This window comes from Coptis chinensis, chromosome 4 (genome assembly GCF_015680905.1).
Source record: "Coptis chinensis isolate HL-2020 chromosome 4, ASM1568090v1, whole genome shotgun sequence".
In the NCBI taxonomy this organism is placed as follows: Eukaryota; Viridiplantae; Streptophyta; class Magnoliopsida; order Ranunculales; family Ranunculaceae; genus Coptis; species Coptis chinensis.
In genome coordinates, this window is record NC_141459.1 from 2,412,428 (window position 1) to 2,534,323 (window position 121,896).

Here is a 121,896-nt window from a genome sequence, read left to right on the forward strand (position 1 = left end):
TGAAGATAGACAATATGTTATCGATCATGGTCCATCATTTTTAGCATGTAGAATTTTTGTAGTTATAAGATCTTGGTCATCAGCTGTTGAAAAATATCGAAACAAAATCAAGGCTCTACCTTTATGGGTTAAGATTGATTTATCTAAACAACTTTGGACCAAAAATGGGATTGATTTTGTATCTAGCCTCCTAGGTGAACCCATTTGCATGGATGATGCGACGGCCAAAAGAACGAGAATCAATTATGCAAGGGTATGTGTGGTGGTGGACATCAATTTTGGTTTTCCTTCTTTTGTTCCTGTTAATCTAGGTGAAGGGAACAAGGAAGATATTGGTTTGGCCTACGACTGGATACCAGAGCAGTTTGGACTTTGGAGCTTGTAAAATATTTGGGCACTTTGAAGAAAATTGTCCATTAAACAAGGACGAACCTGTGACAGAAAAAACTCATATACCACTCAAGTTCCAAAACCAACTAGAGTTCAGAAGTGCAAAGAATGTATTCCCATCGAGATGGACTCCAAAGAAGAATACTCATCAAGGTGCTAATATTGTAGCTGCGACTAACCCTCGACCATCTCATCATGTTGTAGTGAGAAATGCAAGCTCTACTCAAATCATTGAAACTCCTTCCACGGAGCCACCAACAATCGAGTTGGAGCTAGAATCTGATATACAATCTACTGACGTGGTTGGTAATGTTGTTGAAACCGAAGATATTGCTTCTGACACCCTTGGGCAAGTTGAAGTTGAATTTCCTTCTCCTTCTCCTGCCATTGAAGTTGTTGTTGGTGCCATTGTTAATGTTGATATTGGTGCTCATGGTGTCCTCAATATTGAAGACCAAGATGGTATTCTTCAACCATCTCTTGTTGAGGAACCCAGCAACTTGATAACTTCCACTATTGATCCTCCTTTCTCAAAATTAGAGGCTACCAGGGAAGAGGAGCAAAGGGAATTCACTCCGGTATTGAGCAAAAAGAATGCAAAGGCTAAGAGAGCTAGTGGGTGGAAACAGTCTCATGTTTCTCTACCAAATACTAGAGTCAAGTCTTGTAGTAGCAACAATACGACAATAATTTATTTTGCAACTCCAGTCGAGGAAATGACTACGGTAACTAAAGAACCCTCTCCGAATGCAGTCAGGGGGGCTTACTTGGTTAAATTAGTCCTACTTTAGCTATGATGAAGCAAGCATCCAAGGAAAAATGTAAAGATAAAAACCTTGATGGATACATTAAGGAGATTTGGGATGACACTCTTGGTTTAACATATGCTTGTTGTGAATGTGGGACTTTTTTCTATGATTTTGAGAATGCACAAAAACATCTAAGGAAAGATCATCCAGTCTTAAGGGACAAACTTTTATTTGGTGGTAGATAGATGTTTGTGTTGTTATTCTTATGTGCACCCTAGTGGGTTATGTTCATGAGTGTTTCATGATTGTATGGCTTATAGCCTTAATCTTTGGGATTTGTAGTTCTCTTGGGGAGGAGATGTACCCCTTTAAAGATCATACTCTTTGGGGATCTTTTTTTTTTTTCGATAACTGCCTGATTGTATTCATTCAAAGATAAAAACATTACATTCATAACAACAAGCTGAAAGCAAGAAAACACAAGGAGGTAATCAGTACAACTGGAACAAACAAGAGCACTAAAAATCCTGTCTTCTCAACATAAACTCCACCAAATCCAAGCACCCAATAGCAGTAACAAAACCACATTGGAAACCCCATCTTCTTTTCCGGACCAGCTTCAAACTTGCTCATACATCCACCGTGTTGGATCTCCCAGAGTCAAGACTCGAAAGTCTTCAAATCGCACAGTATAAAACTCCACGACAAAGGCGGCAGATTGGCAATTCCAAAAAGGAACGCCCCACCATAAGCCCAATAAATGAGCGGTGGCCTGACCAAGGTACCCAAACCAGCAATTCGGAGAGGGGGTAGATTTAGGGAGAGAGTCTCGGCTTTTGACAAACAAAATTTAAAGCCAAACCAGAATTTCAGACTCAAGAGGCTGAACCCATGGCATTGACACCGAGTGAGAGATGCTAAACCTAGAAGAACCAACTTGAACCAAACACCACTAGCAGAACACCAACAAAAACCTAGATCTGACTTATTCATGGTCTTCATACAATAACGGATCTGTAAAATTCGAAAAAGGGGCTTCAAAGACAACCCCATAACCACACCCAGATCTCCTGAAACTGAAGAGCAGGACCAGTGTCGATCTTCCAATGGGTTAGAGAAACCCCTACATACAAACAAAGAAGACGAAAAAATAGAAGTTTTTTTTCTTTTTCTTCTTCATCACTTCCAGTTGAGAGATCTAAAATAATCTACGAGGTTTGGGGTTTGGGTTGTAGAGGAGGTGAGATTTGAATGTGGGAGGCTAGGGTTTGAGAAGAGATCTAGGTTAGTACGCTTTATTTCTTCTCGCGCGGAACGAGGAGGAGAACCACTGCTTTCTCCCGCAGGAGAGGCTTATACTCTTTGGGGATCTTGTAAGCTTTAATTTATGCATTTGGTTCTATATATAGGTTGGGTCTGCCTTAACCCCATAATTTTTTTTTGGGTTAACTAGTATTACCCTCCTACTAGATGAGCCAATTAGAATTGCCCCAACTAGATGGGGAAATTATAGTCTCCCCCCGTAAGTACACAAAAAAAAATCAATTTGGGTTCACCGTGTTTTTTTTTGTGTACTTGTGGGAGACTCTAATTTCCCCATCTAATTGGAGGAAATCCTAATTGGCTTATCTAGTAGAGGAATAATACTAAAATAAAATAAATAAATAAAAATAAAAATAAAATAAAATAAAATAAAAAATAAAATAAAATAAAATTATGATATCAAAGACCATTAATACTGAGTAGTTGAGAATGCTCCCAGTGACCCACGTCAGCCCCCTTTTTTTCTCTCAGACTGACACATCAGATTTTATCTAAAAAAATGAATTCTACGCCTTTTTTTGGCGATTTCAATTGTTCGTAGCCCAAAATATATAAAAACCAAAATAGATAAGTAGATAAAAACCTCTTTCTTAAATCTTATCTCCATTCTTAAATCTTATCTCCTCTCTTCAAACTTCTCTCTTATTCTTCTCCATGCAGTAATTAGATGTGTATCAGAAAAGAGTTTAGATTCTTACCAATCCAATCCGGTTCCACCAACCCAGCAGGTGAGATTATTTTTTTATTTGGTTTGTTTTGTTCGACAGGACGATGAGGTGGATGAATCGACAACTCTTCCAGGTTTAACAATATGCTCATCGAGTTTTTATTACCTTTTGGTCTTCTCTCTTTTATTACTCTTTGGTGGCCATGTGGGTCATTCTTAAGCAGTAAGATCTGATACTTGATAAACTTTTGGCGCAGTTCAAATGGCTTTAATATTTTCGCACATGCAAAAATATCCAGATGAACCGCCTCTTTTGAATCTTAAAAGGTGGGTATTGTCTTCCTTTTGGATGTCACCATGCAAATATTTTATCAACTGGTTCATTGCCCACTTTTCTTTTTTAATCTTGAAGATAGTTGCTATATGGGATTCTACCCTCAGTTGATTAAGAAAACTACATGTTGCTTTCCCACCTCTTTCACTTGGTTTAAAACAAGGTTAATAAATTTGTTTTTATTGGAAGTGGTTGCGTTTATGATTCAATTTGTTTACTTAGTTTTCAATTTTAGAGATAAGCTGAAAATTATGCACTTGACCTTTGTGCACAGCATTCTCATGCGGTCACCAACTCCTGTTTTGTCCTGTCTTATTGATGGAATACAATATTCAGGTATTATGCACCAGCAATAATACCTGAAAATGCGATTTTCAGGTATTATATGCTCAATCTGTTCGAACAGTTCACACACATAACTTCGAATATCATCATGTCAGAACTCATTTTACTTTTACAGCACAAACAGATTTTTATTTACATACCAGAACACTGACGCAGGTTCCATGTCCCAAACCTTTGGTGGCATTTGCTCATTATCCCTATCCATCCTCCTATTGCTTGCTTGCTTGCTTCTCCTGTACCTCTTATCAAGAAAACTTAGAAAGTTAGAACAACATTTAAACCTTACTTGCTAATCAAGTAATTACACAATTACTGAATAATAAATATGCCAAGTATATTGATGTGCTAGAATTATTGGTAGACTTCACGAAAGTGCAGTTTCCCATGTTAACTTGGCACGACTTCTTAATCTCATTTTCGAAAAAAAAAAAAAAAAAAAACTTGGTTCTCAGACTTACGTGAGTCCGATGAATCGACAACTCTTCCGGGTTTGACAATATGCTCATCGAAGTTTTATTACCTTTTGGTCTTCTCTCTTTTATTACTCTTTGGTGGCCATGTGGGTCATTCTTAAGCAAGAAGATCTCGATACTTGATAAACTTTTGGCTTAGCAGTTCAAATGGCTTTAATATTTTCGCGACACGCAAAAATATCCGGATGAACCGCCTCTTTTGAATCTTAAAAGGTGGGTATTGTCTTCCTTTTGGATGTCACCATGCAAATATTTTATCAACTGGTTCATTGCCCACTTTTCTTTTTAATCTTGAAGATAGTTGCTATATGGGATTCTACCCTCGGTTGATTAAAGAAAACTACATGTTGCTTTCCCACCTCTTTCACTTGGTTTTACAACAAGGTTAATAAATTTGTTTTATTGGAAGTGGTTGCGTTTATGATTCAATTTGTTTACTTAGTTTTCAATTTTAGAGATAAGCTGAAAATTATGCACTTGACCTTTGTGCACAGCATTCTCATGCGGTCACCAACTCCTGTTTTGTCCTGTCTTATTGATGGAATACAATTTTCAGGTATTATGCACCAGCAATAATACCTGAAAATGCGATTTTCAGGTATTATATGCTCAATCTGTTCAGCAGTTCACACACATAACTTCAATATCATCATGTCGAACTCATTTTACTTTTACAAAGACAAACAGATTTTTATTTACATACCGTAACACCGACGCAGGTTCCATGTCCCAAACCTTTGGTGGCATTTGCTCATTATCCCTATCCATCCTCCTATTGCTTGCTTGCTTGCTTCTCCTGTACCTCTTATCAAGAAAACTTAGAAAGTTAGAACAACATTTAAACCTTACTTGCTAATCAAGTAATTACACAATTACTGAATAATAAATATGCCAAGTATATTGATGTGCTAGAATTATTGGTAGACTTCACGAGTGCAGTTTCCCATGTTAACTTGGCACGACTTCTTAATCTCATTTTCTGGAAAAAAAAAAAACTTGGTTCTGTACTTCTGTGAGTCTGACACTTCCAGATATAGTTTGACATAAATTGTTTATATCAGAAGCACTACTATCACCCAGAATTGGAAAGGAGTTGGTTTTTTATAGTCAAAACGCTAGAGAAGTCACGTTGAACAACGTTTTCCATTAATCTATTAGCTGCCTTCAACGTTTTCCATGTGGACGAACCATTTCTTATTTTCTTTGGTCCACTAGCTACTATGGTGCAATTCCTCCATTGCTGCTTCAAGAAAGATGAACGTGATTAAAGGCAAACAACCGGAACTATTATAGGTAAGTCTTTTTGCCATCCTTTGGTGTTTCCGTCTGTTTTGGGCAGTAGGAACAAATGACTCTCCTCAAAGAACAGCATCAAAGACAACTCCATCCGACCAAAATCAGAAACATTTTCTTAACGAATCAAAACAAAATTTTCATACTAATTCTAACCTTGGTCATTACCAAAGATTTGGTTCTGAACAAAGACCACAACTCATTTGTTTATTTGTATTCTCATGGAGGTGGTTAAGGGTTCCACCTCATTGTCTTCAATTTGTATGCCATCGGTTGAAGGTAAAAGAGACCCAATCATCTTTCTTCGACCACGAAGCCGCTTCTTTAAGTTTCTTCTTTGAATTCTCTTCCTTTGAGCTCTTGTGAGCTTCTTCGATGAGAGCGAATCACTACTACTATCCGAGCTCTTTTCTTCTAAATCTTCAAAACATCTAATTATGGAATTTATCGTGAAATGTGATCGATCATAATGTTTCGCCAAATTGTGCTAATTGTTTTATTTACTAATCTGATTGAAAAGACAATCCTTGTACGGTGACTACGTGCATTGCCCGCTAGCACTTGTCATACTTTCTTTTCTTGTCATATGATTGAAATTTACTGATTTCTTCGATCGATTAGTAGACTTTTTCTCTGCGTGTAGGACACTGCTTTCCCACCAACAGAAAGAGATCGACTTGGTCTTCGAGGCCTTCTCCCTCCTCGCATCCTAACATTTGAGCAGCAATATGATTAGCTATTATGCCCCCAAAAAAAAATGTTGAAATGTTCTATACAAGATTTGCAAGTTAGTATGTGTTTTTATTATTTTTGTAAAGACAGTTTTTTTAACCACTGCAAATCTTTCATTATCATATGTTTTTGCTTAAGTTGTAACTATACAATAGATGTAACTATGCGATAAAACTCTTTAACTGATGCATAACGAAATCTTCTTTACTACATGGTAATTTGAGAGCACCTTTGTTCTTTTTATGAAATCACAAGTGGATGCATATCGATCACGGAGAAGAATACTTCTCTCCCTAATCTGGAGAGAGTGGTATCTTTAGCTTAAATGGAGGATGTTGAACAGACTGCACGACATAAATGAGACATTGTATTACAGAGTAGGTTTGGTGGCCAAATGCTTGAATGTTTAGATTAAGATTGTCCTTTAGTTTTCAGAAACTGAAGTTTCTAATCCTTAAGTTGGCGCATCCAGGTCCTTATTGATAACATTAAAGAGTTATGTTTAGATTAAGATTGTCCTTTAGTTTTCAGAAACTGAAGTTTCTAATCCTTAAGTTGGCGCATCCAGGTCCTTATTGATAACATTACCCGCCTACAATGAAATATCTTCACTTGCCTAAGTGTGATATAGTCTCTGTAAGCCTTCAAGTTCTGATCAAGACCTACTAATTTAGTGTCCTGCCTTGATTGTAATTTAATTCCACTTTGGTTTTGAGTTGTTGGGATATTGTAGGAGGTGTGGATTAATGAAGTGTTGGGATATATATGTTTGGGTTCTGCCCTATTTTGCAAATATGAAAATTTTGTATACCACTTTCATTGATGATTCCATTTCACGGTCATCCAGAAATTGTATTGAGCACCTCTATAGTTCATTATATGTAAAATCAAATGACTGTATTGATTTGCTTGGGACTATTAATCTGTCAGAAGGTATGACTCTTTTAAATATTGTTGAAAACAATTGGAACCTAGCAATGGATCGTAGAATGTCAGCACAAAAGGACCAATAATTATACTTCATATATTTGAATTCAATTAATCATTATGCAAAACAAAATAATTTTTTGAAATAGATTCAATATCAATGAAAGTCCAAACAATATGGACAAAAAATAATCAGCGACTCAAATAACTGGAAAAAAAAGGAGTTTTAACATCAGTTGCAATAAAATCGTATAAGATTCATATAACTATATATTTTAGGATAGTATCATTATCTCCATATGTAATTAAAAATACTTCTAATTACAGTCAAATTACAAAACAAAATGGACTCTTCACCCTATAAAATATATATATACCAAACACATACGTGCTCAACATAATTTATTCCACTCCAATATATGTTTTTTTATTAAACTACTATAATTAAAAAATGCAGGTCATGGAGATTCAAACATACAACAAGAAGATCATGGAGTACAAAACAAAACACAATGTTTCACTGAAGAATGCACTTACAGAAATTCTCAAAAAAGAAAAGATTTATGAAGAACCAGTTTACAGTTCAATATTTGAGAACTATCAGTACGCAGCGGATGTCGCAATCAATGTGCCTATACTAAGAGAATACCATAAAGATCCAAATTATCCTATCATACAAACATCATTTGGAACATATCAAACCAAGAAAGTCGACTCAGAAAATGTTGCTGCAGGAAATGCCATACGCTATTTACAACAGATTTACAAGTTTGAAGTACTAGATGTGAACTACAACGAACTCATGACTAGACGTGAAGAGCTCTACGAAGCAAATATTCAAGTAGAAGAACTTCATATGCAAATTAAAGCATTGAAAAAAGAGAATGCTTATTTAAAGGGAATAAACGAATACTTGCTTATAGGCGGACCAAATATGGAAATTGACGACCTAAGAATTTCGAGTAAATATTCACAACCGATTGGAAGATCGGTGTTAGGGAAAACAATGTGGTTCTTAATATCCATGCTCTTAGTTTACGAGTGAATTTTGTTATTAACATCCTAATAATGTTTATTAATAAATTCCATCTCTTTTGATTACTCCTTTGTTTTGTTTGTAGTTTTACATACACAAGTTACACAACCAGGTTTATTAGCTGGAATAGATATATAGACAAGTGTAAGAAATGGAAAAAACCCAAAAGCCAATATAACATAACAAAATTGAAAGCAAGCAGAGAATAGCCCATTTCAAATTGAAAGTAAGAAGAGAAGAAGAAGAATAGAGTCGACTTTTATATATTAGAAGGTTACAAAGAGTCGTCACAATGAATTGTCAATGCCAGAAATAAGACCGATCTTATATGTAAATTTAATGAGTTTGCTTTTGTTGGCTCAAATTGAGATTCATCCCTGAGAATTATACCCGTAGCAAATCAAAAGCTAAGGCTATGAATGGCTACGGTCTGTCAAAACACTGCCTTGGAGCTTTGCTTCCAGTTCGAGGTAAGATTATTAATTGAATTTAAATTGTCTTTTGATTGTTATCATTCATTTTTTCATATTGTTCTCATTAGAAAGAAAAAAGTGGTATGTTGAATGTTGGTTCCCGCCCCTTGCTATTGCTATGTTGAGATTGTAATATGGTTAATTTATTTTAAAATATAGAGGCGGAATTTGTCTAGCAAACAAGGTTTTCTTAGGCGGCTAATTAGAGCTCGAGGCCTATAAAGCTTATGCCTCGAGTTTATATACCCGGAAAATACCATGAGTTACTTGCGATCTTCCACACCTAAGGCCTTTTCTTTTTCAGCCCTTATATTAACAATCCCTTCAATTACACGATGAAAGTTTGAACCCGTTTTACAGGACAATAATACTCTGTCAAAGAGACATTTGTTCTCTTTCTATGAAACCTTAAACTTTATTACTTATTAGTCGATACTCGGATGACTAAGTTTAGAGGTTATAGTTTCTTTGGTTGTTACATGGCTCTTTTCCATTAATTGCTTTGATTATTTGGGTCATTGCAATATATAATCTTTCTTCTCGTTTAGCTAGTTGTTTCTCGCCACCAGCTAAACACCTTTTGAATTGATCCAATTTACCACTAAATGGCGTTTTTGTAGTTGATGACAGTCATTGTTTCGTAATGACCATACTTAAGTTTGTGTCCGTGTGCAATCAGTAACACTTTGTTTTTTGTATGATAGGCGTAACACCAGCGCTCTAGATAACAACACCAGCGCTCTAGATACGCCTGCCCCTAGGCCCATTGCCTATTCTCAAGGTTTAACTATTGTGCCTCAATACTAGAGGCGCCTAGGCACACCCCCAGAGTCTAGCCAGCGACTTTAAATGAATGCATATAGAGTCTTGGTATATAGTCTCACTTCAAAGCCATGATCACCGGTGAGCATCATCAAACCTTTGCAGCTTTGTTAGCAGCAACAACAAAGTTCTATTTAAGTTTTGCATCATAGTTACGTATTTCATTCGACAATAAGAAAGTGGGCAAAGCCCTCAAAATAATTCCCCAGCATAAATTGTGCCCTCCAAAGTTTTGGTTCATATATAACCAAACCCAAACACGTTACCCAAGTAGTCATGCAAATTGCTGACCTAGGTTTACTCGAAGGAGTTACCAAGCAAGAAGTAAATAAACTTAACAAATATATACAGTTATTTGTACGTCTGTATAGATTTTTTTTTTATAGGAATCGTCTGTATAGATAAATGCATATGGATACTGTGATGCATGTATACATGAATCAATATAACCAGCAAACAAAATGTAGTGAGAAGGAGATAAAGAATGCCTCACAGATTCACAGTCGAAATGAATAAATAGCATAAGAAAGCACAGGATGCACTCACGAGGCGTAATTAAGTAAAGCGTAATGCAAAATTGTTAAAGAGAAACATACTTCCTCAATGCAAAACAAGGAGGCCGCGACCGATAAAAGTTGCGGGGACAACGATCCACCTGCAAATCGTAGTCCCAAAGTATGACCGGAAGGGTGAGATGCCAAAACACTAAAAACCTTGAGGTCAAGCGAGTGTAAGAGAGAGGAATTGGGATACCAATGAGCTGTTCACAGATAGTAATTCCTTCATGAAAACAAGTAAATTTGGATTCCTCTGATTGCATTGAGCCTACCATAAGCCAAAGCATAATCAAATCGTATGACTATAATGAAGTGCTTTGCTAGGCCAAGATGGATATACCAAGAGGTCTCGCTTTGAATTCTCCAAAGGTAGCATTTGAAGGCTCTGTGAAATAAATTCTATGATAGATGCAGCATGGACGATCCTTTGAGTCAAGAACAATGGTAAGTCATCTTCTTCAAGCAAATCCTTTCATTTATCCAATATCAAATTGATTATGTTCGACGTGATTTGTAGTTGAATCACATTAGAGCATTAGTTGGATGAGGCAGTGGTCAGTGTCACCGTGGTCACCACAGTAAGTTTCTGCACCAAATAATGACCTTTTGGAAAAGTAAATGAGTAATTGACATCATGTTATCGTTACATATGGAATCACAGAGCTAAACTCTAAGTAGACGTCTAGAAAAACTCTGACAGCAATGTAGTCTATAGAATTACAAGTACAATTTCTTGATGACCACTATATCATTTACTTTTGAGTGTGTGTATATTAATTATGTGCTAATATTTCAAGCTACTTGTTGGTCTGGATAAAAAGTTATACACTTTTGATTTAGGAAGTAGAAGGCCCACATTCTGTATACCTTACGAGACACCTTTTTTCTTCTTTGGCATTTAGAGATGATGGTTGGATACTATTTTTCTTTGGAACTAATAATGGCGAGTGGTATTCTATGATGTCGAGGGAAACCATAGCCTATCACTGCTCTTCGTGTTTATAGTAATTCAGAGGTAAAACTCTGACAATAATGTTATCTATGCATTAGCCATAAAAAATGTACGCATTACACGTACTAGATCAAAATTTGAGAGCTTGCAATCTCTTAAAAAAAAATAGTAAAACATAAACTCTTCAAACAAAATATGCAATGAATTATTAGCTATCAATATACATATATTATTTATTCAAGTGGACTTTAGGCTTTTGAGTCATTAGCTATTTATGTAGCAAGTCCGGCCATAGGCCGGGCCAAATGGCTAGTAACTATATATAAGTTTTAGATGGTTTCCCATTCTTCAATATGTCATACTTGATATGATTGGTTAAAGAAAAAAAAAAACATATTTTAAAACAGCTGGCGTTGACTTGCATTCAAAGTTCCACCATGATGAGAAGTGACAGCGAAGAACAAGAAAAAGAAAGTGTAGAGCACGAAAAAGACCCGAACAAGATGTTATTCAGGACTTACTCGAGGTTTTGCCAAAAAAGAGTGGGGAGTTATTCGCAAAGCTCCCATGGCACATCATGTTCCGCCACAAGTACTCAGGTATCATAGTGAGGTGTAGTACTCGTTAACCCAATCCTAATTGGCTCATGTAGTGGGGGTAATACTAGTTAACCCTATTATTATCTATGCGCTTGATTCCAATGAATAACCTAAACCTCATTACATTCCTTTTTCTTTTCCTAGTTCATTGAACATATCTACTTTCTATCGTCTGATGATTGAACTGTAAATACTATATGTGGTTGGATGTGCTGACATCCGAATCTACCTTTCGTTCAAGCAACTCACAAGTCACAACCACACCGCCCGTGTTTTGACTTTTTTGTTTGGTTTCTTCAGTAGAGTACCTGTGTCTTCACTTACTTTGGACGCCAATGTGCTCTACTTTTTATGGACGAAAGAAACGTTGTTGGGGTCGCTCCGAGTTACTCAGGGTCATTATCCTTCCCTAGAATTGTTTAGTGAAATGTTGTAATTGTGCAAGTCAATAGATTAGGAACCTATGACGATCATTTCCTTCTGTCTATTGTTTCTCTTCAAAACCTTTTCAGTTTTTATTTTCTTACAGCGATAACTCTAAGCACTCAAAATTACCATGCATTCTAATTTTTGCGCTAACACCTGATTGATTCCAGTTCCAAACTACAACACTTCCTAGTAAATGCAATGCTACACGCCTACAACTCTAAACGATATTCTTTTCTTAATTTCCAGTTAAAACCCTCTGTCATCGTTACAAAAAAAATACAATTTGATCATCTTAGGTATCATAGTTATGAAGATTGTCCAATAAGATATGTTGGCTGTAATCCGATTACTGGTGAGTCTATTACGCTTCCAAAAATTAGTCAAGTTGATTTTCTTATTATGTCTGCTCTTTTGGTTGTTTATGACGTGGCGGATCCAAAAAATTGTGGGTGTGTGCAGTTTGTTATTTGGGCACAAGAGTACTCTATCCTCGATGATTTGGTCAACAAAGGATGTCGAGTTGGCCTTTTTATTGTCTGATGGGCTGGGTTTTATCACATCGAGTGGGTTGGGTTTTGTCGCATTTGGTGGGCTTTAAAGTCAGGTGGGTTTGGGTTCTTTTGGGCCTACTTTAAACAATGTAGTACCGGGGCAAAATACCAATAATCTACTATCTATATACTAAAGCAGAGACCTCTAATAGAGGATTTTCTCTCTCCTATGTGGCACTCTAATATGAGAGTTAGTTTTTTTTTTTTTTTTTTTTTTTTTTCTTATGTGAAACTCTAATATAAAAGATAATCTTTTCTAATAGCCTACAATCCCACGTACATAGAATCTCTTTGAAGAGTTTGAGTGTATTTCTAATTCTTATATTTGGAGAGTTAGAGCGTATTACAACTTCTTACATATTTGATCAGATAAACAAAATTGCTAAAAAATAGGTGATTTATAAAAGGTAATTTCCTATTACGAATCAAATATTTTGGGTGATCTTGGACATACCCATAAAAATACTCCCGTACCCATAACTAACTCAGTTTTTGTCATACCCCAATAACTATTTCAATCCAATAATATCTTCCAAATTAATTTGAGATATTTCCAATAAGGGTCAAGAAAGAGAAAAAACAAAAAGACCGAGAGACTCGTTCAAAAAGGAAACAACAAATAAAAAAAAATTGAAAATAATACTCGGACCTTAAAGAATCTTTGTGTTACTACAACACACTACACAATAAGAGAACTTCTAATAAAGGTAAAAGAATGCCCAAAAAACAAATTGTTTTTTTTTCCTCTTTTAGAAATTGCTTCAAATTTGATTTTTTTTTTTTTTTTTTTTTTTTTTTTTTTTTTTTTTTTTTTTTTGCAATTACTTCTTCTTCATCATTGTAGAAGGGTTAAAGGAGTTTAGTAGAAATATATCAAATTGAAAATTTCTCAAGCGGAAAATAAGAAAAACAGCAAGGAGGTGCAATGAGAAAAAAAATACATTAATGGCTGATGAGTGAGAGGAGGAGAAAGACTAAATTCTACAATTTTATCTCTTTCTAATTCCTTTTGTAAAGGGAAAAAAAATTACAGAAAAAAAAAGGAAAATAAGTCACGAAGGTTCTTTGGAAGGATAAACACTTGTTTTGTTTTGTTTTTTGATATACTTAATAAAAGAAAGGGTAATTTAGGAACCTAAATGTGTCTTAAACAATTTTATTTATTTATTTCAAAGTTGGGGGTGCGGGAGTGTTTTATGGGTATGTCCAAGATCACCCAATATTTTTAGTGTTCCAATTCTTATATATTTGATCAAATAAAAAAAATTGCTAAAAATATGTGATTTGTAGAAACTAATTCCCTATTACAAATCATACAATTTTAATAAGCACCGACTTATTTCGAATATATCATTAACACTGCCACATAGTTAAAAACAATTATACAAAAAATAACATCACAAAATATATAATGGAATTTTTTTAAAAAAAAATAAAATAAAAAAAAATAACGGCAAAACGATAATGACAAATATTTTAAAAAATATATAATACTGAATGAAACTAACATTAAAAACAATTAATGGGGAACCGAAAGCTGGATGCAAATGCATCAAACTATAACCTCAAATAATATTTAACAAAAAATCGAAACCTGGATGCAAATGCAAGTATTAAATTAATCTAACCTTAAAGAATAATTAACAGAAAATCAAAACTTTGATACAAATACATCAAACTAACATAAAAAAATAATTGTCGGAAAATCGGAAACTGGATGCAAATGCATTGAGCTAACCCTCAAAGATTAAATTAATGGGAAATCGGAAACTGGATGCAACTGCATTGAACTAACCTCGAAGAAAAATTAATTATAAATTAGAAACATGATGCAAATGTGTGGAACTAATCTTAAAAATTAATTAACTGGAAATCGAAAATCGGAAACTAGATGCAAATTCAATTTTATCAAATAATAAACGAGAAATCAGAAACTAGATGAAAATACATTAAACTAATCTCACAAAATAATTAATGGGAAATTAGAAACCTGGATGTAAATGCATTGGTGACCTCAAAGAACAATTAACAGGAAATTGAAAATTAGATGCAAATGTATTGAACTAATCGAAAAGAATAATTAACGAGAAATCAGAAACTGGATGCAACTACATTGAACTGATCTCAAAAAATAAATAACGGGAATTGGAAATTGGATGCAACTACAATGAACTAACCTCAAAATATAAATAATGAAAAATCAGAAACTACATGCAAATACATTGAACTAACCTCAAAACATAGTTGGGTTATATTGTGGTAATATTTCGATAAGTATAGTTTTGCATTTAAAATGGTGTTTATCTTATCTCTTTCCGTATGATTGGGAACTCCTTGCTATTCAAGTAGCTTCAATTTATATGAACTTCACCTTATTAGGCAATCTCACAAAACTTCAATCAAACTTCTATTATTAAACAACAAAATGAAGTTGAAGGATTTTATCAAATGCGAGTTATTTTTTTTTAATGGAGAGTGAGGTTTTCATGTTATAAGAAATTTGGTTGAGTGATTAATATAATATTAATATATAATAGTTATGCATATTTACAAATATTTTTCAGAATAATTAATATAACAACACCCGTTCATAGATAATCTTTGAATATTCCACATAGTGAGTTATGCATAATTTAAATAATAATTAATGGAAAATCAGGAACTGGATAATCTTCGATGATCCCACATAGTAAATCAAGCATAATTTACTTTATATGTCATGTTTGCAAGGACACTACAGATGAATCAGTAGAAGTTGGTATTACACACCACATTGGATAATTAAAAGGAAATCAGAAACTGGATTTAAATACATAATAGAGCTCAAAGAGTAATTAACAGAAAATCGGAAATTTTATGCAAATGCAATAAACTAAACTTAAAAAGTAATTAACTAAAAATCGGAAACTGGGTGCAATTGCATTAAACTAACGTCAGATAATAACTAATGGGAAATTAGAAATTGGATGAAAATCCCTGAAAAATAATTAACAGAAAATCGAAAACGGTATGCAAATACATCAAACAAACCTCATATAATAATTAATGGAAAATCGGAAACTGGATGGAAATACATTGAACTAACCTCATAGAATAATTGGTGGAAAATCGGAAACTAAATGCAAATACATTGAAATAATCTCAAAAGAATAATTAACGGAAATCGAAACCTGGATATAATTGCATCGAACTAACCTCAAAGCATAAATAATCTAAAACTAAATGAGGATGCATTGAACTAACTTTAAAGAGTTATTAACAAGAAATCGAAAACTGAATCCAAATGCAATGAACTAATATCAAAGACTAATTAATTAAACATTGAAAAATGGATAAAACTGCATTGAACTAATCTAAATGAATAGTTAATGGGAAATTATATTATAAATTTGATGTAACTGCATTGAACTAACCTTAAAAAATAATTAACGGGAAATCGGAAACTTGATGCAAATGCATTGAACTAACTTTAAAGAAAAATTAACACAAAATCGAAAATTGGATGCAACCGCATTGAACTAACCAAAAAGAATAATTAACGGAAAACTAAAAAACTGGATGCAATGCATTAAACTAAAATCAGAGATTAATTAACGAGAAATCAGAAATTGGATGCAAATGCATTGAAATAGCCTAAAAAATAGTTAACTGGAAATCAGGAGTCGGATGTAACTGCATCACGCTGACCTCAAAGCATAAATGTCTTTTTTTAGCCTTCTCACATGAGTAATTAGGAACCAAAACGAAAGTGAGTTTATAAAACAGACTCTTATATGTATGAAAACCGTATAGAAATTGTAAACTATCGAACTAACCTAGAAAAACAATTAATGGAAATCGTAAACCTGGATGCAAATGTATTGAACTAATCTCAAAAGTAATTAATGGGAGATTGGAACACGGATGCAAATGCAATGAACTAATCTCAAATACTAATTAACTAAACATCAAAATTGGATGCAACTTTAATTGAATTAACCTTAATGAATAACTAACGGAAAATCATAAAGTGGATGCAATTGCAATTGAACTAACCTCAAATAATAATTAACGAGAATCGAAACTTGATGCAACCGCATTGAACTAACCTCAAAGAATAATTAATGAGAATTTGGAAACTAGATGCAACGTCTTACATTAAACTAACCTCAAAGAATAATTAATGAAAAATCGAAACTTGATGCAAATACATTGAACTAATAACCCTAAAACATATTTGTATTATATGTAGGGGGAATAAATGTCTCGACAAATATAGTTTTACATTTTAAGTAGTGTTTATCATAATTCTTTTATTGTGATTGGGAATGTTTTGCTATTCAAGTAGCTTCAATATTATCTTCGCCACATTGGACATTCTCACAAAACTTCAATCAAACTTCTATTGTTATACCTAACAATAAAAAGAAGCCGGTAAGTTTTATCAAGGTTTGATGCTTCCTTTTTATAGAGCTATGCATAGTGGTGTAAGAAATTTAAATGAGTAATTAATATAATTTTTATATCTCATAGCTATGCATAGTTGCTAATATTTTTTAGAATAATTTAATATAACGGCACCGTTAAGTAAAACACGTTCATATGACAAACTGTTCAAGTGGGAGTAGTGTATTATTTGAGGATATGGAAACAATCAATCTGTTTTAGTGATTTGTACACATTAGTAACGTAAAATTTGGCGGTGATGATTTACTGCTAAATCACAATAAATATAATAAAACTATTATACAAGCTAGATCGAGTTTAAGATAATTCTATTTGAAAATTACGGATTAATATCCTAAACCACAAAGTGAAGAGGCTATTTCAATTTGATCCCTTAGTTTCCAAATACTTATGCACCATAATCACTGCCCATTAACGTATTTCGGTTTATTTTTAATAAAAATATATTGTGATTCGAAAATTTGTCGCTAAATCACCATAAATCTAAAAAAAACTATTATACAAGCTAGATCGAGTTTAAGATAATTCTATTTGAAAATTACTGATTAATATCCTAAACCACAAAGTGAAAAAGTTATCTCAATTTGATCTCTTAGTTTCCAAGTACTTATGCACCATTATCACTGCTCATTAATGTATTTCGGTTTATTTTCAATAAAAATATATTCTGATTCAAAAATTTGCCGCTAAATCACCATAAATCTAAAAAAAAATATTATACAAGCTAGATCGAGTTTAAGATAATTATATTTGAAAATTATGGATTAATATCATAAACCACAAACTGAAGAGGCTATCTCAATTTGATCCCTTAGTTTCCAAGTATTTATGCACCATAATCACTGCTCATTAACTTATTTCAGTTTATTTTCAATAAAAATATATTCTTATTCAAAAATTTGTGTAAAACATTTTGTGAAAACCTTTTCAGCACACAAAATATTTAATAGATCCCGGGCGTATGCCCGGGTCCAAAATCTAGTTCTACACTAATACAGAAAATTGACACATTCATCCGACACAGTGATGTGGCGGATGATACAAATCATATATCAATATGATATATGGCATGTATCATCCTCTTACACAATGATACATGACATTTATCGCAATGACAATGATACATGACATTTATCGCAATGACATATGACTTGTAGCACGGTAATACAAGACATGTATCATCTGCCACATCACTGTGTAGGATAAATGTGTCAATTTTTTGTGTTAGTGTAGCAGCACTCGGCAAAATACTAGTACTGAATTAAAAAACGACAGAGAATTAAAAGATCTTCTTTGATATATCTATTCATGAATGTTAGTCTATAATATCATTCTCTCATTTAATTGACTTGCCTTTTTGATTTGTTCTCTTTTGGTTATTTTCAGTAAACATCAGTGATTGAGGTTCTGAGTGAGTATCCTTAGAGCATTCCCAATACAAGTCAGAGAGGAAATGGAGAGTTTTCACTTTTGTGGGCGAGAAAACACTTGCCCAATACAAAGGTGATAATGACAATGATTTGTAACTAAGTCACAACAAGGATAGTAGTTGCTACCGAGATTGTCACTGAGTTGTGAGCTTCGGACGAAACTTTTTATTCCATCTCGTGTATTTTTTTTATATTTTTTCGGACTTTTATTCAGGCTTGCGTGTTTTTTCGATTTTTTTTTCCTTTCGGTCAGGATGTTTCATTCCGTCCGCCCGTTTTTTCGATTTTTACATTCAAACGGAATCAAACATTCCGTCTGAAAGTCACATCTACATTGGGCAACCTTTTCTTGTTTTTCATTGCAAAGATAGTAAAGATGAGAAATAGTCTTACATCGAGGTGAAAAAAAGTAACTTGCATTAGAAATGCTCTTAAATCGCCTTTTTCTAACCAGGAGATAGATAGCTACGACTAAGCTTGCAGTTGCTTTGCACTTGATCTCCATGTCGGTGTTCCGTGTTTAGAGCTTATCTTTAGAGTTGCTTCCCTATAGTTAATTAATGAACAAAGCAGGGCGCATTGTATTTCCATGTCTTAAAAAGTCGGATGTATGATGCTATCGAAAATGTGTAAACTGCATATGATATGTGTTTTCTGATACATTACTCCAAGCTTTTTGAACATATATAAAAGTTTAATATATATGGTCATCGCCAGTAATGTGGCGTGTGTAAATTTGTCCGTAGAATCACATTTTGCCGTGTTGGCATGTAATGTAAGACTGGACTGGTTAAAATTAATTAACATGGGACGTGGTGAGACGTGTCGCGTTAAACGAGAAGGTAGAAGAATAGGCTGTCTTAAAACCAGGAGCAGTTGAACTTCATCACGTGATACTTGGTTGCTACTTGCCAGTAAGTAGAAGTAAAACAAAAGCACTTCACTTGTGAAAAGCAACAAAGAAACTCAAAAACAAGTTTGATTTTGTCCACAGAGAATATTGGATCTGTCAATTAACTGGTAAATCCTTCTTCCCTTTTGCAGTTAAGTTCAGTTTTTTTTAAATTATCTCCACTGTTGATACATAAATTATGTACAATTGTTACTTTAGTGGCTTTCTTGGGCTGTTTGGGTTGCAAGTGTTTATTTTCAGTCTATTTTGCTTATAGATGGTAAGATGGGACGCCTAGAATTGTTCAAAAGGCATACTTGATGAATACAGATTAAGTTATATAATGTGATAGGCCTACAAGAAGATCTGTTGGATATAAATAAAGGTGGAAATAAGAATGAAGGTTTATGCCCGTCGAACGTGAACAAAAATATACTTACCGTCATGACACCGCGTCAGAGTATAGATATGGAGGGAACCTTGACAACGTGTCGTGTGTGTCAATGTGTGGAATCTGATAGAAGGGGTGATGTGGCATTGGGATTTTTGGATATTAGCCCACCCTCTCAGGATATTTCTAGTATCGATGACGATAATGGGCTGGAAGATCAGAAATGTGCTAAAAGTGACATTGTTCGAGCTAAAAGTTATGGCAGTGAGTCTGGGGTTACTGAGTTCATAAGCCCCACTGGAGAGATATTCATTTGTAGTGTAGATTTAGAGGCCGGTTTTGATCACCATCAAGATAAGCTGATTGGTCTTGGTTGTTCTTGCAAAAGTGATCTTGCACTTGCTCATTATGCTTGTGCATTGAAGTGGTTTGTTAACTATGGGTCCACTGTGTGTGAAATTTGTGGAAGTGTAGCAGTGAATATCAGGCCTTCTGACTTTGAAAAGGTTGTGGCTTCTTTAAAAGACTATGAAACATTAATGCAAAAGACTGTAAGTGGGGAACCAACTTCGACACATGTGCGGAGAAATTCTGCTGTAGATCCTGATGCTGTTGCTGGTATTAGGAGACAAAGGCTTAGTGAGATTGCGCTGTGGTTCAATATTCATATGACCAACAATAATAACAGTCATAATAGTTCCACAACAGTTTCACAGGGAGTTATAGAACTTTCTGCCAATAACACTATGGAGGGCGCTCTTACCAATGAAAATCGTGCGACCAAGTGGGCTGTTGAAATTACTGGCATTCTAGTTGCTACTGGGCTTCTTACTGTTACTTTGGCATGGTTAATTGCTCCTCGTGTTGGAAAGGTACGCTTAGGTGTAAGTTTAATCTGTTATGGATTTTTTAAATAGGAAGCTTTTGTATTTTCATTCTAAACTATTGAGGTGGGTGTTTCTTTAGTTTCACTTGTTTATCTTCCATTTGTTCTACATCCCTCCCTCCCCCCAAAAAAAAAAAAATCTACACACACACACACACACACACACACACACACACACACACACATTTTGTTTCCTTTCGTACCATGTAAAACCAAGTATTGTGCATGGAGAATAGTGGTTTGTCCGATAAATTATTTTTTGTAAATTTACTTAACGAGTCTGCCCTCCCACTGAGAACTTCTTTTGTATCTTCCTTCCATGATATCATCTTCCTATCTGGCTAAAGTACTTTCATATTTAAAATCTTCTTTTCAGTATTAATATAAGAATAGATCTCCTTGCCGAATATCGATCACATCATGTTCAATGTGATTGAGCTTGTGCAGAACTGCGAAAGGGTATTCTATCAGTTATCAGTAGCTTATGGGTAAACTGAAATAATATGTTAACTTAATATATTGGGACAAGATCAATATACAACATTTTTTATACAACAATTTATACAATGACCTCCATCTCACTCTACAAATATAACACTTATGACTTGATTTTTTGTGGATGCTATCTTTCCACCATGGATAACATCCTGCAAAAAAATGGGCTCATTTGGAAATTTCTAAAGATGACAAAAGAGGGTTGCAAAATTTTTAATCCTGACTGTTAAATAAAATTACATTTTCAAATCAACTTTTGAAAGGGTTAGAGATTTCGAAATGAGCTCAAATTTTGTGGATGTGATTTTTATAGTGGTAAGATAATACCCACAAAATTTCAGTTTTTAGTTCAACTTAAAAAATGGTGTTGTATGAATTGTTGTATAAAAGGTGTTGTATATGGATCCCTCCCCTAATATATTTGTCAGTTTTTTTACCCTTTCCAAAGTTTCTCTTCTTGATATGTTGTATCTAACAAATTCCTCCTTTACAATGCAGAGGACTGCAAAGATGGGCCTTCGTATCCTCCTTGGAGGTGTATGTGCACTGACAGTTGTGATCTTCCTGCGCTTTGTAAGTACCTGTTAGTTGTTTGATTTTTTTTTAAGTGGTAGAATGAATATTAACCAGTAGGCTAAAGTTATTTGTTATTGTTCAACTTAGAGTTGCAATAGAGGTCATGGTTCCTTAGTAAACCGATGCGGAGGTTGAGATTTCCTCGAATTAATCTCATTCTCTCTATACCAATATGATTATCTGCATTATTTATTTGATTACAACACAATCTCATCATGGTTGTATCAGTACCTCACATGTTCATCGCTCTTTCCTTTTTGTCGATACCATATTGTAGTATCTCAAATTCTCAAGCAAAATCTTTGCCAGGAGATCTCATTGTCTTCATCAATTGGAAAATGCCGCTATATGAAAGCTTAGTTTGAGAGGGTCGTCAAAATACTTTAACTTTTTAAGAGTCTATTCTATACCAAGGTCTTTTTCCCGTGATAGATCTTACTCTTTCACTGTAAAGTTAATGGCTTAGTGCTAGGCTCTTATTAATGAAATGAAAATGCTTATTTTAAATCCTTTTGCTGTGCTTTCTCCATTTTCTTCTTCTTTTCGTGGAAATGTATGTTGGGTGCTTCATTACAGTTTCGTGATCCTTGCTTGCAAGTTATTGGTTACTGCTTCCTTTTGGTGTTGAACACTCGAACTGAACTATTTTAGGAGCAAGTGTTCTTTCTTCAGAAATCCTATGCACCAAGGTTCTTTTAACCTGCAGAGGCTTTGGACTGCAATTGCCAAGAAATTGTGAAATTGTCTATACTAAAACTTTATTTAGTCTTTCTTTGTGTTGTCAGCTTTCAATTGCATATGCTGAGTTGATGAGAGCTAAATTGATTTATTTCATTATGGATATTACAGATAGTGCTTACCAGAATCAAGTATGGACCTGCGCGTTACTGGGCAATTCTATTTGTCTTCTGGTTTCTTGTATTTGGAATATGGGCTTCACGAACTCATGGTGCACATAAAACATGAAGATATGATTCTCTTTGTATGCTTTAATCCACTAGGTATCATAACTACAAGGCATTGACGCAATTGTTAGATTTCTTCGTCTAGCTAATGAGTATTTTGCTGCAGTAATGCATATAGTGAGTATTTCATTGTACAGCGATCTTTGTGACCCATTCTGTGTTGAATTCAATGGGGTTCTTAGGCCCGTGCTTTGTTGCCAAAGGTTGGGTTTTCAAGTCCACGAGCTGGAAAATAAGAGCCTTGCAGGGCAATTATGGAATCTATTGTATAACATAAAGTGTATATACTAATGGTTTCTCTGTTATACCTTAAATTTGGTCTGTTTATAATCTGAACTTTGATATCGGAGCAAATATTGGGTACTTGGTGTGTGTCGATTGGCTCAAGAACGAAACAGTGGCGTGCAGTAGTCATTTAAACTTATATTGTTAAGGATGTTAACCTATCTGCAACTGTTATTCCTAAAATGCATGTACCTGGAAGTGCGTCACATCATTATTGCTACTACTACAGAAGTTGAAACTGACATAGCTACAAAGTGTTTCTTAGAAGAATACATAGAATCAGTAAGTGGTAGCAATTGCCAATATTTACACATCTAACGTTTGACATCTTCGTGTTTGTCAACTGGTAATGTTAAAATTGATTACAAGGAGCAACTTTAGGTATAACGCACAGGCTTCATTACTTAAGATTCAAAGGAAACGCCTCAAAACTAACTTTGCTGAACTGCTAGTCCTGTTAAGGAGACTGTAAAAGGATCTAACTCAAGGAGGTTGTGATCCTTAACACGACCATCTGATGAAAGTTTACCACCTCTACGTTCTTCTCCTCCGGACATGGTTGAAGATTCATCCATCCCAAGGGATCCTGTCAAAACTGGCGATGTATCAAGTTCCTTCACAATTATGGAATCCACTATCACCCACCCATCATAGCTATTCTCTAACCAGCAACACCTGTAAATGCAGATTCAAAACCCAACTTAAGAAACACATAGTAATATAGTAAGATATTTTTAACTCAAATAGCAAACTTGATAGAAACAGGAACTTAGGTAATCACAAACATTAACAGCATGAGAGAGAGGTTGGATGAGTGAACTGCGAGTGTAATTCATCAAGACAACGCAAGACCTGCTGCACTCTGCAGAAGCAACGTATACAAACACAAAAAGTTCCAACGGGCAGAAAAGGAAAATATTGTCACCTGTTTTTCTTTTCTATCAGTATTTATCTGTTAGCTGGTCTGATATGTAGTCAGCATTCTAGAAGCAGTACTTAGAAAAACAGAAAAATCACTCTGATTCTTATTTGAATTGAAGCCATTCAGCTAAGCTGAAAGTCATATTGCCTATTCCCTATCTATACACAAATAGATTAGATTTGAAAAAGCTCCGACAATCGAATAGTGCTGATGGTTGAATTTCAGATTCGGATGGATTGTATTCAAGCTGTCTCCAAAGACTTTATGGGGGAAAAAAAATCAAAATATGATGCAATATTCAGTGTATGACACTACTCCTTTGTCCAAAAATTTCGCATAGATGGAATCAAGGAATTTAGGGTGTTACCGCTGATTTTAGCAAGTCATAGAAGACGTTAATATCTTTGGGGTTATTTACAGTTCAAAGATGATATGACATTTTCATCACCTAAACCTTCATTGGACATAACTGACTTTCTAAATTTGATGATTTCAATTCAACCTCACATTTTCTGTTGTTCACTTTTCCGTCTACTGCAAGCAGAACCATGTTGCGACAAGAAGATGAGGATGAGTTAAAGATGCAATCAAGGCTCAATGACATTTGTCGACCACAAGTGATATCTAGGTGACCAAGAAAACCAAAACCTTCTCATCACTACATCACTACGTACTTAGCAAGGTTTGGGAATTATGTCGAAGATTTGAATTTGAGCACAAATATACATAAGAAGATGATTGAGAACGAGATAATGAACAAGAACCACTTTATCCAAATCAATTTTTTTGCACCGATTTGCATTTATACCAGGAGTCCATGACAAAAGGATATATGTATGTAACAGAGATGTTGAGTAATTGTCAGTTCTAAAATTTATGCTATCACTAATAACAGTAATACCTCTACTAAATCATCCTGATATTCAGAATTGGAGCAATCTAAGCCTCTAAGGTACCGCCAAAAGTGTGAAACATGCAACCTCGACAGCAACATACTATATGCTAATGTTGATCATATCATTCACATCACGAAACCTCAAAAATTGCCCCTAATGTGTTATGAAATAGTATATGTCTAGGTTTTCAATCAAAACAAACACAAATGATAACTTAAAATACACAATACAAACATAATAAAATCTGTGTGCATCGCAAACATAAACAAAATCACTAAAAAGAACAAAGAAGTATATAAAAACATACCAATTTACGCGAGGTAGAAGATGTCATCAGTCATGAGAAGTATATACTGCAAAATCCTTAAAGGGGCATTCCTGAAATCCAAACTAGGCAATCTCAACTCCCTAATTCTGAATTTCCCATTCTCAGAGGAACTGACATTGCAATTCAAATCTACAATCTCGACTCGACTAGAATCAACCTTCCTATAGAGATACACAGAAACAGGATAGGTAGACCCAAAATTCCCAGAAACAAAAGATGAGCCATTCTTAGTTTTGAACATAGTCCAACCCCTTCCAACCAGAACACTAGAAAACCTCTCCATACTATTAATTCTATCACCACTCACCTTAGAAAAAAGGGAAAGTGAAGAACAATCCCAAATGTTAATATTCTCATTCACACTCTCATTCTTCTTGAGTTTGCAAAAACCAAGCTTGAAAAAACCTCTAGAGAGATGAACAAAGGAAGTAAGATGAGTTAATGAAGCATTGGCAAAAGAAGGAAAAGGAAGTGGAACAAAATCATTAGACATTGACCATGTGGATGATGATGTCGATGACCATAATGATGAAGAAGTTGATGGCCATGAGAATATGATATGAGAAAGTGAGGGGTTGGGATGTAAGTTCATACCCATGTCTCTAGCTATGGTACATAGTCTATATGTATCTTTGATGACTTCATTTGTTGGAAGAAAGATAAGAAATGGGATGGTCTTTGTTTTTGTGTGAAGTTTTCTACTTTGATGGTCTGCATGTTTATGATTACGTTGATTTGTTAAGTTAATGGTGTCTCCTAAAACTAGAGAACGTACCAGTTTTAGTGAAAGCATCTCTCTTCTCTAAAACCTCTTCACTTACTTTCCCTTCCTCTCTCCTCTTACACTTTCCCTTTCATTCTCTTCTGTCCACATTATTATGTCGTTCAACTCAAGATGAGTCATGCATGGTCAAAATTCGAAATTTGGCTTTGGCAGATGAGATTTTGTGTATGTGGTGATGCACTAGGCCCCTGGTGTTCACAGTTATTTTGTGAACATTTTCGTGGGCCACAATGATTTGATCGAAGAGTCGGTGTCCCTTTAAGAAAGAGCATGTCTTCAGTGCGCGAGATGTATGGTGCGCAGGTAATGTGGGCCTTTGGATTTGGACTTTTGCGATACAATACACACGCACCCCTTGGTATGAGTAGCCCAAATTTGATAGCATACCATACAACCTGCGCACCATAGATTTAGCTTTTAAGAAATACAGCAAAATAGTCAAAAAGGTATATCAATTTATCCTGGAATTTCAATTGAGATAATATATTATCTGTCCATCCAAATTTATATCTTTTATTAATAAATATTTTTTAAATCTTTTAATTGTTTAATTATTTACAACTCAACAAATTGAGGGGCGGATGATACATGTCATGTATCATCATGGTTTATGACATGTATTACCCTTTTACACAATGATATATGACGTGTAGCACGATGATACAAAACATGTAGCATCTGCCACGTGTTGACTTTTTTGTTGTGTTGACCTTTTTTGATTTTTTTGTGATAAACACGTGTTAAATTTATCTGATGTGTAATTGTTTTTTTTTACTTATTATTTGTGTATATTTGAAATAAAAAATGAATGACACATGTGAAAATCATAGCCACGTATACTAAATTTGGACGGAATGGTAACAGGTTACCTTTATTGACGAATTTGTGATAAACACGTGTTAAATTTATCTGATGTGTAATTGTTTTTTTTACTTATTATTTGTGTATATTTGAAATAAAAAATGAATGACACATGTGAAAATCATAGCCACGTATACTAAATTTGGACAGAATGGTAACAGGTTACCTTTATTGACGAATTACTTAAGTACGTTACCTAATCGACGAAAAAAAAATATATTACCTCAATTGAAATTTCAAAATAAGTTCATATACCTTTTTGGCTATTTTTTCCCTTGGGACAAGGGTTCTTGACGATCTTTAGAACTCATTCAATCAATATTTTCTACGGAACATTACAAATCTTTTGAATCAATGAAGGAGAATGGCAAGTAGGCACACAAAATATTTTCATTGGACTTTTGCCCCTTGTAAAAGACAAGCATCGAGGCCATCAGCCCCAAGGGATTTTCTTTCTTTGATAGGTCCATTCAATTTCATTAGATCCTCAACAGTTAAATTGTAAGTGACGGAAACTAGGAAGGTGAAGGAAAGTAGGAAACTAATGGCGGTTTTGCTTTTGTCTAATTTTACGTTTGATCCAACTTTTATTAGGCTTTTATCTACCCTTCACCAGTGGTTTCTTCCCTAGCAATTAGCACTTCGAGCCCACCAAAGCTCGTGGTTTTTGTTCCTATCAAATGTCAGTGTGAAAATGTCACACACTCACACTCCAAAGATTTTGGGATTTATTTTAAAAATGGCATAAGTCGTATTCCTTAATTTACCAACAAAAGTTGTGTTCCTTAATTTTCATACGCTTAAAATATGTGATTTAGGTTCCATTTTATGTGAACAGAGTTGTACACTTATTATATTTTTCTCTATCCTGATTTCACGAACAAAACACAGCCTCAGCCTTAATAAAATCGAATGGCTGCATCATGCATGAGCTCATCTCTGCTCTCTTCCTCACCAACGTCGTTTACATTGTGGTTTTAGTTTACCTTGTGTACATTATACGAGTCACAAGTTGCTATAAGACAGAAATGTATATTCAATTATTGGTAAAAACCAAAATAACTCATTTGTTGCATATGGCGTGGAGCCATGGACGCAGAAACGTTCAAAACAATCACCATCCCTATCTGCATATCTACCCTTCATCGTGGGGGGCAGGAGAACTGTTTTCGTCGTCCACCCATCACCTCTGCTGTATCAACTCCCTTGTTCCAAACCTTACTTAAACGGGTTACCCCTTCTGCTGCTTTCATCATCTTCCCCAGCCTAAGCATTGAGCTCTTTTATGAGTACAGGTACTTCTTTTTAGCTTCAAGTTTTAGTTCCAAATCTTCACTTATTCTACCTTATATCACATTGTACTTCTGTGGAAGTAAGTCATTTCCAAGGATTAATATGTTTCATTCCCCCCTCTTTATGACAAGTTTGTTAGTAAGGCTAACTTGCTAAGTATTGATGCTATACCCTTTCATAAATGCTGCATAAATACTAACACATTGGAAGTAAATTATTTACAATGCAAGCACTTAACTGGTCTCAAATATTGCTTATTATTTTTATTTTCATCTGAGGCCAACTAAAGGAATACCGTGACTTTTTCTTTAAAAATATAGGTGCAGTGTAGTGAGATTTGAGAGACGACCCAAGTATTTGAGTATTTCTAATAATGTCAAATTAACGCATACATTATATGGTTTGCAACTAGGGCAGGGAATTGGGTCGGGTAGATCTGAATCAGATCCGACCCGATTACCGAATACATCAGGTTCAGGTTGATTTTTATATCCGTTTATGTATTCGGGTCGGATTTGGGTTCGGATTCGGATATAATTTTTGGGTTTTTTTTTTAATTTTTAGTGTTATCCGATCGGGTTAGTCGGGTTCGAATATTAAAATTCGGATATAATCGGGTTCAAATTCGGATTCGAATACTGTGAAATTATTCGGATTCAGATTCAGATATAGCCATATCCGATCTGATTCCGACCCGATCGCTGCCATATTTGCAACGTAACTCGCACTCTTAGACTATTTAGGCACGACTAATCTGTTTCTTACTGTTTTTGTTGAAGTTCTGGTTTGGACGTCAGTATCACTTCTATTATATTTCTGCATCTTTTTCATTGTTATCTTTAAGTAATTGTCAATTTCTACTAACATTGGTGAAATTGTTCTAATATATCAAGCTACAAAATACTAGAAACTCTTGACAAATATAATAGATAAAAGAGCTAGAAGAACAGAAGTGTTCAATTGCCGGTTAGATAATCATAATTCATAATCTGTATATATATATATATACAACACGATATCTCAAGGAAAACTAGGACAACAGTACAAAACTAAGGATTTAATATAGCTATCGGAAACACATAATTTATTTTATCGATTATCAAAAATGAATTACAATTATAAATCTGATTCAAGTTCAGTCGGTTTAGTTGAACAGATACACCATCCCACCCCTAATTAGAAGTAAGAACCATTGTACACAGTTCAATTGTTTAGGCTTTTAAGCAAGTTGATTTAAGAGAGTTACGTATTCTGCAGGTCACATATTATCTAACTTGTTTGTTGTATCCGTTTCACCTAGTTTAGACTGAATCACCTAACCATTAGAAAAAAGAACTCGTACAACATATAACTTGTACGTGAAGCTTGGAGGAAAAAAATGAAAAAGAAAAACCATAATGATTCAACTATATAACTGACAGAGATGGTTCAACTAGCCACTATATTTATAATATTAGTATTAGTTTTTAAAAGCAATCTATAATATAATGGCAGCCATTACAGCATCACACTTTCACACCAAGTTTAGTTTTAGTTTTTTTTTTTGTTTGGCAAGTCTATTTTAAATAAAATCAGTAACTCTTTGGTGCTAGCAGGGTTCAAGCTCTAGACTTCTAGTATTATCACCCAAAAATTCGAAAAACGATTAAAAAGAGTATCAAATTTTACACATTTTGACAGTTTGGGGACCAAACTTTTTTTCTTGACAGTTTGGGAACCAAACTGTTTGTTTTTTGCAATTTAGGAACTTCTGTCAAATTTCTCTAACAGTGTTTCTAATTTGTATTTTTTATTTTATTTTTTCGAAAAATAAAAAATATGCTGACGTGTACAACTATAACTCACACGCACACACTTCTCACGTGATAACAATATGTCTTCCCCAAAGAAGGGGAGATTTACTCTCCATAAGTTAATTACATCCTCATGGTTCTTTGTGTCACCGTTGTACTTGTGTTTGGAGATGGGAAAGATCTCAGCAATGTATTTGGAGTCGTGGTCAGTCTAGTTATGCTAATCACCACCATATTGCTGACACTGGTCATGCTCATGATTTGGAGGACCTCAATTGTGTTGGTCGCTCTTTACTTTGTCACATTTTTCCTTATTGAAGGGGTTTATGTTAGTGCGGTCTTCACCAAGATTCCAGAAGGTGGATGATTACCTTTTGCCATTTCCATCTTGCATTGGAGGCAAAGAAAGTTAAGATGGACTCAGTCTTGTCCTTGGGCAATACATCAAGAATATGAGGTCCTTGCATAAAGTCACTGTTTTCACAACCCTTTGTTACTTGTTGGTTGCTAAAGTGCCTCAACAGGAGTGGATTCTTGTCAAGAATTTGGGCCTTAAAGGGGTGTATGGCTGTGTAATTCAGTATTATTTAGCTTTCAGAGATTACTTAGCTGTCAGAGTAAACCTCCCCTTCTTTGGGGAAGACCTATTGCTATCAATAAAAAGTGTGTGCGTATGAGTTATAGTTGTATAGGTCAGCATATTTTTTATTTTTCAAAAAAAAATAAAAATAAATACAAATTAGAAACAATGATAGAGAAATTTGACAAAAGTTCCTAAATTGCAAAAAACAAACAGTCTGTCAAGAAGAAAAAAAGGTTTGGTCCCCAAACTTTCAAAAGTGTAAAGTTTGATATTCTTTTTAGTCGTTTTTCACCCAAAATTTTTACCAACTTTACTAATTTTACTAGTTGGCACCTGCAAGTTTAATTATTTTGACCAGCTAGACACGTTGTAATCGGATCCAAAAGAAATCGGATCTGATCACATACAACGTGACTATGGAAGTGGGGTTGCGACACCTTTTAAAAAAAAAGGCAGTGGGGTTACAAAACCTCAATAATCAACAAAAAAAAAAAAATCATGGGTTAGGTGAATCTGGTGATATATAATATGGACAATTCAAAATGGATCCAGCTACAACAACAAGTTTATTAATAGTAAAATCAAACAAAATTTGCTCCTTGGAAATTATTTTTTATTTTTTATTTTTTACTTGCCTTAATGATTTTTGTATTTTGGTTACAATAAAATGAATAAATGCCAATGATCACCACATATAAAACGGCTTTCGTACTTTGCTTATTAATATTAATAAATACACACGCATGCACGAGGACCAACAGAGAATCCAAATCCAAATCTCTGACGCACTAGTTAGTAACTTGTTCTCCCTCACTTCTGACTTCCAACGTTTGTGTTTTCGTGTTTTTTTATAGCCACTTTCCCTTCTCTCTATCTTGCCTGCAGATTCTTTAAGCACAACACATCATCACCCCACCATTTGTTCTCTTCTTCTCGGTATTCATTTCAACTCCTTTCTCTGTTGTCCACTGTTTTCTTTGTTTTTGCTAACTTTAAAGCTTTGTTTTGCTTCTGTAGTAGAATATCTGCTTCTGTGAGTTCTGAACAAGTTGGTAGAATGACTGTTATAATGGCTGATGAAGAGAATAAGGACAAGAAGTTTGATAGTAAGAGTGGTTCTTTATTGGTCAAGGAGTTGAGAAAGAGTTTTGGGTCGGGTGTAACCAAGAGTTATGAATGGAGAGTGGCTCAGCTAAATAGTATTTTTAAGATGATGGATGAAAATGAGTCAGAGATTGCTGAAGCTCTTGCTAAGGATCTTTCTAAGCATAGCTTCGAGACTTTCTTCTCCGAGGTTCGATTTCTTTTAACTTAATTTTGAGTAAATTAAGGGTAGTACTAGTTTTTTCTTATGAGTCTGGCTTTTATATCAATGTTGATGATGGTTGGATATTTTGGTGCATGAATGATTTGAGATATAGGCTAGAATCTAGTTTGAATTGGGTGGTTAACTGTAACATATAATTGGGATCTTTGTTTTTATTGTGAATTTTGGTGAGACTTAAAATGTGGAGTAAACGCCTTTGCAAAGACAATTTCATCCTTGGGCGACAATGGAAACTTGTATTGAAGTAAAACCCTTTATTTTTAGCTGAATGTATCCGGTGTATGCAAAACAATATAGCTATATATACGACCAAAAATTATTTGTATTAATGTGTACTACATTTTCTTTTGTTTTCTAAGAATATTCAGCTCAAAATTAATTATGATATATTTTGGTTTGTAATGCAGATTTCCTTTATAAAGACCTCATGTAAAGTTGCTCTTAAAGAACTAAAACATTGGATGAAGCCGGAAAAGGTAATGTTATATGACCATCATACAGTTTGGAACATTGTTTGAGTTAGAGAAAACGCTATGCTATAAAAGATTTTAACATTTTTGCAGGTCAAAACTTCAATTACAACGTTTCCAGCATCAGCAGAAATTGTGTCTGAACCACTAGGAGTTGTATTGGTCATTTCGACATGGAACTATCCTATCAGTATGTGGCATTCCTTGAAATCTTACTTAAGTGCACCTAAATGTATGACTGTATGTTGTAGTCTTACTTAAGTGCCTATCTCTATGTAGAAATCCTTGAATGTCTACCAATGATTATGTGCTGTTAATTGAAGTTATTTGTGCCATGCTTTTTGTTAGTAATGGTATTAATCCTTAGTTTTGTCACATGAGTGTTCATCATAACAGGGATTCATTTCCTTCACATGTTTATGAGTAATCAGCAAGTCCAAATGGATATCATACTCAATATTTAACTTTTTATCATTCCCTTTGCGTATGCTTCAGCCGTGTCTTCGAACTATAGAGGAATATGCAGTTCGCTCGTTTTGCCTCAGCTTTCTGTTTTTTTTTTTGCTTGGTAAGAGGAATAATATATGAACATTTACAAAGAGTTGCAGAAGCTGTGTGAACAGGTCATACAGTCATACCTGTTCTATTCAAAGCTAAATGGACACAAGAACATCACATAAAGTGATGGTCTAATACCAACATTACAATCAAGCAAACCTCATAGGGAGCCTCCCATCTTAGCAGCCATGGTGGCTTTCCCTCAAACACTTGACTCTCATTAGGTTGAAGAGTTGCAGCAACTTTAGCAACTAAATCAGCAGCAACACTGCTCTCCCTCCAAATGGAGGTGATTCTGACATAATGTAACTTACTTAGGCAAACTCTCCATCGAGGCTGTAAGTCCCATGGGAGTTGCCTCAGCTTTCAATTAAAAGTTCCTTTGTCTTCCTTTCTTTTGATTTTCTCCTTTACCTCTTGGACAAAGAGATATTAAACTAGTGGCTGAACCAAAATATCCTCATTCTGATCAACCCTTCTTCATTTGTTTCCCTTCTACTGCTCGAATTTGAGTTTGTAGTTTATGCTAGATATATGTATGGTTCTTGTTCATTGCTAAACTGTCTTTTCCAATTTAGAACCTATTCCTTTCATTTTTGTCATTTGGTCTGTTCTTTGAAATTTTGTTTAGATATTCTGTTATATTTTCTCTTAATTAATTCGTATGTGACCATGAAAGTTAATTTTCTAACTTCTCTTCAATTTCCTTCCAGTGTTATCTCTTGATCCAATGATTGGAGCTATTGCAGCTGGAAATGCAGTGGTTCTTAAACCATCAGAAATTGCTCCTGCATCATCTTCATTACTTGCAAGATTCATAGAAAAATACCTAGATACTTCTTCCATAAGAGTTGTTGAGGGTGCGGTTCCTGAAACAGCTGCACTGCTAGAACAGAAGTGGGACAAAATATTCTACACGGGTAATTTTGATATCCTATACCTTTTCTTGTTAGATGACTGCAACATATAATATTGACTTTCTATACCTTTAAAATTCTCTATGAATCTTAAATACTACGATATAGATTTTAGTATCAATTCCTTGTCATTTATGTATTTTAAGAGGGAAATTGTTTCTTCTGTTAACGCTTGGTAATGGAAAGTTCACTTGATACCTTTTGCTTGAGTTGACTATTTACTTAAGAAATTTTTGCAGTCGGTTAAGCTCCACTTGAATATGAGGAGTGGCTTATTGTTTGATTTTGCTTTAATCCCTCCGTATCATCCTTAAACGAACGCATATAAGATTGATCTTCAGACCTAGCAAAAATGTCTAAACTATAAGCGAAGTATCTGTAATCTTTCCATTGCTACTCTGTTTCTGGTAGGGTCATACGTTCCAGTAGACTAAATCTGGGGAGGATGATTGCATGATAAGAAAATCAGTTTTGCTTCTTAGGGTCTGGGGATTCTAGAGGGTATTGTAATAGACCATGAAATGTTGGAAGTGTATAATATTGCATCTGTTTATATTATTCATAGCATTATAGAAATAGTTTTCGGGATTTCCATACATAAGGCAGACTTGGATAAAATCAGATGGAGGTTATTTTCAAGTCTTAGAAGCTTTTTTCTCCGTCTTCCTCTCTTCTTAGAACAGCCTGTGGTCGCTCATTCGTTGATTTTGAATTTTATATCATAAATAATGGATAATCTCAATTTCTGTAGGTAATGGTCGAGTGGCGCGTATTATAATGAGTGCTGCTGCAAAGCACCTCACACCTGTAGTTCTAGAGCTCGGAGGGAAATCTCCTGTCATAGTTGACTCAAACATCGACTTAAAGGTAAAAAATCATTTCACATTTATTTTGCGTCCCATATTCACTGCAAAAGCAGGCTGACCTTATTTTTATGATGCAAAGGTTGCAAGCAGGCGTATTGCCTATGGAAAGTGGGCATGCAACAATGGGCAAGCTTGCATTGCTCCTGATTACATTATTACCAACGAAAGCTTTCGGCTCCGAAGTTGGTAAGAATTTATAGTGGAAGAGATGTACAAGCATTCTGAATAAATCATTTTTGTTTCATTCTTTCATTAGTTCTGTCATTCTATCAGGTAGATGCTTTACGAAGTAGATTGGAGGAATTCTACGGGAAAGATCCTATGGAATCAAAAGAAATATCGCGTGTTGTGAACTCCAATCACTTTGCACGCTTGACAAAGTTCTTGGATGAGGATAAGGTTTCTGATAAGATTGTCTATGGAGGCCAGCGTGATGAAAAACGCCTGTGAGTTTTCCATGACTGCATTGGCTCATGAAATCTTTGTCTTAAAAAAATAGATCAGGTTAGACTGATTATGTGTTTTGCTGCCAATGCAGAAAAATTGCTCCCACCATTTTGTTGGATGTTCCTCAAGACTCTCTAATCATGCAAGAGGAGATTTTTGGTCCATTACTTCCCATTGTCACTGTGAGAGCCCAGGCTGCTTCTGAAACCTTCATCTTTTCTCTTTTTTGTTTTCCTTCTCAAGTTTGATTATGTACAGATGAGAAAGTGTTCAATTACTTTTCGATCAATCATCTCTTCATGCAAGTATCTTGGACGCGAGGCATTTACAATAATTTCATCATTCTTCTTGGTTTGATGTAGGTCGACAACTTGGAAGAAAGCTTTGATTTGATTCTATCTAAAGATAAGCCTCTTGCAGCTTATCTTTTCACGAAAGACAAAAAACTTGAGCAGAAGTTTGTTAGCACCATCTCTTCTGGAGGGATGATCGTCAACGACACTGTCATCCATGTAATTATATTCCCATAGTAATTTAATACAAATGCATGCATATGCAATACAGGTGAAGTGTGACATTCAATACAACAATATAGGTCTTGGTGTTCACTTTGTTGGGTTTGTTCTTAGATAAGTGGGAATGTGGGTGTAGATTTTCACCATTCTAAAGTACTTACTCTAAGATGGTATCTGGGATGGCTGAGAGGGGGCATAATGTGTCCCCTGGACAGTCGCACACTTTTCCAGGAACTAATCATCCCAACTTCCTTTTTTGTTTCTTATTTGGTTGCAGCTAACGGCTCATACACTACCTTTTGGAGGAGTTGGAGAGAGTGGAGTGGGTGCGTACCATGGAAAGTTCTCATTTGATGCCTTCAGTCACAAGAAGGCAGTTATGTACCGTGGATTTGTAGGTGATGCACCAATAAGGTATCCACCATTTACTCCCCGAAAACAGAGACTTCTGACAGCCCTCCTCAACGGTGATATCTTTGGCGCAATTTTTTCTCTAATTGGATGGTCTAAAGTTTGATTGATGGGATTGGTTGTCTTGATGAATGTTTATCCTTTGTATTGAGTTTAAGTGAATTGTATATTCGTGCTTCATGATGAATAATTGATCAGCATGCACGATGAATGTATGGTAACCTTGTCCCCTCCGATTCCTTTTACTAATCGATGTGCATATTTGAGAATCGATACCATATATATTTAGCAGAAACAATGGGTGTTCACCAGAGAAAATGTGAAAGTGTCTTTAAATGTGAACCCAAAATATCGAATTCGGTTAATATTTTGGTGTACTTAAAAACTGATATATATACCGGATATATCGGAAATATCGGATATATCAATTTTTTTTGTGACCAGTCCAAACTATTTAAAATATAAAAAATATCGGTCAAAAAATATCAAAAAATATTGGAAATATCAAATATTTATATTAAAAAATGGCCAAAAAGTCAAACAATATATATTGTAAATATCACATATATCGGTTATATCGGCGATATAACATTTTATATCGGAAATTCCAATATATATCGGAAAAAAATTCAATATTCAGTGGATATATATCGGATATATTGATATCGGTGCACCAAAAAAACGATATATATATCGGTGATATATCGGATATATCAGCAATATTTTAGGCATTGGTAGTATGTTACCTGCATGTGCATGTAATAATCATTAATGATGGAAATAAACAGTTATTATTAGTGTGAAGGATTCCCTCAACTCTATAGTAATATAGTGTCTTGATGCAGTTTATTTAGTATTTTAAACAATTTATTTAGTGTTTTGCCCTCACCATGTAATAAGCATAAATGAAAAAGTTGTTCAAAGCACTATATAAACTATTCAAGATATCATGTCCGTTAACGTTTAAGAGAAAGCTTGTATAGTTGTTCTTCTAAAAGATTTCCTAAAGTCTATAGTATGCCTATGAACTATAACATAACTATGTATTAATGTATTAGTATATAAATTAGTATACTGCTATGCAGCAAAGAGGGAGGAGTGGAGAAGGGAGAGAGAGAGATTGAGTGGGCGTGGAGAGGGAGAGAGAAAAAGAGAGGGACGAAGAGAAGAAAAGAAGAAATGAGACAGAAACCAACCAAATGACTTTTTGTCCACGTCACTTGAATATGGCTAAATCTAAACCAAGAAATTGGGCTAGAGAGCCTGGTTTAAGAAAAAAAACAACTTAAAAGCCAGACCAATAATTTTTTTGAGTTTTAATACCCCTAATTTCTTTTCATCCGCATAAGTATTGTTTTATAGAAAATTATTAGAATTTGGACTTTTGACTTAAGACTAGCCCGCCACCTGTGATTTTTTGAGATAATTTCTTTATTTTTTCTCCCTTGCAAAATAACTACTTAGTAGATAAATAACTACCCTTAATTTATTTTTTGTTCTTCTTCTTTACATAACTTTTTTAAGTTTATGCAATCATCATTCTTTTAATTTTCTCTCAATTTAATATCTTCTTAAAAGCGCATGATGCTAATCTATGAGCCAAAACAATTCCTGATCATCTAATGAGCAAGGCACTATTTGGAGAGCAATGAACAAATCTCCTATAGTAGAGGCAGCAGTAGAGGCACAGATCATCTTAGATCCTAATTTTTCTTTGGGTTCACATCAGCAAGTTCGGGCTCGCTGATACAGATTTAATGGTTTGTAGGAGCGATCAAGAATCATGAATGAGAAAGAATTGTTTGAAAAACTACATTTGTGTGTGTGAGTTTATTAAATTCCTTTGCATTATCTTTTGTTTGGGCATAGAATTATACAGAGTTATAAAATGTAAATTTACTTTGACAAAGTTGTGGGAGTGTGTAATTTTTTATGGAAGGTGTAGGAGAACACCTTACTTTTACTTGGTTGATGTTCAACAGTTTCGGTTTGTGATTATCAATGGTATTAATAGTATATTTTTTTCTTTTACTTGACTGTACTTCTTCCTCAACACCTCGTATATCTGATGCTTGCCATGTCAGTTTTGATGCACATGACTCTCTCCTTATTTTATAAATTTGTAAATCCCCCATCTTAAATCTTAAAATCAATGGTTTTGAATTGTATGGATACACTTGCAGATTCTATGAAAAACGTTTACTGAATGCAACCATTTTAAAATGCAGATGCACCACGTTATAAACGTATACATTTTAAAATGCAGATGCACTATGTTATAAACTTATATATTTTAAAATGTAGATGCACCACGTTATAAACTTATACATTTTAAAATGCATACACACCACGCATTTTAAAATACAGATACAAAGTGCATTTGATTATTTATTTTGTGGGTTTTATTAACTACTATTAAATGCAATGGGTTGGTTTAGGGTTTAGATTTAGGGTCTAGTTTATAGGGGTTAGGGTTTAGTGTCTTAAGGTTTAGAGTTTAGGCTTAGAGTCTAGTTTATAGGGGTTAGGGTTTAGGGTTTAGACTTAGGGTCTAGTTTATAAAGATTTTGGGTTTAGTGTCTAGTGATTTGGGGTTTAGACTTAACGACTAGTGTCAAATGCCTCTACAAAATATTGGAGGTATAATATTTTTAGTTTTTTCATTATATGCATTTTTAAATGTAAATGTAGATGATTATAAGTAGGGATGTCCAAACGGGTACCCGACCCGGCTTAAATCCGACTTTTTGGGTTTTAAACGGGTATCGGGTTATCTGAATCCGAACCGGTTTTCAGCGGGTCGAGTTCGGAGTCGGGTATTTTGTTGAGAAATGTGACCAAACCCTATCCTAACTCTATATTTCAGGTACCCATCGGGATCGGGTTCGGGTTTCGGATAGGATAAAGCCCGGTATAAATGAAGAAAGAAGACAATAAGAAATTTTATTTGAAATATATATTTACATTTTATTCCTTCTTTGGCTATCTACCAATCTTTCAAACAAAATAAAACTTCTAATGAACTTAGAAGTAATTATCACCTATATTTGGACATAATTATTTGATATGATTTAAAAATAGATAGACTCGGAATGAACTATAGACACATGATCACGTGCAATTACTGAAAAAATTAGAAATCCCGACATAATTTTTTTCATAATCTAATATATTAAATAACTTATAATTGTAAACATAAATGAGATCATAATCCAAATATTTATCTAACTCATTCTTTTATATGAGATTAGTAGTATGCAATTGAAACCGGATTTGGGGTTTGATTTCGGTCTGGGTTCGGTTTCGGGTTTTTTAGCCCTTTTGACGGGTTTAGGGTTAAATTATCAGGTCGGGCTCGGGTCAGTCCGGGTTTAGAGAGTGTGACCAAATCCTACTCTATGTATTTCGATTTGGGTTCGGGTTCGGATTTTGTCGGGTTCGGACAGGATTCGGTGTAGGTATTTTGTTCGGGTTTCGGGCAAGATGGACATTACTAGTTATAAGTGAAATTGTTGGGTGAAATTAAAATTTTTGTTTTGCATTACATTAGGGTAGATATTCGGTTATGTGTGTTTTCAAGTGAAGATATTTTCTGTCTATTCCGGATAAAGTTGGGTAACAAATGGTAGTTCAAATGGGGTATTAAATTCTAAAAAAAATTTAAGAGGAGTCTTGTAACGGCCTAATTTAAAACATCGTGCACTCAACCATCTCGCGCACTGAGTAGTGGCAGTCAATGCAAATCCCACCACAAACAAAATAAAATATGTGGTAGTGATCAACAGGAATCTTGATGTGGGTACTGAAAAGGATATATACATACATTTTAACATATGTGGTCGACAATAAATGCCAAAACAATCATGTACAAAACGGTTTCCGTACTTTGCTTATTAATCACACGGATGACAACAGCCGAATCTAAAATCTCTGACGTACGTAACTTGTTTTCCCTGACTTCTGACATCCCAACGTTTGTTGTTTTGTTTATATAGACAGATAGATATTATATATCCACTTGGCCTGCAGATTCTTTAAGCTTTGTTTTGCTTGTGCTGTAGTAGAATATCTGCTTCTCTGAGTTTTGAACAAGTTGGTAAAATGGCTGATGAAGAGAATAAGAACAAGAAGTTTGATAGTGAGAGTGCTTCTGTATTGGTTAAGGAGTTGAGAAAGAGTTTTGGGTCGGGTGTAACAAAGAGTTATGAATGGAGAGTGGCTCAGATAAATAGTATTATTAAGATGATGGATGAAAATGAATCAGAGATTGCTGAAGCTCTTGCTAAAGATCTTTCTAAGCCTAAGTTCGAGAGTTTTGTCGCCGAGGTTCGATTTCTTTTTACATCATTTTCATTTATGATTCTAGTTTGAATTGGGTATCAGTTTACTTAATTTTGGGAGATTTGTTTACTGGTCTTGTTATTGTCAATGTTGGTGAGACTTAAAATGTAAAGTAAAACCCTTTGCAACGACAATTTCATCCTTGGCAACAATGGATTTTATGTATTAACTTGTGGTGCATTTTGTGTTTAAAATTTGAGATCTTTAGGCTTGTAGTGCAGATTTCTATGACAAAGACCTCATGTAAACTGGCTCTTAAAGAACTAAAACACTGGATGAAGCCGCAAAAGGTAATGTTATATGAACATCATTCAGTTTGGAAATTGTTTGTCTTTTGACTTATGCAGAAAACGCTATATCATGCAAGATTTTAACATTTTTGCAGGTCAAAACTGAAATTACAACTTTTCCGTCATCAGCAGAAATTGTGTCTGAACCACTAGGAGTTGTATTGGTCATCTCGACATGGAACTATCCTATCTGTATGTAGCAATCATTGAAATCTTACTTACATGCACGCCTATATGTATGACTGTATCTGACTTAAGTGCCTATCAGTATTTAGCAATCCTTGAATGTATACAAAGAATTATGTGCTACTGATTCAAGTTATTCGTGTTTTATCTTTAGTTCCTAATGGTATTGTTCCAGATTTTTGTCACTTCAGTGTTCATCATAACAGGGATTCATTTCCTTTATATGTTTATGAGTAATCAATAAGTCCAAATAGACTGTATATGGTCATATCATATTCCTTTGCTTACCCTGCAACCGTGTTCTTGAACTATCTAGGAATATTGAGTTAAGCTCATTTGCCTCAGCTTTCTACCAAAAGTTCCTTCATTTTCCTTTCTTTTGATTTTGTTCTTTACCTCTTGGAAAAAATTATTTAACTCGTGGCTAAACTATTGTATCCTAATTCTGATCAACTCTTCTTCATTTTTTTCCCTTCTATTGCGCGAATTTGAGTTTGTAGTTTTTTGCTAGATATTAAGGGTTCTTGCTCATTGCCGAACATCTTTTCTAATTTGAAACTCATTCATTTCATTTTTTTCAGGTGGTCTGGTTTTGAAGTTTTGATTAAATCCTCTGTTATATTATCTCTTAATTCCTATGTGACCATGAAATTAATTTTTAAACTTCTCTTCTGTTTCCTTCCAGTGTTATCTCTTGATCCAATCATTGGAGCTGTTGCAGCTGGGAATGCAGTGGTTCTTAAACCATCAGAAATTGCTCCCAAGGCCATCTTCATTACTTGCAAGATTCATAGAAAAATACCTAGATACTTCTTCCATAAGAGTTGTTGAGGGTGTTGTTCCTAAAACAGTTGCACTGCTAGAACAGAAGTGGGACAAAATATTCTACACAAGTTTTAATCCTATACCTTTTCTAGTTGGATAACTGCAATCTAGGATTTTGATTTTCATATATAACAATCAAAATCTACAAGGCTTTAAAATTCTCTATAAATCTTAAATACTACTTTACACAGTCTTAGTATCAATTCCTTGTTATAATTATAGTTTACTAGTTTAGAAAGGAAATTATTTCTTCTGTTGGTAAAGGAAAGTTTACGTGATACCTTTTGCTTGAGACACAGTCTTAGGATCAATTCCGTGTCATAATTATAGTTTAGAAAGGAAATTATTTCTTCTGTTGGTGAAGGAAAGTTTACTTGATACCTTTTGCTTGAGTTGACTGCCTGCTTAGAAATTTTTGAATTCGCTGTGCTTAAGCTCCACTAGGATATAAGGGGAGTGGCTATTTTTTATTTTTTATTTCTCATTCTAATTCATCCTGAAATGAACACATTTAAGATTGATCTTCAGACATGTTTTAAGATAGCTTAACTTTTAGGTGAAGTGTCAGTCATCTTTCCATTGCTACTCCATTTCTGATAGAGTCTCAAGTTTCAGTGACTTAATGTGAGGAGGACAATTGCATGAAAAGGAAATCAGTCTTTGCTTGTTAGGGTATGGGGATTCTAGAGGGTCTTGTATAGACCATGAAAGTGTATATGAGTACACATGTATTGCATCCCTTTGTATTATTCCTAACATTATAGAAATAGTTTTCGTGCTTTCCAGACATGAGGCAGACTTGGATAAAATCCATGAGATGGAGGTTATTTTCAAGTCTTAGAAGCATTTTCCCCTGTCTCTCTCTTCTTAGAACAGCCTGTGGTCACTCATTGGTTGATTTTGAATTTTATATCATAAATGATGGATAATCTCAATTTCTGTAGGTAGTGGTCGAGTGGCGCGTATTATAATGAGTGCGGCTGCGAAGCACCTCACACCTGTAGTTCTAGAGCTTGGAGGGAAATCTCCTGTTATAGTGGACTCGGGCATCGACTTAAAAGTAAAAAATCCATAATTACCTTTGTACATAATTTTCACATTTATTTTGGGTCCCATATTCACTGCTAAAGTAGGCTGACCTAGATTTTGTGATGCAAAGGTTGCAACCAGGCGTATTGCCTATGGAAAGTGGGCATGCAACAATGGGCAAGCGTGCATTGCTCCTGATTACATTGTTACCACAAAAGCTTTTGCTCCAAAGTTGGTATGAATTTCTAGTAGAAGAGATGTACAAGCATTCTGAATAAACCATTTTCGTCTTATTCTTTCATTAACACCATCGTTCTATCAGGTAGATGCTTTACGAAGTACATTGGAGGACTTCTATGGGAAAGATCCTATGGAATCAAAAGAAATATCGCGTGTTGTGAACTCCACTCACTTTGCACGCTTGACAAAGTTCTTGGATGAGGATAAGGTTTCTGATAAGATTGTCTATGGAGGCCAGCGTGATGAAAAACGCCTGTGAGTTTTCCATGACTGCATTGGCTCAAGATATATCTGTCTTAAAAAAACAGATCAGGTTAGACTAATTATGTGTTTGCTGCCAATGCAGAAAAATTGCTCCCACCATTTTGTTGGATGTTCCTCAAGACTCTCTAATCATGCAAGAGGAGATTTTTGGTCCATTACTTCCCATTGTCACTGTGAGAGCCTAGGCTGCTTCTGAAATAACCTTCATCTTTTCTCTTTTTTGTTGTCCTTCTCAAGTTTGATTATGTAAAGATGAGAAAGTGTGTAATTACTCTTCGATCAATCATCTTTTCATCAAGTATCTTGGACTTGAGAAAATGAGAGTAATCTCATCATTCTTCTGGTTTGGATGTAGGTCGACAACTTGGAAGAAAGCTTTGATTTGATTCTATCTAAAGATAAGCCTCTTGCAGCTTATCTTTTCACGAAAGACAAAAAACTTGAGCAGAAGTTTGTTAGCACCATCTCTTCAGGAGGGATGATCCTCAATGACACTGTCATCCATGTAAATATCTTTCCATTATACTATTTAGTACACATGCATGCATATGCAACACAGGGGGAGGGTGCGTGCTATTTGATACAGCAGTATAGGTGTAGGTGTTCACTTTGTTGGTTTTGTTCTCAGATAGGTGGGAATGTGACGTGTAGGTGTTCAATTTGTCGGTTTTATCATCCTAAACTACTTGCTCTAATAAGATGGTACTTGGGTATGTCTGACGCATTGGGAATGGCGAGGAGGGTAATGTCCTTTGGGAATGTGGATCACACTTTTCCAGAGACTAATCATCCTGACTTCTTTTTTATCGGTTGCAGCTTACGGCTCATACGCTACCTTTTGGAGGAGTTGGAGAGAGTGGAGTGGGTGCGTACCATGGAAAGTTCTCATTTGATGCCTTCAGTCACAAGAAGGCAGTTATGTACCGTAACTTTCTGGGAGATGCACCAATGAGGTATCCACCATTTACTCCTCGAAAACAGAGACTTCTGACAGCCCTCCTTACCGGTGATATCTTTGGCGCTATTTTGGCTCTAATTGGATGGTCTAAACTTTGATTGATTGATGGGATTGGTTGTCTTTATCCTCTGTATTATAGGCACTGAAGTGTAAACAAATTGTATTTTAATTCGTGCTTATAGATGAATAATTGATGAGCCTGCATGATGACTGTATGATATGATGAAGTTGTCCACTCGGATTCCTTTTACTAATTGGTGTGCATATTTGAGAATCATATACATTTAGTAAAAACAATTGGTGGTCACCAGAGAAAATGTTAACTATATCATCAGTGAAACTTGTGATCAAGATCCTATAACCATTTTTAAGTTTTTGCATTATCTGAAGTAAAGAAAAAAAAAATGGTTATAGAGATTCCTGATGACATAATTTTTGTTTAGTTGGGGGTGCTGTCTAAACTTGAGCTATATGTTACCCAAGGCCTAGTTTTAAAACCAGGATAGAATCCACTTGTAAAATGGTAACCAAAATCAATCATTCCCACATTACACAGTTGGTATTCTATGAACTATAACATAACTATGTATATCTATATTATATGGTGACTATTGGAAAAATTACAAGATCTGAGTATTGGCAGTCCATGCAAATGCCGCAAACAAAATAAAATCTTCAGAGAAACACAAAAAGGAAAACTAGTTTAGGAGATCAACATGAATCTTGTAGTAGACTAAGAATATCTGAACGTTGTTGATCACTTAAATCTGTTGGAAAATTGATTCTGAATTTAATTCGCATATTTCCCCTCCCCTCCGACTTGGGATTAGGCATGCCGTGGCCTTCAACTATCTTCTCATAACTGGGATGTATGATCTCATCTAACAACAAACTCATCTTCTCGCCACCTAAGAGAGGGATCATTAGAGTGCAACCTGTAAGAGCTTTGACTAACGGAATCTCTACTGCCAAAACCAAGTCATCGCCGTCTCTTTTAAACAAGCCATGTCGTTTCTCATCAATCAAAAATGTAATGTCAGCTGGGAGATATCCCGGTCTCTCATCTCCAATTCCTTCGAATGTAATCTTTGTTCCTTTCTTCCATCCTGGCTTTATTTTTATCCTTAGCATTTCCTCTTCTTGAGCAATTGTCCTGCCATGACAGAAGATTATGAACATCTTAGGAACACTGAATCAGTTCTGAAAAATTTATACCACAAAGTGTTCATCCCTAAGAATATTATGTGGCCAAGACAGTATATGTTTACTGTTTAGACTTATATAGCCATTGGATTTGAGGTTGACATGAGCAGAAGTAACATGATGGATAACGTACCCATTCTGTGTGACGACATCCCTTGTGATCTTGATCTTCTTAACACATCCATTACACAGCTCTTCAAGCGTGCAATCAAGTTTCTTTTCAATGGGCGGTGGTTTTCTTCGGACCGTTGAGTAGGAAAACATGATGGGGTTGGTGTTCCTTCTGCTCACACTTTTTGGGAGAGAGGTTGGAGTGGGCGCTGGTGAATAGGTCCTTCTACTTGCACTTTTTGGTAGAGAACTAGGCATGGAGGAAAATTGGCTAGTCGTTCTTCTGTGGTTGCTGTTAGAAGTTTTAGGTGTTGTAGGATCATCGTCGCTTGAGTCATTAGCAACACAATTGGTACTCTCTTCTTGTTTCTTCCGTTTAAGGGCCTAAAATCAACAAAAGCAAGAAAACTATTGAGTCCATCACACATACTCTTCTCCACATGCTTCTTATAGCTTCTACATAAATAAATGTAATGGAATGCAATGATTTTTATTTTTATTTTTTTAGTTCTATCTTTCGTGGAATCTCAAAGATCGTAATGAACACTGATGTCAGGAAACTTTGGAATTCTATCAGAGGTACCAGCAACACAGAAATTCAGATTTCCTGGTGCAGGGTCATAGAATGCAAGGGAGCAGTATGGCATGAGGTGCAGGAGCAAAGGCGCAAAGCCAAAGCTCGTATTTATCATGAGATAATGGGCGCCCTCACAAGCAGAATCAAACTGGACTGGGGAATGGTGAGACGTTAATATGTTATATACGCACATTACAGAATGTCTTAAGTGATTTTGGTGCAATGGTTGGTTTTAGGAGACAGGTATATCCAGCATGAATGACTCCAACCTACATTTCCAAGTGGTATGACAAAAGTACAAGTTTCGTTGATTCAAAAGCATAAAATGATCAAATCATTTAAACTCTGCATAAACATTTCATCAAGAGAATGGATCAACAAATATTTCATGCCAATCTGTATGACTATAGAAAAGATCAGTGAACATACCGCATATGCTTCATTAATGGATCTAAATTTGATTCAGCTTCTTTTTCGTCGAAGTAGGATTTTTATCAGGATGCCATCTCATGACCAAGGATTTGTAAGCCTTGCAAATGTCGCGCATGGAGGCGCTCTTAGCAACACCAAGTGCATTGTGGAAGTCAGTAGTAGGATGATCTCCCATGGACAAAATTGATCTATTTCTCTCTCAAAGGAGGGAGAATGAGAGAGGGTTGTTTCTTAGGAATGGGAGAGAGAAGAGGACAATAACATCCACCACAACTTCATCCTTTCAACGAGAGGTCATGCAAATATAATGCTTTTTATTAGGCTTAATCCGTTCATACTTAAAAGGAGATAGAATACATCCATATCCAATTTTATCCCACAGTTTTTCAAATTTTAAAATGTAATATTATCCATTTATTTGTTTGATCTTTTCTCAATCATTCGATCAATCAACTGATCTCTAGATGAATTGTTTTTTAGTGCGTGATTATCTTAGAATGATAAGTTTGTAATCTAGATTGGAGGGTGTGATTGGTGTACAACTGTACATTAGTATTTGGTATACTATGTAACAGCATTGTACAATGATATTAATCAGCTAATGAATTAATGTTGTTGTTTATGTAGGTACTTATGTACCAAGCTCAGGCCGTTATGTTTTGGGAACATTTCGGTTACAAGATTACAAAACTGACCAGATATGAAAGCAAAAATTGTCTTTAGTTCTTGGAATGTAAACTGACCAGATTACATTTCGGTTGCAATTGGCCTGCAATAAAAGGAACGTTCTATTATCCTCCTATTGCATCTTTATGGATGAATGAAAGAAAGAGATGATGATCCTATGCATATTCCAGATTCCTATATAAACATTTTGACATTTTGTATACCATGAACTAAGAGTATTTTTAGGAGTGATATCAACCTAGCATTAAACATCAAATTTCCAATAATTTGGTATTTTTTCAACTTTAGGAGAGTCACATGTTGATGAAAACACCAAAAAACACAAAACCAAACACCAAATCGGCCAATATTTGGTTCCAGGTTTGGTGTTGTATCAAATCACTCATGCAGTTTTAGAAAAACAGCGCGGTTTTGCCAACACCGCGTGGGCTTGGGCTGCTAAATGGGCTTCTATGGCACGGTTTTGCCAACACCACCTGGGCTTGAGCTTCTATTGGTGCGGTTTTGCCAACACCGCGTGCGTTTTTTCTGAAAATTAGAACTGTGGTGCATAGAACTTGAGAAATTATGAATTGTGCATAGAAGTTAAGAAATTAAGAATTGTACAATTGAAGAAATTAAAAATTGTAATCCAAAATCGAAAAAATTAAAAAAATTAAGAATTGTGCAATCTAAAATCTATGATTATGATATAATATCCAAAATGGTCCAAAACTTATCATATTACATAAAATTTATTTAGCTCTCTTCTTACGCCCCTTACCACTCGATGGCTCTCCTATCTTTATTTGGATATTCCGAAGCTGCTCCTCTAAGTTCTTAACCTGATAATCAAGATCTTCTCTATCTGCACGAAGGTTAACTACCTCAACACAAGTTCTTCATATCCCCTCGATGTTGTTGCGTGTACACTGTTGAATATCCTCATACGCTTTTCGAGTCTCGTCATACGCATGTTGAGATTGCTGATATGTCTGAGAATATGTCTCCTCTCTTTCTTGGCTATAATGATACACGACAGTCCTCATCCCATCAAACATACAAATATGGTTCTCATATCTTTCCCGAATCTCAGCCTAAAAATCCAAGAAAATATATTGTGAGTACATATTATATATATAATGAATAAGAAAAATAAAATAACTAAACTCACCGTGGTATACTGATCAATCTACGGCTCTAACTCATGGCAACAAGCACGAGGCATCTCAGGAATGGAAATGTAAGTAGCCTCTCCATCAGGTCCACACACGGCAAATATCTGAGGATTACTGGCAGACACAGGGGCTGGATAATATACATTCAGAGGTTGTGGGTTGTAAACAGGCTGTGGTGGATGAGAAATACATAGCTTACGTCTCATCCCTTCCAGGCCCACAAACTCGAAGTTGCTAGCCCGACCAACATAGGGCAACAACGGACCCATGGAGACATGATTCCACCATCTATAATCTTCGACCGTGAGCCCGCTCAATAACAAAGAAGACGCGTCCGCCAAGGACCACCACCGGCATGAACTTCATGAACTTGAGTTCTACCCCACGACTTCGCATCACTAACCTCCTCGCATGGGAGCACATAGAACTCCATAACGTCCGGTCATCTCACTACTAAAAGGGGCTTTTATGATGGCTATTTTTTTCCTATCATGACGATTTCCAGATAACCCATCATTATTTCTATCTCACCATTAATTTTATGGCTTTTGATGTCAAATGTTGACGGTTATAGGTCGGGGCGTCATAAATATATGTGACGCTTTTTTATCAATGTGTCAAGTTAGTGACTAACAATTGTATACTTACTGTTTACTTTATGAATAATGTTAATGTTGACTATTATAGGCTAGCCGTCATAAATATTTTGGAAGTTTTTTATCAATGTGTCAAGTTTGGTGTCTAATTTATGAGTTCATTTTCACAAACATCAAGTAAAAAATTGTCTAACTTTTTCCTTCCAGCATGACCGGTGTTTAATTAATTGTCTGACCATTTGGGAGCAATTAAAAACGAACCCCTTGTAACTGACTGGTTGAGTGAACCGTGAATAAGAATAATTGGATTAAGTCTCGGTCAGTAATAGTATACCCAATTCTTAATAGCCAAACTTCTTATTTTTTTTGGTAACTCAATAACCAAACTTCCCAAACACTACATCAAAACTGGGAATTTAAGATACGGGCTACACTTACAATAGGACATCTATTAACTGTCCTATACTAATCAACGGCCCAAAAACCCTTTTAGACGGCTCCATTGCCTCCAACATCTGTCGCCACAGTATCAAACCTTACAGTCACGTGCGGCAAAAACAACTCTGTGACGTGACAACACACAAACATGCTGCATAATTGGATCGTCAAAGGCGCGGCAGTTGTCAAACGCCAAGGTCTCCACTCAATAGATGATAATGATCTAATATCAATCTGAGCATGAGCCATACAGACATTATTTTTAATCTGCCCCCTGTTACGAGTCAAGTGAGGCCTTGACCAACTACCAAATAATCTAGGGAAGTCAATCATGTCTATGTTAGGACAAAGAGTTGAAAAGTACTCATAAAACCAAATCTCTAAAAGTCCCGTGAATGTCGCATCCGAGGGACTTCTACTTAGAATGTCCCAAAAGCTTTATCTAATGCCGCTATCAATGTGGCATACAACCGAACTACCCAGTCATAATCTCTCATAGCATAAATCGGATACATAAGCATAATATCCCAGTCATACTGTAGAATGACCATTGGGAAACAGAACATGCCCAATAAAAAATATCAAAAATGCCCTAACATACACAAGCACCCTCACTACCAGGTAGAACAGTCAAAGCTAACTCCGCTAAAGTATCAGGATCCAAGAGGGGTTCCATATATGCATCTTAATATGAGATAACTTAATACCGAAGAATCATAAGCATCCGCATCCAAACGAGGAAAACTCATAAGCATACTATCCATATTCTCATAATTTTTATGAAAAGGTATCGGTTGACCTATACCGATACTCAACCCAGAAATCATAGTGAAGTCTAGTGGTGTGAACCCTAACTCCGCACAAGGGAAATGAAATGTATGAGTTCTACTCCACCATCTTTCTACTAAAGCTATGACCACTGCCCAATCAACTTTCTCATAATCCACATCAACCAAAAGACCCAAAGGTGTATACAAAATACTATCTCTAATGTGTACAAACTCATCCAAACTTTTAATAATCTTCTTCCACTCTCTAACACTAAGTAAAGCCGATCTAACTTGATAGTCAATAACATGCTGATATTATGAAAAAATAATAATGTGTATAAGATAAATAATTAATTGGTTCAACTCAACTAATTAATGCATAATATTCAAAATATTTAATCAAAACTAATTAATTACCTGAGTATTAGCCACTGCACTCGACACGTGTTTTGTATCACGTGTAGAAGACAACTTCCATATCAAGTGCTTCACCGGGTGTAAATTGTCAATCGAAATCGTTCATCTGATACTCCAGTACATAGGGATGTCTATCGGTCGGTAGCGACATCCTGTTCGAGGGTTCTTCTCCCCATTGTCTTCTCCCCATTATTCTACTTCCTCGGGTTCTTCTCCCCATGCGCCAATGTCATAAAATTATGTACAATTGTTACTTTTAGTGGCTTTTTGGGCAGTTTGGGTTGCAAGTGTTTATTTTCAGTGGTTTGCTTGACATCTAGCCTATTTTGCTTATAGATGGTAAGATGGGATGCCTAGAATTGTTCAAAAGGCATACTTCATGAATACAGATTAAGTTATATAATGTGATAGGCCTACAAGAAGATCTGTTGATATAAATAAAGGTGGAAATAAGAATGAAGGCTTGCTCCGTCGAACGAACAAAAATATACTTACCGTCCAGTGACAACCGCCAGAGTATAGATATGGAGGGAACCTTGACAACTTGTCGTGTGTGTCAATGTGTGGGAATCTGATAGAAGGGTGATGTGGCATTGGGATTTTTGGATATTAGCCCACCCTCTCAGGATATTTCTAGTATCGATGACCATAATGGGTTGGAAGGTCAGAAATGTGCTAAAAGTGACATTGTCTGAGCTAAAGTTATGGCAGTGAGTCTGGGGTTACTGAGTTCATAAGCCCCACTCGGGAGAGATATTCATTTGTGGTGTGTAGATTTAGAGGCCGGTTTTGATCACCATCAAGATAAGCTTATTGGTCTTGGTTGTTCTTGCAGTAAAAGTGATCTTTACTTGCTCATTATGCTTGTGCATTGAAGTGGTTTGTTAATCCAGGTCCACTGTGTGTGAAATTTGTGGAAGTGTAGCGGTGAATATCAGGCCTTCTGACTTGAAAAGGTTAGGCTTTTAAAAAGACTATGAAACATTAATGCAAAAGACTGTAAGTGGGGAACCAACTCACACACATGTGCGGAGAAATTCTGCTGTAGATCCTGATGCTGTTGCTGGTATTAGGAGACAAAGGCTTAGTGAGATTGCGCTTTGTGGTTCAATATTCATATGACCAACAATAATAACAGTCATAATAGTTCCACAACAGTTTCACAGGGAGTTATAGAACTTTCTGCCAATAACACTATGGAGGGCCTACCAATGAAAATCGTGCTTACCAAGTGGGCTGTTGAAATTACTGGCATTCTAGTTGCTACTGGGTTTTACTGTTACTTGGCATGGTTAATTGTTCGTGGTTGGAAAGGCACGCTTTAGGTGTAAGTTTAATCTGTTATGGATTTTTAAATAGGAAGCTTTTGTATTTTTCATTCTAAACTATTGAGGTGGGGTTTTTTTAGTTTCACTTGTTTATCTTCCATTTGTTCTACATCCCTCCCTCCCTCCCTCCCCCTCCCCTCCCCTTCAAAAAAATCTACACACACACACACACATTTTGTTTCCTTTCGCACTATGTAAAACCAAGTATTGTGCATGGAGAATAGTGGTTTGTCCGATAAATTATTTTTTTGTAAATTTACTTAACCAGTCTGCCCTCCCACTGAGAACTTCTTTTGTATCTTCCTTCCATGATATCATCTTCCTATCTGGTTAAAGTACTTTTCATATTTTAAAATCTTCTTTTTCAGTATTAATATAAGAATAGATCTCCTTACCGGAATATCGATCACATCATGTTCAATGTGATTGAGCTTGTGCAGAATGCGAAAAGGGTATTCTATCAGTTATCAGTAGCTTATGGGTAAACTGAAATAATATGTTAACTTAAATATATTGGGACAAGATCAATATACAACATTTTTATACAACAATTTATACAATGACCTCCATCTCACTCTACAAATATAATACTTATGACTTGGATTTTTGTGGATGCTATCTTCCACCATGGATAACATCCCCAAAATGGGCTCATTTGGAAATTTCTAAAGATGACAAAAGAGGGTTAGAAAATTTTAATCCCGACTAAATAAAATTACATTTTCAAATCAACTTTGAAAGGGTTAGAGATTTCGAATGAGCTCCAAATTTTGTGGATGTGATTTTTTTATAGTGGTAAGATAATACCCACAAAATTTCAGTTTTTAGTTCAACTTAAAAAAAATGGTGTTTGTAGGAATTGCTGTATAAAAGGTGTTGTATACGGATCCCTCCCCTAATATATTTGTCAGTTTTTACCCTTTCCAAAGTTTCTCTTCTTGATATGTTGTATCTAACAAATTCCTTCCTTTTACAATGCAGAGGACTGCAAAAGATGGGCCTTCAGATCCTCCCTTGAGGGTATGTGCACTGACAGTTGTGATCTTCCCGCGCTTTGTAAGTACCTGTTAGTTGTTTGATTTTTTTATGGTATTTGAATATTAACCAGTAGGCTAAAAGTTATTTGTTATTGTTCAACTTAGAGTTGCACAGAGGTCATGGTTCCTTAGTAAACCGACGGAGGTTGAGATTTCCTCAATTAATCTCATTCTCTATACCAATATGATTATCTGCATTATTTATTTGATTACAACACAATCTCATCATGGTTGTATCAGTACCTCACATGTTCATCAGCTTCTTTTCCTTTTGTCGATACCATATTGTAGTATCTCAAATTCTCAAGCAAAAAATCTTTGCCAGGAGATCTCATTGTCTTCATCAATTAGAAAATGCAGCTATATGAAAGCTTAGTTTGAGAGGGTCACAAAAATACTTTAACTTTTAAGAGTCTATTCATATTACTGTCTTTTTTCCCCGCGGATAGATCTTACTCTTTCACTGTAAAGTTAATGGCTTAGTGCTAGGCTCTTATTAATGAAATGAAAATGCTTATTTTAAGTCCTTTTGCTGTGCTTTCTCCATTTTCTTCTTCTTTCGTGGAAATGTATGTTGGGTGCTTCATTACAGTTTCGATCCTTTTGCTTGCAAGTTATTGGTTACTGCTTCCTTTTTGGTGTTGAACACTGAACTGAACTATTTTAGGAGCAAGTGTTCTTTTCTTCAGAAATCCTATGCACCAAGGTTCTTTTTTAACCTGCAGAGGCTTTTGGACTGCAATTGCCAAGAAATTGTGAAATTGTCTATACTAAAACTTTATTTAGTCTTTCTTTGTGTTGTCAGCTTTCAATTGCATATGCTGAGTTGATGAGAGCTAAATTGATTTATTTCATTATGGATATTACAGATAGTGCTTACCAGAATCAAGTATGGACCTGCGCGTTACTGGGCAATTCTATTTGTCTTCTGGTTTCTTGTATTTGGAATATGGGCCACGAACTCATGGTGCACATAAAACATGAAGATATGATTCTCTTTGTATGCTTTAATCCACTAGGTATCATAACTACAAGGCATTGACGCAATTGTTAGATTTCTTCGTCTAGCTAATGAGTATTTTGCTGCAGTAATGCATATAGTGAGTATTTCATTGTACAGCGATCTTTGTGACCCATTCTGTGTTGAATTCAATGTGGTTCTTAGGCCCGTGCTTTGTTGCCAAAGGTTGGGTTTTCAAGTCCACGGGCTGGAAAATAAAACCTTGCAGGCAATTATGGAATCTATTGTATAATATAACATAAAGTGTTTATACTAATGGTTTCTCTGTTATACCTTAAATTTGGTCTGTTTATAATCTGAACTTTGATATCGGAGCAAATATTGGGTACTTGGGTGTGTCGATTGTCTCAAGAACGAAACAGTGGCGTGCAGGAGTCATTTAAACTTATATTGTTAAGGATGTTAACCTATCCGCAACTGTTATTCCTAAAATGCATGTACCTGGAAGTGCGTCACATCATTATTGCTACTACTACAGAAGTTGAAACTGACATAGCTACAAAGTGTTTCTTAGAAGAATACATAGAATGAGTAAGTGGTAGCAATTGCCAATATTTACACATCTAACGTTTGACATCTTCGTGTTTGTCAACTGGTAATGTTAAAATTGATTACAAGGGAGCAACTTTAGGTATAACGCACAGGCTTCATTACATAAGATTCAAAAGAAACGCCCCAAAACTAACTTTGCTGAACTGCTAGTCCTGTTAAAGGAGACTGTAAAAGGATCTAACTCAAGGAGGTTGTGATCCTTTATCACGACCATCTGATGAAAGTTTACCGCCTCTACGTTCTTCTCCTCCGGACATGGTTGAAGATTCATCCATCCCAAGGGATCCTGTCAAAACTGGCGATGTATCAAGTTCCTTCACAATTATGGAATCCACTATCACCCACCCATCATCAGCTAATTCTCTAACCAGCAACACCTGTAAATGCAGATTCAAAACCCAACCTAAGAAACACATAGTAATATAGTAAGATATTTTTTAACTCAAATAGCAAACTTGATAGAAACAGGAACTTCGGTAATCACAAACATTAACAGCATGAGAGAGAGGTTGGATGAGTGAACTGCGAGTGTAATTCGTCAAGACAACGCAAGACCTGCTGCACTCTGCAGAAGCAACGTATACAAACACAAAAGTTTCAACGGGCAGAAAAGGAAAATATTGTCACCTGTTTTTCTTTTCTATCAGTATTTAACTGTTCGCTGGTCTGATATGTAGTCAGCATTCTAGAAGCAGTACTTAGAAAAACAGAAAAATCACTCTGATTCTTATTTGAATTGAAGCCATTCAGCTAAGCTGAAAGTCATATTACCTATTCCTATCTATACACAAATAGATTAGATTTGAAAAAGCTCAAACAATCGAATAGTGCTGATGGTTGAATTTCAGATTCGGATGGATTTGTATTCAAGCTGTCTCCAAAGACTTTATGGGGAAAAAATCAAAATATGATGCAATATTCAGTGTATGACACTACTCCTTTGTCAAAAATTTCGCATAGATGGAATCAAGGAATTTAGGGTGTTACCGCTGATTTTAGCAAGTCAAAAGAAGGCGTTAAGTTTAATATCTTTGGGGTTATTTACAGTTCAAAGATGATATGACATTTTCATCACCTAAACCTTCATTGGACATAACTGACTTTCTAAATTTGATGATTTCAATTCAACCTCACATTTTCTGTTGTTCACTTTTCCGTCTACTGCAAGCAGAACCATGTTGCACAAGAAGATGAGGATGAGTTAAAAGATGCAATCAAGGCTCAATGACATTTTGTCGATCACAAATGATATCTAGGTGACCAAGAAAACCAAAACCTTCTCATCACTACATCACTACCTCACTTAGCAAGGTTTGGGAATTATGTGAAGATTTGAATTTGAGCATAAATATACATAAGAAGATGATTGAGAACGAGATAATGAACAAGAACCACTTTATCCAAATCAATTTTTTTTGCACCGATTTGCATTTATACCAGGAGTCCATGACAAAAGGATATATGTATGTAACAGAGATGTTGAGTAATTGTCAGTTCTAAAATTTATGCTATCACTAATCTACTAAATCATCCTGATATTCAGAATTGGAGCAATCTAAGCCTCTAAGGTACCGCCAAAAGTGTGAAACACGCAACCTTGACAACAACATACTATATGCTAATGTCGATCATATCATTCACATCACGAAACCTAAAAAATTGCCCCTAATGTGTTATGGAAATAGTATATGTCTAGGTTTTCAATCAAAACAAACACAAATGATAACTTTAAAATACACAATACAAACATAATAAAATCTGTGTGCATCGCAAACATAAACAAAATCACTAAAAGAACAAAGAAGTATATAAAAACATACCAATTTACGCGAGGTAGAAGATGTCATCAGTCATGAGAAGTATATACTGCAAAATCCTTAAAGGGGCATTCCTGAAATCCAAACTAGGCAATCTCAACTCCTAATTCTGAATTTCCCATTCTCAGAGGAACTGACATTGCAATTCAAATCTACAATCTCGACTCGACTAGAATCAACCTTCCTATAGAGATACACAGAAACAGGATAGGTAGACCCAAAATTCCCAGAAACAAAAGATGAGCCATTCTTAGTTTTGAACATAGTCCAACCCCTTCCAACCAGAACACTAGAAAACCTCTCCATACTATTAATTCTATCACCACTCACCTTAGAAAAAAAAGGAAAGTGAAGAACAATCCCAAATGTTAATATTGTCATTCACACTCTCATTCTTCTTGAGTTTGCAAAAACCAAGCTTGAAAAAACCTCTAGAGAGATGAACAAAGGAAGTGAGATGAGTTAATGAAGCATTGGCAAAAGAAGGAAAAGGAAGTGGAACAAAATCATTAGACATTGACCATGTGGATGATGATGTCGATGACCACAATGATGGCAGTGATGATGATGAAGAAGTTGATGGCCATGAGAATATGATATGAGAAAGTGAGGGGTTGGGATGTAAGTTCATACCCATGTCTCTAGCTATGGTACATAGTCTATATGTATCTTTGATGACTTCATTTGTTGGAAGAAAGATAAGAAATGGGATGGTCTTTGTTTTTGTGTGAAGTTTTCTACTTTGATGGTCTGCATGTTTATGATTATGTTGATTTGTTAAGTTAATGGTGTGTCCTAAAACTAGAGAACGTACCAGTTTTAGTGAAAGCATCTCTCTTCTCTCAAAACTCTTCACTTACTCTCTCTGCCTCTCTCCTCTTTCACTTTCCCTTTCATTCTTTTTGTCCACATTAAAAGGATGAGTCAAGCATGGTCAAAATTTGAAATTTGGCTTTGGCAGATGAGATTTTGTGTATGTGGTGGCGTGGTGATGCACTAGGCCCCTGGTGTTCACAGTTATTTTGTGAACATTTTAGTGGCCACAATGATTTTATTAGAGAGTTCGTGTCCCTTTAGGCCGAGTCCAATGGTTTTAACCTCTAAAACACTAAACCACAATAGCACAGTATATGCGGTTAGTGGGATAGCGTTGTTCCACCCAATGGTTTTTTTTTGTAGCACGCCACTCACACTGGCGTGTTTTTTTTTTTTTTTTTTTGTAACTGCTGGAGAGGAAAAAAAAATTGTAACCGCTGTTCACACTGGTGTGGCTTGGAGAGAGAAAAACAATTTTTGTAACCACCATTTACGCCCGTGTAGAATTTTTTTTTTTTGTAACCGCCATTCACAATGGCGTGTGGCTTGGAGAGAGAAAAACAAACTTTGTAACCGCTATTCACAATCGGGCGTGTGGCTCTTTTCCGCATTGGCGCCACTTTCGTTTTGGCGTCGCGAGATCATACGCTATATCGTTAAAATTGACTTTATACATAGCTGCGAGACTTATACCGAGAAGAAGCGTTGGTTAGCGATTTCACGCACCATTGGATCACAATTTACATGATATTTAGTGTTTTGCCGCACCATTGGACTTAGCCTTAAAAATTGCAGCACCTTGAAAAAGGGTTATTGACATTGTGACCAAGTATGGGTTTAAAATGGTGTACTTGAAAAAAAAACTTAGTTTGTATTTTAAATAGAACTGGAAAAAAAAAAAAAATGTAAAAACGCGTGACACAAAAAAAACGGGTTTAAAATGATAATATAATAAATAAGGAGTTTGATTTTTTATAAGAGTGGAAAAAGAATAGATACATACAATAAAAGAAAAATAATAATAAATAAAAGAAAATTTAAATACATGAAAGTATCAAATTATCGTTACTCATCCAAATACTAAAATACTAGAAGTTTTAGATTCAGCATCAAAACACTTACTCTAAATAAGATACTACTAATTACCAACCATAATCGCATAATCAAGTACTACAAATAAGTTAATAACTTTAAAATTTCCAATTATTAATAATCCAAAGCAAAATAGAAATATCTCAATAAGTCAATCTAACGCCCACTCTTTAAAAGATAAACTCTAAAACCCTTTTTTTCTTATCGTTTTTCTTTTTAAATTTAAAATAATAATAATAATAATAAAGTTTAAAATGGGAGATTTTCAAAATTTCAGGTTTTAAACGCTTTTTAAGTTTAAAACGCGTTTTTTTTAAAAACTCGGTTTTAAGTTTGGAACAAGATGCCTTGCCAATATCTCGGATTTTAAATGCTTTTTTCTGAATTTGGTGACAATGGTTCTTGACTATCTTTAGAACTCATTCAATCAATATTTTCTACGGAACATTACAAATCTTTTGAATCAATGAAGGAGAATGGCACAAAATATTTTCATTGGACTTTTGCCCCGTGTAAAAGACAAGCATCGAGGCCATCAGGCCCAAGAGATTTTCTTTCTTTGATAGGTCCATTCAATTTCATTAGATCCTCAACGGTTAAATTGTAAGTGACGGAAACTAGGAAGGTGAAGGAAAGTAGGAAACTAATGGCGGTTTTGCTTTTTGTCTAATTTTACGTTTGATCCAACTTTTATTAGGCTTTTTATCTACCCTTCACCAGTGGTTTCTTCCTAGCAATTAGCACTTCGAGCCCACCAAAGCTCGTGGTTTTGTTCCTATCAAATGTCAGTGTGAAAATGTCACACACTCACACCCAAAGATTTTTGGGATTTATTTTAAAAATGGCATAAGTCGTATTCCTTAATTTACCAACAAAAGTTGTGTTCCTTAATTTTCATACGCTTAAAATATGTGATTTAGGTTCCATTTTTGTGAACAGAGTTGTACACTTATTATATTTTTCTCTATCCTGATTTCATGCATGCATCATGAAATAAAATAAAACACAGCCTCAGCCTTAATAAAATTGAATGGCTGCATCATGCATGAGCTCATCTCTGCTCTCTTCCTCACTCTTTTCAACGTCGTTTACATTGTGGTTTTAGTTTACCTTGTGTACATTATACGAGTCACAAGTTGCTATAAGACAGAAATGTATATTCAATTATTGGTAAAAACCAAAATAACTCATTTGTTGCATATGGCGTGGAGCCATGGACGCAGAAACGTTCAAAACAATCACCATCCCTATCTGCATATCTACCCTTCATCGTGGGGGATAGGAGAACTTTTTTCGTCGTCCATCCATCACCTCTGCTGTATCAAGTATCAACTCCCTTGTTCCAAACCTTACTTAAACGGTTTACCCCTTCTGCTGTTTTCAACATCTTCCCCAGCCTAAGCATTGAGCTCTTTTATGAGTACAGGTACTTCTTTTTAGCTTCAAGTTTTAGTTCCAAATCTTCACTTATTCTACCTTATATCACATTGTACTTCTGTGGAAGTAAGTCATTTCCAAGGATTAATATGTTTCATTCCCCCCTCTTTATAACAAGTTTGTTAGTAATGCTAACTTGCTAAGTATTTGATGCTATACCCTTTCATAAATTCTAACACATTGGAAGTAAATTATTTACAATGCAAGCACTTAACTGGTCTCAAATATAGCTTATTATTTTTATTTTCATCTGAGGCCAACTAAAGGAATTACCGTGACTTTTTCTTTAAAAATATAGGTGCAGTGTAGTGAGATTTGAGAGACGACCCAAGTATTTGAGTATTTCTAATAATGTCACATGTTTGAATTAATGCATACATTATATGGTTTGCAACGTAACTCGCACTCTTGGACTATTTAGGCACGACTAATCTGTTTCTTACTGTTTTTGTTGAAGTTCTGGTTTGGACGTCAGTATCACTTCTATTATATTTCCGCATCTTTTTCATTGTTATCTTTAAGTAAGTGTCAATTTCTACTAACATTGGTAAAATTGTTCTAATATATCAAGCTACAAAATACTAGAAACTCTTGACAAATATAATAGATAAAAGAGCTAGAAGAACAGAAGTGTTCAATTGCCGGTTAGATAGTCATAATTCATAATCTGTATATATATATATATATATACAACACGATATCACAAGGAAAACTAGAACAACAGTACAAAACTCAGGATTTAATATAGCTATCGGGAACACATAATTTATTTGATCGATTATCAAAAATGAATTACAATTATAAATCTGATTCAAGTTCAGTCGGTTTAGTTGAACAGATACACCATCCCACCCCTAATTAGAAGTAAGAACCATTGTACACAGTTCAATTGTTTAGGCTTTTAAGCAAGTTGATTTAAAGAGAGTTACGTATTCTGCAGGTCACATATTATCTAGCTTGTTTGTTGTATCCGTTTCACCTAGTTTCGACTGAATCACCTAACCATTAGAAAAGAACTCGTACAACATATAACTTGTACGTGAAGCTTGGAGGAAAAAATGAAAAAGAAAAACCTTAATGATTCAACTATATAACTGACAGAGATGGTTCAACTAGCCACTATATTTATAATATTAGTATTAGTTTTTAAAAGATATAATGGCAGCCATTACAGCATCACACTTTCACACCAAGTTTAGTTTTAGTTTTTTTTTTTTTTTTTTGGCAAGTCTATTTTAAATAAAATCAGTAACCCTTTGGTACTAGCAGGGTTCAAGCCCTAGATTTCTAGTATTATCACCCAAAATTCGAAAAACGACTAAAAAGGGTATCAAATTTTACACATTTTGACAGTTTGGGGACCAATTTTTTTTTCTTGACAGTTTGGGAACCAAACTGTTTGCTTTTTGCAATTTAGGAACTTCTGTCAAATTTCTCTAACAGTGTTTCTAATTTGTATTTTTTATTTTATTTTTTCGAAAAATAAAAAATATGCTGACGTGTACAACTATAACTCACACGCACACACTTCTCACGTGATAGCAATATGTCTTCCCCAAAGAAGGGGAGGTTTACTCTCCATAAGTTAATTACATCCTCATGGTTCTCTGTGTCACCGATGTACTTGTGTTTGGAGATGGGAAAGATCTCAAAGAATGTATTTGGAGTCGTGGGTCAGTCTAGTTATGCTAATCACCACCATATTGCTACACTGGTCATGCTCATGATTTGGAGGACCTCAATTGTGTTGGTCGCTCTTTACTTTGTCACATTTTTCCTTATTGAAGGGGTTTATGTTAGTGCGGTCTTCACCAAGATTCCAGAGGGTGGATGGTTACCTTTTGCCATTTCCATCCTGCATTTATCATGTTTGGTTGGTTTTATGAGAGGCAGAGAAAGTTAGAGTATGAAATGACCCATAAAATAACTTAAGACAACATTGGTATGCTTTTGGCCAACCCAGAAATCCAAAGGGTTCCAACACTATGTTTCTTCTACAACAATATTTAAGATGGACTCAGTCTTGTCCTTGGGCATTACATCAAGAATATGAGGTCCTTGTATAAAGTCACTGTTTTCACAACCCTTCGTTACTTGTTGGTTGCTAAAGTGCCTCAACAGGAGTGGATTCTTGTCAAGAATTTGGGCCTTAAAGGGGTGTATGGCTGTGTAATTCAAGTATTATTTAGCTTTTAGAGATTACTTAGCTGTTAGAGTAAACCTCCCCTTCTTTGGGGAAGACCTATTGCTATCAATAAAAAGTGTGTGCGTATGAGTTATAGTTGTATAGGTCAAGTATATTTTTTATTTTTTAAAAAAAAAAAAAAATTAGAAACAATATTAGAGAAATTTGTGAAGTTCCTAAAAGAAAAAAAGCAAACAGTCTGTCAAGAAAAAAAAGTTTGGTCCCCAAACTGTCAAAAGTGTCAAGTTTGATATTCTTTTTAGTTGTTTTTCACCCAAAAATTTTACCAATTTTGCTAATTTTGCTAGTTGGCACATGCAAGTTTAATTATTTTGACCAGCTAGACACATTGTAATCGGATTCAAAAGAAATCAGATCTGATCACATACAACGTGACTATGGAAGTGGGGTTGCGACACCTTTTAAAAAAAAAAGGCAGTGGGGTTACAAAACCTCAATAATCAACAAAAAAAATAAAAATCATGGGTTAGGTGAATCTGGTGATATATAATATAGACAATTCAAAATGGATCCAGCTACAACAACAAGTTTATTAATAGTAAAATCAAACAAAATTTGCTCCTTGGAAATTATTTTTTATTTTTTATTTTTTACTTGCCTTAATGATTTGGTATTTTGGTTACAATAAAATGAATAAATGCCAATGATCACCACATATAAAACGGCTTTCGTACTTTGCTTATTAATATTAATAAATACACACGCATGCACGAGGACCAACAGAGAATCCAAATCCAAATCTCTGACGCACTAGTTAGTAACTTGTTCTCCCTCACTTCTGACTTCCAACGTTTGTGTTTTCGTGTTTTTATAGCCACTTTCCCTTCTCTCTATCTTGCCTGCAGATTCTTTAAGCACAACACATCATCACCCCACCATTTGTTCTCTTCTTCTCGGTATTCATTTCAACTCCTTCATCTGTTGTCCACTGTTTTCTTTGTTTTTGCTAACTTTAAAGCTTTGTTTTGCTTCTGTAGTAGAATATCTGCTTCTGTGAGTTCTGAACAAGTTGGTAGAATGACTGTTATAATGGCTGATGAAGAGAATAAGGACAAGAAGTTTGATAGTAAGAGTGGTTCTTTATTGGTCAAGGAGTTGAGAAAGAGTTTTGGGTCGGGTGTAACCAAGAGTTATGAATGGAGAGTGGCTCAGCTAAATAGTATTTTTAAGATGATGGATGAAAATGAGTCAGAGATTGCTGAAGCTCTTGCTAAAGATCTTTCTAAGCATAGCTTCGAGACTTTCTTCTCCGAGGTTCGATTTCTTTTAACTTAATTTTGAGTAAATTAAGGGTAGTACTATGTTTTTTCTTATGAGTCTGGCTTTTATATCAATGTTGATGATTGTTGGATATTTTGGTGCATGAATGATTTGAGATATAGGCTAGAATCTAGTTTGAATTGGGTGGTTAACTGTAACATATAATTGGGATCTTTGTTTTTATTGTGAATTTTGGTGAGACTTAAAATGTGGAGTAAACGCCTTTGCAAAGACAATTTCATCCTTGGGCGACAATGGAAACTTGTATTGAAGTAAAACCCTTTATTTTTAGCTGAATGTATCCGGTGTATGCAAAACAATATAGCTATATATACGACCAAAAATTATTTGTATTAATGTGTACTACATTTTCTTTTGTTTTCTAAGAATATTCGGCTCAAAATTAATTGTGATATATTTTGGTTTGTAATGCAGATTTCCTTTATAAAGACCTCATGTAAAGTTGCTCTTAAAGAACTAAAACATTGGATGAAGCCGGAAAAGGTAATGTTATATGACCATCATACAGTTTGGAACATTGTTTGAGTTAGAGAAAACGCTATGCTATAAAAGATTTTAACATTTTTGCAGGTCAAAACTTCAATTACAACGTTTCCAGCATCAGCAGAAATTGTGTCTGAACCACTAGGAGTTGTATTGGTCATTTCGACATGGAACTATCCTATCAGTATGTGGCATTCCTTGAAATCTTACTTAAGTGCACCTAAATGTATGACTGTATGTTGTAGTCTTACTTAAGTGCCTATCTCTATGTAGAAATCCTTGAATGTCTACCAATGTTTATGTGCTGTTAATTGAAGTTATTTGTGCCATGCTTTTTGTTAGTAATGGTATTAATCCTTAGTTTTGTCACATGAGTGTTCATCATAACAGGGATTCATTTCCTTCACATGTTTATGAGTAATCAGCAAGTCCAAATGGATATCATACTCAATATTTAACTTTTTATCATTCCCTTTGCGTATGCTTCAGCCGTGTCTTCGAACTATAGAGGAATATGCAGTTCGCTCGTTTTGCCTCAGCTTTCTGTTTTTTTTTTTGCTTGGTAAGAGGAATAATATATGAACATTTACAAAGAGTTGCAGAAGCTGTGTGAACAGGTCATACAGTCATACCTGTTCTATTCAAAGCTAAATGGACACAAGAACATCACATAAAGTGATAGTCTAATACCAACATTACAATCAAGCAAACCTCATAGGGAGCCTCCCATCTTAGCAGCCATGGTGGCTTTCCCTCAAACACTTGACTCTCATTAGGTTGAAGAGTTGCAGCAACTTTAGCAACTAAATCAGCAGCAACACTGCTCTCCCTCCAAATGGAGGTGATTCTGACATAATGTAACTTACTTAGGCAAACTCTCCATCGAGGCTGTAAGTCCCATGGGAGTTGCCTCAGCTTTCAATTAAAGGTTCCTTTGTCTTCCTTTCTTTTGATTTTCTCCTTTACCTCTTGGACAAAGAGATGTTAAACTAGTGGCTGAACCAAAATATCCTCATTCTGATCAACCCTTCTTCATTTGTTTCCCTTCTACTGCTCGAATTTGAGTTTGTAGTTTATGCTAGATATATGTATGGTTCTTGTTCATTGCTAAACTGTCTTTTCCAATTTAGAACCTATTCCTTTCATTTTTGTCATTTGGTCTGTTCTTTGAAATTTTGTTTAGATATTCTGTTATATTTTCTCTTAATTAATTCGTATGTGACCATGAAAGTTAATTTTCTAACTTCTCTCCAATTTCCTTCCAGTGTTATCTCTTGATCCAATGATTGGAGCTATTGCAGCTGGAAATGCAGTGGTTCTTAAACCATCAGAAATTGCTCCTGCATCATCTTCATTACTTGCAAGATTCATAGAAAAATACCTAGATACTTCTTCCATAAGAGTTGTTGAGGGTGCGGTTCCTGAAACAGCTGCACTGCTAGAACAGAAGTGGGACAAAATATTCTACACGGGTAATTTTGATATCCTATACCTTTTCTTGTTAGATGACTGCAACATATAATATTGACTTTCTATACCTTTAAAATTCTCTATGAATCTTAAATACTAACGATATAGATTTTAGTATCAATTCCTTGTCATTTATGTATTTTAAGAGGGAAATTGTTTCTTCTGTTAACGCTTGGTAATGGAAAGTTCACTTGATACCTTTTTGCTTGAGTTGACTATTTACTTAAGAAATTTTTGCAGTCGGTTAAGCTCCACTTGAATATGAGGAGTGGCTAATTGTTTGATTTTGCTTTAATCCCTCCATTATCATCCTTAAGCGAGCATATAAGATTGATCTTCAGACCTAGCAAAAATGTCTAAACTATAAGTTTAAGTATCTGTAATCTTTCCATTGCTACTCTGTTTCTGGTAGGGTCACTGCGTTCCAGTAGACTAAATATGGGAGGATGATTGCATGATAAGAAAATCAGTTTTGCTTCTTAGGGTCTGGGGATTCTAGAGGGTATTGTAATAGACCATGAAATGTTGGAAGTGTATAATATTGCATTTGTTTATATTATTCATAGCATTATAGAAATAGTTTTCGGGATTTCCATACATAAGGCAGACTTGGATAAAATCAGATGGAGGTTATTTTCAAGTCTTAGAAGCTTTTTTCTCCGTCTTCCTCTCTTCTTAGAACAGCCTGTGGTCGCTCATTCGTTGATTTTGAATTTTATATCATAAATAATGGATAATCTCAATTTCTGTAGGTAATGGTCGAGTGGCGCGTATTATAATGAGTGCTGCTGCAAAGCACCTCACACCTGTAGTTCTAGAGCTCGGAGGGAAATCTCCTGTCATAGTTGACTCAAACATCGACTTAAAGGTAAAAAATCATTTCACATTTATTTTGCGTCCCATATTCACTGCAAAAGCAGGCTGACCTTATTTTTATGATGCAAAGGTTGCAAGCAGGCGTATTGCCTATGGAAAGTGGGCATGCAACAATGGGCAAGCTTGCATTGCTCCTGATTACATTATTACCACGAAAGCTTTCGCTCCGAAGTTGGTAAGAATTTATAGTGGAAGAGATGTACAAGCATTCTGAATAAATCATTTTTGTTTCATTCTTTCATTAGTTCTGTCATTCTATCAGGTAGATGCTTTACGAAGTAGATTGGAGGAATTCTACGGGAAAGATCCTATGGAATCAAAAGAAATATCGCGTGTTGTGAACTCCAATCACTTTGCACGCTTGACAAAGTTCTTGGATGAGGATAAGGTTTCTGATAAGATTGTCTATGGAGGCCAGCGTGATGAAAAACGCCTGTGAGTTTTCCATGACTGCATTGGCTCATGAAATCTTTGTCTTAAAAAAATAGATCAGGTTAGACTGATTATGTGTTTTGCTGCCAATGCAGAAAAATTGCTCCCACCATTTTGTTGGATGTTCCTCAAGACTCTCTAATCATGCAAGAGGAGATTTTTGGTCCATTACTTCCCATTGTCACTGTGAGAGCCCAGGCTGCTTCTGAAACCTTCATCTTTTCTCTTTTTTGTTTTCCTTCTCAAGTTTGATTATGTACAGATGAGAAAGTGTTCAATTACTCTTCGATCAATCATCTCTTCATGCAAGCATCTTGGACGTGAGGCATTTACAATAATTTCATCATTCTTCTTGGTTTGATGTAGGTCGACAACTTGGAAGAAAGCTTTGCTTTGATTCTATCTAAAGATAAGCCTCTTGCAGCTTATCTTTTCACAAAAGACAAAAAACTTGAGCAGAAGTTTGTTAGCACCATCTCTTCTGGAGGGATGATCGTCAACGACACTGTCATCCATGTAATTATATTCCCGTAGTAATTTAATACAAATGCATGCATATGCAATACAGGTGAAGTGTGACATTCAATACAACAATATAGGTCTTGGTGTTCACTTTGTTGGGTTTGTTCTTAGATAAGTGGGAATGTGGGTGTAGATTTTCACCATTCTAAAGTACTTACTCTAAGATGGCATCTGGGATGGCTGGGAGGGGGCATAATGTCCTCTGGACAGTCACAAGACTTTTCCAGGAACTAATCATCCCAACTTCCTTTTTTGCTTCTTATTTGGTTGCAGCTTACGGCTCATACACTACCTTTTGGAGGAGTTGGAGAGAGTGGAGTGGGTGCGTACCATGGAAAGTTCTCATTTGATGCCTTCAGTCACAAGAAGGCAGTTATGTACAAATGGATTTGTAGGTGATGCACCAATAAGGTATCCACCATTTACTCCTCGAAAACAGAGACTTCTGACAGCCCTCCTCAACGGTGATATCTTTGGCGCAATTTTTTCTCTAATTGGATGGTCTAAAGTTTGATTGATGGGATTGGTTGTCTTGATGAATGTTTATACTTTGTATTGAGTTTAAGCGAATTGTATATTCGTGCTTCATGATGAATAATTGATCAGCATGCACGATGAATGTATGGTAACCTTGTCCCCTCCGATTCCTTTTACTAATCGGTGTGCATATTTGAGAATCGATACCATATATATTTAGCAGAAACAATCGGTGTTCACCAGAGAAAAGGTGAAAGTGTCTTTAAATGTGAAACAATACGCAGTATGCAAGGCCCAAAATATCGAATTCTGTGAATATTTTCGTGTACTTAAAACTGATATATATACCGGATATATCAATTTTTTTTTGACCAAACTATTTAAAATATCAAAAATATCGGTAAAAAAATATCATAAAATATTGGAAATATCGGATATTTATATTAAAAAATGGCCAAAAAGTCAAACGATATATATTGTAAATATCGCATATATCGGTTATATCGGTGATATAATATTTTATATCGGAAATTCCAATATATATCGGAAAAAAAATTCAATATTCGGTGGATATATATATCGGATATATTGATATCGGTGTACCAAAAAAACGATATATATATCAGCAATATATCAGAAATATTTTGGGCCTTGGTAGTATGTTACCTGCACGTGCATGTAATAATCATTAATGATGGAAATAAACAGTTATTATTAGTGTGAAGGATTCCCTCAACTCTATAGTAATATAGTGTCTTGATGCAGTTTATTTAGTATTTTGAACAGTTTATTTAGTGTTTTGCCCTCACCATGTAATAAGCATAAATGAAAAAGTTGTTCAAAGCACTATATAAACTATTCAAGATACCATGTCCGTTAATGTTTAAGAGAAAGCTTGTATAGTTGTTCTTCTGAAAGATTTCCTAAAGTCTATAGTATGCCTATGAACTATAACATAACTATGTATTAATATATTAGTATATAAATTAGTATACTGCTATGCAGCAGAGAGGGAGGAGTGGAGAAGGGAGAGGGAGAGATTGAGTGGGCGTGGAGAGGGAGAGAGAAAAAGAGAGGGACGAAAAGAAGAAAAGAAGAAATGAGACAGAAACCAACCAAATGACTTTTTGTCCACATCACTTGAATATGGCTAAATCTAAACCAAGAAATGGGTTAGAGAGCCTAGTTTAAGAAAAAAACAACTAAAAAGCCAAACCAATAATTTTTTTGAGTTTTAATACCCCATCATTTCTTTTCATCCGCATAAGTATTGTTTTATAGAAAATTATTAGAATTTGGGTTTTTGACTCGAGACAAGCCCGCCACCTGTGATTTTTTGAGATAATTTCTTTATTTTTTTGCCCTTGCAAAATAACTACTTAGTAGATAAATAACCGCCCTTAATTTATTTTTTGTTCTTCTTCTTTACATAACTTTTTTAAGTTTATGCAATCATCATTCTTTTAATCTTCTCTCAATTTAATCTTTTCGTAAAAGCGCATGATGCTAATCCATGAGCCAAAACAATTCCTGATCATCTAATGAGCAAAACACTATTTGGAGAGCAATGAACAAATCTCCTACAATAGAGGCAACAGTGAAACCCACAATGATATCTCAGATCCTAATTTTCTTTTGGGTTCACATCAGCAAGTTCGGGCTCGCTGATACAGATTTAATGGTTTGTAGGAGCGATCAAGAATCATGAATGAGAAAGAATTGTTTGAAAAACTACATTTGTGCGTGTGAGTTTATTAAATTCCTTTGCATTACCTTTTGTTTGGGCATAGAATTATACAGAGTTATAAAATGTGAATTTACTTTGACAAAGTTGTGGGAGTGTGTAATTTTTTATGGAAGGTGTAGGAGAACACCTTACTTTTACTTGGTTGATGTTCAACAGTTTCGGTTTGTGATTATCAATGGTATTAATGGTATATATATTTTTTTTCTTTTACTTGACTATACTTCTTCCTCAACACCTCGTATCTCTGATGCTTGCTATGTCAGTTTTGATGCACATGACTCTCCCCTTATTTTATAAATTTGTAAATCCCCCATCTTAAATCTTAAAATCAATGGTTTCGAATTGTATGGATACACTTGCAGATTCTATAAAAAACGTTTTACTGAATGCAAACATTTTAAAAAATGCAGATCGCTGTACGTTATAAACGTTATACATTTTAAAATGCAGATGCACTATGTTATAAACTTATATATTTTAAAATGCGGATGCATGCGTTATAAACTTATACATTTTAAAAATGCATACACATGGCGCATTTTAAAATACAGATAAAATGCATTTGATTATTTATTTTGTGGGTTTGATTAACTACTATTAAATACAACGGGTTGGTTTAGGGTTTAGACTTAGAGTCTAGTTTATAGAGGTTAGAATTTAGTGTCTTAATGTTTAGAGTTTAGGCTTAGGATCTAGTTTATAAAGATTTTGGGTTTAGTGTCCAGTGATTTGGAGTTTACACTTAACGACTAGTGTCAAATGCCTCAACAAAATATTGGAGGTATAATATTTTGAGTTTTTTTCATTTATATGCATTTTAAATGTAAAGATAGATGGTTATAAATGAAATTTTTGTGTGAAATTAAAATTTTTGTTTTGCATTCCACTAGGATAGATAATCGGTTATGTTTGTTTCCAAGTGAAGATATTTTCGTATATTATGGATAAAGTTGGGTAACAGATGTTCAGTTCATATTCTGTTCAAATTGGGATATTAAATTCTTAAAAAATTTAAGGAGTCTTATAACGGCCTAATTTAAAACATCGTGCACTCAACCATCTCGCGCACTGAGTAGTGGCAGTCAATGCAAATCCCACCACAAACAAAATAAAATATGTGGTAGTGATCAACAGGAATCTTGATGTGGGTACTGAAAAGGATATATACATACATTTAACATATGTGGTCGACAATAAATGCCAAAACAATCATGTACAAAACGGTTTCCGTACTTTGCTTATTAATCACACGGAGGACAACAGCCGAATCTAAAATCTCTGACGTACGTAACTTGTTTTCCTGACTTCTGACATCCCAACGTTTGTTGTTTTGTTTAGATAGACAGATAGATATTATATATCCACTTGGCCTGCAGATTCTTTAAGCTTTGTTTTGCTTGTGCTGTAGACCTGTAGTAGAATATCTGCTTCTCTGAGTTTTGAACAAGTTGGTATAATGGCTGATGAAGAGAATAAGAACAAGAAGTTTGATAGTGAGAGTGCTTCTGTATTGGTTAAGGAGTTGAGAAAGAGTTTTGGGTCGGGTGTAACCAAGAGTTATGAATGGAGAGTGGCTCAGATAAATAGTATTATTAAGATGATGGATGAAAATGAATCAGAGATTGCTGAAGCTCTTGCTAAAGATCTTTCTAAGCCTAAGTTCGAGAGTTTTGTCGCCGAGGTTCGATTTCTTTTTACATCATTTTCATTTATGATTCTAGTTTGAATTGGGTATCAGTTTACTTAATTTTGGGAGATTTGTTTACTGGTCTTGTTATTGTCAATGTTGGTGAGACTTAAAATGTAAAGTAAAACCCTTTGCAACGACAATTTCATCCTTGGCAACAATGGATTTTATGTATTAACTTGTGGTGCATTTTGTGTTTAAAATTTGAGATCTTTAGGCTTGTAGTGCAGATTTCTATGACAAAGACCTCATGTAAACTGGCTCTTAAAGAACTAAAACACTGGATGAAGCCGCAAAAGGTAATGTTATATGAACATTCAGTTTGGAAATTGTTTGTCTTTTGACTTATGCAGAAAACGCTATATCATGCAAGATTTTAACATTTTTGCAGGTCAAAACTGAAATTACAACTTTTCCGTCATCAGCAGAAATTGTGTCTGAACCACTAGGAGTTGTATTGGTCATCTCGACATGGAACTATCCTATCTGTATGTAGCAATCATTGAAATCTTACTTAGATGCACGCCTATATGTATGACTGTATCTGACTTAAGTGCCTATCAGTATTTAGCAATCCTTGAATGTATACAAATAATTATGTGCTACTGATTCAAGTTATTCGTGTTTTATCTTTAGTTCCTAATGGTATTGTTCCAGATTTTTGTCACTTCAGTGTTCATCATAACAGGGATTCATTTCCTTTATATGTTTATGAGTAATCAATAAGTCCAAATAGACTGTATATGGTCATATCATATTCCTTTGCTTACCCTGCAACCGTGTTCTTCGAACTATCTAGGAATATTGAGTTCGCTCATTTGCCTCAGCTTTCTACCAAAAGTTCCTTCATTTTCCTTTCTTTTGATTTTGTTCTTTACCTCTTGGAAAAAATTATTTAACTCGTGGCTAAACTATTGTATCCTAATTCTGATCAACTCTTCTTCATTTTTTTCCCTTCTATTGCGCGAATTTGAGTTTGTAGTTTTTTGCTAGATATTAAGGGTTCTTGCTCATTGCCGAACATCTTTTCTAATTTGAAACTCATTCATTTCATTTTTTTCAGGTGGTCTGGTTTTGAAGTTTTGATTAAATCCTCTGTTATATTATCTCTTAATTCCTATGTGACCATGAAATTAATTTTTAAACTTCTCTTCTGTTTCCTTCCAGTGTTATCTCTTGATCCAATCATTGGAGCTGTTGCAGCTGGGAATGCAGTGGTTCTTAAACCATCAGAAATTGCTCCTGCGTCATCTTCATTACTTGCAAGATTCATAGAAAAATACCTAGATACTTCTTCCATAAGAGTTGTTGAGGGTGCTGCTCCTGAAGCAGCTGCACTGCTAGAACAGAAGTGGGACAAAATATTCTACACAGGTTTTAATCCTATACCTTTTCTAGTTGGATAACTGCAATCTAGGATTTTGATTTTCATATATAACAATCAAAATCTACAAGGCGGCTTTAAAATTCTCTATAAATCTTAAATACTACGACACAGTCTTAGTATCAATTCCTTGTTATAATTATAGTTTACTAGTTTAGAAAGGAAATTATTTCTTCTGTTGGTAAAGGAAAGTTTACGTGATACCTTTTGCTTGAGACACAGTCTTAGGATCAATTCCGTGTCATAATTATAGTTTAGAAAGGAAATTATTTCTTCTGTTGGTGAAGGAAAGTTTACTTGATACCTTTTGCTTGAGTTGACTGCCTGCTTAGAAATTTTTGAATTCGCTGTGCTTAAGCTCCACTAGGATATAAGGGGAGTGGCTATTTTTTATTTTTTATTTCTCATTCTAATTCATCCTGAAATGAACACATTTAAGATTGATCTTCAGACATAGCGAAGATAGCTTAACTTTTAGGTGAAGTGTCAGTCATCTTTCCATTGCTACTCCATTTCTGATAGAGTCTCAAGTTTCAGTGACTTAATGTGAGGAGGACAATTGCATGAAAAGGAAATCAGTCTTTGCTTGTTAGGGTATGGGGATTCTAGAGGGTCTTGTATAGACCATGAAAGTGTATATGAGTACACATGTATTGCATCCCTTTGTATTATTCCTAACATTATAGAAATAGTTTTCGTGCTTTCCAGACATGAGGCAGACTTGGATAAAATCCATGAGATGGAGGTTATTTTCAAGTCTTAGAAGCATTTTCCCCTGTCTCTCTCTTCTTAGAACAGCCTGTGGTCACTCATTGGTTGATTTTGAATTTTATATCATAAATGATGGATAATCTCAATTTCTGTAGGTAGTGGTCGAAAGTGGCGTATTATAATGAGTCGCGAGGTCTGAAGCACCTCACACCTGTAGTTCTAGAGCTTGGAGGGAAATCTCCTGTTATAGTGGACTCGGGCATCGACTTAAAAGTAAAAAATCCATAATTACCTTTGTACATAATTTTCACATTTATTTTGGGTCCCATATTCACTGCTAAAGTAGGCTGACCTAGATTTTGTGATGCAAAGGTTGCAACCAGGCGTATTGCCTATGGAAAGTGGGCATGCAACAATGGGCAAGCGTGCATTGCTCCTGATTACATTGTTACCACAAAAGCTTTTGCTCCAAAGTTGGTATGAATTTCTAGTAGAAGAGATGTACAAGCATTCTGAATAAACCATTTTCGTCTTATTCTTTCATTAACACCATCGTTCTATCAGGTAGATGCTTTACGAAGTACATTGGAGGACTTCTATGGGAAAGATCCTATGGAATCAAAAGAAATATCGCGTGTTGTGAACTCCACTCACTTTGCACGCTTGACAAAGTTCTTGGATGAGGATAAGGTTTCTGATAAGATTGTCTATGGAGGCCAGCGTGATGAAAAACGCCTGTGAGTTTTCCATGACTGCATTGGCTCAAGATATATCTGTCTTAAAAAAACAGATCAGGTTAGACTAATTATGTGTTTGCTGCCAATGCAGAAAAATTGCTCCCACCATTTTGTTGGATGTTCCTCAAGACTCTCTAATCATGCAAGAGGAGATTTTTGGTCCATTACTTCCCATTGTCACTGTGAGAGCCTAGGCTGCTTCTGAAATAACCTTCAAATCTTTTCTCTTTTTTGTTGTCCTTCTCAAGTTTGATTATGTAAAGATGAGAAAGTGTGTAATTACTCTTCGATCAATCATCTTTTCATCAAGTATCTTGGACTTGAGAAAATGAGAGTAATCTCATCATTCTTCTGGTTTGGATGTAGGTCGACAACTTGGAAGAAAGCTTTGATTTGATTCTATCTAAAGATAAGCCTCTTGCAGCTTATCTTTTCACGAAAGACAAAAAACTTGAGCAGAAGTTTGTTAGCACCATCTCTTCAGGAGGGATGATCCTCAATGACACTGTCATCCATGTAAATATCTTTCCATTATACTATTTAGTACACATGCATGCATATGCAATACAGGGGAAGGGTGCGTGCTATTTGATACAGCAGTATAGGTGTAGGTGTTCACTTTGTTGGTTTTGTTCTCAGATAGGTGGGAATGTGACGTGTAGGTGTTCAATTTGTCGGTTTTATCATCCTAAACCTACTTGCTCTAATAAGATGGTACTTGGGTATGTCTGACGCATTGGAAATGGCGGGGAGGGTAATGTCCTTTGGGAATGTGGATCACACTTTTCCAGAGATTAATCATCCTGACTTTCTTTTTTTATCGGTTGCAGCTTACGGCTCATACGCTACCTTTTGGAGGAGTTGGAGAGAGTGGAGTGGGTGCATACCATGGAAAGTTCTCATTTGATGCCTTTAGTCACAAGAAGGCAGTTATGTACCGTAACTTTCTGGGAGATGCACCAATGAGGTATCCACCATTTACTCCTCGAAAACAGAGACTTCTGATAGCCCTCCTTACCGGTGATATCTTTGGCGCTATTTTGGCTCTAATTGGATGGTCTAAACTTTGATTGATTGATGGGATTGGTTGTCTTTATCCTCTGTATTATAGGCACTGAAGTGTAAACAAATTGTATTTAATTCGTGCTTATAGATGAATAATTGATGAGCCTGCATGATGACTGTATGATATGATGAAGTTGTCCACTCGGATTCCTTTTACTAATTGGTGTGCATATTTGAGAATCATATACATTTAGTAAAAACAATTGGTGGTCACCAGAGAAAATGTTAACTACATCATCAGTGAAACTTGTGATCAAGATCCTATAACCATTTTTAAGTTTTTGCATTATCTGAAGTAAAGTAAAAAAAAATGGTTATAGAGATTCCTGATGACATAATTTTTGTTTAGTTGGGGGTGCTGTCTAAACTTGAGGTATATGTTACCCAAGGCCTAGTTTTAAAACCAGGATAGAATCCACTTGTAAAATGATAACCAAAATCAATCATTCCCACATTACACAGTTGGTATTCTATGAACTATAACATAACTATGTATATCTATATTATATGGTGACTATTGGAAAAATTACAAGATCTGAGTATTGGCAATCCATGCAAATGCCGCAAACAAAATAAAATCTTCAGAGAAACACAAAAAGGAAAACTAGTTTAGGAGATCAACATGAATCTTGTAGTAGACTAAGAATATCTGAACGTTGTTGATCACTTAAATCTGTTGGAAAATTGATTCTGAATTTAATTCGCATATTTCCCCTCCCCTCCGACTTGGGATTAGGCATGCCGTGGCCTTCAACTATCTTCTCATAACTGGGATGTATGATCTCATCTAACAACAAACTCATCTTCTCGCCACCTAAGAGAGGGATCATTAGAGTGCAACCTGTAAGAGCTTTGACTAACGGAATCTCTACTGCCAAAACCAAGTCATCGCCGTCTCTTTTAAACAAGCCATGTCGTTTCTCATCAATCAAAAATGTAATGTCAGCTGGGAGATATCCCGGTCTCTCATCTCCAATTCCTTCGAATGTAATCTTTGTTCCTTTCTTCCATCCTGGCTTTATTTTTATCCTTAGCATTTCCTCTTCTTGAGCAATTGTCCTGCCATGACAGAAGATTATGAACATCTTAGGAACACTGAATCAGTTCTGAAAAATTTATACCACAAAGTGTTCATCCCTAAGAATATTATGTGGCCAAGACAGTATATGTTTACTGTTTAGACTTATATAGCCATTGGATTTGAGGTTGACATGAGCAGAAGTAACATGATGGATAACGTACCCATTCTGTGTGACGACATCCCTTGTGATCTTGATCTTCTTTACACATCCATTACACAGCTCTTCAAGCGTGCAATCAAGTTTCTTTTCAATGGGCGGTGGCTTTCTTCGTACCGTTGAGTAGGAAAACATGATGGGGTTGGTGTTCCTTCTGCTCACACTTTTTGGGAGAGAGGTTGGAGTGGGCGCTGGTGAATAGGTCCTTCTACTTGCACTTTTTGGTAGAGAACTAGGCATGGAGGAAAATTGGCTAGTCGTTCTTCTGTGGTTGCTGTTAGAAGTTTTAGGTGTTGTAGGATCATCGTCGCTTGAGTCATTAGCAACACAATTGGTACTCTCTTCTTGTTTCTTCCGTTTAAGGGCCTAAAATCAACAAAAGCAAGAAAACTATTGAGTCCATCACACATACTCTTCTCCACATGCTTCTTATAGCTTCTACATAAATAAATGTAATGGAATGCAATGATTTTTATTTTTATTTTTTTAGTTCTATCTTTCGTGGAAACTCAAAGATCGTAATGAACACTGATGTCAGGAAACTTTGGAATTCTATCAGAGGTACCAGCAACACAGAAATTCAGATTTCCTGGTGCAGGGTCATAGAATGCAAGGGAGCAGTATGGCATGAGGTGCAGGAGCAAAGGCGCAAAGCCAAAGCTCGTATTTATCATGAGATAATGGGCGCCCTCACAAGCAGAATCAAACTGGACTGGGGAATGGTGAGACGTTAATATGTTATATACGCACATTACAGAATGTCTTAAGTGATTTTGGTGCAATGGTTGGTTTTAGGAGACAGGTATATCCAGCATGAATGACTCCAACCTACATTTCCAAGTGGTATGACAAAAGTACAAGTTTCGTTGATTCAAAAGCATAAAATGATCAAATCATTTAAACTCTGCATAAACATTTCATCAAGAGAATGGATCAACAAATATTTCATGCCAATCTGTATGACTATAGAAAAGATCAGTGAACATACCGCATATGCTTCATTAATGGATCTAAATTTGGATTCAGCTTCTTTTTTCGTCGAAGTAGGATTTTTATCAGGATGCCATCTCATGACCAAGGATTTGTAAGCCTTGCAAATGTCGCGCATGGAGGCGCTCTTAGCAACACCAAGTGCATTGTGGAAGTCAGTAGTAGGATGATCTCCCATGGACAAAATTGATCTATTTCTCTCTCAAAGGAGGGAGAATGAGAGAGGGTTGTTTCTTAGGAATGGGAGAGAGAAGAGGACAATAACATCCACCACAACTTCATCCTTTCAACGAGAGGTCATGCAAATATAATGCCTTTTTATTAGGCTTAATCCGTTCATACTTAAAAGGAGATAGAATACATCCATATCCAATTTTATCCCACAGTTTTTCAAATTTTAAAATGTAATATTATCCATTTATTTGTTTGATCTTTTCTCAATCATTCGATCAATCAACTGATCTCTAGATGAATTGTTTTTTAGTGCGTGATTATCTTAGAATGATAAGTTTGTAATCTAGATTGGAGGGTGTGATTGGTGTACAACTGTACATTAGTATTTGGTATACTATGTAACAGCATTGTACAATGATATTAATCAGCTAATGAATTAATGTTGTTGTTTATGTAGGTACTTATGTACCAAGCTCAGGCCGTTATGTTTTGGGACATTTCGGTTACAAGATTACAAAACTGACCAGATATGAAAGCAAAAATTGTCTTTAGTTCTTGGAATGTAAACTGACCAGATTACATTTCGGTTGCAATTGGCCTGCAATAAAAGGAACGTTCTATTATCCTCCTATTGCATCTTTATGGATGAATGAAAGAAAGAGATGATGATCCTATGCATATTCCAGATTCCTATATAAACATTTTGACATTTTGTATACCATGAACTAAGAGTATTTTTAGGAGTGATATCAACCTAGCATTAAACATCAAATTTCCAATAATTTGGTATTTTTTCAACTTTAGGAGAGTCACATGTTGATGAAAACACCAAAAAACACAAAACCAAACACCAAATCGGCCAATATTTGGTTCCAGGTTTGGTGTTGTATCAAATCACTCATGCAGTTTTAGAAAAACAGCGCGGTTTTGCCAACACCGCGTGGGCTTGGGCTGCTAAATGGGCTTCTATGGCACGGTTTTGCCAACACCATCTGGGCTTGAGCTTCTATTGGTGCGGTTTTGCCAACACCGCGTCTTTTTCTGAAAATTAGAACGTGGTGCATAGAACTTGAGAAATTATGAATTGTGCATAGAAGTTAAGAAATTAAGAATTGTACAATTGAAGAAATTAAAAATTGTAATCCAAAATCGAAAAAATTAAAAAAATTAAGAATTGTGCAATCTAAAATCTATGATTATGATATAATATCCAAAATGGTCCAAAACTTATCATATTACATAAAATTTATTTAGCTCTCTTCTTACGCCCCTTACCACTCGATGGCTCTCCTATCTTTATTTGGATATTCCGAAGCTGCTCCTCTAAGTTCTTAACCTGATAATCAAGATCTTCTCTATCTGCACGAAGGTTAACTACCTCAGCCTGAAGTTCTTCATATCCCTGATGTTGTTGCGTGTACACCTGTTGAATATCCTCATACGCTTTTCGAGTCTCGTCATACGCACGTTGAGATTGCTGATATGTCTGAGAATATGTCTCCTCTCTTTCTTGGCTATAATGATACACGACAGTCCTCATCCCATCAAACATACAAATATGGTTCTCATATCTTTCCCGAATCTCAGCCTAAAAATCCAAGAAAATATATTGTGAGTACATATTATATATATAATGAATAAGAAAAATAAAATAACTAAACTCACCGTGGTATACTGATCAATCTACGGCTCTAACTCATGGCAACAAGCACGAGGCATCTCAGGAATGGAAATGTAAGTAGCCTCTCCATCAGGTCCACACACGGCAAATATCTGAGGATTCTTGGCGGAATTACTGTGGTTTGGATAATATGCATTCAGAGGTTGTGGGTTGTAAACAGGCTGTGGCGGATGAGAAATACATAGCTTACGTCTCATCCCTTCCAGGCCCACAAACTCGAAGTTGCTAGCCCGACCAACATAGGGCAACAACGGACCCATGGAGACATGATTCCACCATCTATAATACTGATCAGCAGTCTGCTCAATAACAAAAGAAGACGCATCTGGCCAAGGACCACCACTGGCATGAACTTCATGAACTTGAGTTCTACCCCACGACTTCGCATCACTAACCTCTGGCATGGGAGCACATAGAACTCCATAGCGTCCAGTCATCTCACTACTAAAAAAGGGGCTTTTTATGATGGCTATTTTTTTCCTATCATGACGATTTCCGTATAACCCATCATTATTTCTATCTCACCATTAATTTTATGACGCTTGATGTCAAATGTTGACGGTTATAGGTCAGACGTCATAAATATATGTGACGCTTTTTTATCAATGTGTCAAGTTAGTGACTAACAATTGTATACTTACTGTTTACTTTATGAATAATGTTAATGTTGACTATTATAGGCTAGCCGTCATAAATATTTTGGAAGTTTTTTATCAATGTGTCAAGTTTGGTGTCTAATTTATGAGTTCATTTTCACAAACATCAAATAAAAAATTGTCTAACTTTTTCCTTCCAGCATGACCGGTGTTTAATTAATTGTCTGACCATTTGGGAGCAATTAAAAACGAACCCCTTGTGGCGATTTGGTTGAGTGAACCGTGAATAAGAATAATTGGATTAAGTCTCGGTCAGTAATAGTATACCCAATTCTTAATAGCCAAACTTCTTATTTTTTTGGTAACTCAATAACCAAACTTCCCAAACACTACATCAAAGCGGGAATTTAAGATACGGGCTACACTTACAATAGGACATCTATTAACCGCCCCTATACTAATCAACGCCCAAAACCCTTTTAGGCGGCTCCATTGCCTCCAACATCCGCCCACAAGATCAAACCTTACCGCGTCGCGGCAAAAACAACTCTGTGACGTGACAACACACAAACATGCTGCATAATTGGATCGTCAAAGGCGCGGCAGTTGTCAAACGCCAAGGTCTCCACTCAATAGATGATAATGATCTAATATCAATCTGAGCATGAGCCATACAGACATTATTTTTAATCTGCCCCCTGTTACGAGTCAAGTGAGGCCTTGATCAACTACCAAATAATCTAGGGCGAGTATCAGCAATCATGTCTATGTTAGGACAAAGAGTTCGAAAGTACTCATAAAACCAAATCTCTAAAAGTCCTGTGAATGCTGCAATCTGAGGACTTCTACTTCCGAATGTCTGTAAAGCTTTATCTAATGCCGCTATCAATGTGGCATATACTGAGCTACCCAGGTCATAATCTCTCATAGCATGCAAATCAGATACATAAGCATAATATCCCAGTCATACTGTAGAATGACCATTGGGAAACAGAACATGCCCAATAAAAAACATCAAAAATGCCCTAACATACACAAGCACCCTCACTACCAGGTAGAACAGTCAAAGCTAACTCCGCTAAAGTATCAGGATCCAAGAGGGGTTCCATATATGCAGTCTTAATATGAGATAACTTAATACCAGAAGAATCATAAGCATCCGCATCCAAACGAGGAAAACTCATAAGCATACTATCCATATTCTCATAATTTTTATGAAAAGGTATCGGTTGACCTATACCGATACTCAACCCAGAAATCATAGTGAAGTCTAGTGGTGTGAACCCTAACTCCGCACAAGGGAAATGAAATGTATGAGTTCTACTCCACCATCTTTCTACTAAAGCTATGACCACTGCCCAATCAACTTTCTCATAATCCACATCAACCAAAAGACCCAAAGGTGTATACAAAATACTATCTCTAATGTGTACAAACTCATCCAAACTTTTAATAATCTTCTTCCACTCTCTAACACTAAGTAAAGCCGATCTAACTTGATAGTCAATAACATGCTGATATTATGAAAAAATAATAATGTGTATAAGATAAATAATTAATTGGTTCAACTCAACTAATTAATGCATAATATTCAAAATATTTAATCAAAACTAATTAATTACCCGTAGTATTAGCTATTCGCGACTTTCGACCGTGTTTTTGTATCACGTGTAGAAGGCAACTTCCATATCAAGTGCTTCACCGGGTGTAAATTGTCAATCGAAATCGTTCATCTGATACTCCAGTACATAGGGATGTCTATCAGTCGGCGCGACATCCTCGGGTTCTTCTCCCCCATTGTCTTCTCCCCCACCGTATTCTACTTCCTCGGGTTCTTCTCCCCCATCGCCAATGTCATTTGTGTACTGTCAATCATCACCCTCGAAAGGTTCAAAAAGATCCATATAAAATTTTAAGAATTTAGGTAGGTTTTTGTTTTTTTTTTTACTAAGGAGAGGGTTTATAATTGAGAGAAGAGTTGAAAGTGATTGAACCGCGTGGCTTTGGTCCTGTTTATATAGAAGTAGCACACAGTGTTCAGAACACCGCGCGGTTTTCTCAAAACCGTGTGGGCTTGAGCCTGTCAGTCGGGCTTTAGTGGCGCGATTTTGAAAAAACCGCGTGGGCTATATAGCGCAATTTATCCAAAACCGCGTAGTTTGATGTCGAAAATTTGATGTTGCTCATAAAGTTGTTTGGTGTTTTTTTAGTTCAAAATTTTGGTGTTTTTTTGGTAGCTCACCTAAAAATGCTCTAAAGGAAACTCTATTTCGCTGAATCTTCCAAAAAGGTTTTTGAGTTTTCAGCTAGAACTCTAGAAGGGAGTTAGAATGTTTTCAGCCTATGTTTCCCACTAATTCTGACTGAAATCATCTGGTTGGGCTCAGGAATAGGCTTGGACTTGGTATTGGGCCTCATTCTGTTGGCTGAAATGTTTTGGACTGGGCTTAAATCTAGTTATGGGCCTGGGAGACGGCTGTTCTTCTTCTAATTAAAGCATATATATTGTTGTTTCATTCACTCTCTAAACTTCTGTTTACTTGGGTTTGATAATGAGAGACTTGTCTACTCTTTGGATTGTTGCATTAGAAGTGTCATATTCCCCTAATTTTTTGGGTTTTCAAATTTCATCTGGTCGTGTGATTGGAATTTCGTGAGTTGTGACTTGTGACTGTAGGCCTTAAATTGTAAAAATATTCGTGATCCCCGAAAGTGGTGGCTTTTGTTTACGTAAAAGGTTATACTAAAAGGAAGACCGACACAGAAAGAAAGAAAAAAATTAGAACGTGGTTTTGGAACAGTCCTTTTGTAACGCCAATGCAATCCAATAGTTTTACTTTGTCATCAGCAAAAGCTAACCAAAATACCTTTTATATAATATGATCATTTCGACAGATTCTTAATTTGTTTTTGAGATGACAAGGTACTTTCTTACATAATCATAATCTATGGTTGTTTACTTGCATGAAAATTCGGGCAATTGGGTTCGGATGTAACTTGGAGACCAAGTAATCAACCTGGGTAGTGAAAATCCTTTACGACCACTTTGCCGTGGAAATCCCATGCAGTTTTTCCAAAACAATATGTTATACATCAGTAGCTTCAAGTTTCAACTAAAAAATAAATCAATTTATTCACTTTGAAATGAAAAATTCACAGATTTGAAAACTCGGGTAACCGGAACATAAAACCGATTTATTGTCCCACATGTCACATCAAGATTCGATAGATGAAAGGCTCTAACATGGCTTCTAAAGCAAGGACCAAAATATCGAATTTAGCGAATATCTTGATGTACTAAAAAACCGAAATATATCAAAAATATCAAAAATATATATTTTTTTTTGTTGACCCGTCAAAATTTTGTTTTGTATATCGATGTATCGGAAATATTGTCAATATATCAGTCAAAATCAACAATTTATATCATATATATCACGATATATATATATCAGAAACTATAAAATATATCGGAAAAATATATATTCAATATTCGGTTGAGATATATCAAATATTTATATTTCGGTCTACCAAAAAAAAAATGAAATATATCGGCGATATTCCGTAGATATTTTGGGCCTTGCTTCTAAGAGACGCTACCATAACTATAAAACTTACATACCAAGTTACCCGAATTTAATACATGAATGCAAGTAATCCTACACAAACATGCACCCAAAGAATATACTCAGAAACCAAAATGGGACCCCACCTAAAATGTTAGCTTATAAATACTGTCGACATCGAAAAACAAAGACCCAGACTCATATATACTTCTCCCTCAAAACGCGTTCTTCTAAATTCCAGTTTCTTTCAGACATTTTCTCAAACGCACAAACTTCTTTGTGAAAACCAGTGATTATGGAGAAGAAAGGGAAGGTTATGATGGTGATGATGATGTGGGTGTTATTAGTTTTGGTGTTGATAAGTATATCAGGTTCTTCTGCTGCTGCAAATCAACAGCAGCACAAGGACAAGAAGCAGACCATTCCATCACTTTCTTTACACCGCATTGGCTCTTCAGCTGTTTTTCCACTTCGTGGGAATGTGTATCCAGAAGGGTACGTTGTTATTGTTACTGTTGATCCATGATTTTAGATTGAAATTTTCTTGGAAGACTTGATGTTTATTAGTTTACTATTGCTTTGTGGTGACAGATATTACTATGTCGCCGTGAGCGTTGGAACGCCACCCAAGCCATACTTCCTTGACATTGATACTGGTAGTGATCTTACATGGCTCCAATGTGATGCGCCCTGTGTGAATTGTCATAAGGTTGGCTATGTACTATTTTGTTAATCGTGTTGGAATAGTGATTCTGATTCAAAAGATTTGTTTAACTGTTATGCATCTCTCTGTCTTTCTGCAGGCACCTCATCCTCCATTTCGACCCAACAAGAACAGTATTGTGGCCTGTTCTGATCCCATCTGTTCTGCCATCCAACCCCAAGATAGTAACTACAGATGTGAAGACCCACGTGAGCAATGTGACTATGAGGTTGCATATGCTGATCAAGCTGTATCCCTAGGTGTTCTTGTCAGGGATGTCTTCCCCCTCCGTTTAAACAATGGATCCATCGTTGTACCTCGTCTAGTGTTTGGGTGGGTAACTTGGAATATGCATTTTTGCCTCTTTATGATTCATCGGTTAAGTAAGTGTTGAGAGACTTATTTGTGCCTTGTGATTTTTACAATATCTACAGATGTGGATATGACCAACAAGTATCCGATCCTACCATATCTAACACAGATGGAGTTCTTGGCCTTGGCAATGGGGAATCCAGCATTGTATCTCAGCTCCGTAAATTTGGTATAACACAAAATGTAATCGGGCACTGCATGAGTGCGCATGGTGGAGGTTTTCTCTTCTTTGGTGATGATCTTGTACCTTCTTCAGGAGTAGTTTGGACACCAATGTCCCGAAGTCGTTCGTCCGAGTAAGCTCGACTCCTTACCCATATATCCCGTTTCTACATATTAATGTATCTTGCAATCTATAATTGTTGACATGCAATTTTCCTGTTTTTCAACCAGCAAGCACTATTCGCCTGGCCCTGCAGAGCTTGTTTATGGAACAAAGTCTACAGGTGTTAAAGGACTTATAACAATATTCGACAGCGGGAGTTCCTACACTTATTTCAACTTGCAGGCCTACCAGGCTTTCATTTCATCAGTGAGTTTACAACTAGAATTCCGTATGTAACTCCCTTTTGAGTTCGTCTTATCATATACAGTAAAACAGCTTATGTATTTCCAGATAAGGAAAGATTTAAATGGAAAGCCACTGAAAGCAGTAGATGATGAGACTCTCCCAGTCTGCTGGAAAGGCAAAAAACCATTCAAATCCCTCCAAGATGTCAAGAAGTACTTCAGTCCAGTAATATTGAACTTCAATGGAAAGAAAGCTAAGCTTGTTATTCCCCCAGAAGCTTATATGATCATAACAGTACGTATTGCTTAATATTTTAGTAATAGGACACAAAAACTATATTACTGCATACATTCTAACAGCCATTTTTTTGTTAGTCGCATGGAAACGTGTGCTTGGGCATTCTTAATGGTAGTGAAGTAGGTTTGGAAGATCTTAACATCATTGGGGGTAAACTTTCTCAAAGCTCTGAGTTCTAAGATTTCCTGAGCTATAATTTCTTAATGAGTTCCCATCTTCCTTTTGTCAATGTGCACAGATATTTCGCTCCAAGATCTGTTGGTGATTTATGACAATGAGAAGCAGCAGATCGGTTGGGTGCCAAAAGATTGCACCAGGCTTCCCAAGTCTGGATCAGCCCTGTAGTGATTTTCTTCCTTTTATGTGGCTGAAAAAGGACAATCTCATCATCAAATCTTTTTTTCTGTTTATTGAACAGCGTGGATCGTGATGATGATGAACCCCTTTTCCAGGCGTACACAGACAGCATGGGAATATTAACAGAACAGCTTTCTGGAAATAATGGAGAATTGTAAAAGTATTTGATTAATCAAAGATTGATGTAGCTGCATTCTCTTTAGACTTGATGTTGTTATACATAGTCAGACAGGCATACGAGGGGAGAAGATCCCTTTCTTTTCTTTGTCGTGTATATTGTAGATAACGCAGATGGGTATATCCCATTCATAAAGAAAGATCTTTGCTATGAAAAAGAAATAATAGACTTTCTAACACTTTCATTTTGTTTCGTGCAAATTAGTTACACGGGTACAATAAGAAAACGCATCTCAACTGATCTACAAAAGAAGGGGTGGGGAACCTGATTGAATTTAATTGCTATTTGCATTACTGTACAAAGGCATTTTATCAGCATGATGATAATCAAAATTTCAGTACCTGTAAAACGTGAGCAAAGAATATCATCAGATATGAAAACAGAAAATTTAACACGGAGTGTATTGGTAAAACTAAAGCTCTTGTGATATTATCATCACATCTGAATACGTAAACATGTATAATCACACCTAAAGACTAAGACTTCATTCCGTCTGTATTAAGGTGATTTTTAGCAAGTATAATCACATGAACTTTTAAGACTCGGAGGAGCTGGCTATGATTTGCTTTATCTAAGCAAAGATGAAACTTTCTTGTCAAGGGGATGAGTGAAATGGATTCAGGGATACAATGACGAGGGAAATATGTTAACCATGACTACATTTGCTGTTTGTTAACTACAAGAGATAAGATACAAAATAATAGTTATTTGCACATTAAATATTTGTTCTCTACGGATCTATATTAAGAATATTTTACTAATAATTATATTTGTTATTCACTTATTCTTGTGTTTGTGTGTATTATAGAAAAAAAAATTGAACAGAGATGTATTACCTTAGCCTTGCAGATCTTAGTTATAGCCTCAACATGAAGGTCCTGTAGTTCTTCAAGAGTTCTGACGTCTAGACCAACAAGATCTTCACTCTGACACAAATGGGAACTATAAGTGATACAAGTCTAGCATTTGCTGCGGAAATAGGTATCATTTAGCTAGGGTCAAACAATAGCTTTCTTTTATCAATAAGATCAATCCACAACCTAATAAAATTGGATGCTTCCCTCCATCAGAGACACGACTTTCAAATTTTTTGTGTAGTCTCTAATTCTATACGAATTAACTTGCCGGAAAAAGCTGAGCAGTATTCCAATAATAACTAGCATGAATACATGATAATTACATTTGCTATATGATAAGCACCATTGCAAACAACATAAAAGTATCGGGAAGTTATTTAATCAAGGAAATACCTTCAATCTAGAAATGATGCTCTCTAGTTCCTTGCACCTTCTCTTTTCCTTTTCATAGCACATTCTGGCTTCTTCCAAGGAACTGAATTTATCTATAACCACTTCATCAAAAAATTTGCTTGAGAGATGATTAGATGAGGGCAAGCTGTTTCCCACTGTGTGGATTATACTTGATGCGTGTCCTCCCTCGGATGAAGTTTCCTCCGAACTACCAGTCTTTCTCATATTTGCAACAAGAACCCACATGTTTGCCAACTCATTCTCTAATGCTTCTTCATGCTGCTTCGCTTCAGCTAAGCGTTCTCGCAGCTCACTTTCTCTTTCATTTCTCTCAGATAGTGCAATTTCCAAAGAAGCTTCTCTCTGGCATCTACCTAAAAGCTCCGTTTGCAACTCTTCCACTATTATTCCATTCGGCTTTCTCAGGAAGGTATCACATCGTGTATTGCAGTTCTCCTCTTTGTTCCCATCAATTGGACTGAGCCTCTGACAACAATTAGCTCTGCAATGACTTGATTCTTTTTCTGCAGCAAAGTCACCAGTCAACTTGGCATTTTCAAATGAAAGTTTGGTTACCTCTTCAGCCAAACTTCGCAGCTCAACTGCTGCAGCTGAAGCCAACTCCTTGGCATATGAGGCTTCCTCCGCCAGCTTTTGGCTGTGAATTTCAAGCCCATCCTTCTCTTCAGTTAGTCTCACATTCTTTTGCTTCAAATTCTCAATTTCAGTTGCCTAACATTAGAGAAAAAAACAATGAAGTTACATGTTTCCAACATTAAGAAACAGATTATAAAACATTACATCGAATATGTTTGGAGGAAAAAACTTACTTGCACAACAATCTGAGAATTTAAAGGCATATCACCACTACACCCTTTGGATTCTTCAAACATGTCATTCAGGCCCATTACACTTGTAGGTGTAATTCCATCAGTATATACTTCGTACGAACCAAACCCATCCTTCCATCTGATGTTATCTTGAGATGGTTCTAAAGAAAGATTCCCAAGTGCAATGTCACTGTCTGCACGTTTAGAGCTTTTATCTAATAAAGAATCAAGCTGTTGTCTAAGCAGAAGAATAGTTTCCTGCATTTCCGTATTCTCAGATGTCTGTGAAAGTCAGAGAAGGTTGTCAGCATTATACATCTTAAGTTCTATAGAGAGAAGGAAAAGGACAAATTTCACCTTCATCTGCAGCTGCTCCTGGAGAATTCTATTATCTGCAGACTTTATCTTTATGTTACATGACATAACAAAGAGAAGATACAGTGAGTACAATAGATTGATTTAAAATTTCAAGTCATAACCAGAGAATGAGAAGGACACCAATACAATTAACGAACCTCAAGTTCAAAAGTTTTTTGATTTAGTTGAGTGGCAAGCTTAGAGAGAGCCTGCACGAACGCATAATTCGCCCATTAGAAAGCAGAATCACGACACTAACAACATGAAGAGAATAAGTTTTGCCAAAAACAGTAATCAATCCGGTTCCATTTGGCTTTTCAATACACAGAATAAGCCAGGCATGCCTGCAACAACAGAACATCTAGAAATTACTTACAAACTCAGCATATGCAGCCTCTTTACCTGAGACATCTCCATATCTTTAAATGAAAGTGGACTCTTCTCAATGGACCCAATCATTCGTTTTTCAAGCACCCGAATCTGAAGCTTCTTTTCGCTTATTTCGTCCTTTAGCTTTTGCCTTTGTTCCTATTATAACCAAGAGATACATAATATTATATGTCATCTACAGCAATAGCTTAGGGATGGAGAAAACAAGTACACACACCTGAAGATGTGAATTTTCAGGGTTGCGGGCTGCTTGCTCTGACAATCTTTTTAACGAACTAGTACACAGGGCGACCTCACCAGCTAACATTTTGACCTGCTCACGGAGTAGATCCATTTGATCCGTAATAGTGGTCCCAGTCTGCAAGTTAAGACACTCATCAGTAAAATTTGCAGTTAATCGGGAAAAATTATCAATCGGGAAAACTTGTCAGGCTACATACTCTCAAATTTTAGCGATTAAAGCAAAATAAATAAATAAAGGTTTGCCTAACCACTGGCAATTGGCGTCCTCTGACAGTTGCACGAAATAGTTCACCCGCTTGAGTTTTCTCTCGGAATGAGTCAATATCTGGAGGATCATCAGCCCTTCTACTCACTGATTTTCTACGGTTATCCTTCAAGTCCGTTGACAAAAATTTGTGTTCGGTGGTTTGTGAAGAAGATGCAGGTGAACCACTCACAGAGCTCTCACTATCAGCACTAATAGATAATCCAGTGGGGAGTTCTGACCTCTGCAAATGAACTCATTAAATGTTATTGCAATTCGCAAACCACTTTATTCCAAAACACAGGCAGATAGAGAGAAGCAGAACTATGTTATTGCAGGAACCGCACATTTAACAAGGGGCAAACACATACACCACAAAAGTTACATAGTAAACACCAAAAAATTTATCCAGTAGGAAAGATACCAATCAAATTATTGTTTTGGTACTGATGGAAGAAACAACAAGTTTCACTTAGATGCTACATTTTAGTGAAATTTACTGTTTATTCAAACTAATAACTATAAAACAGCTCATCTCATTCTTTATCTTGTCTAGTGTTTTATATTATGAAGTATACATAATAGTTGTGCAAAGACTCAGGATGGACCTTTTTTTTTCCTATTCATGAAGAATGGATCACTGAGGGACGAGGTCTTTAGCCTAAGTACCTAACTAGGTAAAGGTAACTGAAAAAGTAAAGTAAGAGATCACACACAATTTTATCATTTTATTCGTTTTATTATTCTGGGATAAATAACCACAAGAAAAAAGAGTAAGTGACACGAAGCGGTGACACGATGCGGTTACATGCATGTCTCAGTATCCAATGGTGGTACTAAGTATCCGAGATGGAAAAATACTGAATTTCAATGTCTGCCATCTCGTATCCAAAGCGGAATTCTTTGAAAATATGTTATGTCGGTGCTACATAGATGGAAAAAGAAAAACAGTGAAGAAACTCACACGCAATTTGAACCAGCTAAGCATTCCACGCTTTCTATTCCTTTTATCATCTTTAGCAAATTCATCTAAACTGGTAAAATCACATCTTCCTTCTACTGAAAACTCTGAATCAAGGCTACCGGCATCATCATCAATCATGTATTCCCTTTTCCTATTGGGCAAATATGCTAGCTGCATCAACAATGATATCTTAGTAACTACTAGGAAAGAACAAGATAATTATGAGTCGAGTTCACTGTTCAGACATACAGGCACGTAGAAGTCTGTAAAAATTATAGAACAATGTATATACTATAACTCTGCTTTTGTTATTAGCAAACAGTTAAACATATGAACCAATTTCTTGTATTCGAACATTTCCATATTGTTATATAAGCACCTCGTCTTCTCCAAAGGAATGCCTTCTTCTATGGCCAGGCTTTTCAGCAATACTTGAGGATATTGTATTTTTCGTGGAAACCAAGATTAGCTTTGTCAACCGTTGAATTCTCCCCATTAAAGCTGCCTTAGCTTGTTCCTCCTCTTCTAATCTTGACTGCAACTTAACTTGACCAGCTTCAAGCTTTAAGAAATCAAAGCGATTATTAGTCGTGTGTTCACATATAACATTTACATAGATGCACGGCTATGGGTGATGGAAAACTCTTTCGAAGGAAGAGAGTAAAAGCTATGTGATAATGCTGAACACCCAAATGAGTTGTGGTACACTTCTAAATAGACATCCACATCCATTAAAATTTACAATCATACCATAGGAAAAATTAAAAATATTGTATCGGGGCAAAATGTACAGTACTTTATCGCTTTGATATTTTAGAAAAAATTAACACAGAGGCTTCAAAAAAACTAAAATATTGTGTTATTTAATAATATGTCAGAGTTCCAAAATATATCAAAGCTAAAACGAAAAAATTGAACACTGACCACAACTTGCACACACAAACCTGAAGCTGCAGACTAACAAGATCTTCTTGCCTAGGTGTAATTAGATATGGCTTCTCCATCATGCCTTGCTTCAATTGCTGAAGCTCTTGTTTCAAACTAGAAATTTCTCCCTGATACTTCTTTATGAGAGACTTCTCATCCATAATCTGAAATTGAATATGTCAACAATTAGCATGATGGACCTCGGTACAAAATCACATATATTGAACATGGTGCTTTGTCACAAATACCAGTAACAAGCTTATTCATACTAATATTATCGCAGAGTCTGCTGTTTGCCAACAAATCTAGTAAACAGTTTACCCAAGATATCTACAGACATTGTATTTGAGCAACTTCTAACAAAGGATGATATTGACTCTACTAGTCTACTATCATATCACAAGAAATATTGCTGATCAGACATTTTGGGTATGAAGGTCCGCCAAGAGGGAGGAAAATAAAAAAGTTACAGCATAGTGAGCCAGACAACATGCTACGTCATGAACAGCACATGATACAAGTAATTGTGACATATACACCGGATTTCCTCTATATATATCTGTAAAATTCACCTTGTTTTGAAAAGCTTTAATTTCCACATGCTTGCTGCGATGAGCAAACTTTAGTGTATTGTGTGTCTCTTCACTATTGCTAGAGGCAGGAGTTACAGTGCAAATAATCTGCAGAAGAGGTTCAGGAAGGAAAATAAATACAATTAGTTCACACCAATAGTGTTCAGACGGACTGGAGGCATAGTAGAGAAAGGTCACTTATCAGTATATCACAGGTCAAGAGAAAAGGAATGTCTTTTAGAATTCATTCTTTTAAAATTTAAAGTCTTTTAAAAAAGAATGTCTTTTACAATTTAAAGCAATGAATTCTTATCATTCGTAATTATCTCTGAGGAGCTTTTAAAATTCACCTCATGTTTCATAGTTCAGTTTTATATAGAAAATAAAAAGTACAAATCATTAAAATGTTCATCAAAAGATTAATTGCTGAAGAAATATTTGGTGGTGAAGTTGACTTACAGAAACCCGTCCATGACCACTAAGAGAAGACTGCAATAAACGAGTAAGTTTCGAATCTCGGTATGGAACATGTGTAGCCTTTCCATCAGTTAGTTTAGAAATCACCTGCAATGAAGTAAAGCTAATAAATTATAGTCCTAGTCATTTAATATACACACTAGTCCTTATTAATGCAGCCTTTAAAGATTAAATGGAAATATGATGGAGAACAGAACTTTTGGGAAATCACTTGATTACATAGTATCTTCATCCAAAGATAATATATGGTAGCTCCAAAAGAAAAACAATAGATTAATTGAAAGTAAAGCAGGTTAAAGCCAAAATATACTTCTCAGATCTGAAAGCAAGTACATATCTTAAGGAATTGTTCTTAAAGAATAACTATGAGATGAAGATGCAACAAAGAAGCACTTACAGTCCCAAGCGTAAGTAAGCTTTTATTAATGTATGATCCTTCTTTTCTTCGTAATCCAGTCGTTTCAGTTTTAGAACTTTCAGAACCTGCAAGATCAATTAAGTTCTGTAGAGAAAGTTCAGTTTACGAAAAGAGCTTAAAACAAGATTTTTTTTTTCTTTCATGAAAACTATCAGAGTATGCTATATCAGACGGATTAAGAGAAACCAGTTATATGAAGTATCAAATCTACAGGTATACAAAGAATGAAGAGGGAAAAAGTTGGTAAATAGAAAGAACATACCAATTGGGACAATGTCACATCTTCCTCACCTTGACTATCACCACGGGGGCTGCTTTCAATTGTCTGATGGATAACAGAGTTTACTTTCAAATCTAAAATTAATCATGAAGCACACTGAAACAATCACAATCTAATGAAAACACCCAGAGAACATGGTTCGGTAGAGAAAACAACTCATAAGTTGTTGCCACTAAAATATGGGAATCATTTAGATACAAAGAACCATATAAATGTAGCAACTCAGGAAATGACGTTCCTTGGGTTGGGGTAGAGCAGCACATAAGTGGTTTTCTTTGGGATATGTAACCCTCTTTGAGTTTATGGGGAAACAAATCTGAGCTCCACCTGGTCCTAGAGTGGGTGATATACAATTCCAATCAATCTTTGTCTTTCCAGTAGGAAAGACTGTAGCATTAAAACATCTTATAATTTACTGTAAACGGTCAAATGGATATCTTGGATTTCGCCATTGTTAAAAAATTTACGCGACACTAGTTCTTACATATAAAAGAACAGTCTCGTATCACCAAAAGCATGCAGGAAAGGGAACAACTTCAAACCTAATCGTACAGCAAGAAGGATTACCAAGGTAAAAATAGTGTGACTCCGACTGCTAAGTAGATTGAAATTATTAGAGCCCACGTGTCTGTGCTCTGCAACGTCATTAAAAAATTATGTGTCAAAAGAATTATAATATCCAAGCAAGACAGGGAAAGGAAAAAAAATGAAATGTAAGAAAGACAAGCAGGTGAGAGTGTGAGACTACTATGCTCATGTAACCATGATACCTTTCATTTTTTGGTGTTAGTTAGGGATGCCCCCTTTACTAGTTGCAATTAGGAACACACCCCCCTAAAAAAAAAAATATTAGGCAGAACCCCCCAGTTGCAAGAACCAACATCTATGAGATGAAGTTTTTTTTCATGTGAAGAAGCGTTACCATGGGATCTCGCAACTAGAGGGATACACCTTTGGGCTAATTGTGTTCCGTTGGGAATCTGTGCTCTGCATGTTGTAATGTTGTTTAGTATTTTTTGTAATTTGTTTGCCTTTCTTTCTTCCCCTGTTTCTTTTTCTTGCTTTGCAATAGGATATCACATCCTAGTTCTTCATTATTATTAATATTAAATATCTATTTTACCGATAAAAAAAATGAAGTGAATCCAAAAGAGAATTCCCTGATGTGTCACACTAAACTATAGGCAGAATGTATACCAAAGAACTTACGCATATACACATACAAAATGGACAATGAACTTAGAATAATTCTTGACAAAGACATATTTGACGTTGGAGTACTACAAAGTATCAGTTGCTTATGTACCTTCACCAGATGCTATCAAAGAAAGGGCATGGGAAGGAGATAGAACAACTTCTTCCTTGATTCCTTCGACATAAGTTCCCTGCCGAATATAAGCATCACAACATTCATATAACATGAAGACTAGAGCTGATCGCTGTGTTGGATCAGTATGCTGATCTTGTCCATAAAGATTTACACCCATGCATGTCATGGTTAGCTTTTAACCAAAGAAATTAAATACTGCAAGAATAGTTTCATGCTTATAATGAGAAGTATCACATTCACCATATGTAATTCAGCCTTTTCACTATATAAAAGAAAAGCACCTGAGCGTCTTCCCGTATACGTAGGTTCTGCCCTATTGGATCAAGTAGGTCATTAATAACCTGAAGATGTAAATAAAAAGTTCATTTCAATCGACCAACTTTTATACAGGTAATCAACACAGACTAGTAATGCTGAAAAAACATAGGCTATTAAGTTAAAATCATGTAAAAAGTGAACCGGGAGGTCGGTGAGCAATTCGATGGGCTCTTTTATGTTTTCATTCTTTCATTTGTAGTGCAACTAATAAGATGATCTTCACTTTTTTCTTTTTATAAGCGATACTCTTCACTTTTATATCTTCCCAACTCTTGCTCAATATTTGGTTGCATACAAATGTGAGTATGTGACTAGATTTCAACTATTCACAAACTTGGTATAAAGCGAAAGTAGGATTAGCACTGACCTCATTGTATATTTCCAGGTATGAAACACGCAGAAGAAACTCCCGTCCAGGTGTCTGAGGCATATAGAAACCAGGGTTAGTTGCAGAGAAGAGATGTTGTAAGAAAATATACATATCAGGAGCTCCACGAAATATATACATATGGATATGGATAACCTCTTGTATAATGCCAAAGACATCCTTCACTGCCAGCGGAATGATTCCAGGAGATTTCTGCTCTCCCTACAAGAACAATTGAACAACGCAAAGCTTTCAAGTTCTTGGATACAGACATACAGGCAAACATAAGCTTTGTCATTCATTACAAAAGTTATAGATGCAAAAACAGAAATACATAGTATTCTTTCAAGTCATATACCCAGGACACATGCCTAAGCATCCCAAATTAGATGTTTAAGTGTACAGAAAGAAACAGCACGTACATAAATGCTACAAAAAATTAGATGTTTAAGTGAGCAGAAGGTACTAATATAGTGTAAGGTAAAGCAAAACCACTATGTTGGAACTGTGATCTTAATGGATTTTCCCATGATCCATGACAAACTGAACAAGGTGATTCCTAGCCCAATGAGTTATAAGGATAGTAGGATAGGCATGTTTCAGCACCTAGGAATGCAATAAGCTACTAACAGTTGTTTTCTTGTTTGAATTGCAAAGATTGTGGAACTTGTATTTTCATGTTCGTATTAAGTGTTATTTCTGGACAAGCATATTCTCTTATTAAGTATTACATGAATTCAAACGAATGAATGGGTGCTCAAGGAATAAACAAAATGAGGAACTCACATGCATCGTATGAGTTTTTCCACTACTGGTAACACCATAAGCAAATACTGTACCTGCAAAAGAATCAAAAGAGCGAAGAATAAGAAAGCGGTCCAAATACTGCTCCTTTTGTCTGATTTGCGCCTTTGTAATAATGTAATGTAAGTTTTCAACATTACTACCCCAAATACCACAAATGCAGAGACTGTTAAAGGAAAATGAATCCGTATAATACAGTGTCCTTTGGTGTATATCATACCTGGTATCGTGATCAGAATCTTATTCAATATCACAATGACAAAGGCAGAATGTTTCAAACATGGGGGAGGGAGAGATTACCATTAACTCCTTCCATGGCACCACTTATAACATATTGAGCCGCAACATCATAAACATGGCGAGTTGTGGTTGCTGGCCCAAACACCCTATCTGCATAGACGGACCAAAGAAAAATGACTTATGCTACAAAAAGACATCTGCAAGATTCTACTATAAGAAAATATACAGCTCCTTATAATAACGTTCAGACATTATTATCTGGAAGACTTCGAATTTGCAACTAACCAAAACCGTAGGCGATGGAAGAATTGAACTCATTTCGAACAGTGTAATCTCCATCTGCATACCATGCAATCTCGTCCCCTTTATTAATCTCTCGAACACTACTCAAATGAAAACAAAACACATTTCACATTGTGATATGCTAAGCAGTAACAAATATGATGATGATCTATAAAGAAAACTGTACCTGAGAGGGCGAAAGCGGACGGTAACAGTAACATTCTCTTTAACTTTGTTAAAATCGAGGTTTTCAAAAGTAGAAGAAGAGTTGATAGGTGAAAGTTTGAGTAAAGGTCTAGAAGATGGTGATTTGGAAGAAGAAGAAGAAGAAGGAGTAGTAGTTTTAAGAAGAGTAGAAGTAGTTGGAGATGATAATGATAAGGATGGTTTTTTAGAACGGAATGGGGAAATGGTTGAAGATCTTTGCTGAGATGACTTTGATGAACTTGTTGGAGTCGACATTGGAGGTTGGTTTTGTTGTTTCACATTGGACTAATAATTTGTTTGTTGAGGTTGGATTAATAATAATAAGTGTGTCGTTCGTTGTACTTGTACTTTATTAGTACTTAGTCTTCGAACATGAACAACAACTAACTGCTAGTCTTTTAGATTTTCTATCTGATAATAATATATTCAAATGTTTTATCGAGTCAACAGTCAAGCCCAAGGTTCATTTACTAACTAGTTTGTAGGTGCCGGCTATTTTGACTACCATTTTAGTTACTAACTCGTTTTAATTTTCTAACAAATTGTTTTAAATAAAGTTTTAAAAATTCGTTTTTTCAATTGGAATAGAGATATTGTTTTAATAGGAGAATAATTAGATATACTATAAAATTAACATTTCAATTGGGAAAGATATATTGTTTTAATTTTCTAACAAATTATTTTAAATGAAGTACTAATTAAATTTCAAAAAATATTATACTAAATTTTGATAAAAGAGATATTAGATATATATTGTACAGTTATTCAGAGTTGTTTTCCCATGGACAAACACAGGCTATTATATGGTTCGGTCATCACAACCTCTTTGAAGTGGCTCAAGTCAACATGGATGGGGAAGCCTAACCTGGATTTTATCTACCCCCATCTCGTTGGTTTAGAGGGATTAAAATGTTTTTTGGGGGAATGTTGTGATGTTTTACTGTTGGATTGTAGTATTTTACATAGCACTACGGGAGATAATTTAGATGATGCGCAGCAATTAGAATATAGCAATACAGTTAATTTTACATTGTATAGGCTTGGTCTCGATCAGAATGGGGTCAAAATTAAAGATATTCCACATGAAAATTATATATATATATTTTTAGATTTTTAGATTGATAAAAATGATAAAAGTACTTGTGCTTAAACCCATGGCTTTAATCTTGTTTTGTCAATAGTTTTTTATCATAGAAAAAAAAAAACATTGTATAAGCATGGAAGTATCCAAAATTTCAATACAAACATGCCGACATTTCAAAATACCATCACCTTTTCAGTCGAGTTTGTTTATCTATTTAGGGTTTAGTTTTTTTTTTGGCGCCAAACTAAAAACCTAGAACCATGTCTACTTCCAACGCACCAATGGAAATCGACAGTGATGATCAACACCAACCTATAATAATAACTAAAGGAAAAGACATAATTATGCAACCATCGGAGTCAGCAGCAACCCCATGGGTTGAAAAATACCGTCCTCAATCTCTAGCCGATGTTGCTGCCCATCGCGATATTGTGGATACTAGTAATAATTAATTTCAAATGCATAACTTTTTAATTTCGACTTAATTGTTGTTTACTTGTTTTGACATTCTTTTTGGCATTTTGTCAAACAGTTGATAGGCTTACTAGTGAGAACAAATTACCACATTTGTTATTGTATGGCCCACCTGGTACGGGTAAAACTTCTACTATTCTTGCTGTTGCTAGGAAACTGTATGGGGCTAGTTATCATAATATGATTTTGGAGTTGAATGCTTCGGATGATCGAGGTATTGATGTGGTGAGGCAACAGATACAAGACTTTGCTAGTACTCAAAGCTTCTCATTTGGGTATGATGGGCTACTTTATATTTTAAGCATTGGACATATATGCGTGGCTTGTTTTCGTTTTTAATTTGTTTCACTATGAGTAGAATTGGGATTAAGCGGAATTGAATCTATGGCATGGTTCAGGAAGTGTATACAAGATTACAAGGGTGGTGGAGTGGTTGGGTTTGACGAGTGTATAATTTTTTTCTGAGACCAAAATAAACCTTTGTGAGTTTGTGCTACTTGTAAACAGACTACCATGTAAAAGCCACAGAACGTGAAGCTCAGCCTTTGAATTTTTTATTTCTATGGTACCTGAATACTTGAAGTGGATGTCCGTAGCATGTCAGTTTAGGGTTATGTTAGTTCATCTCATGCCACATCTTTACATAATAGGTTGCTTAGTGTTATGTTGTGGCCTAGTTTCAGAGCGCAAAATGAAGAAAAAGTGAAAAACTTTATAAAGAAAAACCAGTCATTTCTACAGTCTTTGTATTTTGGTGAGATGGTGTGTGACGTTAAGCTTGTTAGATTTTTTTGACTAACCACTCCTTGCTATTGTCAGTGTAAAGGCTTCCGTGAAGTTGGTGTTACTGGACGAGGCAGATGCAATGACAAAGGATGCACAATTTGCTCTAAGAAGAGGTGCTCACTTACACTTACATTGCTGTATCCTCTTATTACTGAATTTCTTATCATTGCACTTTTTTATTTTTTGTAAATTTTACAAATGCTATACTGCAGTGATTGAGAAATACACAAAGAACACTAGGTTTTCTCTTATCTGTAACCATGTCAACAAGATAATTCCAGCCCTACAATCAAGATGCACTCGATTTCGTTTTGCTCCACTTGATGCTACTCATGTCACTGAGCGTCTTAAGCATGTAATTGAAGCTGAAGGGTAAGCCTCCTTTTTCATGTATTTGTTTTTTGAGTTATCTGTGTATATACTTATTCCCTTCCTTGTTTATGCTCTGTAAGTGAAAAGTCTGTTCGTAATGTTTTTCCTATATAACCGGTTGATAATTAGGTTTGTAGTGTAGACTGACAACTAATTATAATTTTTCTTTGATGACTTATCTTTGAACCAGGCTTAATGTAGATGAGAGTGGTTTAACAGCACTTGTAAGGTTGAGTAGTGGAGACATGAGAAAGGCCTTGAACATTTTGCAGGTTCGAAAGTATTACAACCTTTTAATCTCTCTTTTTTCCCAAAATGTAAATCATAAAAATTACGTGATTAGTGATTTGCTACTTGATACCAGCTTAGAGTGCCATATGTTGAGTGATATTTTATATTTTACTATTTTACAATAAAAACATCATCCTCAATACTTAATATGGTTAACTGCAACCACTGACTTGGCCATCATCTTTAAGCACGGTGGTTGCTGTTTTTTCCCATTTAGTGCCATGTAGGCTCCGGACTGCAAACTCTGACTTCCTCCATTGACTAGGTGCAATGGAGATGGTACTGCATTGATGCCTTTGTACAATGCGAGCAACCCACATGGTTACCTTACAGTAGACTCCATAGGCGACCCTTATTGGATCGCCACTCTTCAGAATAAGCTTGCTTCAAATTCTATTCCGTTCTTGAAATCCTGTCTTCTTCATCTTTCTTCTGAAAGATATGCTCTTTCTCTAAGATCACCCTTCTTTGATAACCTGACATTGTATATGTGGCTGTTGACTCTGCTTTTGATGTGTGCAGTCAACACATATGGCTTCTCCTCATATAACTGAAGAAGCTGTCTACCTATGCACTGGAAATCCAATGCCCAAAGACATTGAGCAGATATCGTTTTGGCTTCTAAATGAATCGTTTACGACTGGTTTGAGAAGTATCCTGCAACTTTTGTCATTTTTAAGAACACTGCAGTGGTTTACGTTGACTTTCTGTTGCCTAGTAGTATGTTATCTTCTATTATTTTTCAGTACCTTTACTTTTGTTACGTATTAGAACGTGGTCTGTTTTCCAAACTTAGTGTGTTTAGACATATCTGAGATGAAGATGATTAAAGGCCTTGCCTTGGTAGACATTGTGAGAGAGGTTACAATGTAAGTGATATACATCTCTATCTATCAGGTGTTTTGTAGTGATTGCTGTTATTGGTTGAATCTCATTCTATCGATTCTTAAACAGGTTCATTTTCAAAATCAAGATGCCGTCAGATGTGCGAGTTAACTTGATTAATGACTTGGCTGACATTGAGTATGTATCTTTCTTTCTTCTTGTTTATAATTCTTTCTAAAACATAGAAATAAATAAATATGGTCAGTCACCACAACTATCAGAATGGGTTCTAACTAATCAGAATTGCAAGTGACAATCTGGTTGTTTTGGGATGCAGATATAGATTGACTTTTGGCAGCAATGACAAGTTGCAACTCGGGTCACTTATTGCTTCTTTCACAAAGGCTCGATCTGCTCTGGTGGCTGCTGCTAAATAATAATGTTTGCTACTCAGGTACCATCTCTCTCTCTCTCTCTCTCTTGCAAATCTTCTTCCAATATATACTTCTCTTTTGTTCTCAGTAGTTGTGCTGGGGCTGTTGGTGGAAATTGTAAAGATGTCTGCCCGTGCTTTATTTCCAGATGGTTTTTCTTATCTGATCTGCTGAATACAGTTCACTGTCAATCACCAAATGACTGTTTACATGCTTCTATTCGCTGTGATTATCCCGATCGTATAAGATACTTATGTACTTTCTTTTCAATGGAATATTTACCTTTAGAAGCACGATGTAATGCATATTTCATCTAATTTAATGTTGGGATGCCTTTAAAGTATTACGTAATTGTCGTTTCAAGTGCAAATTTGGACGTTAAAGAAGTCACTTCATGTATTAGTTTAGTTAGAGGAAGGTTGTTATCTCTCATCAAACGGGAGCTGTTCTAAGAATAAGCATGAGCTATGGGCTTGATTGACCACTTTATGCTTTCACATTACACTTATTGGCAAGACCACAAGACTAATGTTGTTAGAATCATTAATTGAAATTTGAAAGCTGGAAGTTCGTCCTAAAAAGAACAAAAACTACAGAATTACACCAAATAACATGCAGGTGGAAGAAGTAAAAACTATGCACCTTGGCGGTAGAGGACCATGCTGCATTGGTATTGCAATATGAGCTGAGACTTGGTGCAATATGAAAAAGACTTGGAATATGAACCGAAACTCGTGCATTGTTTTATAAGGCTTGTTTAGAGAACGAGCTGAACTCAAAATATATTGAAGCTTGACTACAATGGCAGTCCTGTTATGGATGCATAAGTACACTGCCACTCATTTCTTAAATAGCGGAACCTCCTAAAGCATGCGCATCTCATTACTAACTGGTGAAGTTGACCAAACAGATGTTTTCTACTCAAATCAAATCAATGGAGAATTTCCTTTCTTCGTTCGTAAGAGAAAACTGCTTTCGTATAGGTTTCCAGAAACTAAGATACGAAACATGGCAAATGTTCTTATGTTCATTTAGGTGACTCTGAACAGTCGTAAGTTTAACAAAATGTGTGTTGCGACTTCTTTCGTTTACTACTTTTTTTGCGTGCAATCGCCTAAATACTACTCTTCCCCTTCTTTTCCCGTGGGTGAACTGATTTCTGGACTATCACCAGATTATACAAGTTTTACCTGCATAGCACATATGGTATACACTAGAATATGAACTACTTAAATTTAAGTCTACATGTGTCATTAGTTTTCACCTTCTAGAAAAAGGTGGCGAATGTTTTCTGGAATAAGTTCGAAGAGAGAGAGAGAGAAGCTGCTTCTGTTGCTAATACTTCATTTACGAGACATGTATAGCTAACTAGACAGTAGAAGCACCAGTTCGACGCTTAAAAATTGGCGAAGCCAGAGCACACTGCAAAAGTGTTTGACCACTATCTATTACTGACCTGTACAACAAATTTTTACAACCCACATTCCTTCTATTCCATCCATATCCAACCTCCTAAACCGTGGGAACTCCCACACCTATTACCTTCAGCAACTCGTAAGCATTTACATTTCATCTTGGCAGCATTATCTTTTTCACAACTACAAAACTGAATCCCCACATAAATACTACTTACAAACAAATCAACAACCATCTAGCCTACAATGAAAGGGACAAGACCATTTGATCACATCCCTTGCTGCTCAGTTTTCTGAGAAGAGCTTCGTAGACCAGTTGATTTGTATATGTAAAAAAATATGTTGATCATCCATTCACATGCTCTCGCTTGACATCCTGTTCGACCAGATGATCTCGATTTCAAGCGTGCGAGAAGATCCATCCTTGTTGCTGTCATGATTCAGGCTGAAAAGCCCGCTATATACTCCTTCAGCTACGACTTTGTCTATTTGGATTGTCACTCTCCCAATAGTTGACTGCAATATCAACCATCATATTACATGTAAAACTGCATCCCAATCTTTCACTATTTGAACCAGTAATTACAATTCAATAACAAGGAAACCTACATACCTTCCCAAATGTATTTTTGCTTTTGCAGACAATGTGAAGTTTTTGTCCTTTCGGGGGCACATCAAATGCCCAGGTGAACCCTTCTTTCCATTCTGGACACACACTGTGGTTCACTACCTGTCAAGACAAAGGGCAATATGATATGCGTTACTGAAATGTAGGGAAATATAAAGCAAAGTGAGATTGAACAGCTAATTTCAATTAGATCAGATAACTGAAGAACTAGACATCATTCAATTTCTTGCATAAATACAAAGTGGGATTTTAGTTACTCGTTTAGCAACAAAACAAACTCTACAAGCTTGACGATATTATTCCACCCCACTTCTAGGTGTGTGTATGAGTGTATCCCATCCCACCTATTTTTAATATTCGGGACTCTTAAAATTCATAAAGTCCTGTCCTACAAGCTAGAGAGCTTTTAGTCTAAATGGCAATTGAAAAAAAAATGACATAATAGAAATTCCAAATAAAAGAACACGAGTAAAACAAAACAAAGCTTCCGCTTTGAACTTCTCGCTTAATCATATGCATTTTTTTTTTGGCAAGCCTGTTTTAAATGAGATCAGTAAGTCATTAATGATGGTGCGGTTCGATCCCCAGAACTCTGGTATCATCACCCAAAGGTTTTACCAACTTTGCTGTCATCTACTTAATAGTATGATGTTACAGAGTTAAGATCTTTGTTTCAGAACAAAACAATATTTTGTGTCTTTGCCATGTGCCCTAATAATAGGTGAAATGATGTAAGACAGCAAGAGCATATTAAACCAGTATGCTGGAAATACAGGAGACTTATTTCCAGAAAAAATAAATGATACCTTGGTCTGACGTGGAGGACCATTTCCTATGGTTAACCGACAGAAAGCATTTGTACTTCCCATTGTCTGCTTCAAGTTATTTCCACGTTTTATAGTGACAGTCAAACACCCAGGCAAGCAATGCAACAGGCTGTCTGCCCTTTCATGGCAACTTGGTGGGCAAGTCCTCATTAGCAATTGCAAAATAGGAATGGCTTCAGCAGCAATCATGGCCTGAGATTTAGCAATATCTATAGGCATGGTTGACCAAGAGTTCTTTAAAAGGCAAAGCGTGTCCAATACAGATTCCTGAGCAGCTTCTGTCCCAGCCTTAAGTGCTCCAACCAGATGTGGGATGCACAAGGTAGCTGCTTCAGAAATATGGAGCTTGGAGAAATTGGAAAAGATCACATTTAGAGTTCTTAGGACCTCTTCATTAATAGTTGCTGTGGACCACAATTCTTTCTCCAGTGCAGCTGCATGACAAGACAATATTAGGAATTCAGACATATAACAACAATTTATTTGGTTTTCTAATAACTTAATTAGTGATACACACATAGAAAGTAAACAAAGAATTACACTTATTTTCACTAATCTATAGATGAAAAGAAAAGAATGCCTTCATGTTTCTTTTATTGGTGGTTACAGGGCAAGTATAATTTAAAAAAACTCATAATGGTGTTTAATATGCTTCTAGAGATGTTAACCGAAAAGAATGACACGAGACAGCCTATTATCTTTCTAATAGACAGGCAAATTGCAGGATGCAAGTTGGTCCACATTGACTGTCTTGGAGACAGCTCAGTCATTCAAAAATGTACAAAGCCTTCATAAGAACTACAAAAGTCGTGTCAGAGACCTTCAAATATACCAACTTTCAGATTTTTGTTTTCACATAGATCTTATGCAACTAAATGTTGTAAACAAAATGTAATGTGCTTAGGCTGCAATGAGTTGTTTTACGTGTAATTCTTAGAATCTGAGTAAGAGGTGAATTGCGTCCTTGTATTACCGATATTTTCTTCTACTCTTTGACTATTTTATACAATGCATTTCTTATGAATAACAATTCAACAGTGGTTTACCTGTCAGGGATCTAATAAGCTCATTTGATACGTATTCTTGAAGCGTATGATTAGAGAATAGGAATTTAATCAGCAATGCTGCCTGTGCGGCGACTTCAGAATTTGGAGATAGTAGTAGCTCTTGTATGACCAATATGCCACCCGCTTCTGCAACAGCTCTCCTGTTTGTCCTACTGTGCATAACCAAGTTCTGCAATGCACAAATGGCTACCATCTTCATCTCCTCTGTTGGTTGGTCTTCAAGCAAGCTTACTAGTGCACGACACGCAGATACGGAGTCTCTAGCTCTAGCTAGTCCCTCGTTCTGGAAAAGGTCACCAAGAGCAAGAGCAGCAAGAAGTCTGCCAGGGTTTGATCTCGTTTGTGGATCCAAGAGATATTGGGACAGAGGAGCTATAGCATACTTGGATACCTTCATTTCTCGAACTTTCACATTATTAAACAAAGCCTCAAGCAACCTTCCAGATGCTTCTTCACACTGGTGAGATCTTAAAAGGTCCAACAATGCATCTATAGCACCAGCCTCAGCCATCAGTTCGGCACTCAAAGCATCAATCCTCTCTTGAACAATTAATGCATTGAGAGCAACTGTAACAGTGCTCTCCAACGTGGAGTGCAACATTCTGACAAGGACCACTAAAGGAACTTTGATATAGTACTCCACATTAAGACGCAGGACATTTGAGAGAACCAACGCAGCTGATTCCCACAATGCATGAGGAGGTTGAGGATCATCTTGAATAATAACTTTAGAGAGCTCAAAAATGCCCCCAGCATCAGCTACAGCTTTTGGCCAGGTCGTAGAGATGCTTTCCAATGCCTTAATTGCCGTTTGCTGCAAGTTCAGTATACCTATTCCGGCAAGCTGTACAAGAGGCACTACTGCATTCTGTGTGGTAATATCTTGCTGGAAATGCTCCTGTGCTAGAAGATGTGACAATAATTCAGTACCTAGCTGTTGAATGGCCTGAGAAGGGGATTCCAGAAATGATATTAGAGGTTCAATCACTTGACTGGGAGTGAGTTTTAAAGTTGTGAGGCTTTGTGGTTTCTCTAGAATATTTACAAGTGCTTGTAGGGCACTATGCTGTCCCCACATGCTGAAATCTGGACGGAGTAAAACCAAAAAAAGTGGTTCTACCATTCTTGCAGCAGCGGAGCTTCTTGCAATCCCACTGCTATTTGTCAAAATACGAAACAACTCTGCAATTGACGAACACAGAGAGCTAGGTGCATCAGGGAGTAATTCAAGACAACTTTCAAGAATTCCAGCTCTGACCATATTGAGCTTGCAGTGAGTACGATCTTTCCCCAACTTAATCAGAGAACTGATGCTAGCTTCTGCAAGCCGATGGTTCGACCTAGAAACTAATCCAACAAGAAGATCCACAACATCATATGTTGCTGCAACCTCAACTTGTTGTTCATCATCCAACAACCTATCCAATGCGCACACACCAGATTCCACTGCTGAAGTTGTATCTGACTGCATTAAAGAAATAAGGGGCTGGAGACATTCAGTAGCAATGTCCATGGTTCGCACCTTGGAGTTGCCAAAAAGAACAAAGCAAAGTTGTGCGGCATTTCTCTTCAATTCCAATGACGAAGTTGATGAAAGAATCTTACACAGGCTCTCAAGTAAATTTCCTTCAACATCAGCCAATGATAATGCATTTGAAGCATTTTCAGTAGTTAACTTGATCAGGGCAACAACAACAGCTTCTAGTTCTCTCTCTGATCCTGTACTAAGCATGTCAACTAATGGTTGGATGGCCTGCCTGGCAAACTCAGTATCTCTGATGTGCTCAGCATCAAAAAGCTCATGGAGAGCCCTAGCAGCACTGAACCTAGCACTTCGTGATCCCAAGCGTAAAACAGCCACAAGTTGGTTCAAGGAACTAAGAGCTGTTTCATGGCGAAGCAAATCAGGGTTTCCATATAAGATTCTCAATAGTTCAGAAATGGTGGTTTCTGTCGAATCCTGGGGACTCAGAGATAAGTATTTAGTTAAAGCATCCAGAGCTCCAGCTTCTGCCATGGCCAGCTTGTTCACATCACTTCCATCTGCAATACGGGTCAGAAGGCGAACAGCAATGGGAGGGGCACCTGGCCTATCTGGCATCGGTCTCAAAATGTCCACTAGTAGAGGTATAGACTTGCGTGCAGTAGAGCCCGTTCTCACATCTTCAATTCCAAATAAGTGGTCCAGCACAACTTGATCAGGGTTGCGCACCAGGGAAAACTCCTCAGATAGGGCAACAAGATTTGGCATATCTGATTCGATATAACCGATTAAAGTAATTAACCCTGCAACTGCGCCTGAGTTAGCAATTGCGAGATGCATTCCCTTACCCCCACCACGTACAAGACTAGCCAACGCCTGAGCTGCAAAGTATCTATCAATAATTTCCTCAGACCTGAGCAAAAGAGCAATAGAAGGTATGATCCGCATTGTGGCAGGTGATTGAACAACATTAGCATCTTGGAACAAAATAGCAAGGAGCAGGGAACTAATCCATATACCCTCTGTATCCTCGAATTCAGCCTATCAAATGAAACATATATCAAGTCAGCACCATGACTGAAACAAATCGTAATAATGATACAAACCATATGGGAAAAGAAAAATAAACTGATAAACAACTACTAAAATACACACACCAAGATTCCCTGTGTTCGACCACCTACCAACGCCTTTCGGTCACCATTTAAACCGGAAACACTAGGTTTTTGTTTCATTTCATTTCTCACTTTTTAAGCTATGAATATTTACCTATAAAAGAAGTCCTACTCGCATAATATATAGGTTGTCTGTGCCACAATACTCACTATCAAATGATGGCCGATTGGCAGTTTGGTCAAAGTAGGTTAAGATTTTTGAACCGATCCCAAATGGAGTTCGAGTTAAGCCCAAATGGAGTTCGAGTTCAAAGCCAACATAAAACCCAAGCACAAAACTGGAATAATCTTACACTTGTGAGCATACAAAGACCGGTAAAAAATGAGAATAATCTTGAAAGGATGTTCGCCAACGTAATCAGCCATATCAAATAAATGACAAAAGGATTGTCCAACTTTATTTTATTTTATTTTCTCAAAAAACGGATGGACCAACAAATGGTTCTGCGACAGCTCAGGAAATACTGGTGCAAGTGTGCAAGTAAAATCTCCTGTCTAGAATCTTATCATCTTTTTCTAGTAGGTTTTGGTTATATAATTCAAGGGAATAGTAGCTTCTTGCTACGATAACAATCATGTTGGGATGTAATATTTAATTCTTGGAAGGGAATATAACTTTAATCAGCAAAAAAGAAGAGGAATCTTATCTTCTTTTATTCGTTATAATATACACAGATTCATTAGCTGAGAAACAAGTGTACTAAAGCACTCCCATAGATTCAAATTGAGAACAGAGTAGGCCCTTAGGCAGCACAATAAATGAACTACTGTAGTGCAACCGTCCCCAGAAGGTGTGGCATTCCCATTTTTGTTGGGCATCTTAATAAGTACCTCAGTCAGTTATTTGTACTTGAAAAACGTGGTCATAAAGACCAGAAGAGCAATTGGTTATTACTCATAAAAAATATCACTATTGATTATTCAGGTATCACAAATCGCTATAAGTAAAAATGCATTTAATAGTTAAGAAACATCATCAGAAAGAGAAAACTAATTGACGCTCATACCTGTGGATTGGCTGTGTAACTCGCAAGTTTATCGCACAGAGCCTCCAATCCTCCAGCCTCCATGACGGTACATCTGTTCTTTGTATGAAATGAAGAAATTATCGACAACAACCACAAGGCAACTGTGCCACCCAAAACAGTTGCTGGATCAGGAATGTCAAAGTCACCACTTTCTTGGAATATTGTCCTCTCCGTGTAACCTCTAGGGGTTCTAACTTCAATTTCAAGAGAAGAACAGGTAGAGTTCTGCTTCATTATATCTACCAAAGCGTAAATGAGTGCCTTCAGAAACCCTGATGCATTGAGTGCATCCATCGACTGTTGTTTGTGCTCTTTCGCAGCACAAATGAGTAAAGCAGCCCCACCAACTTTCACTTCCAAACTGGACGAGTTCATTATTCTATTAGCTAGAGAAGTAATGCTCCTTGGTTTTCCAACCAAAAGATCACCAAGTACAACAGGTTGATCACTGCACAACCTGGACAGTATCTCAATGGCCTTATCTTGTGCTGCAGGACTTCCCTCAGCCAGGCACCGAACTAATGATTCTAGGCTCGATGGAACTTCAGCAAGAGCTGACCATGGAGGGTATGTAATGGTAGCACTCTGTTTTGTCCTAGCCAACAGCGAAATCACGCTCAGAGTGTCGGTACAATCAGTGCCATCCATTTCCATCGAAGATAAAGAATCAACAAGTGCGAGAACCGCAAAGCGACACTGAGCATTTCCAGCAAGCACATCAGCAACTGGAAAATGATTCAGCAGTTGGTGAAGCGCACGTGATGCATTTTTCTTACCTTCCAGAGTCCCTTCTCCCAGTACCCTTGTCAAGGCCAAGACAACATCTTCTGCCAAAGCTTCTGCAGCTATTTGAGGATCAGATAGAAGATTAGCCAGAGCAGAAACTGCAGTCTCGGCAGCATCAATGGAAGAAGTTTTGGCCAACTTGATTAGGGGCTTGACATCTCCTTCAGCTATATAAGACATCTTATTGTTTGTAGTCTTTGTTTTTGTGGGACGGGACAGAGCACCCAAGGCCCGAGCAGATTGGGTCGCAATAACCTGAGTTTTACTGGTTAAAAGTTTCATACAAGGATGAACGATTTCATCAGTTGCAAGACTATCACAAATATCTTGCCTGGTGCTGAATAGATCTGCTAGGACAGAAGCAGCATACTCTTGAGTTTCCTCATTTGAAGAATTAAGAACCTGTACAAGTGATCTGAGGCCTTTATTAGCTGAAGCTCCCTTTTGCACAAGATCATTGTGAGATGCCTTAGTAAGTACATGACCCAACACTCTAATAATGTGGGTCTTTGAGCTTGGGTTGTCCCCCAGTAGCAAAGCCAATAACTGATTAACAGTGGCAGAATCAGCTGAGCGGATGAGCTTTGTAAGAGCCATAGCAGAAGCTTCTTGTCCTCTGAGTCCACCACTTCTTAGAAGCCATAAGAGTGCTGGAATGGCTCCAGCACTTTCAACACAGGCACGGATATCTTCACTGTGACAGCATAAATTCCACAACACGTGTGCTGCATCCTCCCTTGCTTTTTGAGAACCCATCTCCAGTAACTGCACCAGTGGAGGTATGCCACCAGCAGCGGTGATGGCCCACTTGCTGTCATCAACTTGGTTGGTCAAAATTGCCAGCAACTCAACAGCATGCTCTTGGTGTTGCTCACTAGACAATCCTAATAATGATATCAGCAACTGAATACCCTCTCTTTTCCCAATGGCCTCCCAGATGCCTACTTCGTCACAGCATAAGCTTGTTAACGAGAGTATCAGATATTCCTGCACATCAGCAGAACCCATGGTTATCAGCCCAATAAGCACACGCTTTGCATCTGCATGATTGAGCCATCTGGAAAGATAAGTGTTGCCATATAGGCTAGCCAATGCCTCAAGGACACGCTCCTGAACCAGCTTATTATCTCGCGGCTTTAAAAGCACTAGAAGAATATCTTCTATTTGTGTAGCATCAAAGGGTTCTTCTTCCATGGCCAAAGCTTGCTGAAAGACCATCAATGAGTAAGCAAGAGCGCCTATTATATCAGCAACTGGAGCAGCCAAACGAGGAGATTGGGACAAATCACCAAGGTAGATTATCAGAGCAGACATTCCACCACAGATATTTGCTAGGGCATGTATTGCATGTCCTTGTAGAGCCTGGCCAGACTCACCTTGCATACACTCTTTAGATGGAGCTACTACAGCCCCAATGAGAACAGGTATACCATGTGCGTCGACTATAGCCTTCTTAGCTTGAGTTGACTTGGATGAAAGAGCTTCCAAAGCATCGGCAGCACTGGCACGAACAGAAATGTCATTTTCATGACTAACCAAATGAAGCAGACCTTTCACAGCTCCAGCATCTATAATTTTTGGAACACTATCGTTAAAAGCCAAAATCAAACGGGCCAGTAGAGATGCTGCATTCGACTGAGCAACAGCATTATCAGAAGAAAGGAGTCCCACAATGATCTCTACTCCTCCTGACTCAAGTGTGGCCCTCCAATAACCATCTTTGTCTCCACAGAGATTCCTCAGGGCTCCAGTGACAAATCCCTCGACAACTTTATCTTGCTTGTTTTGGGGATTCAGAAGATCCCACAGAGCGGGAACAACCCCTTCAGTAACAAATATTTTTGATCCCACATGATCATCTGACAGCCCACCAGAGGAAACTTCAAAGATTGCTTCCGCAGCTGCCTTCCTGGCCTCAGAAGATCCAGATTTGAGAAGTGAGAGTAATGGTGGTATGCACCCACCAAGAAGTACCCTAAACCTCAAATCTTCTTCTTTGCAGAGGGCACTGAGAGTTGCGGCGACATTAGCTTTTGCAACGGGTGTTCCACTCCTAAGAACAGAGATAAACAATGCAATAGCTTGAGTGTGGGAACCAATAAGTGTTCTCGCATCCTTCCTTGCTCTGGCGATACCTAGCAAACGTGTCGTGATAAGCTCCTTCTCATGTGGTGAGGACATGTTGGCATGTAGCTGCTCCACAAAATGAGCAACCGTAGCCATTGTGCTTTCTGGATCATCCATTCTCTCTGTCCCATGTGATTCCCTGATTTTAAACAACAAATTCATCTATTAAAACGTATCATCTGAAATCACAAGATTATGCAAGGAGATACAGAATAATCATAAGTTTAAGAGTTTAAGTTTGAACTTTAGCACTAACACATACAGTTTGATAATTAAAGGCTCACTTTGTATAATGTGTAAAGTGTATAAACTGCAGGCTAAAATTTGACCATGCAAGTATGTCATTGTGTGATCACATAGTGTATAAATCTCACACCAAAGCTATCGAGGGGGTATGTTGATAATTTTCTGTAGTCTGATAGAAGAGCAGAGTTATAATTGAGTTTCCTTTAAATTTAGCAGAAAGTCTGCCAGTTAGACCATCTACCAATAGACAAGCAAAGCCAACAACATGAAACATTCTCATTATTTTGCTAGTATCGCTTTCATTCCAATCGCAGCCAAAATGAAAAGACAGACACAAATTGTTATTAGTTCACAAACTTGATCTACTACCACTAGGCAAATCTTGTATCACTAAAGTAGTAGTTGAAACTAACATTTACAAAATAGTGAAATTTGTAATCAAGTCAAGAGATACAAACACAAAAACTTACTTTGTTTGAAGAGATAAAGGCAACCGCTCACGAGCATTGGGCGAAGGAGACTTTGACATTAGCACCAATTGGCCAAACTAGTTTTCTCCGACTCCACCCAAGCATCAAATGCAATAAACAATCCTCCGAGAGCGCGATCTAAAATTCCATCAAAATGCAAATGAATAAGTTAATTATATCCAAAATCAAACCACATTTTTTTTTCCCATGATCCCAAAACCCTTTATAAAACCCCAAGTTAATTATATCCATAACAAAATTCACAACAACTACACAGATCCATTACATGATAACACCCAAAATTCAATTCTAAACATTCCAAAAACCAAATGCACCAACAACTAAATATAATAAAAACATATAAAAAGATTCTAAAGAAGAATTACCCAACAGCCAAAATGCAAATGCCAAACTAGAGGCTTCTCCTTCTCTTCCTCCTCCACAACCCAAGTCTCATTAATCCAAAGGGGAAAGCTCACAATAGTAAGCTTCCCACTCAAACCTACAAAAAAAAAAAACAAAATAAGCAATGCGGATCTAGATCTCTATCAAATTAACTGAATTTTAACAAAAATGTATGATAAATGAGAAATGGTTTAGGGTTTTTGTTTTCTTACCAGAAATGAACCGTTGTTTGATTGAAGAGAGAAGAAAAAAATGGTGGGAAATGAGAAAGAATCGGAATGACTGTGTCTTGAAATGAGAGAAAATGAGTCTGTCTTTTGTTTTTGTTTTGTTTTGTTTTGTTTTGTTATTTTTTTTTCTTTTTTATATAGAAAAAAAAAATACAGAAAATGAGGAGTCAGCTCAACTGAGTGTAAAAATTTTGCCTAGACACAGCCCAATATTTCGGGATGGCTGGCGGTTTATCTTTTGGCCTCAATACCCGAGGATATCTTCACGGGTTTTGAGACCGTTGGATAATACATCCAACAGTCTCCAATCTCGTATATATGAGAGATATCCTCGGATAGACGACCTCTTATCATTTTTATAATTTTTTTTGTTAATTAACTATTTTTGTATTTGTTTTACCAGTTCTATATTTTTATATTTCTCTGTTTTATATTACAAACCCCAAAACAAAACATTTCTCTCTAGCTTTGTAGGCTGTCCCTTTGTCAACCTTTTCAGAAATTCTAACGGTCAATTATAGCATCTCACTGACTCACTTAATATATACCAGAGTGTAACTGTACAAGTTCTTTTCAGAAAGACGTAGTGACATACTGACTTAAATAGTGAAAGTTGTTACTCATCTAGTGGTCATATAGACATGTACTGGTCTATCACTCTATTGAATCGCTCATAATTGCACCTAGCTAGTATTAATGTCCTTTTGCCGTTTCGTCAAAAGTTATCTTTGATTCAAATAAATTGTTGATTACAAATTTGCTGAAAATTTAAGTAGGAATATATCTTTGATGTTACTTTTTATTTTCCCTTCTGTTGTGTAGCGTTCTTACTTCTTAGAGCATCATCAACGCGTTGTTAAAAAAATTGTGACACGTCAGCTTTTTTCGTCGATCAAAATTTCTATTTTTTAGGTGTCGTACCAACGGCGGGAATAGTTGTTCCGTCTAATATGTTAGCCCAAAAAAATATAGCCCATTTTAATTTGTCAAATTTAATTTTTATTAAAAAAATTGAAAAATTTCTGGGACTAAACTTATCCCGTCCAACATCTTATACAAAATTGAAAAGTTTTTTTTTTTTTATTAAAAAACAAAAAATGCCGGACCTAATCCCACTCTTGGGCGGGTTAAGTTTGTGCACACTATTTTCTATATTCTTCACCAAGCGTTGGTGATGAAAATTCTAAAATAAATTGTCAACTGTCACATTGAAACACATTATAACACGTTGATGCCATGTTCGGCCATGTTCGATCGATATCATATCAGAAATTACGAGTAGTTGTTGCGTGTCTTGCGCCAAGTGTTTCCTACTAATGCAATCCTTTGATTAAAAGTCATCAAGTTTTTCATTATTGGATTTATATATTTTCAAACTTTTGGGGTAGCTAAGCGACTTCATAAAATAGTATTTGTCCCGACCAGAAAGTAAGATAGAATAGTAGAATACCCATGATCAATGCCGTGGATTTGGTTTTCATCATTTAAAGTATCAATATCATAATTATTTGGGACCCTAATTACTTTTGTTATAATAATATGGAGTGTAACGTAAAATGTGAAATTGTAAGGTTGCATATATACCACCCGCTCCGGCCATTTGATCACTTTGAATGATATCCAGGATTTCAATGAAGATAATGGAGTACTAGTTGTCTCCTTTGAGCCCTCTATTTCTTCTTCCATGTCCCCTTACATGTCTTGTATTTTTCCTATAAATGGATCCATCAGATAGTTGGGTAAGGAAGTAAACTAGGTAATTAGGATGAATATCACTTTCACAATAAATGTAGACCACTGTCACGAGGGGTGTTTTCTTGGTTTATATTTTTACTTTTGACAAATCAACGGATATTGAATTGAGCCTAAGGGTGTGTTTTATGGTGGAATTCAAATTCAAAATATATTTCTGAAAATTAAAAATTACCATGTTTGGCAATCTTTTCTGCACTGGAATGGAAACCTCAAATCCCCAAAATCAAGGAATTATAAGTTTTATAGGGTGCAGAAACTTGAAATTTCCATATATCCAGGAATTTTAACTATTTGAAATTGTAAGTCTTGGAATTATATTTTCAAATTCCAATTCCAATTCCAATTCTAAAGGAAAACTTCCAAACAGACCCTAAGTTTTATTACAATTTTAGTTCTTAAATTTTTGACTTATTGATTATTGACCAACTTTTATTACATGGGAAGTCTGACTACCTTAACATTGCAAAGACAGAGGAGCTAGTAGATTCGCGGACGTCAAAAATTCGATACGGAAATTATTCTTCAAAAATTTGAAATTTTGAATAATAATAATACGTTTAAAAATTCAGCCAAAAAATACAAAAAAAACGTCAAACATACAATTCGTCTTTTATACGGGTATAATACGGAAAAAATCGAATATATTTTGTTGCATTACAAGTTTAGAATGTAATAATTTGTCAGAATTGCTCATTAACTACACATGCATAACTCAATTTTCATTTATATTTATTTGCTAACACTTTAGTTCTTCAATATTCTTTAGGTATGGAAGTGTAGATGTTGGTTATTTCGTGACTATGATCTTATGATTTGTTGAATAGGAAATGGCTGCACTCTTCTTGGGATAAGAGTTGCCTACGTATCAAGTTTTTCGAGATAAACTTAAATCAAGTCTTACGTAGTTCATCTCTCTCTATTTATAGATTTGTACTTGAACCGTTATGGATTGCAGATCCACCTTGTGTGTTATCTTGGTGATTTACCATTAATGTGTTATTACAGAGTTAATGTTTCCTTGATTGTGGCGTTGATTGAGCTCCAAGATTATGCTAGTTGATATCTTTCCATGAATGACTGTAACTGCTGTTGGTGACGACCTGGGTGCTGGGTCGTTGGTACGATCTGATGTTGTGGGACGAGCTGAAGTAAGACGTCCTGCCATGTGGACACGTGCTCTGTAGTGTAGAATGAAGGGTACTTACACAACCCCTTTATTTTTTATTCGTTCATTGGACAGTTGTTGCGTGGAAGTAGAATGGTTAAAAAGTAAAGTTTGAAAGCACGTGTCTGACAGCTGTTTTGTTTTGAATTTAGGTTTCGGGGAATGTGCGGGAACTGTTAGGCTGGATTCATGGGCCCAAAGTTACGGCGATTTGTGGGCGAGTAATGATTTAGGTTTTGGGAACATGAAACGCTTTGATTGTCTCAAGATGTCTGGGCAGTTGATGGGTTTTTTTTACTTGTAAAAACTTTTTGCTTGTTCACTTTTCAACCAAAGGAAAAAAAAGAAAAAATCCAAAGCGAAAGAAAAGGAAATAAAACAAGAAAAACTTCTCATCCCTTGCCATCATGTTCGTGTTTTCAACTTTAAAAGTTTGAGCTTTCCTTCTTTCTTTGATTATGCAATGTCTATGACTAGTGATAATGTAAGTGGCGAGGTTGAAGTTAGTCAATGGAGAGAGAGAACGGTAAGTGATGAAGAAGGACGGTGGATGAGAGGAAGCCTAAGTCGGTGGATTGTTATGCCGCTTTAAGGAAGGAGTTTGGTTGGGTGAAATCCGATCTGTCTGTGTACGATCTGGCTAGGGAAAAGAATTTGTATACTAACGACTACGTTCCTTGGGGTGGAGGAGTAGTTGTTTGTTATGGGTAGATGAAGGCTAGGATGAGGCTGCCCTTTTCCCGTCTTACTATGGAGGCTTTGAACTTTTTGGGGAAAACCCCTTGTCAACTCGTGGAGAACAGTTGGAGGATTTTCCATGTGTTGGATTTGTTGAATGGCAGGGGCTACCACATCTATTTAAACGGTATGATAGAGCACTTTGTTGTGAGGAAGTCGGGTGATGTGAACTTTAGTTTTCATGTTTATAAGGGAAAGTCTCCTGTTATTATGGGGGTGAGTAAGGAGGAATGGGGGCGTAAACCGTTATTGGCTATAGGTAGATATTATCCGCCTGGTTTGGAGATTGATAAACGTGTTGTACAACCTCGTGGTAGGTCGTTGGTTGTAGGTCGTAATGTGTGTGTTTTAAATTATAATTTGGATGTTCTGATTTATTTGGTTTGTTTTTACAGATGTTACAATCCGTTTTCGTACGAAGAACGGTGTTATTGAAAGGTTTGCTTGTTTGAGTTTGGAGGATAAGCAGGCTTTGTTGAGAGAGATTGCGCATTACTTTAAGAGGCGTGGAGGAAAAAAAATCAACCGTAAGAGGTTGGAGCAAAAGGCTAGGGCTTGCAAGATAGTGGTTGAACTTTATGATTCTAGCTCAGAATCTGCCATGGAGAGAGAGAGTCAAAAGAAAGCACCTGTTTCTGGAGTGAAAAGGAGTGGAGGTGTTGGTGACAGTCGTTCTAGTGGAGCTAGGACGTCTGGTGGGGTCGCTGAACACCGTTCTAGAGCGATGAGGGCGGCTGGAGGGGTGACGCCTTCCAGATGTCCTGAGTTGGGTGACGTAAATTGTTTGTTATCCCAACGTTCTGAGTTGGGTGATGCAAATTGTTTGGCACCCTAACGTTCCGATTTGGGGGGTGGAGGGCGCTCTGCGTCCAACCGCTTCTCCTCTGGTGATGCAGATCGTTCTGCATCCAACCGCGCTCTCCTCGGAGATGCGGGTCTTTGGAAGTCTTTGGTGGTGTTGCGGTGGCGATCTTTGGTGGGGAGGGTGATGCTCCTACTTTGTTCCAGAAGCCTAATCTGAAAAGGCGTTCCAAAGTGGTTGAGTCGGAGGGGGCTAAGAAGGCCTGAACTAAGTCTGAAGACCGACCTGGTTCTGTTGAAAGTCGTTCGTCTTCAGGTCGGGTTCCTCTGAAAAGGATGGACCTGATTGATTTGGCTGATGATGCTGGGTTGGCTGAGGCCCGTGGAAAGAAGAAAGTTGGTGAGGTTGAGCCTGCTGCTTAGCAGGGCAAGGGGTCAGAAAGTACGGACCCAAATAAGAAGAGTGACAGTGATGTCCTTGACAGAATGGTTATGTATGAGGACCCCTACAGTTTGTTGTGACTAGTGACTGTAGCTTCAAGTCCCCTTTGGTTGGTGAGGCGTTGTTGAAGAGTATTGTGCTTGCCAGGGATAGGCGCAAGCTGGATAATAAGGGCCTGGAAGTGAACTTGGTGGAGATAGAACGGTCATTGTGCTATGTAAGTATTCCTTTGTTCTGAGCTTGCTCCTTTTGGGTCTTGTTGATTTTGATCCACTCTAATGTCTATATTTGTTATCTTGTTTGCTAGGTTCTGGCCATGTATAGGAAGCTGAAGGATATGGCGTCTATCTCCAACCGTTACAAGAAAGAGCTAGATGTCAGCAAGTAAACTTGTAGCAGACTGGTGGCTGATCAGCAAATGCAGAGAACGGAGGTTGCAGGGCTGAGAGATCAAGTGCAGCAGTTGGGTGGTAAAGTGGCTATGTTGCAACCCGCTCTGGATTCTGCAAAGCTGGAGGTTCAATAATGGGTCGATGATTGCAAGAGGATGTGCTCCGTTGCTAAACGAGCTGAAACTGCATATAACGACTTGGCGGACACGGTGGAGAGTGGCGACGTTTATGTGCTGATGGATGATTATATTGAGGTATTAGATAAGTATGATCGCCTTAAGATGTCTGTTGAAAGTGGGGGCCGCGATGTAATGTCCTGCCGAGATCTTTGGTGTAGATGCTAGTAGACCATCTGATCTGCCATCTGACCAAGTCGTTGTGCCACCGGTTGCTCCAGCTGTTCCTTCTGTTGTTTCTGAAGTTGTTGTTGATCAGGTTATCGGTTCTGGTGTTGTAGAGGGTGGTGATCTGGACCCTTTGAATGTAGATAATCTTTTTTGTGTGAATTGATTATGAACGTCTTGTCTTTGTTCTTGGGTTGGGAGGTCTTTAAACAATATTTGAACAACTCTTTGTTCTTGATACTGATACAATATTATTTTTGATGGGGATACTGAGGTCGTTTTCCCGGGATAACCTGGGGGCCTCGATATCTAACCGACTTTGTAATTAGAAATATTTAAATTACTTACTTGCTGAAGTCGGCTTGAAGTATGCATGTGATTGCTTTTGTTTTTACTGATTTGTTGTTTGACGACTTGTGCTACATAGTATTAGTCCTGATGGACTGCTTGCCTTTGCTAGGTCATCTTTTGTCATAGGTCGTAGAGCGTTTGAGTACGACCTGATGCATTTGCACAGTTGGCACCTAGGCTTCGTCTTGTCCCTAGGTGTACGCCTTGATTCGTTCCTTTTGGGGGAACTTCTGATTAATATAATTAGCCTTTGAGTGGCCATTATATTTGAGTATGTCTTAAACCCTTTGTGAGGTCGTAAGTTGACTTGGGTTCCTTTTGGGGGTCCCCTAAATTGAATTTGTATGATAATTAGCTTTTGAGTGGCAATTACAATTGAACCATACCTAACCCTGGCGTTGGTATTAAGTTGGTTTAGGGTCCTTTTGGGGGACCTTGATTTGATTTGATTGAAAATTAACCACTGCGTGGCTGTTGTTGTTGAGTCGTTCTGCACCCCGTCTTTGATATCCGACCTGACATTGTGATGTCTTAGGTCGGGCTGCGTAGTGTGAAATGCAAGGTGCTCATGTAATGCAAAAATGATAGCTGCACTCAAAATGTTGATGAGATTTCATTCATATTGACTTATGTACTTGGAGAAAAACTTATTGATAAAAGCGCTTGAAGAGAGCTGTATTCCAAGGTTGGAGAAGCCTATCACCGAACGGCCATGGGCTAGCTATGTTGATCAATTCCCTTGCTGGACTTAGGTGATTGTGACCAAAAGTTTGACATTGGAGGCATTTAAGAACGTACATTTTTGTCTCGATATGCATGCCTGGCCAATAATACCCTTAGGCGATTGCTTTATGTGCTAGTGATTTTGCTCCTGCGTGGTTGCCACATTCACTTTTGTAGATTTCGTCGAAAATGAGTTGTCCCTCCCTTAGAGTTATGCACCTTAGGAGGGGTCGTCTTACTGATTTGCGGAACAGTCTTCCTTTGATCACTGTGTATCTTGGGGCTCAGAGTTGTATTGCACGAGCATGCTTTGTTTCTGATGGGATCTCACCATGTAAGATGAACTTGAGGAATGGGCCCATCCAAGATTGATTGATCTCTTCTTCGGATGAGGGCTGGAAATCTGTGAGGCTATTGATATTTTCTTTCTGATAAGCAGGTCGTTCCAGAATGTCAATGTAGACTGTGGTCGGACATGCCTCTTGTGTTTTGGAGGCTAGGAAAGTCAAGTCGTCTGCGATGTCATTGTGTCCCTCGAGGAATATGGTCTAAGGAGAATGTTTTGAACGAGCTGATTATGTCATAAACGACTTGAGCATACTTTGCCAAGTTTGCTCCGTTCGTGACATATTGTTTGGTGATCTGCTTGAGGATTAGCTGGGAATCGCTGTAAGCTTTAAGCTTTGAGACTTTTAGTTGTTGTGCCATTCGGAGGCCTGTGATCAATGCTTCGTATTCTGCTTCGTTGTTGGACGTTGCGAAATCAATTTTGATTGATTTCTATAGCTGGGCTCCCTCTGGTGAAATTAATACATCCCCCAGTCCACTACCACTGTTATTGCATGCGCCATCTACGTGGAGGTGCCATGTGTCTGGTATGGCTTGTTGATGGAGTGAAGTGATTGGCTCGGGCTCCCAGTTGATGTCTTCGACGGGGAAATCTGCCAAGAAATCAACAATGACCTGGCCTTTGTGAGACATTCTGGGAACGAACTCGATGTGATGTTCTCCAAGTTCTTCAGCCCATTTGGCCATGCATGCGGGCTGTTTTGTTGTTAAAACTCAATACCTATTTAATAGGTACGTCAGTGATGACCTTGATGTTGTGAGATTGGAAATAAGGTCAGAACTTCCAAGCTGAGTAGAGTAAAGAAAGCATTGCTTTCTCCATCGGAGAGTAGTGCTTTTTTGCATCTGCCAACGTCTTGCTGGTGAAGTAGACCGACTTTTCAACTCCATCATGTTCGCGAAAAAGAACTGAGCTGATTGCGAAGTTGGTAGTTGCAAGGTATAGCCCTAGTGTCTCTCCTTCTTCTGGTTTGGACAGGACGGGTGAAGTTGATAAATAGGCTTTCAAGTCGGTGAAGGCTTTATGGCACTCATCTGTCCAAGTGAATGTTGCTCCCTTTTTGAGTATTTGCAGGAATGGTCTGCATTTGTCAGATGCTCTTGAGATGAACCTGTTGAGGGCTGAAACCATGCCAGATAACTTGTGGATTTGTTGCTTTGTGGTTGGTTCTGGCATTTCAAGGAGAGCTCGTATCTGTTATGGGTTTGATTCAATGTGTCTTTGTGAGACAAGGTAACCTAAGAATTTCCCTGAGGCTACTCCAAATACGCATTTGGCTGGGTTGAGCTTCATCTTGTTTTGGCGAAGTCGTTCAAAGACCTCTTATAGGTGGGAGATGTGATCACCTGCCTTTTCGCTTTTGACCACCATGTCATCTATGTAGACCTCTATAGTGTCTCCTAGCAAGTCTTTGAACATTTTGGTGACAAATTTTGGTAGGTCGCTCCTGCGTTCTCTTCGCCGAAAGGTAGGGCGTTATAGCGTAACATTACCTTGCTTTCGGTTATGAAGGACGTTTTTTCCTGATCTTCTTCTGCAAGTGGTATTTGGTTGTACCCACTGTATGCGTCCATGAATGACAAAAGCTCATGGCCGCAAGTTTGGTCTACCAGTATGTCGATTCTTAGTAGGGGGATGTTGTCTTTTGGGCAGTGCTTGTTGACATTGGTGAAATCTATGCAAAGTCGTACCTGACCATTCTTCTTTGGAACGACTACTATGTTGGCAAGCTAGCCAGGTCGGGTACTTGACTTCTCTGATGAATCCAACATTTTTTACATTTTCTATATCTTCGTTGATGGCTTTTTGAAACTTGAGTGCTAGCTTCCTAGGTTGTTATTTGATAGGCTTGATGGTTGAGTCTACATTTAACTTGTGGCAAGCGACCTGAGAGTCAATTTATGGCATATTGATATACGACCAAGCAAAAACATCTTTATTAAGAGATACAAATTTAACAAGCTGCTCCTTGAGCTTGGGGTCTAAGTCAACCCCAACATAAATAAATTTTGGGTCATCAGTTGTGCCCAAATTAACTTTTTATCCTGGTTCTATCTGAGCTTATTTTCCTATGAGCTTTTCTGATGTTGTTGCTGGAGGGCTGGATGTTTGAGGATCCTGCCTTGCTGGGATGTCCTTGGCTTTGACGACCTGAGGCTTGGGTGAGGTCGTAGTGCTAACTTGATTGCATTGGTGAGCTTCTAGTTGGTTGCTTCTGAACTCCATGATGCCTCTGGGACCAGGATATCGTAGGACCTGGTGTAGGGTTGATGGAATTACTTGGATTTTGTGAATCCAACGACATCCTAGAATAGCAGTGTAGGACGACTTGACATCGATCACACTGAAGCGTATTGAAGTTTTGACCATGTTCTCTTTTTCGCCAATAAAGACTGGTAGAATTACGTCTCCGATGGTATCTGTACAATCTTCGTTGAACCCATAGAGTGGTGCATTGGACTCTATCATCACCGAGTCCAGCAAGTGCATGTCATTGTATGTTTGATAGAACAGTATGTCGCATAAGCTCCCTGGATCGATGAGGACTCTTTTGACTGTCCAACCATTGATTTTGACATGCACTACCAAGGCATCATTGTGAGGTAGGCACACCTTGTCTAGATCCTCTACTGTGAATAAAATTGATGTTGTCCTCTTAGGGTCGGTGTGGTTGATCATCTCGGCTTTGTGTAAGAGGTGGTAGATTTCTTGGATTGCTCCCACTCTTCTGCGCTTCTTCCAACCTAAGGTTTTGTCGTTTGAGGTGTCTGTAATCATGTTGATTACTTTGTCCTCGTCTTGGTCGGAGGAGTGTTGTCTATTGTTGTGCCT

General features: G+C 36.4%; 8 protein-coding genes and 6 pseudogenes across 17 annotated transcripts; 8 read left to right on the forward strand and 6 right to left on the reverse strand.

Annotated features, from left to right (window-relative positions):
- Window positions 1–19,360: 19,360 nt before the first annotated feature.
- On the forward strand, window positions 19,361–23,087 carry LOC147501161 (uncharacterized). Its single transcript, XM_086606193.1, has 4 exons — window positions 19,361–19,548; window positions 19,698–20,683; window positions 21,691–21,765; window positions 22,618–23,087. Exons 2-4 carry the CDS (start codon window positions 19,865–19,867, stop codon window positions 22,732–22,734), a joined length of 1,011 nt encoding a protein of 336 aa, XP_086462319.1. The 5' UTR covers window positions 19,361–19,548; window positions 19,698–19,864; the 3' UTR covers window positions 22,735–23,087.
- A 163-nt stretch (window positions 23,088–23,250) lies between these two features.
- On the reverse strand, window positions 23,251–26,087 carry LOC147501162 (uncharacterized). Its single transcript, XM_086606195.1, has 2 exons — window positions 25,144–26,087; window positions 23,251–23,693 (listed from the first exon to the last, which is right to left on the reverse strand). The coding sequence occupies exon 1, from the start codon at window positions 25,955–25,957 to the stop codon at window positions 25,148–25,150; it is 810 nt and encodes a 269-aa protein (XP_086462321.1). The 5' UTR covers window positions 25,958–26,087; the 3' UTR covers window positions 23,251–23,693; window positions 25,144–25,147.
- A 1,835-nt stretch (window positions 26,088–27,922) lies between these two features.
- On the forward strand, window positions 27,923–36,307 carry LOC147501163 (aldehyde dehydrogenase family 3 member H1-like). Its single transcript, XM_086606192.1, is given in 13 exon segments — window positions 27,923–28,104; window positions 31,364–31,414; window positions 31,496–31,772; window positions 32,213–32,281; window positions 32,369–32,465; window positions 33,547–33,753; window positions 34,502–34,617; window positions 34,696–34,788; window positions 34,791–34,802; window positions 34,890–35,062; window positions 35,155–35,245; window positions 35,426–35,575; window positions 35,856–36,307. Coding segments are annotated over 11 exon segments (1,485 nt in total). The 5' UTR covers window positions 27,923–28,104; window positions 31,364–31,414; window positions 31,496–31,535; the 3' UTR covers window positions 36,096–36,307.
- Window positions 36,308–40,005: 3,698 nt separating this feature from the next.
- On the forward strand, window positions 40,006–44,416 carry LOC147501164 (aldehyde dehydrogenase family 3 member H1-like; annotated as a pseudogene). The gene is made up of 10 exons (XR_015221247.1): window positions 40,006–40,315; window positions 40,552–40,620; window positions 40,716–40,812; window positions 41,492–41,699; window positions 42,576–42,691; window positions 42,791–42,895; window positions 42,983–43,155; window positions 43,247–43,337; window positions 43,520–43,669; window positions 43,981–44,416. The product of XR_015221247.1 is annotated as an aldehyde dehydrogenase family 3 member H1-like (transcript).
- Window positions 44,417–44,684: 268 nt separating this feature from the next.
- On the reverse strand, window positions 44,685–46,743 carry LOC147501165 (uncharacterized; annotated as a pseudogene). Its single transcript, XR_015221248.1, has 3 exons — window positions 46,443–46,743; window positions 45,459–45,820; window positions 44,685–45,275 (listed from the first exon to the last, which is right to left on the reverse strand). The product of XR_015221248.1 is annotated as an uncharacterized LOC147501165 (transcript).
- A 4,222-nt stretch (window positions 46,744–50,965) lies between these two features.
- On the forward strand, window positions 50,966–54,088 carry LOC147501166 (uncharacterized; annotated as a pseudogene).
- Window positions 54,089–54,557: 469 nt separating this feature from the next.
- LOC147501167 (uncharacterized) lies at window positions 54,558–57,161 on the reverse strand (annotated as a pseudogene). Its single transcript, XR_015219776.1, has 3 exons — window positions 56,404–57,161; window positions 56,269–56,368; window positions 54,558–54,825 (listed from the first exon to the last, which is right to left on the reverse strand). The product of XR_015219776.1 is annotated as an uncharacterized LOC147501167 (transcript).
- Window positions 57,162–59,523: 2,362 nt separating this feature from the next.
- Window positions 59,524–67,583, forward strand: LOC147501168 (aldehyde dehydrogenase family 3 member H1-like; annotated as a pseudogene). The gene is made up of 12 exons (XR_015221249.1): window positions 59,524–59,599; window positions 62,631–62,712; window positions 62,794–63,070; window positions 63,512–63,580; window positions 63,668–63,764; window positions 64,846–65,052; window positions 65,803–65,918; window positions 65,997–66,101; window positions 66,189–66,361; window positions 66,454–66,544; window positions 66,725–66,874; window positions 67,154–67,583. The product of XR_015221249.1 is annotated as an aldehyde dehydrogenase family 3 member H1-like (transcript).
- Window positions 67,584–70,512: 2,929 nt separating this feature from the next.
- Window positions 70,513–74,848, forward strand: LOC147501169 (aldehyde dehydrogenase family 3 member H1-like; annotated as a pseudogene). The gene is made up of 10 exons (XR_015221250.1): window positions 70,513–70,785; window positions 71,022–71,090; window positions 71,183–71,279; window positions 71,959–72,165; window positions 73,042–73,159; window positions 73,259–73,363; window positions 73,451–73,623; window positions 73,715–73,805; window positions 73,990–74,139; window positions 74,454–74,848. The product of XR_015221250.1 is annotated as an aldehyde dehydrogenase family 3 member H1-like (transcript).
- Window positions 74,849–75,156: 308 nt separating this feature from the next.
- On the reverse strand, window positions 75,157–77,231 carry LOC147501170 (uncharacterized). The gene is made up of 3 exons (XM_086606196.1): window positions 76,915–77,231; window positions 75,931–76,292; window positions 75,157–75,747 (listed from the first exon to the last, which is right to left on the reverse strand). Exons 1-3 carry the CDS (start codon window positions 77,092–77,094, stop codon window positions 75,306–75,308), a joined length of 984 nt encoding a protein of 327 aa, XP_086462322.1. The 5' UTR covers window positions 77,095–77,231; the 3' UTR covers window positions 75,157–75,305.
- Window positions 77,232–83,006: 5,775 nt separating this feature from the next.
- On the forward strand, window positions 83,007–85,535 carry LOC147501171 (aspartic proteinase Asp1-like). The gene is made up of 9 exons (XM_086606199.1): window positions 83,007–83,428; window positions 83,525–83,642; window positions 83,737–83,969; window positions 84,071–84,304; window positions 84,402–84,540; window positions 84,625–84,813; window positions 84,894–84,966; window positions 85,055–85,142; window positions 85,235–85,535. Exons 1-9 carry the CDS (start codon window positions 83,229–83,231, stop codon window positions 85,329–85,331), a joined length of 1,371 nt encoding a protein of 456 aa, XP_086462325.1. The 5' UTR covers window positions 83,007–83,228; the 3' UTR covers window positions 85,332–85,535.
- On the reverse strand, window positions 85,518–96,230 carry LOC147501172 (P-loop containing nucleoside triphosphate hydrolases superfamily protein). 3 transcript variants are annotated; one of them, XR_015221251.1, is made up of 25 exons: window positions 95,832–96,230; window positions 95,648–95,745; window positions 95,423–95,512; window positions 95,105–95,157; window positions 94,475–94,540; window positions 94,319–94,372; window positions 93,915–93,974; window positions 93,610–93,688; window positions 92,871–92,938; window positions 92,286–92,348; window positions 92,003–92,107; window positions 91,588–91,692; window positions 91,129–91,236; window positions 90,574–90,720; window positions 90,009–90,191; window positions 89,630–89,800; window positions 88,670–88,909; window positions 88,396–88,536; window positions 88,191–88,316; window positions 87,947–87,997; window positions 87,789–87,836; window positions 87,432–87,713; window positions 86,602–87,333; window positions 86,188–86,270; window positions 85,518–85,692 (listed from the first exon to the last, which is right to left on the reverse strand). XR_015221251.1 is itself a non-coding variant. In XM_086606197.1 (25 exons), exons 1-25 carry the CDS (start codon window positions 96,104–96,106, stop codon window positions 85,678–85,680), a joined length of 3,450 nt encoding a protein of 1,149 aa, XP_086462323.1. In that variant the 5' UTR covers window positions 96,107–96,230; the 3' UTR covers window positions 85,518–85,677. The 3 variants fall into 3 exon arrangements, 2 of the variants coding, with proteins under 2 accessions (XP_086462323.1, XP_086462324.1); XM_086606197.1 differs by having other exon boundaries at window positions 86,188–86,277; XM_086606198.1 differs by lacking the exons at window positions 92,871–92,938; window positions 93,610–93,688; window positions 93,915–93,974; window positions 94,319–94,372; window positions 94,475–94,540 and having other exon boundaries at window positions 86,188–86,277.
- Window positions 96,231–97,096: 866 nt separating this feature from the next.
- LOC147501173 (replication factor C subunit 3) lies at window positions 97,097–100,460 on the forward strand. 3 transcript variants are annotated; one of them, XM_086606201.1, is made up of 10 exons: window positions 97,097–97,376; window positions 97,468–97,684; window positions 98,229–98,308; window positions 98,408–98,567; window positions 98,758–98,839; window positions 99,381–99,510; window positions 99,664–99,727; window positions 99,813–99,881; window positions 100,021–100,137; window positions 100,206–100,460. In XM_086606201.1, the coding sequence occupies exons 1-9, from the start codon at window positions 97,196–97,198 to the stop codon at window positions 100,118–100,120; spliced, it is 1,083 nt and encodes a 360-aa protein (XP_086462327.1). In that variant the 5' UTR covers window positions 97,097–97,195; the 3' UTR covers window positions 100,121–100,137; window positions 100,206–100,460. The 3 variants fall into 3 exon arrangements, with proteins under 3 accessions (XP_086462327.1, XP_086462329.1, XP_086462328.1); XM_086606203.1 differs by having other exon boundaries at window positions 100,266–100,460; XM_086606202.1 differs by having other exon boundaries at window positions 100,209–100,407.
- Window positions 100,461–101,540: 1,080 nt separating this feature from the next.
- On the reverse strand, window positions 101,541–112,145 carry LOC147501174 (CELLULOSE SYNTHASE INTERACTIVE 3). The gene is made up of 8 exons (XM_086606204.1): window positions 111,987–112,145; window positions 111,756–111,871; window positions 111,370–111,507; window positions 107,720–110,792; window positions 104,034–106,578; window positions 102,967–103,421; window positions 102,146–102,262; window positions 101,541–102,048 (listed from the first exon to the last, which is right to left on the reverse strand). The coding sequence occupies exons 3-8, from the start codon at window positions 111,426–111,428 to the stop codon at window positions 101,887–101,889; spliced, it is 6,411 nt and encodes a 2,136-aa protein (XP_086462330.1). The 5' UTR covers window positions 111,429–111,507; window positions 111,756–111,871; window positions 111,987–112,145; the 3' UTR covers window positions 101,541–101,886.
- Window positions 112,146–121,896: the final 9,751 nt, after the last annotated feature.

What these genes read in the sequence shown, in the direction of transcription:
- LOC147501161 (XM_086606193.1), top strand. Translation starts at nt 19,865, where the DNA reads ATGACACCGCGTCAGAGTATAGATATGGAGGGAACCTTGACAACGTGT. An exon ending in TTGCTCCTCGTGTTGGAAAG is followed by an intron (nt 20,684 to 21,690) that starts GTACGCTTAGGT and finishes TTTACAATGCAG; the next exon opens with AGGACTGCAAAGATGGGCCT. An exon ending in TTGTGATCTTCCTGCGCTTT is followed by an intron (nt 21,766 to 22,617) that starts GTAAGTACCTGT and finishes TGGATATTACAG; the next exon opens with ATAGTGCTTACCAGAATCAA.
- LOC147501162 (XM_086606195.1), bottom strand. Translation starts at nt 25,957, where the DNA reads ATGCTTTCACTAAAACTGGTACGTTCTCTAGTTTTAGGAGACACCATT.
- LOC147501170 (XM_086606196.1), bottom strand. Translation starts at nt 77,094, where the DNA reads ATGGGAGATCATCCTACTACTGACTTCCACAATGCACTTGGTGTTGCT. An exon ending in CCATTAATGAAGCATATGCG is followed by an intron (nt 76,293 to 76,914) that starts GTATGTTCACTG and finishes TGTTGATTTTAG; the next exon opens with GCCCTTAAACGGAAGAAACA. An exon ending in GATGTCGTCACACAGAATGG is followed by an intron (nt 75,748 to 75,930) that starts GTACGTTATCCA and finishes CTGTCATGGCAG; the next exon opens with GACAATTGCTCAAGAAGAGG.
- LOC147501171 (XM_086606199.1), top strand. Translation starts at nt 83,229, where the DNA reads ATGGAGAAGAAAGGGAAGGTTATGATGGTGATGATGATGTGGGTGTTA. An exon ending in GGGAATGTGTATCCAGAAGG is followed by an intron (nt 83,429 to 83,524) that starts GTACGTTGTTAT and finishes TTGTGGTGACAG; the next exon opens with ATATTACTATGTCGCCGTGA. An exon ending in ACCAGGCTTTCATTTCATCA is followed by an intron (nt 84,541 to 84,624) that starts GTGAGTTTACAA and finishes ATGTATTTCCAG; the next exon opens with ATAAGGAAAGATTTAAATGG.
- LOC147501172 (XM_086606197.1), bottom strand. Translation starts at nt 96,106, where the DNA reads ATGTCGACTCCAACAAGTTCATCAAAGTCATCTCAGCAAAGATCTTCA. An exon ending in ATTCCTTTGGAGAAGACGAG is followed by an intron (nt 89,801 to 90,008) that starts GTGCTTATATAA and finishes TTGTTGATGCAG; the next exon opens with CTAGCATATTTGCCCAATAG. An exon ending in AAAAAACTTTTGAACTTGAG is followed by an intron (nt 87,837 to 87,946) that starts GTTCGTTAATTG and finishes TGTAACATAAAG; the next exon opens with ATAAAGTCTGCAGATAATAG.
- LOC147501173 (XM_086606201.1), top strand. Translation starts at nt 97,196, where the DNA reads ATGTCTACTTCCAACGCACCAATGGAAATCGACAGTGATGATCAACAC. An exon ending in CATGTAATTGAAGCTGAAGG is followed by an intron (nt 98,568 to 98,757) that starts GTAAGCCTCCTT and finishes TCTTTGAACCAG; the next exon opens with GCTTAATGTAGATGAGAGTG. An exon ending in ATTGTGAGAGAGGTTACAAT is followed by an intron (nt 99,728 to 99,812) that starts GTAAGTGATATA and finishes ATTCTTAAACAG; the next exon opens with GTTCATTTTCAAAATCAAGA.
- LOC147501174 (XM_086606204.1), bottom strand. Translation starts at nt 111,428, where the DNA reads ATGTCAAAGTCTCCTTCGCCCAATGCTCGTGAGCGGTTGCCTTTATCT. An exon ending in GTTACACAGCCAATCCACAG is followed by an intron (nt 106,579 to 107,719) that starts GTATGAGCGTCA and finishes TTCATTTGATAG; the next exon opens with GCTGAATTCGAGGATACAGA. An exon ending in GCTTATTAGATCCCTGACAG is followed by an intron (nt 103,422 to 104,033) that starts GTAAACCACTGT and finishes CTTGTCATGCAG; the next exon opens with CTGCACTGGAGAAAGAATTG.